Source organism: Camelus dromedarius, unplaced genomic scaffold (genome assembly GCF_036321535.1).
Source record: "Camelus dromedarius isolate mCamDro1 unplaced genomic scaffold, mCamDro1.pat HAP1_SCAFFOLD_155, whole genome shotgun sequence".
Classification (NCBI taxonomy): domain Eukaryota; kingdom Metazoa; phylum Chordata; class Mammalia; order Artiodactyla; family Camelidae; genus Camelus; species Camelus dromedarius.
The window spans coordinates 731366-875544 of NW_026989804.1; positions in this window are offsets into that span (position 1 = coordinate 731366).

The window sequence follows — 144179 nt, forward strand, 5'->3', positions numbered from 1 at the left end:
ACTCAGAATTCCGGAACACGGCTGACTGTGTGGGGGAGGAATGGGGTCGCCGTCCACGAGGCTGACTGGTGTCACAGGTGTTCCCTGGCAGGGGGAAGTCCGCTAATTACCTCCGAACTCCAGGGGGATGCACTAGATGCTACCTGCATTTCCAGCCCAACCCCCGCCTTTCCCCGGCAGCCCGCCCTGTGAGACACTCGGGGAAGACACGCGAATGGATCCTAGTGGATCCAAGGTCCTGCAGACAGAAGACGGAACCTCCCCACATTCAAAATTCCGGAACACGGCTGGCTGTGTGGGGGACGTTAGGGGCCGCCCTCCTCGCAGCTGAGTGGTGTCAAAGGTGTTCCCTGGCAGGGGGAAGTCCGCTAATTGCCTACCCTGTCCAGGGGGAGGCACTAGATGCTACCTGCATTTCCAGCCCAACCCCCGCATTTCCCTGGCAGTCCGCACAGGCAGACACTTGGGGAAGACACGCGAAGGGCTCCTAGGAGATCCCGGGTGCTGCAGACAGAACACGGAACCTCCCCACAATCAGAATTCCGGAAAACGTCTGACTGTTTGGGGGAGGTTTGGGGCCGCCTTCTACGCAGCTGACTGGTGTCACAGGTGTTACCTGGCAGGGGAAATCCGCTAATTAAATCCCCTGTCCAGGGAGAGGAACTAGATGCTACCTGCATTTCCCGCCCAACCCCCGCCTTTCCCCTGCAGCCCGCAATTGGAGACACTCGGGGAATACTCGCGAAAGGCTCCTAGGAAATCCAAGGTCCTGCAGACAGAAGACGGAACCTCCCCACACTCACAATTCCAGAACACGTCTGAATGTGTGGGGGAGGTTTGGGGCCGCCCTCCTCGCAGCTGAGTGGTATCAAAGGAGTTCCCTGGCAGGGGGAATTCCGCTAATTGCCTACCCTGTCCAGGGGGAGGAACTAGATGCTACCTGCATTTCCAACCCAAACCCCGCCTTTCCTCGGCAGTCCGCACAGGCAGACACTCGGGGAAGACACGCGAAGGGCTCCTAGGTGATCCCGGATGCTGCAGAGAGAAGACGGAAACTCCAAACTCTCAGAATTCCGGAACACGGCTAACTGTGTGTGGGAGGATTGGGGCCGCCGTCCACGAAGCTGACTGGTGTCACAGGTGATCCCTGGCATGGGGAAGTCCGCTAATTACCTCCCATGTCCAGGGGGAAGCACTAGATAATACCTGCATTTCCAGCCCAACCCCCGACTTTCCCCGGCAGCCCGTACTGTGAGACACTAGGGGAAGACACGAATGGCTACTAGGAGATCCAAGGTCCTGCAGACAGAAGACGGAACCTCCCACACTCACAATTCCGGAACACGGCTGACTGTGTTGGGGAGGTTTGGGGCCGCCCTCCAAGCAGCTGAGTGGTGTCAAAGGTGTTCCCTGGCACGGGGAAGTCCGCTAAATACCTCCCATGTCCAGGGGGATTCACTAGAGGCTACCTGCATTTCCAGACCAACCCCCGTCTTTCCCCGGCTGTCCGCAATGGGAGACACTCGGGGAAGACACGCGAAGGGCTCCTAGGTGATCCAAGGTCCTGCAGACAGAAGACGGAACCTCCCCACACTCACAATTCCGGAACACGGCTGACTGTGTGGGGGAGCTTTGGGTCCGCCCTCCACACAGCTGAGTGGTGTCAAAGTGTTCCCTGGCAGGGGGAAGTCCGCAAATTGCCTACCCTGTCCAGGGGGAGGCACTAGATGCTACCTGAATTTCCAGCCCAACCCCCACCTTTCCCCGGCAGCCCGCACAGACAGACATTCGGGGAATACACGCGAAGGGCTCCTAGGTGATCCCGGGTGCTGCAGACAGAAGACGGAACCTCCCCACACTCACAATTACGGAACACGGCTGACTGTGTGGGGTAGGTTTGGGGCCGCCATCCACGCAGCTGACTGGTATCACAGGTGTTACCTGGCAGGGGAAATCCGCTAAAAAAATCCCCTGTCCAGGCGGAGGCACTAGATGATACCTGCATTTCCAGACATACCCCTGCCTTTCCCCGGCAGCCCGCACTGGGAGACACTCAGGGAAGACACGCGAAGGGCTCCTAGGAGATCCCGGGTGCTGCAGACAGAAAACGGATCCTCCCCACAATCAGAATTCCGGAACACGGCTGACTGTGTGGGGGAGTTTTGGGGCCGCCTTCTACGCAGCTGAGTTGTGTCAAAGGTGTTCCCTGGCAGGGGGAATTCCGCTAAATACCTACCCTGTCCTGGGGGAGGCACCAGATGCTACCTTCATTTCCAGCCCAACCCCCGAATTTCCCCGGCAGGCCGCACTGGGAGAAACTCGGGGAAGACACGTGAATGGCTCCTAGGAGATCCAAGGTCCTGAAGACAGAAGACGGAACCTCCCCAAACTCACAATTCCGGAACACGCCTGACAGTGTGGGGGAGGTTTGGGGCCGCCCTCCACGCAGCTGAGTGGTGTCAAAGGTGATCCCTGACAGGGCAAGTACGCTAATTGCCTACCCTGTCCAGGGGGATGCACTAGATGCTACCTGCATTTCCAGACCAACCCCCGCCTTTCCCCGGCAGCCCGCACTGGCAGACACTCGGGGAAGACACCGCATGGCTCCTAGGAGATCCAAGTTCCTGCAGACAGAAGACGGAACCTCCCCACACTCAGAATTCCGGAACACGACTGACTGTATGGGGGAGGATTGGGGCCGCCGTCCACGCAGCTGACTGGTGTCACAGGTGTTCCCTGGCAGGGGGAATTCCGCTAATTAAATCTTCTGTCCAGGGGGAGGCACTAGATGCTACCTGCATTTGCAGCCCAACCCCCGCCTTTCCCCGGTGGCCCGCAATGGGAGACACTCGGGGAAGACACGCGAATGGCTCCTAGGAGATCCCGGGTGCTGCATACAGAGGACGGAACCTCCCCACACTCAGAATTCCGGAACATGGCTGACAGTGTGGGGGAAGTTTGGGGCCGCCGTCCACGCAGCTGACTGGTGTCACAGGTGTTACCTGGCAGTGGAAATCCGCTAAATAAATCCCCTGTCCAGGGAGAGGCACTAGATGCTACCTGCATTTCCAGCCCAACCCCCAACTTTCCCCTGCTGCCCGCACTGGGAGACACTCGGGGAAGACCCCCGAATGGCTCCTAGGAGATCCAAGGTCCTGCAGACAGAAGACTGAACCTCCCACACTCACAATTCCGGAACACGGCTGACTGTGTGTGGGAGGTTTGGGGCCACCCTCCAAGCAGCTGAGTGGTGTCAAAGTGTTCCAAGGCAGGGGGAAGTCCGCTAATTACCTCCCATGTCCAGGGGGATTCACTACATGCTACCTGCATTTACAGCCCAACCCCCGCCTTTCCCCGGCTGTCCGCAATGGGAGAAACTCGGGGATGACACGCGAAGGGCTCCTAGGAGATCCAAGGTCCTGCAGACAGAAGACGGAACCTCCCCACACTCACAATTCCGGGACTCGGCTGACAGTGTGGGGGAGTTGTGAAGACACCCTCGAAGCAGCTGAGTGGTGTTAAAAGTGTTCCCTGGCAGGGGGAAGTCCGCTAATTGCCTACCCTGTCCAGGGGGACGCACTAGATGCTATCTGCATTTCCAGCACAACCCCCGCATTTCCCCGGCAGCCCGCAAAGGGAGACACTCGGGGAAGACTCGCGAAAGTCTCCTAGGAGATCCCGGGTGTTGCAGACAGAAGACGGAACCTCCCAACACTCAGAATTCCGGAACACGGCTGACTGTGTGGGGGAGTTTTGGGGCAGTCGTCCACGCAGCTGACTGGTGTCACAGGTGTTCCCTGGCAGGGGGAATTCCGCTAATTGCCTACCCTGTCCAGGGGGAGGCAATAGAAGCTACCTGCATTTCCAGCCCAACCCCCGCCTTTCCCCGGCCGCCCGCAATGGGAGACACTCGGGGAAGACACGCGAATGGCTCCTAGGAGATCCCGGGTGCTGCATACAGAGGACGGAACCTCCCCACACTCAGAATTCCGGAACACGGCTGACTGTGTGGGGGAAGTTTGGGGCCGCCGTCCACGCAGCTGACTGGTGTCACAGGTGTTACCTGGCAGTGGAAATCCGCTAAATAAATCCCCTGTCCAGGGAGAGGCACTTGATGCTACCTGAATTTCCAGCCCAACCCACAACATTCCCCGGCTGCCCGCACTGGGAGACACTCGGGGAAGACCCCCGAATGGCTCCTAGGAGATCCAAGGTCCTGCAGACAGAAGACAGAACCTCCCACACTCACAAATCCGGAACACGGCTGACTGTGTGTGGGAGGTTTGGGGCCACCCTCCAAGCAGCTGAGTGGTGTCAAAGTGTTCCAAGGCAGGGGGAATTCCGCTAATTACCTCCCATGTCCAGGGGGATTCACTAAATGCTACCTGCATTTACAGCCCAACCCCCGCCTTTCCCCGGCTGTCCGCAATGGGAGACACTCGGGGATGACACGCGAAGGGCTCCTAGGAGATCCAAGGTCCTGCAGACAGAAGACGGAACCTCCCCACACTCACAATTCCGGAACAAGGCTGACTGTGTGGGGGACGTTTGGGTCCGTCCTCCACGCAGCTGAGTGGTGTCAAAGTGTTCCCTGGCAGGGGGAAGTCCGCTAATTGCCTACCCTGTCCAGGGGGAGGCACTAGATGCTATCTGCATTTCCAGCCCAACCCCCGCCTTTCCCCGGCTGTCCGCAATGGGAGACACTCGGGGAAGACACCCGAATGGCTCCTAGGAGATCCAATGTCCTGCAGATAGAAGACGGAACCTCCTCACACTCACAATTCCGGAACACGGCTGACTGTGTGGGGGAGGTTTGGGGCCGCCTTCCAAGCAGCTGAGTGGTGTCAAAGGTGTTCCCTGGCAGGGGGAAGTCCGCTAATTACCTCCCATGTCCAGGGGGAGGCACTAGATGCTTCCTGCATTTCCAGCACAACCCCCGCTTTTCCCGGCAACCCGCACTTTCAGTCAATCGGGGAAGACACGCGAATGGCTCCTAGGAGATCCAAGGTCCTGCAGACAAAAGACGGAAACTCCCCACACTCACAATTCCGGAACATTGCTGACTGTGTGGGGGAGATTTGGGGCCGCAGTCCACGCAGCTGACTGGTGTCACAGGTGTTCCCGGGCAGGGGGAATTTCGCTAATTACCTACCATGTCCAGGGGGAGGCACTAGATGCTACCTGCATTTCCAGCCCAACCCCCGCCTTTCCCCGGCTTTCCTCTATGGGAGACACACGGGGAAGACACGCGAAGGGCTCCTAAGTGATCCAAGGTCCTGCAGACAGAAGATGGAACCTCCTCACACTCACAAATCCGGAACACGGCTGACTGTGTGGGGGAGGTTTGGGGCCGCCCTCCAAGCAGCTGAGTGGTGTCAAAGGTGTTCCCTGGCAGGGGGAATTCCGCTAATTGCGTACCATGTCCAGGGGGAGGCACTAGATTCTACCTGCATTTCCATCCCTACCCCCGCCTTTTTCCGGCAGCCCGCAATGTGAGACACTCGGGGAAGTCACGCGTAGGGCACCTAGGAGATCCCGGGAGCTGCAGACAGAAGACGGAACCTCCCCACACTCAGAATTCCGGAACACGGCTGAATGTGTGGGGGAAGTTTGGGGCCGCCGTCCACGCAGCTGACTGGTGTCAGAGGTGTTACCTGGCAGGGGAAATCCGCTAATTAAATCCCCTGTCCAGGCGGAGGCACTAGATGCTACCTGCATTTCCACCCCAACCCCCGCCTTTCCACTGCAGCCCGCAATGGGAGACACTCGGGGAAGACACGCGAAGGGTTCTAGGAGATCCAAGGTCCTGCAGTCAGAAGACGGAACCTACACACACTCACAATTCCGGGACTCGGCTGACAGTGTGGGGGATTTGTGAAGACACACTCGAAGCAGCTGAGTGGTGTTAAAAGTGTTCCCTGGCAGGGGGAAGTCCGCTAATTGCCTACCCTGTCCAGGGGTCGCACTAGATGCTATCTGCATTTCCAGCACAACCCGCGCATTTCCCCGGCAGCCCGCAATGGGAGACACTCGGGGAAGACTCGCGAAGGTCTCCTAGGAGATCCCGGGTGTTGCAGACAGAAGACGGAACCTCCCAACACTCAGAATTCCGGAACACGGCTAACTGTGTGGGGGAGTTTTGGGGCCGTCGTCCAAGCAGCTGACTGGTGTCACAGGTGTTACCTGGCAGTGGAAATCCGCTAATTAAATCCCCTGTCCAGGGAGAGGCACTAGATGCTACCTGCATTTCCAGCCCAACCCCCAACTTTCCCCGACAGCCCGCAATGAGAGACACTCGGGGAAGACACGCGAAGGGCTCCTAGGAGATCCAAGTTTCTGCAGAGATAAGACTGAACCTCCCCACACTCACAATTCCGGAACACGGCTGACTGTGTGGGGGAGGTTTGGGGCCGCCCTCCCCGCAGCTGAATGGTGTCGAAGGTGTTCCCTGGCAGGGGGAAGTCCGCTAATTGCCTACCCTGTCCAGGGGGAGGCACTAGATGCTACCTGCATTTTCAGCCCAAACCCCGCCTTTCCCCGTAGCCCGCAAAGGGAGACACTAGGGGAAGACACGCGAATGTCTCCAAGGAAATCCAAGGTCCTGCAGACAGAAGACGGAACCTCCCCACACTCACAATTACGGAACACGGCTGACTGTGTGTGGGAGGTTTGGGGCCGCCGTCCACGCAGCTGACTGGTATCACAGGTGTTACCTGGCAGGGGAAATCCGCTAAATAATTCCCCTGTCCAGGGAGAGGCACTAGATGCTACCTGCATTTCCAGCGCAACTCCAGCATTTCCACGGCATCCCGCAATGGGAAACACTCGGGGAAGACACGCGAAGGGCTCCTAGTAGATCCCGGGTGCTGCAGACCGAACACGGAACCTCCCCACACTCAGAATTCCGGAACAAGGCTGACTGTGTGGGGGAGGATTGGGGCCGACGTCCACCCAGCTGACTGGTGTCACAGGTGTTCCCTGGCAGGGGGAAGTCCGCTAGTTACCTCACATGTCCAGGGGGAGGCGCTAGATGCTACCTGCATTTTCAGCCCAACCCCCGCCTTTCCCCGTAGCCCGCAAAGGGAGACACTAGGGGAAGACAAGCGAATGACTCCAAGGAAATCCAAGGTCCTGCAGATAGAAGACGGAACCTCCCCACACTCACAATTACGGAACACGGCTGACTGTGTGGGGGAGGTTTGGGGCCGCCGTCCACGCAGCTGACTGGTATCACAGGTGTTACCTGGCAGGGGAAATCCGCTAAAAAAATCCCCTGTCCAGGCGGAGGCACTAGATGATACCTGCATTTCCAGCCCTACCCCTGCCTTTCCCCGGCAGCCCGCACTGGGAGACACTCGGGGAAGACACGCGAAGGGCTCCTAGGAGATCCCGGGTGCTGCAGACCGAACACGGAACCTCCCCACACTCAGAATTCCGGAACAAGGCTGACTGTGTGGGGGAGGATTGGGGCCGACGTCCACCCAGCTGACTGGTGTCACAGGTGTTCCCTGGCAGGGGGAAGTCCGCTAATTACCTCACATGTCCAGGCGGAGGCACTAGATGATACCTGCATTTCCAGCCCTACCCCTGCCTTTCCCCGGCAGCCCGCACTGGGAGACACTCGGGGAAGACACGCGAATGGCTCCTAGGAGATCCAAGTTCCTGCAGACAGAAGACGGAACCTCCCCACACTCAATTCCGGAACACGGCTGACTGTGTGGGGGAGGTTTGGGGCCACACTCCAAGCTGCAGAGTGGTGTCAAAGGTGTTCCCTGTCAGGGGGAAGTCCGCTAATTGCCTACCCTGTCCAGGGGGAGGCACTAGATACTACCAGCATTTACAGCCCATCCCCCGACTTTTCCCGGCAGTCCGCACTGGCAGAAACTCGGGAAGACACGCGAAGTGCTCCTAGGAGATCCAAGGTCCTGCAGACAGAAGACGGAACCTCCCCACACTCACAATTCCGGAACACGGCTGACTGTGCAAGGGAGGTTTGGGGCCTCCCTCAACGCAGCTGAGTGGTGTCAAAGGTGTTCCCTGGCAGGGGGAAGTCCGCTAATTGCCTAGCCTTTCCAGGGGGAGGCACTAGATGCTACATGCATTTACAGCCCAACCCCCGCCTTTCCCCGGCAGCCCGCACAGGCAGACAATCGGGGAAAATATGCGAAGGGCTCCTAGGAGATCCCGGGTCCTGCAGACAGAAGTAGGAACCTCCCCACACTCAAAATTCCGGAACACGGCTGACTGTGTGGGGGAGGTTTGGGGCAGACCTCCACGCAGCTGAGAGGTATCAAAGGTGTTCCCTGGCAGGGGGAATTCCCCTAATTCCCTACCCTGTCCAGTGGGAGGCACCAGATGCTACCTGCATTTCCAGCACAACCCCCGGCCTTCCCCGGCAGCCCGCAATGTGAGACACTCGGGGAAGACACGCGAAAGGCTCCTATGAGATCCCGGGTGCTGCAGACAGAAAACGGATCCTCCCCACAATCAGAATTCCGGAACACGGTTGACTGTGTGGGGGAGGTTTGGGGCCGCCTTCTACGCAGCTGAGTTGTGTCAAAGGTGTTCCCTGGCAGGGGGAAGTCCGCTAATTACCTACCCTGTCCTGGGGGAGGCACTAGATGCTACCTGCATTTCCAGCCCAACCCCCGCCTTTCCCCGGAAGCCCGCAATGAGAGACAATCGGGGAAAACATGCGAAGGGCTCCTAGGAGATCCCGGGTCCTGCAGACAGAAGTCGAAACCTCCCCACACTCACAATTCCGGAACACGGCTGACTGTGTGGGGGAGGAATGGGGCCGCCATCCACGCAGCTGACTGGAGTCACAGGTGTTCCCTGGCAGGGAGAATTCCGCTAATTACCTCCCATGACCAGGGGGAGGCACTAGATGCTACCTGCATTTCCAGCCCTACCCCCGCATTTCCCTGTCAGCCCGCACTGGCAGACACTCGGGGAAGAGACTCGAAGGGCTCCAAGGAGATCCCGGGTGCTGCAGACATAAGACGGATGCTCCCAACACTCAGAATTCCGGAACACGGCTGAATGCGTGGGGGAGGTTTGGGGCCGCCCTCCAAGCAGCTGAGTGGTGTCACAGGTGTTACCTGGCAGGGGAAATCCGCTAATTAAATCCCCTGTCCAGGGAGAGGCACTAGATGCTACCTGCATTTCCAGCCCAACCCCCGGCTTTCCCCGGCTGCCCGCACTGGGAGGCACTCGGGGAAGACAACCGAATGGCTCCTAGGAGATCCAAGGTACTGCAGACAGAAGACGGAACCTCCCACACTCACAATTCCGGAACACGGCTGACTGTGTGGGGGAGGTTTGGGGCCGCCCTCCAAGCAGCTGAGTGGTGTCAAAGGTGTTCCCTGGCACGGGGAAGTCCGCTAAATACCTCCCATGTCCAGGGGGATTCACTAGATGCTACCTGCATTTCCAGACCAACCCCCGTCTTTCCCCGGCTGTCCGCAATGGGAGACACTCGGGGAAGACACGCGAAGGGCTCCTAGGAGATCCAAGGTCCTGCAGACAGAAGACGGAACCTCCCCACACTCACAATTCCGGAACACGGCTGACTGTGTGGGGGAGCTTTGGGTCCGCCCTCCACACAGCTGAGTGGTGTCAAAGTGTTCCCTGGCAGGGGGAAGTCCGCAAATTGCCTACCCTGTCCAGGGGGAGGCACTAGATGCTACCTTCATTTCCAGCCCAACCCCCACCTTTCCCCGGCAGCCCGCACAGACAGACACTCGGGGAATACACGCGAAGGGCTCCTAGGTGATCCCGGGTGCTGCAGACAGAAGACGGAACCTCCCCACACTCACAATTACGGAAAACGGCTGACTGTGTGGGGTAGGTTTGGGGCCGCCATCCACGCAGGTGACTGGTATCACAGGTGTTACCTGGCAGGGGAAATCCGCTAAAAAAATCCCCTGTCCAGGCGGAGGCACTAGATGATACCTGCATTTCCAGACATACCCCTGCCTTTCCCCGGCAGCCCGCACTGGGAGACACTCGGGGAAGACACGCGAAGGGCTCCTAGGAGATCCCGGGTGCTGCAGACAGAAAACGGATCCTCCCCACAATCAGAATTCTGGAACACGGCTGACTGTTTGGGGGACTTTTGGGGCCGCCTTCTACGCAGCTGAGTTGTGTCAAAGGGGTTCCCTGGCAGGGGGAATTCCGCTAAATACCTACCCTGTCCTGGGGGAGGCACCAGATGCTACCTTCATTTCCAGCCCAACCCCCGAATTTCCCCGGCAGGCCGCACTGGGAGAAACTCGGGGAAGACACGTGAATGGCTCCTAGGAGATCCAAGGTCCTGAAGACAGAAGACGGAACCTCCCCAAATTCACAATTCCGGAACACGCCTGACAGTGTGGGGGAGGTTTGGGGCCGCCCTCCACGCAGCTGAGTGGTGTCAAAGGTGATCCCTGACAGGGCAAGTACGCTAATTGCCTACACTGTCCAGGGGGATGCACTAGATGCTACCTGCATTTCCAGACCAACCCCCGCCTTTCCCCGGCAGCCCGCACTGGCAGACACTCGGGGAAGACACCGCATGGCTCCTAGGAGATCCAAGTTCCTGCAGACAGAAGACGGAACCTCCCCACACTCAGAATTCCGGAACACGACTGACTGTATGGGGGAGGATTGGGGCCGCCGTCCACGCAGCTGACTGGTGTCACAGGTGTTCCCTGGCAGGGGGAATTCCGCTAATTAAATCTTCTGTCCAGGGGGAGGCACTAGATGCTACCTGCATTTGCAGCCCAACCCCCGCCTTTCCCCGGCCGCCCGCAATGTGAGACACTCGGGGAAGACATGCGAATGGCTCCTAGGAGATCCCGGGTGCTGCATACAGAGGACGGAACCTCCCCACACTCAGAATTCCGGAACATGGCTGACAGTGTGGGGGAAGTTTGGGGCCGCCGTCCACGCAGCTGACTGGTGTCACAGGTGTTACCTGGCAGTGGAAATCCGCTAAATAAATCCCCTGTCCAGGGAGAGGCACTAGATGCTACCTGCATTTCCAGCCCAACCCCCAACTTTACCCGGCTGCCCGCACAGGGAGACACTCGGGGAAGACCCCCGAATGGCTCCTAGGAGATCCAAGGTCCTGCAGACAGAAGACGGAACCTCCCACACTCACAATTCCGGAACACGGCTGACTGTGTGTGGGAGGTTTGGGGCCACCCTCCAAGCAGCTGAGTGGTGTCAAAGTGTTCCAAGGCAGGGGGAAGTCCGCTAATTACCTCCCATGTCCAGGGGGATTCACTACATGCTACCTGCATTTACAGCCCAACCCCCGCCTTTCCCCGGCTGTCCGCAATGGGAGAAACTCGGGGATGACACGCGAAGGGCTCCTAGGAGATCCAAGGTCCTGCAGACAGAAGACGGAACCTCCCCACACTCACAATTCCGGGACTCGGCTGACAGTGTGGGGGAGTTGTGAAGACACCCTCGAAGCAGCTGAGTGGTGTTAAAAGTGTTCCCTGGCAGGGGGAATTCCGCTAATTGCCTACCCTGTCCAGGGGGACGCACTAGATGCTATCTGCATTTCCAGCACAACCCCCGCATTTCCCCGGCAGCCCGCAATGGGAGACACTCGGGGAAGACTCGCGAAAGTCTCCTAGGAGATCCCGGGTGTTGCAGACAGAAGACGGAACCTCCCAACACTCAGAATTCCGGAACACGGCTGACTGTGTGGGGGAGTTTTGGGGCCGTCGTCCACGCAGCTGACTGGTGTCACAGGTGTTCCCTGGCAGGGGGAATTCCGCTAATTGCCTACCCTGTCCAGGGGGAGGCAATAGAAGCTACCTGCATTTCCAGCCCAACCCCCGCCTTTCCCCGGCCGCCCGCAATGGGAGACACTCGGGGAAGACACGCGAATGCCTCCTAGGAGATCCCGGGTGCTGCATACAGAGGACGGAACCTCCCCACACTCAGAATTCCGGAACACGGCTGACTGTGTGGGGGAAGTTTGGGGCCGCCGTCCACGCAGCTGACTGGTGTCACAGGTGTTAACTGGCAGTGGAAATCCGCTAAATAAATCCCCTGTCCAGGGAGAGGCACTTGATGCTACCTGCATTTCCAGCCCAACCCACAACTTTCCCCGGCTGCCCGCACTGGGAGACACTCGGGGAAGACCCCCGAATGGCTCCTAGGAGATCCAAGGTCCGGCAGACAGAAGACGGAACCTCCCACACTCACAACTCCGGAACACGGCTGACTCTGTGTGGGAGGTTTGGGGCCACCCTCCAAGCAGCTGAGTGGTGTCAAAGTGTTCCAAGGCAGGGGGAATTCCGCTAATTACCTCCCATGTCCAGGGGGATTCACTAAATGCTACCTGCATTTACAGCCCAACCCCCGCCTTTCCCCGGCTGTCCGCAATGTGAGACACTCGGGGATGACACGCGAAGGGCTCCTAGGAGATCCAAGGTCCTGCAGACAGAAGACGGAACCTCCCCACACTCACAATTCCGGAACAAGGCTGACTGTGTGGGGGACGTTTGGGTCCGTCCTCCACGCAGCTGAGTGGTGTCAAAGTGTTCCCTGGCAGGGGGAAGTCCGCTAATTGCCTACCCTGTCCAGGGGGAGGCACTAGATGCTATCTGCATTTCCAGCCCAACCCCCGCTTTGCCCGGCAGCCCGCAATGGGAGACAATCGGGGAAAACATGCGAAGGGCTCCTAGGAGATCCCGGGTACTGCAGACAGAAGTCGAAACCTCCCCACACTCACAATTCCGGAACACGGCTGACAGTTTGGGGGAGGTTTGGGGACGACCTCGACGCAGCTGATTGGAGTCACAGGTGTTCCCTGGCAGGGGGAAGTCCGCTAATTACCTCCCAAGTCCAGGGGGAGGCACTAGATGCTACCTGCATTTCCAGCCCAACCCCCGCCTTTCCCCGGGAGCCCGCAATGGGAGACACTTGGGGAAGATACGCGTAGGGCTCCTAGGAGATCCCGGGTGCTGCAGACAGAAGACGGAACCTCCCAACACTCAGAATTCCGGAACACGGCTGACTGTGTGGGGGAGGTTTGGGGCCGCCGTCCACGCAGCTGACTGGTGTCACAGGTGTTCACGGGCAGGGGGAAGTCCGCTAATTGCCTCCCATGTCCAGGGGGAGGCACTAGATGCTACCTGCATTTCCAGCCCTACCCCCGCCTTTCCCTGGCAGCCCGCACAGGCAGACACTCGGGGAAGACACGCGAAGGGCTCCAAGGGGATCCTGGGTGCTGCAGACAGAAGACGGATCCTACCAACACTCAGAATTCCGGAACAAGGCTGACTGTGTGGGGGAGGTTTGGGGCCGCCTTCCAAGCAGCTGAGTGGTGTCAAAGGTGTTCCCTGGCAGGGGGAAGTCCGCTAATTACCTCCCATGTCCAGGGGGAGGCACTAGATGCTTCCTGCATTTCCAGCTAAACCCCCGCTTTTCCCGGCAGCCCGCACTTTCAGTCAATCGGGGAAGACACGCGAATGGCTCCTAGGAGATCCAAGGTCCTGCAGACAAAAGACGGAAACTCCCCACACTCACAATTCCGAAACATTGCTGACTGTGTGGGGGAGATTTGGGGCCGCAGTCCACGCAGCTGATTGGTGTCACAGGTGTTCCAGGGCAGGGGGAAGTTCGCTAATTACCTACCATGTCCAGGGGGAGGCACTAGATTCTACCTGCATTTCCAGCCCAACCCCCGCCTTTCCCCGGCTTTCCGCTATGGGAGACACACGGGGAAGACACGCGAAGTGCTCCTAGGTGATCCAAGGTCCTGCAGACAGAAGACGGAACCTCCTCACACTCACTAATCCGGAACACGGCTGACTGTGTGGGGGAGGTTTGGGGCCGCCCTCCAAGCAGCTGAGTGGTGTCAAAGGTGTTCCCTGGCAGGGGGAATTCCGCTAATTGCGTACCATGTCCAGGGGGAGGCACTAGATTTTACCTGCATTTCCATACCTACCCCCGCCTTTTACCGGCAGCCCGCAATGGGAGACACTCGGGGAAGTCACGCGTAGGGCACCTAGGAGATCCCGGGAGCTGCAGACAGAAGACGGAACCTCCCCACACTCAGAATTCCGGAACACGGCTGAATGTGTGGGGGAAGTTTGGGGCCGCCGTCCACGCAGCTGACTGGTGTCAGAGGTGTTACCTTGCAGGGGAAATCCGCTAATTAAATCCCCTGTCCAGGCGGAGGCACTAGATGCTACCTGCATTTCCACCCCAACCCCCGCCTTTCCACTGCAGCCCGCAATGGGAGACACTCGGGGAAGACACGCGAAGGGTTCTAGGAGATCCAAGGTCCTGCAGACAGAAGACGGAACCTACACACACTCACAATTCCGGGACTCGGCTGACAGTGTGGGGGATTTGTGAAGACACACTCGAAGCAGCTGAGTGGTGTTAAAAGTGTTCCCTGGCAGGGGGAAGTCCGCTAATTGCCTACCCTGTCCAGGGGTCGCAATAGATGCTATCTGCATTTCCAGCACAACCCGCGCATTTCCCCGGCAGCCCGCAATGGGAGACACTCGGGGAAGACTCGCGAAGGTCTCCTAGGAGATCCCGGGTGTTGCAGACAGAAGACGGAACCTCCCAACACTCAGAATTCCGGAACACGGCTGACTGTGTGGGGGAGTTTTGGGGCCGTCGTCCACGCAGCTGACTGGTGTCACAGGTGTTACCTGGCAGTGGAAATCCGGTAATTAAATCCCCTGTCCAGGGAGAGGCACTAGATGCTACCTGCATTTCCAGCCCAACCCCCAACTTTCCCCGGCTGACCGCACTGGGAGACACTCGGGGAAGACCCCCGAATGGCTCCTAGGAGATCCAAGGTCCTGCAGACAGAAGACGGAACCTCCCACACTCACAATTCCGGAACAAGGCTGACTGTGTGTGGGAGGTTTGGGGCCACCCTCCAAGCAGCTGAGTGGTGTCAAAGTGTTCCAAGGCAGGGGGAAGTCCGCTAATTACCTCCCATGTCCAGGGGGATTCACTAGATGCTACCTGCATTTCCAGCCCAACACCCACCTTTCCCCGGCAGCCCGCACAGACAGACACTCGGGGAATACACGCGAAGGGCTCCTAGGTGATCCCGGGTGCTGCAGACAGAAGACGGAACCTCCCCACACTCAGAATTCCGGAACAAGGCTGACTGTGTGGGGGAGGTTTGGGGCCGCCGCCCACGCAGCTGACTGGTGTCACAGGTGTTCACGGGCAGGGGGAAGTCCGCTAATTACCTCCCATGTCCAGGGGGAGGCACTAGATGCTACCTACATTTCCAGCCCTACCCCCGCCTTTCCCTGGCAGCCTGCACTGGCAGACACTCGGGGAAGACACGCGAAGGGCTCCAAGGGGATCCTGGGTGCTGCAGACAGAAGACGGATCCTACCAACACTCAGAATTCCGGAACAAGGCTGACTGTGTGGGGGAGGAATGGGGCCGCAGTTCACGCAGCTGACTGGAGTCACAGGTGTTCCCTGACAGGGGGAAGTCCGCTAATTACCTCCCATGACCATGGGGAGGCACTAGATGCTACCTGAATTTCCAGCCCTACCCCAGCATTTCCCTGGCAGCCCGCACTGGCAGACACTCGGGGAAGACACTCGAAGGGCTCCAAGGAGATCCCGTGTGCTGCAGACATAAGACGGATCCTCCCAACACTCAGAATTCCGGAACACGACTGACTGCGTGGGGGAGGTTTGGGGCCGTCCTCCAAGCAGCTGAGTGGTGTCAAAGGTGTTCCCTGGCAGGGGGAAGTCCGCTAATGCCTACCCTGTCCAGGGGGAGGCACTAGATTCTACCTGCATTTCCAGCCCAACCCCCGCTTTTCCCCGGCAGCCCACAATGGGAGACACTCGGGGAAGTCACGCGTAGGGCACCTAGGAGATCCCGGGTGCTGCAGACAGAAGACGGAACCTCCCCACACTCAGAATTCCGGAACACGGCTGAATGTGTGGGGGAAGTTTGGGGCCGCCGTCCACGCAGCTGACTGGTGTCACAGGTGTTACCTGGCAGGGGAAATCCGCTAATTAAATCCCCTGTCCAGGGAGAGGCACTAGATGCTACCTGCATATCCAGCCCAACCACCGGCTTTCCCCGGCTGCCCGCACTGGGAGGCACTCGGGGAAGACACCCGAATGGCTCCTGGGAGTTCCAACGTCCTGCAGACAGAAGACGGAAACTCCCACACTCACAATTCCGGAACACGGCTGACTGTGTGGGGGAGCTTTGGGTCCGCCCTCCACACAGTTGATTGGTGTCAAAGTGTTCCCTGGCAGGGGGAAGTCCGCAAATTGCCTACCATGTCCAGGGGGAGGCACTAGATGCTACCTGCATTTCCAGCCCAACACCCACCTTTCCCCGGCAGCCTGCACTGGCAGACACTCGGGGAAGACACGCGAAGGGCTCCAAGGGGATCCTGGGTGCTGCAGACAGAAGACGGATCCTACCAACACTCAGAATTCCGGAACAAGGCTGACTGTGTGGGGGAGGTTTGGGGCCGCCTTCCAAGCAGCTGAGTGGTGTCAAAGGTGTTCCCTGGCAGAGGGAAGTCCTCTAATTACCTCCCATGTCCAGGGGGAGGCACTAGATGCTTCCTGCATTTCCAGCCCAACCCCCGCTTTTCCCGGCAGCCCTCACTTTCAGTCAATCGGGGAAGACACGCGAATGGCTCCTAGGTGATCCAAGGTCCTGCAGACAGAAGACGGAACCTCCTCACACTCACAAATCCGGAACACGGCTGACTGTGTGGGGGAGGTTTGGGGCCGCCCTCCAAGCAGCTGAGTGGTGTCAAAGGTGTTCCCTGGCAGGGGGAATTCCTCTAATTGCGTAACATGTCCAGGGGGAGGCACTAGATTCTACCTGCATTTCCATCCCTACCCCCGCCTTTTTCCGGCAGCCCGCAATGGGAGACACTCGGGGAAGACACGCGAAGGGCTCCTAGGAGATCCCGGGTGCTGCAGACAGAAGACGGATCCTCCCAACACTCAGAATTCCGGAACACTGCTGACTGTGTGGGGGAGGTTTGGGGCCGCTCTCCACGCAGCTGAGTGGTGTCAAAGTGTTCACTGGCAGGGGGAATTCCGCTAATTGCCTACCCTATCCAGGGGGAGGCACTAGATTCTACCTGCATTTCCAGCCAAACCCCCGCTTTTCCCCGGCAGCCCGCAATGGGAGACACTCGGGGAAGTCACGCGTAGGGCACCTAGGAGATCCCGGGTGCTGCAGACAGAAGACGGATCCTCCCACACTCACAATTCCGGAACACGGCTGACTGTGTGGGGGAGGTTTGGGGCCGCCCTCCAAGCAGCTGAGTGGTGTCAAAGGTGTTCCCTGGCAGGGGGAATTCCGCTAAATACCTACCCTGTCCTGGGGAGGCACCAGATGCTACCTTCATTTCCAGCCCAACCCCCGAATTTCCCCGGCAGGCCGCACTGGGAGAAACTCGGGGAAGACACGTGAATGGCTCCTAGGAGATCCAAGGTCCTGAAGACAGAAGACGGAACCTCCCCAAACTCACAATTCCGGAACACGCCTGACAGTGTGGGGGAGGTTTGGGGCCGCCCTCCACGCAGCTGATTGGTGTCAAAGGTGATCCCTGACAGGGCAAGTACGCTAATTGCCTACCCTGTCCAGGGGGATGCACTAGATGCTACCTGCATTTCCAGACCAACCCCCGCCTTTCCCCGGCAGCCCGCACTGGCAGACACTCGGGGAAGACACCGCATGGCTCCTAGGAGATCCAAGTTCCTGCAGACAGAAGACGGAACCTCCCCACACTCAGAATTCCGGAACACGACTGACTGTATGGGGGAGGATTGGGGCCGCCGTCCACGCAGCTGACTGGTGTCACAGGTGTTCCCTGGCAGGGGGAATTCCGCTAATTAAATCTTCTGTCCAGGGGGAGGCACTAGATGCTACCTGCATTTGCAGCCCAACCCCCGCCTTTCCCCGGCCGCCCGCAATGTGAGACACTCGGGGAAGACACGCGAATGGCTCCTCGGAGATCCCGGGTGCTGCATACAGAGGACGGAACCTCCCCACACTCAGAATTCCGGAACATGGCTGACAGTGTGGGGGAAGTTTGGGGCCGCCGTCCACGCAGCTGACTGGTGTCACAGGTGTTACCTGGCAGTGGAAATCCGCTAAATAAATCCCCTGTCCAGGGAGAGGCACTAGATGCTACCTGCATTTCCAGCCCAACCCCCAACTTTCCCCGGCTGCCCGCACTGGGAGACACTCGGGGAAGACCCCCGAATGGCTCCTAGGAGATCCAAGGTCCTGCAGACAGAAGACGGAACCTCCCACACTCACAATTCCGGAACACGGCTGACTGTGTGTGGGAGGTTTGGGGCCACCCTCCAAGCAGCTGAGTGGTGTCAAAGTGTTCCAAGGCAGGGGGAAGTCCGCTAATTACCTCCCATGTCCAGGGGGATTCACTACATGCTACCTGCATTTACAGCCCAACCCCCGCCTTTCCCCGGCTGTCCGCACTGGGAGAAACTCGGGGATGACACGCGAAGGGCTCCTAGGAGATCCAAGGTCCTGCAGACAGAAGACGGAACCTCCCCACACTCACAATTCCGGGACTCGGCTGACAGTGTGGGGGAGTTGTGAAGACACCCTCGAAGCAGCTGAGTGGTGTTAAAAGTGTTCCCTGGCAGGGGGAAGTCCGCTAATTGCCTACCCTGTCCAGGGGGACGCACTAGATGCTATCTGCATTTCCAGCACAACCCCCGCATTTCCCCGGCAGCCCGCAATGGGAGACACTCGGGGAAGACTCGCGAAAGTCTCCTAGGAGATCCCGGGTGTTGCAGACAGAAGACGGAACCTCCCAACACTCAGAATTCCGGAACACGGCTGACTGTGTGGGGGAGTTTTGGGGCCGTCGTCCACGCAGCTGACTGGTGTCATAGGTGTTCCCTGGCAGGGGGAATTCCGCTAATTGCCTACCCTGTCCAGGGGGAGGCAATAGAAGCTACCTGCATTTCCAGCCCAACCCCCGCCTTTCCCCGGCCGCCCGCAATGGGAGACACTCGGGGAAGACACGCGAATGGCTCCTAGGAGATCCCGGGTGCTGCATACAGAGGACGGAACCTCCCCACACTCAGAATTCCGGAACACGGCTGACTGTGTGGGGGAAGTTTGGGGCCGCCGTCCACGCAGCTGACTGGTGTCACAGGTGTTACCTGGCAGTGGAAATCCGCTAAATAAATCCCCTGTCCAGGGAGAGGCACTTGATGCTACCTGCATTTCCAGCCCAACCCACAACTTTCCCCGGCTGCCCGCACTGGGAGACACTCGGGGAAGACCCCCGAATGGCTCCTAGGAGATCCAAGGTCCTGCAGACAGAAGACGGAACCTCCCACACTCACAACTCCGGAACACGGCTGACTGTGTGTGGGAGGTTTGGGGCCACCCTCCAAGCAGCTGAGTGGTGTCAAAGTGTTCCAAGGCAGGGGGAATTCCGCTAATTACCTCCCATGTCCAGGGGGATTCACTAAATGCTACCTGCATTTACAGCCCAACCCCCGCCTTTCCCCGGCTGTCCGCAATGGGAGACACTCGGGGATGACACGCGAACGGCTCCTAGGAGATCCAAGGTCCTGCAGACAGAAGACGGAACCTCCCCACACTCAAAATTCCGGAACAAGGCTGACTGTGTGGGGGACGTTTGGGTCCGTCCTCCACGCAGCTGAGTGGTGTCAAAGTGTTCCCTGGCAGGGGGAAGTCCGCTAAATGCCTACCCTGTCCAGGGGGAGGCACTAGATGCTATCTGCATTTCCAGCCCAACCCCCGCCTTTCCCCGGCTGTCCGCAATGGGAGACCCTCGGGGAAGACACCCGAATGGCTCCTAGGAGATCCAATGTCCTGCAGATAGAAGACGGAACCTCCTCACACTCACAAATCCGGAACACGGCTGACTGTGTGGAGGAGGTTTGGGGCCGCGCTCCAAGCAGCTGTGTGGTGTCAAAGGTGTTCCCTGGCAGTGGGAAGTCCGCTAATTGCCTACCCTGTCCAGGGGGAGGCACTAGATGCTACCTGCATTTCCAGCCCAACCCCCGCTTTGCCCGGCAGCCCGCAATGGGAGACAATCGGGGAAAACATGCGAAGGGCTCCTAGGAGATCCCGGGTCCTGCAGACAGAAGTCGAAAACTCCCCACACTCACAATTCCGGAACACGGCTGACAGTTTGGGGGAGGTTTGGGGACGACCTCGACGCAGCTGATTGGAGTCACAGGTGTTCCCTGGCAGGGGGAAGTCCGCTAATTACCTCCCAAGTCCAGGGGGAGGCACTAGATGCTACCTGCATTTCCAGCCCAACCCCCGCCTTTCCCCGGGAGCCCGCAATGGGAGACACTTGGGGAAGATACGCGTAGGGCTCCTAGGAGATCCCGGGTGCTGCAGACAGAAGACGGAACCTCCCAACACTCAGAATTCCGGAACACGGCTGACTGTGTGGGGGAGGAATGGGGCCGCAGTCCACGCAGCTGACTGGAGTCACAGGTGTTCACGGGCAGGGGGAAGTCCGCTAATTACCTCCCATGTCCAGGGGGAGGCACTAGATGCTACCTGCATTTCCAGCCCTACCCCCGCCTTTCCCTGGCAGCCTGCACTGGCAGACACTCGGGGAAGACACGCGAAGGGCTCCAAGGGGATCCTGGGTGCTGCAGACAGAAGACGGATCCTACCAACACTCAGAATTCCGGAACAAGGCTGACTGTGTGGGGGAGGTTTGGGGCCGCCTTCCAAGCAGCTGAGTGGTGTCAAAGGTGTTCCCTGGCAGGGGGAAGTCCGCTAATTACCTCCCATGTCCAGGGGGAGGCACTAGATGCTTCCTGCATTTCCAGCCCAACCCCCGCTTTTCCTGGCAGCCCGCACTTTCAGTCAATCGGGGAAGACACGCGAATGGCTCCTAGGAGATCCAAGGTCCTGCAGACAAAAGACGGAAACTCCCCACACTCACAATTCCGAAACATTGCTGACTGTGTGGGGGAGATTTGGGGCCGCAGTCCACGCAGCTGACTGGTGTCACAGGTGTTCCCGGGCAGGGGGAAGTTCGCTAATTATCTACCATGTCCAGGGGGAGGCACTAGATTCTACCTGCATTTCCAGCCCAACCCCCGCCTTTCCCCGGCTTTCCGCTATGGGAGACACACGGGGAAGACACGCGAAGGGCTCCTAGGTGATCCAAGGTCCTGCAGACAGAAGACGGAACCTCCTCACACTCACAAATCCGGAACACGGCTGACTGTGTGGGGGAGGTTTGGGGCCGCCCTCCAAGCAGCTGAGTGGTGTCAAAGGTGTTCCCTGGCAGGGGGAATTCCGCTAATTGCGTACCATGTCCAGGGGGAGGCACTAGATTCTACCTGCATTTCCATCCCTACCCCCGCCTTTTTCCGGCAGCCCGCAATGGGAGACACTCGGGGAAGTCACGCGTAGGGCACCTAGGAGATCCCGGGAGCTGCAGACAGAAGACGGAACCTCCCCACACTCAGAATTCCGGAACACGGCTGAATGTGTGGGGGAAGTTTGGGGCCGCCGTCCACGCAGCTGACTGGTGTCAGAGGTGTTACCTGGCAGGGGAAATCCGCTAATTAAATCCCCTGTCCAGGCGGAGGCACTACATGCTACCTGCATTTCCACCCCAACCCCCGCCTTTCCACTGCAGCCCGCAATGGGAGACACTCGGGGAAGACACGCGAAGGGTTCTAGGAGATCCAAGGTCCTGCAGACAGAAGACGGAACCTACACACACTCACAATTCCGGGACTCGGCTGACAGTGTGGGGGATTTGTGAAGACACACTCGAAGCAGCTGAGTGGTGTTAAAAGTGTTCCCTGGCAGGGGGAAGTCCGCTAATTGCCTACCCTGTCCAGGGGTCGCACTAGATGCTATCTGCATTTCCAGCACAACCCGCGCATTTCCCCGGCAGCCCGCAATGGGAGACACTCGGGGAAGACTCGCGAAGGTCTCCTAGGAGATCCCGGGTGTTGCAGACAGAAGACGGAACCTCCCAACACTCAGAATTCCGGAACACGGCTGACTGTGTGGGGGAGTTTTGGGGCCGTCGTCCACGAAGCTGACTGGTGTCACAGGTGTTACCTGGCAGTGGAAATCCGCTAATTAAATCCCCTGTCCAGGGAGAGGCACTAGATGCTACCTGCATTTCCAGCCCAACCCCCAACTTTCCCCGGCTGCCCGCACTGGGAGACACTCGGGGAAGACCCCCAAATGGCTCCTAGGAGATCCAAGGTCCTGCAGACAGAAGACGGAACCTCCCACACTCACAATTCCGGAACAAGGCTGACTGTGTGTGGGAGGTTTGGGGCCACCCTCCAAGCAGCTGAGTGGTGTCAAAGTGTTCCAAGGCAGGGGGAAGTCCGCTAATTACCTCCCATGTGCAGGGGGATTCACTAGATGCTACCTGCATTTACAGCCCAACCCCCGCCTTTCCCCGGCTGTCCGCAATGGGAGACACTCGGGGATGACACGCGAAGGGCTCCTAGGAGATCCAAGGTCCTGCAGACAGAAGACGGAACCTCCCCACACTCACAACTCCGGAACAAGGCTGACTGTGTGGGGGAGGTTTGGGTCCGTCCTCCACGCAGCTGAGTGGTGTCAAAGTGTTCCCTGGCACGGGGAAGTCCGCTAATTGCCTACCCTGTCCAGGGGGAGGCACTAGATGCTACCTGCATTTCCAGCCCAACCCCCGCCTTTCCCCGGCTGTCCGCAATGGGAGACACTCGGGGAAGACACGCGAAGGGCTCCTAGGAGATCCAATGTCCTGCAGACAGAAGACGGAACCTCCTCACACTCACAATTCCGGAACACGGCTGACAGTTTGGGGGAGGTTTGGGGCCGACCTCGACGCAGCTGATTGGAGTCACAGGTGTTCCCTGGCAGGGGGAAGTCCGCTAATTACCTCCCAAGTCCAGGGGGAGGCACTAGATGCTACCTGCATTTACAGCCCAACCCCCGCCTTTCCCCGGGAGCCCGCAATGGGAGACACTTGGGTAAGACACGCGTAGGGCTCCTAGGAGATCCCGGGTGCTGCAGACAGAAGACGGAACCTCCCAACACTCAGAATTCCGGAACACGGCTGACTGTGTGGGGGAGGAATGGGGCCGCAGTTCACGCAGCTGACTGGAGTCACAGGTGTTCCCTGACAGGGGGAAGTCCGCTAATTACATCCCATGACCATGGGGAGGCACTAGATGCTACCTGAATTTCCAGCCCTACCCCAGCCTTTCCCTGGCAGCCCGCACTGGCAGACACTCGGGGAAGACACTCGAAGGGCTCCAAGGAGATCCCGGGTGCTGCAGACATAAGACGGATCCTCCCAACACTCAGAATTCCGGAACACGACTGACTGCGTGGGGGAGGTTTGGGGCCGTCCTCCAAGCAGCTGAGTGGTGTCAAAGGTGTTCCCTGGCAGGGGGAAGTCCGCTAATGCCTACCCTGTCCAGGGGGAGGCACTAGATTCTACCTGCATTTCCAGCCCAACCCCCGCTTTTCCCCGGCAGCCCACAATGGGAGACACTCGGGGAAGTCACGCGTAGGGCACCTAGGAGATCCCGGGTGCTGCAGACAGAAGACGGAACCTCCCCACACTCAGAATTCCGGAACACGGCTGAATGTGTGGGGGAAGTTTGGGGCCGCCGTCCACGCAGCTGACTGGTGTCACAGGTGTTACCTGGCAGGGGAAATCCGCTAATTAAATCCCCTGTCCAGGGAGAGGCACTAGATGCTACCTGCATTTCCAGCCCAACCCCCGGCTTTCCCCGGCTGCCCGCACTGGGAGGCACTCGGGGAAGACACCCGAATGGCTCCTGGGAGTTCCAACGTCCTGCAGACAGAAGACGGAAACTCCCACACTCACAATTCCGGAACACGGCTGACTGTGTGGGGGAGCTTTGGGTCCGCCCTCCACACAGTTTATTGGTGTCAAAGTGTTCCCTGGCAGGGGGATGTCCGCTAATTGCCTACCATGTCCAGGGGGAGGCACTAGATGCTAACTGCATTTCCAGCCCAACACCCACCTTTCCCCGGCAGCCCGCACAGACAGACACTCGGGGAATACACGCGAAGGGCTCCTAGGTGATCCCGGGTGCTGCAGACAGAAGACGGAACCTCCCCACACTCAGAATTCCGGAACAAGGCTGACTGTGTGGGGGAGGTTTGGGGCCGCCGCCCACGCAGCTGACTGGTGTCACAGGTGTTCACGGGCAGGGGGAAGTCCGCTAATTACCTCCCATGTCCAGGGGGAGGCACGAGATGCTACCTACATTTCCAGCCCTACCCCCGCCTTTCCCTGGCAGCCTGCACTGGCAGACACTCGGGGAAGACACGCGAAGGGCTCCAAGGGGATCCTGGGTGCTGCAGACAGAAGACGGATCCTACCAACACTCAGAATTCCGGAACAAGGCTGACTGTGTGGGGGAGGTTTGGGGCCGCCTTCCAAGCAGCTGAGTGGTGTCAAAGGTGTTCCCTGGCAGGGGGAAGTCCTCTAATTACCTCCCATGTCCAGGGGGAGGCACTAGATGCTTCCTGCATTTCCAGCCCAACCCCCGCTTTTCCCGGCAGCCCGCACTTTCAGTCAATCGGGGAAGACACGCGAATGGCTCCTAGGTGATCCAAGGTCCTGCAGACAGAAGACGGAACCTCCTCACACTCACAAATCCGGAACACGGCTGACTGTGTGGGGGAGGTTTGGGGCCGCCCTCCAAGCAGCTGAGTGGTGTCAAAGGTGTTCCCTGGCAGGGGGAATTCCGCTAATTGCGTACCATGTCCAGGGGGAGGCACTAGATTCTACCTGCATTTCCATCCCTACCCCCGCCTTTTTCCGGCAGCCCGCAATGGGAGACACTCGGGGAAGACACGCGAAGGGCTCCTAGGAGATCCCGGGTGCTGCAGACAGAAGACGGATCCTCCCAACACTCAGAATTCCGGAACACTGCTGACTGTGTGGGGGAGGTTTGGGGCCGCTCTCCACGCAGCTGAGTGGTGTCAAAGTGTTCACTGGCAGGGGGAATTCCGCTAATTGCCTACCCTATCCAGGGGGAGGCACTAGATTCTACCTGCATTTCCAGCCCAACCCCCGCTTTTCCCTGGCAGCCCGCAATGGGAGACACTCGGGGAAGTCACGCGTAGGCACCTAGGAGGTCCCGGGTGCTGCAGACAGAAGACGGAACCTCCCACACTCACAATTCCGGAACACGGCTGACTGTGTGGGGGAGGTTTGGGGCCGCCGTCCACGCAGCTGACTGGTATCACAGGTGTTACCTGGTAGGGGGATGTCCGCTAATTGCCTACCCTTTCCAGGGTGAGGCACTAGATGCTACATGCAATTACAGCCCAACACACGCCTTTCCCCGGCAGCCCGCACTGGCAGAAACTCGGGGAAGACACCGCATGTCTCCTAGGAGATCCAAGTTCCTGCAGACAGAAGACGGAACCTCCCCACACTCAGAATTCCGGAAAACGGCTTACTGTATGGGGGAGGATTGGGGCCGCCGTCCACGCAGCTGACTTGTGTCACAGGTGTTCCCTGGCAGGGGGAATTCCGCTAATTATATCTTTTGTCCAGGGGGAGGCACTAGATGCTACCTGCATTTCCACCACAACCCCCGCCTTTCCCCTGCAGCCCGCAATGGGAGACACTCGGGGAAGACACGCGAAGGGTTCTAGGAGATCCAAGGTCCTGCAGACAGAAGACGGAACCTACACACACTCACAATTCCGGGACTCGGCTGACAGTTCGGGGGAGTTGTGGAGACACCCTCGAAGCAGCTGAGTGGTGTTAAAAGTGTTCCCTGGCAGGGGGAAGTCCGCTAATTGCCTACCCTGTCCAGGGGGACGCACTAGATGCTATCTGCATTTCCAGCACAACCCCCGCGTTTCCCCGGCAGCCCGCAATGGGAGACACTCTGGGAAGAATCGCGAAGGTCTCCTAAGAGATCCCGGGTTTTGCAGACAGAAGACGGAACCTCCCAAGATTCAGAATTCCGGAACACGGGTGACTGAGTGGGGGAGTTTTGGGGCCGCCGTCCACGCAGCTGACTGGTGTCACAGGTGTTCACGGGCAGGGGGAAGTCCGCTAATTACCTCCCATGTCCAGGGGGAGGCACTAGATGCTACCTGCATTTCCAGCCCTACCCCCGCCTTTCCCTGGCAGCCCGCACTGGCAGACACTCGGGGAAGACACTCGAAGGGCTCCAAGGAGATCCCGTGTGCTGCAGACATAAGACGGATCCTCCCAACACTCAGAATTCCGGAACACGACTGACTGCGTGGGGGAGGTTTGGGGCCGTCCTCCAAGCAGCTGAGTGGTGTCAAAGGTGTTCCCTGGCAGGGGGAAGTCCGCTAATGCCTACCCTGTCCAGGGGGAGGCACTAGATTCTACCTGCATTTCCAGCCCAACCCCCGCTTTTCCCCGGCAGCCCACAATGGGAGACACTCGGGGAAGTCACGCGTAGGGCACCTAGGAGATCCCGGGTGCTGCAGACAGAAGACGGAACCTCCCCACACTCAGAATTCCGGAACACGGCTGAATGTGTGGGGGAAGTTTGGGGCCGCCGTCCACGCAGCTGACTGGTGTCACAGGTGTTACCTGGCAGGGGAAATCCGCTAATTAAATCCCCTGTCCAGGGAGAGGCACTAGATGCTACCTGCATTTCCAGCCCAACCCCCGGCTTTCCCCGGCTGCCCGCACTGGGAGGCACTCGGGGAAGACACCCGAATGGCTCCTGGGAGTTCCAACGTCCTGCAGACAGAAGACGGAAACTCCCACACTCACAATTCCGGAACACGGCTGACTGTGTGGGGGAGCTTTGGGTCCGCCCTCCACACAGTTGATTGGTGTCAAAGTGTTCCCTGGCAGGGGGAAGTCCGCAAATTGCCTACCATGTCCAGGGGGAGGCAGTAGATGCTACCTGCATTTCCAGCCCAACACCCACCTTTCCCCGGCAGCCCGCACAGACAGACACTCGGGGAATACACGCGAAGGGCTCCTAGGTGATCCCGGGTGCTGCAGACAGAAGACGGAACCTCCCCACACTCAGAATTCCGGAACAGGCTGACTGTGTGGGGGAGGTTTGGGGCCGCCGCCCACGCAGCTGACTGGTGTCACAGGTGTTCACGGGCAGGGGGAAGTCCGCTAATTACCTCCCATGTCCAGGGGGAGGCACTAGATGCTACCTGCATTTCCAGCCCTACCCCCGCCTTTCCCTGGCAGCCCGCACTGGCAGACACTCGGGGAAGACACTCGAAGGGCTCCAAGGAGATCCCGTGTGCTGCAGACATAAGACGGATCCTCCCAACACTCAGAATTCCGGAACACGACTGACTGCGTGGGGGAGGTTTGGGGCCGTACTCCAAGCAGCTGAGTGGTGTCAAAGGTGTTCCCTGGCAGGGGGAAGTCCGCTAATGCCTACCCTGTCCAGGGGGAGGCACTAGATTCTACCTGCATTTCCAGCCCAACCCCCAATATTCCCCGGCAGCCCACAATGGGAGACACTCGGGGAAGTCACGCGTAGGGCACCTAGGAGATCCCGGGTGCTGCAGACAGAAGACGGAACCTCCCCACACTCAGAATTCCGGAACACGGCTGAATGTGTGGGGGAAGTTTGGGGCCGCCGTCCACGCAGCTGACTGGTGTCACAGGTGTTACCTGGCAGGGGAAATCCGCTAATTAAATCCCCTGTCCAGGGAGAGGCACTAGATGCTACCTGCATTTCCAGCCCAACCCCCGGCTTTCCCCGGCTGCCCGCACTGGGAGGCACTCGGGGAAGACACCCGAATTGCTCCTGGGAGTTCCAACGTCCTGCAGACAGAAGACGGAAACTCCCACACTCACAATTCCGGAACACGGCTGACTGTGTGGGGGAGCTTTGGGTCCGCCCTCCACACAGTTGATTGGTGTCAAAGTGTTCCCTGGCAGGGGGAAGTCCGCAAATTGCCTACCATGTCCACGGGGAGGCACTAGATGCTACCTGCATTTCCAGCCCAACACCCACCTTTCCCCGGCAGCCCGCACAGACAGACACTCGGGGAATACACGCGAAGGGCTCCTAGGTGATCCCGGGTGCTGCAGACAGAAGACGGAACCTCCCCACACTCAGAATTCCGGAACAAGGCTGACTGTGTGGGGGAGGTTTGGGGCCGCCTTCCAAGCAGCTGAGTGGTGTCAAAGGTGTTCCCTGGCAGGAGGAAGTCCTCTAATTACCTCCCATGTCCAGTGGGAGTCACTAGATGCTTCCTGCATTTCCAGCACAACCCCCGCTTTTCCCGGCAGCCCGCACTTTCAGTCAATCGGGGAAGACACGCGAATGGCTCCTAGGTGATCCAAGGTCCTGCAGACAGAAGACGGAACCTCCTCACACTCACAAATCCGGAACACGGCTGACTGTGTGGGGGAGGTTTGGGGCCGCCCTCCAAGCAGCTGAGTGGTGTCAAAGGTGTTCCCTGGCAGGGGGAATTCCGCTAATTGCGTACCATGTCCAGGGGGAGGCACTAGATTCTACCTGCATTTCCATCCCTACCCCCGCCTTTTTCCGGCAGCCCGCAATGGGAGACACTCGGGGAAGACACGCGAAGGGCTCCTAGGAGATCCCGGGTGCTGCAGACAGAAGACGGATCCTCCCAACACTCAGAATTCCGGAACCCTGCTGACTGTGTGGGGGAGGTTTGGGGCCGCTCTCCACGCAGCTGAGTGGTGTCAAAGTGTTCACTGGCAGGGGGAATTCCGCTAATTGCCTACCCTATCCAGGGGGAGGCACTAGATTCTACCTGCATTTCCAGCCCAACCCCCGCTTTTCCCCGGCAGCCCGCAATGGGAGACACTCGGGGAAGTCACGCGTAGGGCACCTAGGAGATCCCGGTTGCTGCAGACAGAAGACGGAACCTCCCACACTCACAATTCCGGAACACGGCTGACTGTGTGGGGGAGGTTTGGGGCCGCCGTCCACGCAGCTGACTGGTATCACAGGTGTTACCTGGTAGGGGGATGTCCGCTAATTGCCTACCCTTTCCAGGGGGAGGCACTAGATGCTACATGCATTTACAGCCCAACACCCGCCTTTCCCCGGCAGCCCGCACAGGCAGACAATCGGGGAAAATATGCGAAGGGCTGCTAGGAGATCCCGGGTCCTGCAGACAGAAGTCGGAACCTCCCCACACTCACAATTCCGGAACACGGCTGACTGTGTGGGGGAGGTTGGGGGCCGACCTCCACGCAGCTGAGTGGTGTCAAAATTGATCCCTGACAGGGCAAGTACGCTAATTGCCTACCCTGTCAAGGGGGATGCACTAGATGCTACCTGCATTTCCAGACCAACCCCCGCCTTTCCCCGGCAGCCCGCACTGGCAGACACTCGAGGAAGACACCGCATGGCTCCTAGGAGATCCAAGTTCCTGCAGACAGAAGACGTAACCTCCCCAAACTCAGAATTCCGGAAAACGGCTTACTGTATGGGGGAGGATTGGGGCCGCCGTCCACGCAGCTGACTTGTGTCACAGGTGTTCCCTGGCAGGGGGAATTCCGCTAATTATATCTTTTGTCCAGGGGGAGGCACTAGATGCTACCTGCATTTCCACCACAACCCCCGCGTTTCACTGGCAACCCGCAATGGGAGACACTCGGGGAAGAATCGCGAAGGTCTCCTAAGAGATCCCGGGTGTTGCAGACAGAAGACGGAACCTCCCAAGGCTCAGAATTCCGGAACACGGGTGACTGAGTGGGGGAGTTTTGGGGCCGCCGTCCACGCAGCTGACTGGTGTCACAGGTGTTCACGGGCAGGGGGAAGTCCGCTAATTACCTCCCATGTCCAGGGGGAGGCACTAGATGCTACCTGCATTTCCAGCCCTACCCCCGCCTTTCCCTGGCAGCCCGCACTGGCAGACACTCGGGGAAGACACTCGAAGGGCTCCAAGGAGATCCCGTGTGCTGCAGACATAAGACGGATCCTCCCAACACTCAGAATTCCGGAACACGACTGACTGCGTGGGGGAGGTTTGGGGCCGTCCTCCAAGCAGCTGAGTGGTGTCAAAGGTGTTCCCTGGCAGGGGGAAGTCCGCTAATGCCTACCCTGTCCAGGGGGAGGCACTAGATTCTACCTGCATTTCCAGCCCAACCCCCGCTTTTCCCCGGCAGCCCACAATGGGAGACACTCGGGGAAGTCACGCGTAGGTCACCTAGGAGATCCCGGGTGCTGCAGACAGAAGACGGAACCTCCCCACACTCAGAATTCCGGAACACGGCTGAATGTGTGGGGGAAGTTTGGGGCCGCCGTCCACGAAGCTGACTGGTGTCACAGGTGTTACCTGGCAGGGGAAATCCGCTAATTAAATCCCCTGTCCAGGGAGAGGCACTAGATGCTACCTGCATTTTCAGCCCAACCCCCGGCTTTCCCCGGCTGCCCGCACTGGGAAGCACTCGGGGAAGACACCCGAATGGCTCCTGGGAGTTCCAACGTCCTGCAGACAGAAGACGGAAACTCCCACACTCACAATTCCGGAACACGGCTGACTGTGTGGGGGAGCTTTGGGTCCGCCCTCCACACAGTTGATTGGTGTCAAAGTGTTCCCTGGCAGGGGGAAGTCCGCAAATTGCCTACCATGTCCAGGGGGAGGCACTAGATGCTACCTGCATTTCCAGCCCAACACCCACCTTTCCCCGGCAGCCCGCACAGACAGACACTCGGGGAATACACGCGAAGGGCTCCTAGGTGATCCCGGGTGCTGCAGACAGAAGACGGAACCTCCCCACACTCAGAATTCCGGAACAAGGCTGACTGTGTGGGGGAGGTTTGGGGCCGCCTTCCAAGCAGCTGAGTGGTCTCAAAGGTGTTCCCTGGCAGGGGGAAGTCCTCTAATTACCTCCCATGTCCAGGGGGAGGCACTAGATGCTTCCTGCATTTCCAGCCCAACCCCCGCTTTTCCCGGCAGCCCGCACTTTCAGTCAATCGGGGAAGACACGCGAATGGCTCCTAGGTGATCCAAGGTCCTGCAGACAGAAGACGGAACCTCCTCACACTCACAAATCCGGAACACGGCTGACTGTGTGGGGGAGGTTTGGGGCCGCCCTCCAAGCAGCTGAGTGGTGTCAAAGGTGTTCCCTGGCAGGGGGAATTCCGCTAATTGCGTACCATGTCCAGGGGGAAGCACTAGATTCTACCTGCATTTCCATCCCTACCCCCGCCTTTTTCCGGCAGCCCGCAATGGGAGACACTCGGGGAAGACACGCGAAGGGCTCCTAGGAGATCCCGGGTGCTGCAGACAGAAGACGGATCCTCCCAACACTCAGAATTCCGGAACACTGCTGACTGTGTGGGGGAGGTTTGGGGCCGCTCTCCACGCAGCTGAGTGGTGTCAAAGTGTTCACTGGCAGGGGGAATTCCGCTAATTGCCTACCCTATCCAGGGGGAGGCACTAGATTCTACCTGCATTTCCAGCCCAACCCCCGCTTTTCCCTGGCAGCCCGCAATGGGAGACACTCGGGGAAGTCACGCGTAGGGCACCTAGGAGATCCCGGGTGCTGCAGACAGAAGACGGAACCTCCCACACTCACAATTCCGGAACACGGCTGACTGTGTGGGGGAGGTTTGGGGCCGCCGTCCACGCAGCTGACTGGTATCACAGGTGTTACCTGGTAGGGGGATGTCCGCTAATTGCCTACCCTTTCCAGGGGGAGGCACTAGATACTACATGCATTTACAGCCCAACACCCGCCTTTCCCCGGCAGCCCGCACAGGCAGACAATCGGGGAAAATATGCGAAGGGCTCCTAGGAGATCCCGGGTCCTGCAGACAGAAGTCGGAACCTCCCCACACTCACAATTCCGGAACACGGCTGACTGTGTGGGGGAGGTTTGGGGCCGACATCCACGCAGCTGAGTGGTGTCAAAATTGATCCCTGACAGGGCAAGTACGCTAATTGCCTACCCTGTCAAGGGGGATGCACTAGATGCTACCTGCATTTCCAGACCAACCCCCGCCTTTCCCCGGCAGCCCGCACTGGCAGACACTCGGGGAAGACACCGCATGGCTCCTAGGAGATCCAAGTTCCTGCAGACAGAAGACGTAACCTCCCCAAACTCAGAATTCCGGAAAACGGCTTACTGTATGGGGGAGGATTGGGGCCGCCGTCCACGCAGCTGACTTGAGTCACAGGTGTTACCTGGCAGGGGAAATCCGCTAATTAAATCCCCTGTCCAGGGAGAGGCACTAGATGCTACCTGCATTTCCAGCCCAACCCCCGGCTTTCCCCGGCTGCCCGCACTGGGAGGCACTCGGGGAAGACACCCGAATGGCTCCTGGGAGTTCCAACGTCCTGCAGACAGAAGACGGAAACTCCCACACTCACAATTCCGGAACACGGCTGACTGTGTGGGGGAGCTTTGGGTCCGCCCTCCACACAGTTGATTGGTGTCAAAGTGTTCCCTGGCAGGGGGAAGTCCGCAAATTGCCTACCATGTCCAGGGGGAGGCACTAGATGCTACCTGCATTTCCAGCCCAACACCCACCTTTCCCCGGCAGCCCGCACAGACAGACACTCGGGGAATACACGCGAAGGGCTCCTAGGTGATCCCGGGTGCTGCAGACAGAAGACGGAACCTCCCCACACTCAGAATTCCGGAACAAGGCTGACTGTGTGGGGGAGGTTTGGGGCCGCCTTCCAAGCAGCTGAGTGGTCTCAAAGGTGTTCCCTGGCAGGGGGAAGTCCTCTAATTACCTCCCATGTCCAGGGGGAGGCACTAGATGCTTCCTGCATTTCCAGCCCAACCCCCGCTTTTCCCGGCAGCCCGCACTTTCAGTCAATCGGGGAAGACACGCGAATGGCTCCTAGGTGATCCAAGGTCCTGCAGACAGAAGACGGAACCTCCTCACACTCACAAATCCGGAACACGGCTGACTGTGTGGGGGAGGTTTGGGGCCGCCCTCCAAGCAGCTGAGTGGTGTCAAAGGTGTTCCCTGGCAGGGGGAATTCCGCTAATTGCGTACCATGTCCAGGGGGAAGCACTAGATTCTACCTGCATTTCCATCCCTACCCCCGCCTTTTTCCGGCAGCCCGCAATGGGAGACACTCGGGGAAGACACGCGAAGGGCTCCTAGGAGATCCCGGGTGCTGCAGACAGAAGACGGATCCTCCCAACACTCAGAATTCCGGAACACTGCTGACTGTGTGGGGGAGGTTTGGGGCCGCTCTCCACGCAGCTGAGTGGTGTCAAAGTGTTCACTGGCAGGGGGAATTCCGCTAATTGCCTACCCTATCCAGGGGGAGGCACTAGATTCTACCTGCATTTCCAGCCCAACCCCCGCTTTTCCCCGGCAGCCCGCAATGGGAGACACTCGGTGAAGTCACGCGTAGGGCACCTAGGAGATCCCGGGTGCTGCAGACAGAAGACGGAACCTCCCACACTCACAATTCCGGAACACGGCTGACTGTGTGGGGGAGGTTTGGGGCCGCCGTCCACGCAGCTGACTGGTATCACAGGTGTTACCTGTTAGGGGGATGTCCGCTAATTGCCTACCCTTTCCAGGGGGAGGCACTAGATGCTACATGCATTTACAGCCCAACACCCGCCTTTCCCCGGCAGCCCGCACAGGCAGACAATCGGGGAAAATATGCGAAGGGCTCCTAGGAGATCCCGGGTCCTGCAGACAGAAGTCGGAACATCCCCACACTCACAATTCCGGAACACGGCTGACTGTGTGGGGGAGGTTTGGGGCCGACATCCACGCAGCTGAGTGGTGTCAAAATTGATCCCTGACAGGGTAAGTACGCTAATTGCCTACTCTGTCAAGGGGGATGCACTAGATGCTACCTGCATTTCCAGACCAACCCCCGCCTTTCCCCGGCAGCCCGCACTGGCAGACACTCGGGGAAGACACCGCATGGCTCCTAGGAGATCCAAGTTCCTGCAGACAGAAGACGTAACCTCCCCAAACTCAGAATTCCGGAAAACGGCTTACTGTATGGGGGAGGATTGGGGCCGCCGTCCACGCAGCTGACTTGTGTCACAGGTGTTCCCTGGCAGGGGGAATTCCGCTAATTATATCTTTTGTCCAGGGGGAGGCACTAGATGCTACCTGCATTTCCACCACAACCCCCGCCTTTCCCCTGCAGCCCGCAAAGGGAGACACTCGGGGAAGACACGCGAAGGGTTCTAGGAGATCCAAGGTCCTGCAGACAGAAGACGGAACCTACACACACTCACAATTCCGGGACTCGGCTGACAGTGTGGGGGAGTTGTGGAGACACCCTCGAAGCAGCTGAGTGGTGTTAAAAGTGTTCCCTGGCAGGGGGAAGTCCGCTAATTGCCTACCCTGTCCAGGGGGACGCACTAGATGCTATCTGCATTTCCAGAACAACCCCCGCGTTTCCCCGGCAGCCCGCAATAGGAGACACTCGGGGAAGAATCGCGAAGGTCTCCTGAGAGATCCCGTGTGTTGCAGACAGAAGACGGAACCTCCCAAGATTCAGAATTCCGGAACACGGGTGACTGAGTGGGGGAGTTTTGGGGCCGCCGTCCACGCAGCTGACTGGTGTCACAGGTGTTAACGGGCAGGGGGAAGTCCGCTAATTACCTCCCATGTCCAGGGGGAGGCACTAGATGCTACCTGCATTTCCAGCCCTACCCCCGCCTTTCCCTGGCAGCCCGCAATGGCAGACACTCGGGGAAGACACGCGAATGGCTCCAAGGAGATCCCGGGTGCTGCAGACAGAAGACGGATCCTACCAACACTCAGAATTCCGGAACACGGCTCACTGTGTGGGGGAGGTTTCGGGCCGCCCTCCAAGCATCTGAGTGGTGTCAAAGGTGTTCCCTGGCAGGGGGAAGTCCGCTAATTACCTCCCATGTCCAGGGGGAGGCACTAGATGCTTCCTGAATTTCCAGCCCAACCCCCGCTTTTCCCGGCAGCCCGCACTTTCAGTCAATCGGGGAAGACACGCGAATGGCTCCTAGGAGATCCAAGGTCCTGCAGACAAAAGACGGAAACTCCCCACACTCACAATTCCGGAACATTGCTGACTGTGTGGGGGAGATTTGGGGCCGCAGTCCACGCAGCTGACTGGTCTCACAGGTGTTCCCGGGCAGGGGGAAGTCCGCTAATTACCTCCCATGTCCAGGGGGAGGCACTAGATGCTACCTGCATTTCAGCCCAACCCCCGCCTTTCCCCGGCTTTCCGCAATGGGAGACACACGGGGAAGACACGCGAAGGGCTCCTAGGAGATCCAAGGTCCTGCAGACAGAAGACGGAACCTCCTCACACTCACAAATCCGGAACACGGCTGACTGTGTGGGGGAGGTTTGGGGCCGCCCTCCAAGCAGCTGACTAGTGTCAAAGGTGTTCCCTGCCAGGGAGAATTCCGCTAATTGCCTACCATGTACAGGGGGAGGCACTAGATTCTACCTGCATTTCCATCCCTACCCCCGCCTTTCTCCGGCAGCCCGCAATGGGAAACACTCGGGGAAGACACGCGAATGGCTCCTAGGATATCCCGGGTGCTGCAGACAGAAGACGGATCCTCCCAACTCTCAGAATTCCGGAACACGGCTGACTGTGTGGGGGAGGTTTGGGGCCGCCGTCCACGAAGCTGACTGGTGTCACAGGTGTTCCCTGGCAGGGGGAAGTCCGCTAATTACCTCCCAAGTCCAGGGGGAGGCACTAGATGCTACCTGCATTTCCAGCCCAACCCCCGCTTTCCCGGCAGCCCGCACTTTCAGTCAATAGGGGAAGACACGCGAATGGCTCCTAGGAGATCCAAGGTCCTGCAGACAAAGACGGAACCTCCCCAGACTCACAATTCCCGAACATTGCTGACAGTGTGGGGGAGATTTGGGGCCGCCGTCCACGCAGCTGACTGGTGTCACAGGTGTTCCCGGGCAGGGGGAATTCCGCTAATTACCTCCCATGTCCAGGGGGAGGCACTAGAAGCTACCTGCATTTCCAGCCCAACCCCCGCCTTTCCCCGGCAGCCCGCAATGGGAGACACACGGTGAAGACACGCGAAGGGCTCCTAGGAGATCCAAGGTCCTGCAGACAGAAGACGGAACCTCCCCACACTCAGAATTCCGGAACACGGCTGACTGTGTGGGGGAGGTTTGGGGCCGCCGTCCACGCAGCTGACTGGTGTCACAGGTGTTCCCTGGCAGGGAGAAGTCTGCTAATTACTTCCCCTGTCCAGGGGGAGGCACTAGATGCTACTTGCATTTCCAGCCCGACCCCCACATTTCCCCAGAAGCCCGCACTGGGAGACACTCGGTGAAGACACGCGAACGGCTCCTAGGAGATCCCGGGTGCTGCAGACAGAAGACGGATCCTCCCAACTCTCAGAATTCCGGAACACAGCTGACTGTGTGGGGGAGGTTTGGGGCCGCCCTCCACGCAGCTGAGTGGTGTCAAAGTGTTCCCTGGCAGGGGGAAGTCCGCTAATTGCCTACCCTATCCAGGGGGAGGCACTAGATTCTAACTGCATTTCCAGCCCAACCCCCGCCTTTCCCCGGCAGCCCGCAATGGGAGACACTCGGGGAAGACACGCAAATGGCTCCTAGGAGATCCCGGGTGCTGCACACAGAAGACGGAACCTCCCCACACTGAGAATTCCGGAACACGGCTGACTGTGTTGGGGAGGTTTGGTGCCGCCTTCCACGCAGCTGACTGGTGTCACAGGTGTTCCCTGGCAGGGGGAAGTCCGCTAATTACCTACCATGTCCAGGGGGAGGCACTAGATGCTACCTGCATTTCCAGCCCAACCCCCGCCTTTCCCCGGCTTTCCGCAATGGGAGACACTCGGGGAAGACACGCGAAAGGATCCTAGGAGATCCAAGGTCCTGCAGAGGGAAGACGGAACCTCCCCACACTCACAATTCCGGAACACAGCTGACTGTGTGGGGGAGGTTTGGGTCCGCCCTCCACGCAGCTGAGTGGTGTCAAATTGTTCCTTGGCAGGGGGAAGTCCGCTAATTGCCTACCCTGTCCAGGGGGAGGCACTAGATGCTACCTGCATTTCCAGCCCAAACCCCACCTTTCCCCGGCAGCCCGCACAGGCAGACACTCGGGGAATACACGCGAAGTGCTCCTAGGAGATCCCGGGTGCTGCAGACAGAAGACGGAACCTCCCCACACTCAGAATTCCGGAACAAGGCTGACTGTGTGTGGGAGGATTGGGGCCGCCGTCCACGCAGCTGACTGGTGTCACAGGTGTTCCCGGGCAGGGGGAAGTCCGCTAAAAACCTCCTATGTCCAGGGGGAGGCACTAGATGCTACTTGCATTTCCAGCCCGACCCCCACATTTCCCCAGAAGCCCGCACTGGGAGACACTCGTGGAAGACACGCGAAGGGCTCCTAGGAGATCCAAGGTCCTGCAGACAGAAGACGGAACCTCCCCACACTCAGAATTCCGGAACACGGCTGACTGTGTGGGGGAGGTTTGGGGCCGCCGTCCACGCAGCTGACTGGTGTCACAGGTGTTCCCTGGCAGGGAGAAGTCTGCTAATTACTTCCCCTGTCCAGGGGGAGGCACTAGATGCTACTTGCATTTCCAGCCCGACCCCCACATTTCCCCAGAAGCCCGCACTGGGAGACACTCGGTGAAGACACGCGAACGGCTCCTAGGAGATCCCGGGTGCTGCAGACAGAAGACGGATCCTCCCAACTCTCAGAATTCCGGAACACAGCTGACTGTGTGGGGGAGGTTTGGGGCCGCCCTCCACGCAGCTGAGTGGTGTCAAAGTGTTCCCTGGCAGGGGGAAGTCCGCTAATTGCCTACCCTATCCAGGGGGAGGCACTAGATTCTAACTGCATTTCCAGCCCAACCCCCGCCTTTCCCCGGCAGCCCGCAATGGGAGACACTCGGGGAAGACACGCAAATGGCTCCTAGGAGATCCCGGGTGCTGCACACAGAAGACGGAACCTCCCCACACTGAGAATTCCGGAACACGGCTGACTGTGTTGGGGAGGTTTGGTGCCGCCTTCCACGCAGCTGACTGGTGTCACAGGTGTTCCCTGGCAGGGGGAAGTCCGCTAATTACCTACCATGTCCAGGGGGAGGCACTAGATGCTACCTGCATTTCCAGCCCAACCCCCGCCTTTCCCCGGCTTTCCGCAATGGGAGACACTCGGGGAAGACACGCGAAAGGATCCTAGGAGATCCAAGGTCCTGCAGAGGGAAGACGGAACCTCCCCACACTCACAATTCCGGAACACAGCTGACTGTGTGGGGGAGGTTTGGGTCCGCCCTCCACGCAGCTGAGTGGTGTCAAATTGTTCCTTGGCAGGGGGAAGTCCGCTAATTGCCTACCCTGTCCAGGGGGAGGCACTAGATGCTACCTGCATTTCCAGCCCAAACCCCACCTTTCCCCGGCAGCCCGCACAGGCAGACACTCGGGGAATACACGCGAAGTGCTCCTAGGAGATCCCGGGTGCTGCAGACAGAAGACGGAACCTCCCCACACTCAGAATTCCGGAACAAGGCTGACTGTGTGTGGGAGGATTGGGGCCGCCGTCCACGCAGCTGACTGGTGTCACAGGTGTTCCCGGGCAGGGGGAAGTCCGCTAAAAACCTCCTATGTCCAGGGGGAGGCACTAGATGCTACTTGCATTTCCAGCCCGACCCCCACATTTCCCCAGAAGCCCGCACTGGGAGACACTCGTGGAAGACACGCGAAGGGCTCCTAGGAGATCCAAGTTCCTGCAGACAGATGACGGAACCTCCTCATACTCACAAATCCGGAACACTGCTGACTGTGTGGGGGAGGTTTGGGGCCGCCCTCTAAGCAGCTGAGTGGTGTCAAACGTGATCCCTGGCTGGGGGAATTCCGCTAATTGCCTACCATGTCCAGGGGGAGGCACTAGATGCTACTTGCATTTCCAGCCCGACCCGCACATTTCCCCAGAAGCCCGCACTGGGAGACACTCGGGGAAGACACGCGAAGGGCTCCTAGGAGATCCCGGGTGCTGCAGACAGAAGACGGAACCACCCCACAGTCAGAATTCCGGAACACGGCTGACTGTGTGGGGGAGGTTTGGGGCCGCCGTCCACGTAGCTGACTGGTATCACAGGTGTTACCTGGTAGGGGGATGTCCGCTAATTGCCTACCCTTTCCAGGGGGAGGCACTAGATGCTACCTGCATTTCCAGCCCTACCCCCGCCTTTCCCTGGCAGCCCTCACTGGCAGAAACTCGGGGAAGACACGCGAATGGCTCCAAGGAGATCCTGGGTGCTGCAGACAGAAGACGGATCCTACCAACACTCAGAATTCCGGAACACGGCTGACTGTGTGGGGGAGGTTTGGGGCCGCCCTCCAAGCAGCTGAGTGGTGTCAAAGGTGTTCCCTGGCAGGGGGAAGTCCGCTAATTACCTCCCATGTCCAGGGGGAGGCACTAGATGCTTCCTGCATTTCCAGCCCAACCCCCGCTTTTCCCGGCAGCACGCACTTTCAGTCAATCGGGGAAGACACGCGAATGGCTCCAAGGAGATCCAAGGTCCTGCAGACAAAAGACGGAAACTCCCCACACTCACAATTCCGGAACATTGCTGACTGTGTGGGGGAGATTTGGGGCCGCAGTCCACGCAGCTGACTGGTCTCACAGGTGTTCCCGGGCAGGGGGAAATCCGCTAATTACCTCCCATGTCCAGGGGGAGGCACTAGATGCTACCTGCATTTCCAGCCCAACCCCCGCCTTTCCCCGGCTTTCCGCAATGGGAGACACACGGGGAAGACACGCGAAGGGCTCCTAGGAGATCCAAAGTCCTGCAGACAGAAGACGGAACCTCCTCACACTCACAAATCCGGAACACGGCTGACTGTGTGGGGGAGGTTTGGGGCCGCCCTCCAAGCAGCTGACTGGTGTCAAAGGTGTTCCCTGCCAGGGAGAATTCCGCTAATTACCTCCCAAGTCCAGGGGGAGGCACTAGATGCTACCTGCATTTCCAGCCCAACCCCCGCTTTTCCCGGCAGCCCGCACTTTCAGTCAATAAGGGAAGACACGCGAATGGATCCTAGAAGATCCAAGTTCCTGCAGACAAAGACGGAACCTCCCCAAACTCACAATTCCGGAACATTGCTGACTGTGTGGGGGAGATTTGGGGCCGCCGTCCACGCAGCTGACTGGTGTCACAGGTGTTCCCGGGCAGGGGGAATTCCGCTAAATACCTCCCATGTCCAGGGGGAGGCACTAGAAGCTACCTGCATTTCCAGCCCAACCCCCGCCTTTCCCCGGCAGCCCGCAATGGGAGACACACGGGGAAGACACGCGAAGGGCTCCTAGGAGATCCAAGGTCCTGCAGACAGAAGACGGAACCTCCCCACACTCAGAATTTCGGAACACGGCTGACTGTGTGGGGGAGGTTTGGGGCCGCCATCCACGCAGCTGACTGGTGTCACAGGTGTTCCCTGGCAGGGAGAAGTCTGCTAATTACTTCCCCTGTCCAGGGGGAGGCACTAGATGCTACTTGCATTTCCAGCCCGACCCCCACATTTCCCCAGAAGCCCGCACTGGGAGACACTCGGTGAAGACACGCGAACGGCTCCTAGGAGATCCCGGGTGCTGCAGACAGAAGACGGATCCTCCCAACTCTCAGAATTCCGGAACACAGCTGACTGTGTGGGGGAGGTTTGGGGCCGCCCTCCACGCAGCTGACTGGTGTCACAGGTGTTCCCTGGCAGGGAGAATTCTGCTAATTACTTCCCCTGTCCAGGGGGAGGCACTAGATGCTACTTGCATTTCAGCCCGACCCCCACATTTCCCCAGAAGCCCGCACTGGGAGACACTCGGTGAAGACACGCGAACGGCTCCTAGTAGATCCCGGGTGCTGCAGATGGAAGACGGATCCTCCCAACTCTCAGAATTCCGGAACACAGCTGACTGTGTGGGGGAGGTTTGGGGCCACCCTCCACGCAGCTGAGTGGTGTCAAAGTGTTCCCTGGCAGGGCGAAGTCCGCTAATTGCCTACCCTATCCAGGGGGAGGCACTAGATTCTACCTGCATTTCCAGCCCAACCCCCGCCTTTCCCCGGCAGCCCGCAATGGGAGACACTCGGGGAAGACACGCAAATGGCTCCTAGGAGATCCCGGGTGCTGCACACAGAAGACGGAACCTCCCCACACTGAGAATTCCGGAACACGGCTGACTGTGTTGGGGAGGTTTGGTGCCGCCTTCCACGCAGCTGACTGGTGTCACAGGTGTTCCCTGGCAGGGGGAAGTCCGCTAATTACCTCCCATGTCCAGGGAGAGGCACTAGATGCTACCTGCATTTCCAGCCCAACCCCCGCCTTTCCCCGGCAGCCCGCAATGGGAGACACTCGGGGAAGACACGCAAATGGCTCCTAGGAGATCCCGGGTGCTGCACACAGAAGACGGAGCCTCCCCACACTGAGAATTCCGGAACACGGCTGACTGTGTTGGGGAGGTTTGGTGCCGCCTTCCACGCAGCTGACTGGTGTCACAGGTGTTCCCTGGCAGGGGGAAGTCCGCTAATTACCTCCCATGTCCAGGGAGAGGCACTAGATGCTACCTGCATTTCCAGCCCAACCCCCGCCTTTCCCCGGCTTTCCGCAATGGGAGACACTCGGGGAAGACACGCGAAAGGATCCTAGGAGATCCAAGGTCCTGCAGAGAGAAGACGGAACCTCCCCACACTCACAATTCCGGAACACGGCTGACTGTGTGGGGGAGGTTTGGGTCCGCCCTGCACGCAGCTGAGTGGTGTCAAATTGTTCCTTGGCAGGGGGAAGTCCGCTAATTGCCTACCCTGTCCAGGGGGAGGCACTAGATGCTACCTGCATTTCCAGCCCAAACCCCACCTTTCCCCGGCAGCCCGCACAGGCAGACACTCGGGGAATACACGCGAAGTGCTCCTAGGAGATCCCGGGTGCTGCAGACAGAAGACGGAACCTCCCCACACTCAGAATTCCGGAACAAGGCTGACTGTGTGTGGGAGGTTTGTGGCCGCCGTCCACGCAGCTGACTGGTGTCACAGGTGTTCCCGGGCAGGGGGAATTACGCTAAAAACCACCTATGTCCAGGGGGAGGCACTAGATGCTACTTGCATTTCCAGCCCGACCCCCACATTTCCCCAGAAGCCCGCACTGGGAGACACTCGTGGAAGACACGCGAAGGGCTCCTAGGAGATCCAAGGTCCTGCAGACAGATGACGGAACCTCCTCATACTCACAAATCCGGAACACTGCTGACTGTGTGGGGGAGGTTTGGGGCCGCCCTCTAAGCAGCTGAGTGGTGTCAAACGTGTTCCCTGGCAGGGGGAATTCCGCTAATTGCCTACCATGTCCAGGGGGAGTCACTAGATTCTACCTGCATTTCCAGCCCTACCCCAGCATTTCCCCGGCAGCCCGCACAGGCAGACACTCGGGGAAGTCACGCGAAGGGCTCATAGTAGTTCCCGGGTGCTGCAGACAGAAGACGGAACCTCCCCACACTCAGAATTCCGGAACAAGGGTGACTCTGTGGGGGAGATTTGGGGCCGCCGTCCACGCAGCTGACTGGTGTCACAGGTGTTCCCTGGCAGGGAGAAGTCCGCTAATTACCTCCCCTGTCCAGGGGGAGGCACTAGATGCTACCAGCATTTCCAGCCCAACCCCCTGCATTTTCCCGGCAGACCGCAATTTCAGTCAATCGGGGAAGACACGCGAATGGCTCCTAGGAGATCCAAGGTCCTGCAGACAAAAGACGGAACCTCCCCACACTCACAATTCCGGAACATTGCTGACTGTGTTGGGGAGGTTTGGGGCCGCAGTCCACGCAGCTGACTGGTGTCACAGGAGTTCCCGGGCGGGGGGAATTCCGCTAATTACCTCCCATGTCCAGGGGGAGGCACTAGATGCTACCTGCATTTCCAGCCCCACCCCCGCCTTTCCCCGGCTGTCCGCAATGGGAGACACTCGGGGAAGACACGTGAAGGGCTCCTAGAAGATCCAATGTCCTGCATACATAAGATGGAACCTCCCCACACTCACAATTCCGGAACAAGCCTGACTGTGTGGGGGAGGTTTGGGTCCGCCCTGCACGCAGCTGAGTGGTGTCAAAGGTGTTCCCTGGCATGGGGAATTCCGCTTAATGCCTACCCTGTCCAGGGGGATGCAGTAGATGCTACCTGCATTTCCATCCCAACCCCAGCAATTCCCCGGCAGCCCGCACAGGCAGACACTCGGGGAAGTCACGCGAAGGGCTCATAGGTGATCCCGGGTGCTGCAGACAGAAGACGGAACCTCCCCACACTCAGAATTCCGGAACACGGGTGACTGTGTGTGGGAGATTTGGGGCCGCCGTCCACGCAGCTGACTGGTGTCACAGGTGTTCCCTGGCAGGGGAAGTCCGCTAATTACCTCCCATGTCCAGGGGGAGGCACTAGATGCTACTTGCATTTCCAGCCCGACACCCACATTTCCCCAGCAGCCCGCACTGGGAGACACTCGGGGAAGACACCCGAAGGGCTCCTTGGAGATCCCGTGTGCTGCAGAGCGAAGACGGAGCCTCCCAACACTGAGAATTCGGGAACACGGCTGACTGTGTGGGGGAGGTTTGGGGCCGCCCTCTAAGCAGCTGAGTGGTGTCAAACGTGTTCCCTGGCAGGGGGAATTCCGCTAATTGCCTACCATGTCCAGGGGGAGGCACTAGATTCTACCTGCATTTCCAGCACAACCCCAGCATTTCCCCGGCAGCCCGCACAGGCAGACACTCGGGGAAGTCATGTGAAGGTCTCCTAGGAGATCCAGGGTGCTGCACACAGAAGACGGAAACTCCCCACACTCAGAATTCCGGAACAAGGCTGACGGTGTTGGGGAGGTTTGGTGCCGCCGTCCACGCAGCTGACTGGTGTCACAGGTGTTCCCTTGCAGGGGGAAGTCCGCTTATTGCATACCCTTTCCAGGGGGAGGCACTAGATTCTACCTGCATTTCCAGCCCAACCCCCGCCATTCCCCGGCAGCCCACAATTGGAGACACTCGGGGAAGACACGCGAAGTGCTCCTAGGAGATCCCGGGTGCTGCAGACAGAAGACGGAACCTCCCCACACTCAGAATCCCGGAACAAGGGTGACTGTGTGGGGGAGATTTGGGGCCGCCTTCCACGCAGCTGACTGGTGTCACAGGTGTTCCCTGGCAGGGAGAAGTCCGCTAATTACCTCCCCTGTCCAGGGGGAGGCACTAGATGCTACTTGCATTTCCAGCCCGACACCCACATTTCCCCAGCAGCCCGCACTGGGAGACACTCGGGGAAAACACGCGAAGGGCTCCTAGGAGATCCCGGGTCCTGCAGACAGAAGACGGAACCTCCCAACACTGAGAATTCGGGAACACGGCTGACTGTGTGGGGGAGGTTTGGGGCCGCCCTCCAAGCAGCTGAGTGGTGTCAAAGGTGTTCCCTGGCAGGGGGAAGTCCGCTAATTGCCTACCCTGTCCAGGGGGAGGCACTAGATGCTACCTGCATTTCTAGGCCAACCCCCGCCTTTCCCCGGCACCCCGCACTGTGAGACACTCGGGGAATTCACACGAATGGCTCCTAGGTGATCCAACGTCCTGCAGACAGAAGACGGAACCTCCCCAAACTAACAAATCCGGAACACGGCTGACTGTGTGAGGGAGGATTGGGGCCGCCCTCCACGCAGCTGAGTGGTATCAAAGGTGTTCCCTGGCAGGGTGAATTCCGCTAATTGCCTACCCTGTCCAGGGGGAGGCACTAGATGCTACCTGCATTTCCAGCCCAACCCGCGCCTTTCCCCGGCAGCCCGCACTGGGAGACAATCTGGGAAGACACGCGAATGGCTCCTAGGAGATTCAAGTTCCTGCAGACAGAAGACGGAACCTCCCCAACTCACAATTCCGGAACACGGCTGACTGTGTGGGGGAGATTTGGGGCCGCCGTCCACGCAGCTGACTGGTGTCACAGGTGTTCCCGGGCAGGGGGAATTCCGCTAATTACCTCCCATGTCCAGGGGGAGTCACTAGATGCTACCTGCATTTCCAGCACAACCCCCGGCTTTCCCGGCTGTCCGCAATGGGAGACACTCGGGGAAGACACGCGAAGGGCTCCTAGGAGATCCAATGTCCTGCAGACAGAAGACGGAACCTCCCACACTCACAATTCCGGAACACGGCTGACTGTGTGGGGGAGGTTTGGGTCCGCCTCCAAGCAGCTGAGTGGTGTCAAAGGTGTTCCCTGGCAGGGGGAAGTCCGCTATTTACCTCTTATGTCCAGGGGGAGGCACTAGATGCTACCTGCATTTCCAGCCCAACCCCCGCCTTTCCCCTGCTGTCCGCAATGGGAGACACTCGGGGAAGACACGCGAAGGACTCCTAGGAGATCCCGGGTGCTGCAGACAGAAGATGGAACGTCCCAACACTGAGAATTCGGGAACACGGCTGACTGTGTGGGGGAGGTTTTGGGCCGCCCTCCACGCAGCTGAGTTTTGACAAAGGTGTTCCCTGTCAGGGGGAATTCCGTTAAAGACCTCCCCTGTCCAGGGGGAGGCACTAGATGCTACCTGCATTTCCAGCCCAACCCCCGCCTTTCCCGGGCAGGCCGCACTGGGAGACACCCGGGGAAGACACGCGAATGGCTCCTAGGAGATCCAAGGTCCTGCAGACAGAAGACGGAACCTCCCCAAACTCAAAATTCCGGAACACGGCTGACTGTTTGGGGGAGGTTTGGGGCCGCCCTCCACGCAGCTGACTGGTGTCACAGGTGTTCCCTGGCAGGGGGAATTCCGCTAAATACCTCTCATGTCCAGGTGGACTCACTAGATGCTACCTGCATTTCCAGCCCAACCCCCGCATTTCCCCTTCAGCCCGCAATGGGAGACACTCTTGGAAGACACGCGAACGGCTCCTAGGAGATCCCGGGTGCTGCAGACAGAAGACGGTACTTCCCCATACTCAGAATTCCGGAACACGGCTGACTGTGTTTGGGAGGTTTGGTGCCGCAGTCCACGCAGCTGACTGGTGTCACAGGTGTTCCCTGGCAGGGGGAAGTCCGCTAATTGCCTACCCTGTCCAGGGGGAGGCACTAGATGCTACCTGCATTTCCAGACCATCCCCCACTTTTCCCCGGCAGCCCGCACTGGGAGACAATCTGGAAAGACTCGCGAATGGCTCCTAGGAGATGCAAGGTCCTGCAGAGAGAAGACGGAACCTCCCCACACTCACAATTCCGGAACACGGCTGACTGTGTGGGGGAGGATTGGGGACGCCGTCCACGAAGCTGACTGGTGTCACACGTGTTCCCGGGCAGGGGGAAATCCGCTAATTACCTCCTATGTCCAGGGGGAGGCACTAGATGCTACCTGCATTTCCAGCCCAACCCCCGCCTTTCCCCGGCAGCCCGCACTGGGAGAAAATCTGGAAAGACACGCAAATGGCTCCTATGAGATCCAATGTCCTGCAGACAGAAGACGGAACCTCACACACTGACAATTCCTGAACACGGCTGACTGTGTGGGGGAGGTTTGAGGCCGCCCTCCAAGCAGCTGAGTGGTGTGAAAGGTGTTCCCTGGCAGGGGGAAGTCCGCTAATTGCCTACCCTGTCTAGGGGGAAGCACTAGATGCTACCTGCATTTACAGCCCAACCCCTGCCTTTCCCCGGCAGCCCGCAATTGGAGAAACTCGGGGAAGACACGCGAAGTGCTCCTAGGTGATCCCGGGTGCTGCAGACCGAAGACGGAACCTCCCCACACTCAGAATTCCGGAAAACGGCTGACTGTGTGGGCGAGGTTTGGGGCCGCCCTCCACGAAGCTGAGTGGTGTCAAAGTTGTTCCCTGGCATGGGGAAGTCCGTTTAATGCCTACCCTGTCCAGGGGGAGGCACTAGATGCTACCTGCATTTCCAGCCGAACCCCCGCCTTTCCCTGGCAGCCCGCACTGGGAGACACTCGTGGAAGTCACGCGAAGGACTCCTAGGACATCCAAGTTCCTGCAGACAGAAGAAGGAACCTCACCACACTCACAATCCCGGAACACGGCTGACTGTGTGGGGGAGGATTGGAGCGGCCCTCCAAGCAGCTGAGTGGTGTCAAAGTTGATCCCAGCAAGGGGAAGTCCGCTAATTGCCTACCCAGTCCAGGGGGAGGCACTAGATGCTACCTGCATTTCCAGCCCAACCCCCGCATTTCCCCGACAGCCCGCAATGGGAGACACTCGGGGAAGACACGCGAAGGGCTCCTAGGAGATCCAATGTCCTGCAGACAGAAGACGGAACCTCCCACACTCACAATTCCGGAACACGGCTGACTGTGTGGGGGAGGTTTTGGTCCGCCTCCAAGCAGCTGAGTGGTGTCAAAGGTGTTCCCTGGCAGGGGGAAGTCCGCTATTTACCTCTTATGACCAGGGGGAGGCACTAGATGCTACCTGCATTTCCAGGCCAACCCCCGCCTTTCCCCTGCTGTCCGCAATGGGAGACACTCGGGGAAGACACGCGAAAGGCTCCTAGGTGATCCAATGTCCTGCATACAGAAGACGGAACCTCCCACACTCACAATTCCGGAACAAGGCTGACTGTGGGGGAGGTTTGGTGCCGCCGTCCACGCAGCTGACTGGTGTCACAGTTTTTCCCTGGCAGGGGGAAGTCCGCTAATTACCTTCCCTGTCCAGGGGGAGGCACTAGATTCTACTTGCATTTCCAGCCCGACACCCACATTTCCCCAGCAGCCCGCACTGGGAGACACTCGGGGACGACACGCGAAGGACTCCTAGGAGATCCCGGGTGCTGCAGACAGAAGATGGAACGTCCCAACACTGAGAATTCGGGAACACGGCTGACTGTGTGGGGGAGGTTTTGGGCCGCCCTCCACGCAGCTGAGTTTTGACAAAGGTGTTCCCTGTCAGGGGGAATTCCGTTAAAGACCTCCCCTGTCCAGGGGGAGGCACTAGATGCTACCTGCATTTCCAGCCCAACCCCCGCCTTTCCCGGGCAGGCCGCACTGGGAGACACCCGGGGAAGACACGCGAATGGCTCCTAGGAGATCCAAGGTCCTGCAGACAGAAGACGGAACCTCCCAAGATTCAGAATTCCGGAACACGGGTGACTGAGTGGGGGAGTTTTGGGGCCGCCGTCCACGCAGCTGACTGGTGTCACAGGTGTTCACGGGCAGGGGGAAGTCCGCTAATTACCTCCCATGTCCAGGGGGAGGCACTAGATGCTACCTGCATTTCCAGCCCTACCCCCGCCTTTCCCTGGCAGCCCGCACTGGCAGACACTCGGGGAAGACACTCGAAGGGCTCCAAGGAGATCCCGTGTGCTGCAGACATAAGACGGATCCTCCCAACACTCAGAATTCCGGAACACGACTGACTGCGTGGGGGAGGTTTGGGGCCGTCCTCCAAGCAGCTGAGTGGTGTCAAAGGTGTTCCCTGGCAGGGGGAAGTCCGCTAATGCCTACCCTGTCCAGGGGGAGGCACTAGATTCTACCTGCATTTCCAGCCCAACCCCCGCTTTTCCCCGGCAGCCCACAATGGGAGACACTCGGGGAAGTCACGCGTAGGGCACCTAGGAGATCCCGGGTGCTGCAGACAGAAGACGGAACCTCCCCACACTCAGAATTCCGGAACACGGCTGAATGTGTGGGGGAAGTTTGGGGCCGCCGTCCACGCAGCTGACTGGTGTCACAGGTGTTACCTGGCAGGGGAAATCCGCTAATTAAATCCCCTGTCCAGGGAGAGGCACTAGATGCTACCTGCATTTCCAGCCCAACCCCCGGCTTTCCCCGGCTGCCCGCACTGGGAGGCACTCGGGGAAGACACCCGAATGGCTCCTGGGAGTTCCAACGTCCTGCAGACAGAAGACGGAAACTCCCACACTCACAATTCCGGAACACGGCTGACTGTGTGGGGGAGCTTTGGGTCCGCCCTCCACACAGTTTATTGGTGTCAAAGTGTTCCCTGGCAGGGGGATGTCCGCTAATTGCCTACCATGTCCAGGGGGAGGCACTAGATGCTAACTGCATTTCCAGCCCAACACCCACCTTTCCCCGGCAGCCCGCACAGACAGACACTCGGGGAATACACGCGAAGGGCTCCTAGGTGATCCCGGGTGCTGCAGACAGAAGACGGAACCTCCCCACACTCAGAATTCCGGAATAAGGCTGACTGTGTGGGGGAGGTTTGGGGCCGCCGCCCACGCAGCTGACTGGTGTCACAGGTGTTCACGGGCAGGGGGAAGTCCGCTAATTACCTCCCATGTCCAGGGGGAGGCACGAGATGCTACCTACATTTCCAGCCCTACCCCCGCCTTTCCCTGGCAGCCTGCACTGGCAGACACTCGGGGAAGACACGCGAAGGGCTCCAAGGGGATCCTGGGTGCTGCAGACAGAAGACGGATCCTACCAACACTCAGAATTCCGGAACAAGGCTGACTGTGTGGGGGAGGTTTGGGGCCGCCTTCCAAGCAGCTGAGTGTTGTCAAAGGTGTTCCCTGGCAGGGGGAAGTCCTCTAATTACCTCCCATGTCCAGGGGGAGGCACTAGATGCTTCCTGCATTTCCAGCCCAACCCCCGCTTTTCCCGGCAGCCCGCACTTTCAGTCAATCGGGGAAGACACGCGAATGGCTCCTAGGTGATCCAAGGTCCTGCAGACAGAAGACGGAACCTCCTCACACTCACAAATCCGGAACACGGCTGACTGTGTGGGGGAGGTTTGGGGCCGCCCTCCAAGCAGCTGAGTGGTGTCAAAGGTGTTCCCTGGCAGGGGGAATTCCGCTAATTGCGTACCATGTCCAGGGGGAGGCACTAGATTCTACCTGCATTTCCATCCCTACCCCCGCCTTTTTCCGGCAGCCCGCAATGGGAGACACTCGGGGAAGACACGCGAAGGGCTCCTAGGAGATCCCGGGTGCTGCAGACAGAAGACGGATCCTCCCAACACTCAGAATTCCGGAACACTGCTGACTGTGTGGGGGAGGTTTGGGGCCGCTCTCCACGCAGCTGAGTGGTGTCAAAGTGTTCACTGGCAGGGGGAATTCCGCTAATTGCCTACCCTATCCAGGGGGAGGCACTAGATTCTACCTGCATTTCCAGCCCAACCCCCGCTTTTCCCTGGCAGCCCGCAATGGGAGACACTCGGGGAAGTCACGCGTAGGGCACCTAGGAGGTCCCGGGTGCTGCAGACAGAAGACGGAACCTCCCACACTCACAATTCCGGAACACGGCTGACTGTGTGGGGGAGGTTTGGGGCCGCCGTCCACGCAGCTGACTGGTATCACAGGTGTTACCTGGTAGGGGGATGTCCGCTAATTGCCTACCCTTTCCAGGGTGAGGCACTAGATGCTACATGCATTTACAGCCCAACACACGCCTTTCCCCGGCAGCCCGCACTGGCAGAAACTCGGGGAAGACACCGCATGTCTCCTAGGAGATCCAAGTTCCTGCAGACAGAAGACGGAACCTCCCCACACTCAGAATTCCGGAAAACGGCTTACTGTATGGGGGAGGATTGGGGCCGCCGTCCACGCAGCTGACTTGTGTCACAGGTGTTCCCTGGCAGGGGGAATTCCGCTAATTATATCTTTTGTCCAGGGGGAGGCACTAGATGCTACCTGCATTTCCACCACAACCCCCGCCTTTCCCCTGCAGCCCGCAATGGGAGACACTCGGGGAAGACACGCGAAGGGTTCTAGGAGATCCAAGGTCCTGCAGACAGAAGACGGAACCTACACACACTCACAATTCCGGGACTCGGCTGACAGTGCGGGGGAGTTGTGGAGACACCCTCGAAGCAGCTGAGTGGTGTTAAAAGTGTTCCCTGGCAGGGGGAAGTCCGCTAATTGCCTACCCTGTCCAGGGGGACGCACTAGATGCTATCTGCATTTCCAGCACAACCCCCGCGTTTCCCCGGCAGCCCGCAATGGGAGACACTCGGGGAAGAATCGCGAAGGTCTCCTAAGAGATCCCGGGTGTTGCAGACAGAAGACGGAACCTCCCAAGATTCAGAATTCCGGAACACGGGTGACTGAGTGGGGGAGGTTTGGGGCCGCCGCCCACGCAGCTGACTGGTGTCACAGGTGTTCACGGGCAGGGGGAAGTCCGCTAATTACCTCCCATGTCCAGGGGGAGGCACTAGATGCTACCTGCATTTCCAGCCCTACCCCCGCCTTTCCCTGGCAGCCCGCACTGGCAGACACTCGGGGAAGACACTCGAAGGGCTCCAAGGAGATCCCGTGTGCTGCAGACATAAGACGGATCCTCCCAACACTCAGAATTCCGGAACACGACTGACTGCGTGGGGGAGGTTTGGGGCCGTACTCCAAGCAGCTGAGTGGTGTCAAAGGTGTTCCCTGGCAGGGGGAAGTCCGCTAATGCCTACCCTGTCCAGGGGGAGGCACTAGATTCTACCTGCATTTCCAGCCCAACCCCCAATATTCCCCGGCAGCCCACAATGGGAGACACTCGGGGAAGTCACGCGTAGGGCACCTAGGAGATCCCGGGTGCTGCAGACAGAAGACGGAACCTCCCCACACTCAGAATTCCGGAACACGGCTGAATGTGTGGGGGAAGTTTGGGGCCGCCGTCCACGCAGCTGACTGGTGTCACAGGTGTTACCTGGCAGGGGAAATCCGCTAATTAAATCCCCTGTCCAGGGAGAGGCACTAGATGCTACCTGCATTTCCAGCCCAACCCCCGGCTTTCCCCGGCTGCCCGCACTGGGAGGCACTCGGGGAAGACACCCGAATGGCTCCTGGGAGTTCCAACGTCCTGCAGACAGAAGACGGAAACTCCCACACTCACAATTCCGGAACACGGCTGACTGTGTGGGGGAGCTTTGGGTCCGCCCTCCACACAGTTGATTGGTGTCAAAGTGTTCCCTGGCAGGGGGAAGTCCGCAAATTGCCTACCATGTCCACGGGGAGGCACTAGATGCTACCTGCATTTCCAGCCCAACACCCACCTTTCCCCGGCAGCCCGCACAGACAGACACTCGGGGAATACACGCGAAGGGCTCCTAGGTGATCCCGGGTGCTGCAGACAGAAGACGGAACCTCCCCACACTCAGAATTCCGGAACAAGGCTGACTGTGTGGGGGAGGTTTGGGGCCGCCTTCCAAGCAGCTGAGTGGTGTCAAAGGTGTTCCCTGGCAGGGGGAAGTCCTCTAATTACCTCCCATGTCCAGTGGGAGTCACTAGATGCTTCCTGCATTTCCAGCACAACCCCCGCTTTTCCCGGCAGCCCGCACTTTCAGTCAATCGGGGAAGACACGCGAATGGCTCCTAGGTGATCCAAGGTCCTGCAGACAGAAGACGGAACCTCCTCACACTCACAAATCCGGAACACGGCTGACTGTGTGGGGGAGGTTTGGGGCCGCCCTCCAAGCAGCTGAGTGGTGTCAAAGGTGTTCCCTGGCAGGGGGAATTCCGCTAATTGCGTACCATGTCCAGGGGGTGGCACTAGATTCTACCTGCATTTCCATCCCTACCCCCGCCTTTTTCCGGCAGCCCGCAATGGGAGACACTCGGGGAAGACACGCGAAGGGCTCCTAGGAGATCCCTGGTGCTGCAGACAGAAGACGGATCCTCCCAACACTCAGAATTCCGGAACCCTGCTGACTGTGTGGGGGAGGTTTGGGGCCGCTCTCCACGCAGCTGAGTGGTGTCAAAGTGTTCACTGGCAGGGGGAATTCCGCTAATTGCCTACCCTATCCAGGGGGAGGCACTAGATTCTACCTGCATTTCCAGCCCAACCCCCGCTTTTCCCCGGCAGCCCGCAATGGGAGACACTCGGGGAAGTCACGCGTAGGGCACCTAGGAGATCCCGGTTGCTGCAGACAGAAGACGGAACCTCCCACACTCACAATTCCGGAACACGGCTGACTGTGTGTGGGAGGTTTGGGGCCGCCGTCCACGCAGCTGACTGGTATCACAGGTGTTACCTGGTAGGGGGATGTCCGCTAATTGCCTACCCTTTCCAGGGGGAGGCACTAGATGCTACATGCATTTACAGCCCAACACCCGCCTTTCCCCGGCAGCCCGCACAGGCAGACAATCGGGGAAAATATGCGAAGGGCTCCTAGGAGATCCCGGGTCCTGCAGACAGAAGTCGGAACCTCCCCACACTCACAATTCCGGAACACGGCTGACTGTGTGGGGGAGGTTGGGGGCCGAACTCCACGCAGCTGAGTGGTGTCAAAATTGATCCCTGACAGGGCAAGTACGCTAATTGCCTACCCTGTCAAGGGGGATGCACTAGATGCTACCTGCATTTCCAGACCAACCCCCGCCTTTCCCCGGCAGCCCGCACTGGCAGACACTCGAGGAAGACACCGCATGGCTCCTAGGAGATCCAAGTTCCTGCAGACAGAAGACGTAACCTCCCCAAACTCAGAATTCCGGAAAACGGCTTACTGTATGGGGGAGGATTGGGGCCGCCGTCCACGCAGCTGACTTGTGTCACAGGTGTTCCCTGGCAGGGGGAATTCCGCTAATTATATCTTTTGTCCAGGGGGAGGCACTAGATGCTACCTGCATTTCCACCACAACCCCCGCCTTTCCCCTGCAGCCCGCAATGGGAGACACTCGGGGAAGACACGCGAAGGGTTCTAGGAGATCCAAGGTCCTGCAGACAGAAGACGGAACCTACACACACTCACAATTCCGGGACTCGGCTGACAGTGCGGGGGGTTGTGGAGACACCCTCGAAGCAGCTGAGTGGTGTTAAAAGTGTTCCCTGGCAGGGGGAAGTCCGCTAATTGCCTACCCTGTCCAGGGGGACGCACTAGATGCTATCTGCATTTCCAGCACAACCCCCGCGTTTCCCCGGCAGCCCGCAATGGGAGACACTCGGGGAAGAATCGCGAAGGTCTCCTAAGAGATCCCGGGTGTTGCAGACAGAAGACGGAACCTCCCAAGGCTCAGAATTCCGGAACACGGGTGACTGAGTGGGGGAGTTTTGGGGCCGCCGTCCACGCAGCTGACTGGTGTCACAGGTGTTCACGGGCAGGGGGAAGTCCGCTAATTACCTCCCATGTCCAGGGGGAGGCACTAGATGCTACCTGCATTTCCAGCCCTACCCCCGCCTTTCCCTGGCAGCCCGCACTGGCAGACACTCGGGGAAGACACTCGAAGGGCTCCAAGGAGATCCCGTGTGCTGCAGACATAAGACGGATCCTCCCAACACTCAGAATTCCGGAACACGACTGACTGCGTGGGGGAGGTTTGGGGCCGTCCTCCAAGCAGCTGAGTGGTGTCAAAGGTGTTCCCTGGCAGGGGGAAGTCCGCTAATGCCTACCCTGTCCAGGGGGAGGCACTAGATTCTACCTGCATTTCCAGCCCAACCCCCGCTTTTCCCCGGCAGCCCACAATGGGAGACACTCGGGGAAGTCACGCGTAGGTCACCTAGGAGATCCCGGGTGCTGCAGACAGAAGACGGAACCTCCCCACACTCAGAATTCCGGAACACGGCTGAATGTGTGGGGGAAGTTTGGGGCCGCCGTCCACGAAGCTGACTGGTGTCACAGGTGTTACCTGGCAGGGGAAATCCGCTAATTAAATCCCCTGTCCAGGGAGAGGCACTAGATGCTACCTGCATTTCCAGCCCAACCCCCGGCTTTCCCCGGCTGCCCGCACTGGGAAGCACTCGGGGAAGACACCCGAATGGCTCCTGGGAGTTCCAAAGTCCTGCAGACAGAAGACAGAAACTCCCACACTCACAATTCCGGAACACGGCTGACTGTGTGGGGGAGCTTTGGGTCCGCCCTCCACACAGTTGATTGGTGTCAAAGTGTTCCCTGGCAGGGGGAAGTCCGCAAATTGCCTACCATGTCCAGGGGGAGGCACTAGATGCTACCTGCATTTCCAGCCCAACACCCACCTTTCCCCGGCAGCCCGCACAGACAGACACTCGGGGAATACACGCGAAGGGCTCCTAGGTGATCCCGGGTGCTGCAGACAGAAGACGGAACCTCCCCACACTCAGAATTCCGGAACAAGGCTGACTGTGTGGGGGAGGTTTGGGGCCGCCTTCCAAGCAGCTGAGTGGTCTCAAAGGTGTTCCCTGGCAGGGGGAAGTCCTCTAATTACCTCCCATGTCCAGGGGGAGGCACTAGATGCTTCCTGCATTTCCAGCCCAACCCCCGCTTTTCCCGGCAGCCCGCACTTTCAGTCAATCGGGGAAGACACGCGAATGGCTCCTAGGTGATCCAAGGTCCTGCAGACAGAAGACGGAACCTCCTCACACTCACAAATCCGGAACACGGCTGACTGTGTGGGGGAGGTTTGGGGCCGCCCTCCAAGCAGCTGAGTGGTGTCAAAGGTGTTCCCTGGCAGGGGGAATTCCGCTAATTGCGTACCATGTCCAGGGGGAAGCACTAGATTCTACCTGCATTTCCATCCCTACCCCCGCCTTTTTCCGGCAGCCCGCAATGGGAGACACTCGGGGAAGACACGCGAAGGGCTCCTAGGAGATCCCGGGTGCTGCAGACAGAAGACGGATCCTCCCAACACTCAGAATTCCGGAACACTGCTGACTGTGTGGGGGAGGTTTGGGGCCGCTCTCCACGCAGCTGAGTGGTGTCAAAGTGTTCACTGGCAGGGGGAATTCCGCTAATTGCCTACCCTATCCAGGGGGAGGCACTAGATTCTACCTGCATTTCCAGCCCAACCCCCGCTTTTCCCTGGCAGCCCGCAATGGGAGACACTCGGGGAAGTCACGCGTAGGGCACCTAGGAGATCCCGGGTGCTGCAGACAGAAGACGGAACCTCCCACACTCACAATTCCGGAACACGGCTGACTGTGTGGGGGAGGTTTGGGGCCGCCGTCCACGCAGCTGACTGGTATCACAGGTGTTACCTGGTAGGGGGATGTCCGCTAATTGCCTACCCTTTCCAGGGGGAGGCACTAGATGCTACATGCATTTACAGCCCAACACCCGCCTTTCCCCGGCAGCCCGCACAGGCAGACAATCGGGGAAAATATGCGAAGGGCTCCTAGGAGATCCCGGGTCCTGCAGACAGAAGTCGGAACCTCCCCACACTCACAATTCCGGAACACGGCTGACTGTGTGGGGGAGGTTTGGGGCCGACATCCACGCAGCTGAGTGGTGTCAAAATTGATCCCTGACAGGGCAAGTACGCTAATTGCCTACCCTGTCAAGGGGGATGCACTAGATGCTACCTGCATTTCCAGACCAACCCCCGCCTTTCCCCGGCAGCCCGCACTGGCAGACACTCGGGGAAGACACCGCATGGCTCCTAGGAGATCCAAGTTCCTGCAGACAGAAGACGTAACCTCCCCAAACTCAGAATTCCGGAAAACGGCTTACTGTATGGGGGAGGATTGGGGCCGCCGTCCACGCAGCTGAATTGAGTCACAGGTGTTACCTGGCAGGGGAAATCCGCTAATTAAATCCCCTGTCCAGGGAGAGGCACTAGATGCTACCTGCATTTCCAGCCCAACCCCCGGCTTTCCCCGGCTGCCCGCACTGGGAGGCACTCGGGGAAGACACCCGAATGGCTCCTGGGAGTTCCAACGTCCTGCAGACAGAAGACGGAAACTCCCACACTCACAATTCCGGAACACGGCTGACTGTGTGGGGGAGCTTTGGGTCCGCCCTCCACACAGTTGATTGGTGTCAAAGTGTTCCCTGGCAGGGGGAAGTCCGCAAATTGCCTACCATGTCCAGGGGGAGGCACTAGATGCTACCTGCATTTCCAGCCCAACACCCACCTTTCCCCGGCAGCCCGCACAGACAGACACTCGGGGAATACACGCGAAGGGCTCCTAGGTGATCCCGGGTGCTGCAGACAGAAGACGGAACCTCCCCACACTCAGAATTCCGGAACAAGGCTGACTGTGTGGGGGAGGTTTGGGGCCGCCTTCCAAGCAGCTGAGTGGTCTCAAAGGTGTTCCCTGGCAGGGGGAAGTCCTCTAATTACCTCCCATGTCCAGGGGGAGGCACTAGATGCTTCCTGCATTTCCAGCCCAACCCCCGCTTTTCCCGGCAGCCCGCACTTTCAGTCAATCGGGGAAGACACGCGAATGGCTCCTAGGTGATCCAAGGTCCTGCAGACAGAAGACGGAACCTCCTCACACTCACAAATCCGGAACACGGCTGACTGTGTGGGGGAGGTTTGGGGCCGCCCTCCAAGCAGCTGAGTGGTTTCAAAGGTGTTCCCTGGCAGGGGGAATTCCGCTAATTGCGTACCATGTCCAGGGGGAAGCACTAGATTCTACCTGCATTTCCATCCATACCCCCGCCTTTTTCCGGCAGCCCGCAATGGGAGACACTCGGGGAAGACACGCGAAGGGCTCCTAGGAGATCCCGGGTGCTGCAGACAGAAGACGGATCCTCCCAACACTCAGAATTCCGGAACACTGCTGACTGTGTGGGGGAGGTTTGGGGCCGCTCTCCACGCAGCTGAGTGGTGTCAAAGTGTTCACTGGCAGGGGGAATTCCGCTAATTGCCTACCCTATCCAGGGGGAGGCACTAGATTCTACCTGCATTTCCAGCCCAACCCCCGCTTTTCCCCGGCAGCCCGCAATGGGAGACACTCGGGGAAGTCACGCGTAGGGCACCTAGGAGATCCCGGGTGCTGCAGACAGAAGACGGAACCTCCCACACTCACAATTCCGGAACACGGCTGACTGTGTGGGGGAGGTTTGGGGCCGCCGTCCACGCAGCTGACTGGTATCACAGGTGTTACCTGGTAGGGGGATGTCCGCTAATTGCCTACCCTTTCCAGGGGGAGGCACTAGATGCTACATGCATTTACAGCCCAACACCCGCCTTTCCCCGGCAGCCCGCACAGGCAGACAATCGGGGAAAATATGCGAAGGGCTCCTAGGAGATCCCGGGTCCTGCAGACAGAAGTCGGAACCTCCCCACACTCACAATTCCGGAACACGGCTGACTGTGTGGGGGAGGTTTGGGGCCGACATCCACGCAGCTGAGTGGTGTCAAAATTGATCCCTGACAGGGTAAGTACGCTAATTGCCTACTCTGTCAAGGGGGATGCACTAGATGCTACCTGCATTTCCAGACCAACCCCCGCCTTTCCCCGGCAGCCCGCACTGGCAGACACTCGGGGAAGACACCGCATGGCTCCTAGGAGATCCAAGTTCCTGCAGACAGAAGACGTAACCTCCCCAAACTCAGAATTCCGGAAAACGGCTTACTGTATGGGGGAGGATTGGGGCCGCCGTCCACGCAGCTGACTTGTGTCACAGGTGTTCCCTGGCAGGGGGAATTCCGCTAATTATATCTTTTGTCCAGGGGGAGGCACTAGATGCTACCTGCATTTCCACCACAACCCCCGCCTTTCCCCTGCAGCCCGAAAAGGGAGACACTCGGGGAAGACACGCGAAGGGTTCTAGGAGATCCAAGGTCCTGCAGACAGAAGACGGAACCTACACACACTCACAATTCCGGGACTCGGCTGACAGTGTGGGGGAGTTGTGGAGACACCCTCGAAGCAGCTGAGTGGTGTTAAAAGTGTTCCCTGGCAGGGGGAAGTCCGCTAATTGCCTACCCTGTCCAGGGGGACGCACTAGATGCTATCTGCATTTCCAGAACAACCCCCGCGTTTCCCCGGCAGCCCGCAATAGGAGACACTCGGGGAAGAATCGCGAAGGTCTCCTGAGAGATCCCGTGTGTTGCAGACAGAAGACGGAACCTCCCAAGATTCAGAATTCCGGAACACGGGTGACTGAGTGGGGGAGTTTTGGGGCCGCCGTCCACGCAGCTGACTGGTGTCACAGGTGTTAACGGGCAGGGGGAAGTCCGCTAATTACCTCCCATGTCCAGGGGGAGGCACTAGATGCTACCTGCATTTCCAGCCCTACCCCCGCCTTTCCCTGGCAGCCCGCAATGGCAGACACTCGGGGAAGACACGCGAATGGCTCCAAGGAGATCCCGGGTGCTGCAGACAGAAGACGGATCCTACCAACACTCAGAATTCCGGAACACGGCTCACTGTGTGGGGGAGGTTTCGGGCCGCCCTCCAAGCATCTGAGTGGTGTCAAAGGTGTTCCCTGGCAGGGGGAAGTCCGCTAATTACCTCCCATGTCCAGGGGGAGGCACTAGATGCTTCCTGAATTTCCAGCCCAACCCCCGCTTTTCCCGGCAGCCCGCACTTTCAGTCAATCGGGGAAGACACGCGAATGGCTCCTAGGAGATCCAAGGTCCTGCAGACAAAAGACGGAAACTCCCCACACTCACAATTCCGGAACATTGCTGACTGTGTGGGGGAGATTTGGGGCCGCAGTCCACGCAGCTGACTGGTCTCACAGGTGTTCCCGGGCAGGGGGAAGTCCGCTAATTACCTCCCATGTCCAGGGGGAGGCACTAGATGCTACCTGCATTTCAGCCCAACCCCCGCCTTTCCCCGGCTTTCCGCAATGGGAGACACACGGGGAAGACACGCGAAGGGCTCCTAGGAGATCCAAGTTCCTGCAGACAGAAGACGGAACCTCCTCACACTCACAAATCCGGAACACGGCTGACTGTGTGGGGGAGGTTTGGGGCCGCCCTCCAAGCAGCTGACTAGTGTCAAAGGTGTTCCCTGCCAGGGAGAATTCCGCTAATTGCCTACCATGTACAGGGGGAGGCACTAGATTCTACCTGCATTTCCATCCCTACCCCCGCATTTCTCCGGCAGCCCGCAATGGGAAACACTCGGGGAAGACACGCGAATGGCTCCTAGGATATCCCGGGTGCTGCAGACAGAAGACGGATCCTCCCAACTCTCAGAATTCCGGAACACGGCTGACTGTGTGGGGGAGGTTTGGGGCCGCCGTCCACGAAGCTGACTGGTGTCACAGGTGTTCCCTGGCAGGGGGAAGTCCGCTAATTACCTCCCAAGTCCAGGGGGAGGCACTAGATGCTACCTGCATTTCCAGCCCAACCCCCGCTTTCCCGGCAGCCCGCACTTTCAGTCAATAGGGGAAGACACGCGAATGGCTCCTAGGAGATCCAAGGTCCTGCAGACAAAGACGTAACCTCCCCAGACTCACAATTCCCGAACATTGCTGACTGTGTGGGGGAGATTTGGGGCCGCCGTCCACGCAGCTGACTGGTCTCACAGGTGTTCCCGGGCAGGGGGAAATCCGCTAATTACCTCCCATGTCCAGGGGGAGGCACTAGATGCTACCTGCATTTCCAGCCCAACCCCCGCCTTTCCCCGGCTTTCCGCAATGGGAGACACACGGGGAAGACACGCGAAGGGCTCCTAGGAGATCCAAAGTCCTGCAGACAGAAGACGGAACCTCCTCACACTCACAAATCCGGAACACGGCTGACTGTGTGGGGGAGGTTTGGGGCCGCCCTCCAAGCAGCTGACTGGTGTCAAAGGTGTTCCCTGCCAGGGAGAATTCCGCTAATTACCTCCCAAGTCCAGGGGGAGGCACTAGATGCTACCTGCATTTCCAGCCCAACCCCCGCTTTTCCCGGCAGCCCGCACTTTCAGTCAATAAGGGAAGACACGCGAATGGATCCTAGAAGATCCAAGTTCCTGCAGACAAAGACGGAACCTCCCCATACTCACAATTCCGGAACATTGCTGACTGTGTGGGGGAGATTTGGGGCCGCCGTCCACGCAGCTGACTGGTGTCACAGGTGTTCCCGGGCAGGGGGAATTCCGCTAAATACCTCCCATGTCCAGGGGGAGGCACTAGAAGCTACCTGCATTTCCAGCCCAACCCCCGCCTTTCCCCGGCAGCCCGCAATGGGAGACACACGGGGAAGACACGCGAAGGGCTCCTAGGAGATCCAAGGTCCTGCAGACAGAAGACGGAACCTCCCCACACTCAGAATTTCGGAACACGGCTGACTGTGTGGGGGAGGTTTGGGGCCGCCATCCACGCAGCTGACTGGTGTCACAGGTGTTCCCTGGCAGGGAGAAGTCTGCTAATTACTTCCCCTGTCCAGGGGGAGGCACTAGATGCTACTTGCATTTCCAGCCCGACCCCCACATTTCCCCAGAAGCCCGCACTGGGAGACACTCGGTGAAGACACGCGAACGGCTCCTAGGAGATCCCGGGTGCTGCAGACAGAAGACGGATCCTCCCAACTCTCAGAATTCCGGAACACAGCTGACTGTGTGGGGGAGGTTTGGGGCCGCCCTCCACGCAGCTGACTGGTGTCACAGGTGTTCCCTGGCAGGGAGAATTCTGCTAATTACTTCCCCTGTCCAGGGGGAGGCACTAGATGCTACTTGCATTTCAGCCCGACCCCCACATTTCCCCAGAAGCCCGCACTGGGAGACACTCGGTGAAGACACGCGAACGGCTCCTAGTAGATCCCGGGTGCTGCAGACGGAAGACGGATCCTCCCAACTCTCAGAATTCCGGAACACAGCTGACTGTGTGGGGGAGGTTTGGGGCCACCCTCCACGCAGCTGAGTGGTGTCAAAGTGTTCCCTGGCAGGGCGAAGTCCGCTAATTGCCTACCCTATCCAGGGGGAGGCACTAGATTCTACCTGCATTTCCAGCCCAACCCCCGCCTTTCCCCTGCAGCCCGCAATGGGAGACACTCGGGGAAGACACGCAAATGGCTCCTAGGAGATCCCGGGTGCTGCACACAGAAGACGGAACCTCCCCACACTGAGAATTCCGGAACACGGCTGAATGTGTTGGGGAGGTTTGGTGCCGCCTTCCACGCAGCTGACTGGTGTCACAGGTGTTCCCTGGCAGGGGGAAGTCCGCTAATTACCTCCCATGTCCAGGGAGAGGCACTAGATGCTACCTGCATTTCCAGCCCAACCCCCGCCTTTCCCCGGCAGCCCGCAATGGGAGACACTCGGGGAAGACACGCAAATGGCTCCTAGGAGATCCCGGGTGCTGCACACAGAAGACGGAGCCTCCCCACACTGAGAATTCCGGAACACGGCTGACTGTGTTGGGGAGGTTTGGTGCCGCCTTCCACGCAGCTGACTGGTGTCACAGGTGTTCCCTGGCAGGGGGAAGTCCGCTAATTACCTCCCATGTCCAGGGAGAGGCACTAGATGCTACCTGCATTTCCAGCCCAACCCCCGCCTTTCCCCGGCTTTCCGCAATGGGAGACACTCGGGGAAGACACGCGAAAGGATCCTAGGAGATCCAAGGTCCTGCAGAGAGAAGACGGAACCTCCCCACACTCACAATTCCGGAACACGGCTGACTGTGTGGGGGAGGTTTGGGTCCGCCCTGCACGCAGCTGAGTGGTGTCAAATTGTTCCTTGGCAGGGGAAGTCCGCTAATTGCATACCCTGTCCAGGGGGAGGCACTAGATGCTACCTGCATTTCCAGCCCAAACCCCACCTTTCCCCGGCAGCCCGCACAGGCAGACACTCGGGGAATACACGCGAAGTGCTCCTAGGAGATCCCGGGTGCTGCAGACAGAAGACGGAACCTCCCCACACTCAGAATTCCGGAACAAGGCTGACTGTGTGTGGGAGGTTTGTGGCCGCCGTCCACGCAGCTGACTGGTGTCACAGGTGTTCCCGGGCAGGGGGAATTACGCTAAAAACCACCTATGTCCAGGGGGAGGCACTAGATGCTACTTGCATTTCCAGCCCGACCCCCACATTTCCCCAGAAGCCCGCACTGGGAGACACTCGTGGAAGACACGCGAAGGGCTCCTAGGAGATCCAAGGTCCTGCAGACAGATGACGGAACCTCCTCATACTCACAAATCCGGAACACTGCTGACTGTGTTGGGGAGGTTTGGGGCCACCCTCTAAGCAGCTGAGTGGTGTCAAACGTGTTCCCTGGCAGGGGGAATTCCGCTAATTGCCTACCATGTCCAGGGGGAGTCACTAGATTCTACCTGCATTTCCAGCCCTACCCCAGCATTTCCCCGGCAGCCCGCACAGGCAGACACTCGGGGAAGTCACGCGAAGGGCTCATAGTAGTTCCCGGGTGCTGCAGACAGAAGACGGAACCTCCCCACACTCAGAATTCCGGAACAAGGGTGACTCTGTGGGGGAGATTTGGGGCCGCCGTCCACGCAGCTGACTGGTGTCACAGGTGTTCCCTGGCAGGGAGAAGTCCGCTAATTACCTCCCCTGTCCAGGGGGAGGCACTAGATGCTACCAGCATTTCCAGCCCAACCCCCTGCATTTTCCCGGCAGACCGCAATTTCAGTCAATCGGGGAAGACACGCGAATGGCTCCTAGGAGATCCAAGGTCCTGCAGACAAAAGACGGAACCTCCCCACACTCACAATTCCGGAACATTGCTGACTGTGTTGGGGAGGTTTGGGGCCGCAGTCCACGCAGCTGACTGGTGTCACAGGAGTTCCCGGGCGGGGGGAATTCCGCTAATTACCTCCCATGTCCAGGGGGAGGCACTAGATGCTACCTGCATTTCCAGCCCCACCCCCGCCTTTCCCCGGCTGTCCGCAATGGGAGACACTCGGGGAAGACACGTGAAGGGCTCCTAGAAGATCCAATGTCCTGCATACATAAGATGGAACCTCCCCACACTCACAATTCCGGAACAAGCCTGACTGTGTGGGGGAGGTTTGGGTCCGCCCTGCACGCAGCTGAGTGGTGTCAAAGGTGTTCCCTGGCATGGGGAATTCCGCTTAATGCCTACCCTGTCCAGGGGGATGCAGTAGATGCTACCTGCATTTCCATCCCAACCCCAGCAATTCCCCGGCAGCCCGCACAGGCAGACACTCGGGGAAGTCACGCGAAGGGCTCATAGGTGATCCCGGGTGCTGCAGACAGAAGACGGAACCTCCCCACACTCAGAATTCCGGAACACGGGTGACTGTGTGTGGGAGATTTGGGGCCGCCGTCCACGCAGCTGACTGGTGTCACAGGTGTTCCCTGGCAGGGGAAGTCCGCTAATTACCTCCCATGTCCAGGGGGAGGCACTAGATGCTACTTGCATTTCCAGCCCGACACCCACATTTCCCCAGCAGCCCGCACTGGGAGACACTCGGGGAAGACACCCGAAGGGCTCCTTGGAGATCCCGTGTGCTGCAGAGCGAAGACGGAGCCTCCCAACACTGAGAATTCGGGAACACGGCTGACTGTGTGGGGGAGGTTTGGGGCCGCCCTCTAAGCAGCTGAGTGGTGTCAAACGTGTTCCCTGGCAGGGGGAATTCCGCTAATTGCCTACCATGTCCAGGGGGAGGCACTAGATTCTACCTGCATTTCCAGCACAACCCCAGCATTTCCCCGGCAGCCCGCACAGGCAGACACTCGGGGAAGTCATGTGAAGGTCTCCTAGGAGATCCAGGGTGCTGCACACAGAAGACGGAAACTCCCCACACTCAGAATTCCGGAACAAGGCTGACGGTGTTGGGGAGGTTTGGTGCCGCCGTCCACGCAGCTGACTGGTGTCACAGGTGTTCCCTTGCAGGGGGAAGTCCGCTTATTGCATACCCTTTCCAGGGGGAGGCACTAGATTCTACCTGCATTTCCAGCCCAACCCCCGCCATTCCCCGGCAGCCCACAATTGGAGACACTCGGGGAAGACACGCGAAGTGCTCCTAGGAGATCCCGGGTGCTGCAGACAGAAGACGGAACCTCCCCACACTCAGAATCCCGGAACAAGGGTGACTGTGTGGGGGAGATTTGGGGCCGCCTTCCACGCAGCTGACTGGTGTCACAGGTGTTCCCTGGCAGGGAGAAGTCCGCTAATTACCTCCCCTGTCCAGGGGGAGGCACTAGATGCTACTTGCATTTCCAGCCCGACACCCACATTTCCCCAGCAGCCCGCACTGGGAGACACTCGGGGAAAACACGCGAAGGGCTCCTAGGAGATCCCGGGTGCTGCAGACAGAAGACGGAACCTCCCCACACTCAGAATTCCGGAACAAGGCTGACTGTGTGGGGGAGGTTTGGGGCCGCCGACCACGCAGCTGACTGGTGTCACAGGTTTTCCCTGGCAGGGGGAAGTCCGCTAATTTCCTACCCTGTCCAGGGGGAGGCACTAGATGCTACCTGCATTTCCAGCACAACCACCGCCTTTCCCAGGCAACACGCAATGGGAGACACTCGGGGAAGACACGCGAAGGGCTCCTAAGAGATCCAATGTCCTGCAGACAGAAGACGGAACCTCCTCACACTCACAAATCCGGAACACGGCTGACTGTGTGGGGGAGGTTTGGGGCCGCCCACTAAGCAGCTGAGTGGTGTCAAAGGTGTTCCCTGGCAGGGGGAAGTCCGCTATTTACCTCTTATGTCCAGGGGGAGGCACTAGATGCTACCTGCATTTCCAGCCCAACCCCCGCCTTTCCCCTGCTGTCCGCAATGGGAGACACTCGGGGAAGACACGCGAAGGACTCCTAGGAGATCCCGGGTGCTGCAGACAGAAGATGGAACGTCCCAACACTGAGAATTCGGGAACACGGCTGACTGTGTGGGGGAGGTTTTGGGCCGCCCTCCACGCAGCTGAGTTTTGACAAAGGTGTTCCCTGTCAGGGGGAATTCCGTTAAAGACCTCCCCTGTCCAGGGGGAGGCACTAGATGCTACCTGCATTTCCAGCCCAACCCCCGCCTTTCCCGGGCAGGCCGCACTGGGAGACACCCGGGGAAGACACGCGAATGGCTCCTAGGAGATCCAAGGTCCTGCAGACAGAAGACGGAACCTCCCCAAACTCAAAATTCCGGAACACGGCTGACTGTTTGGGGGAGGTTTGGGGCCGCCCTCCACGCAGCTGACTGGTGTCACAGGTGTTCCCTGGCAGGGGGAATTCCGCTAAATACCTCCCATGTCCTGGTGGACTCACTAGATGCTACCTGCATTTCCAGCCCAACCCCCGCATTTCCCCTTCAGCCCGCAATGGGAGACACTCTTGGAAGACACGCGAACGGCTCCTAGGAGATCCCGGGTGCTGCAGACAGAAGACGGTACTTCCCCATACTCAGAATTCCGGAACACGGCTGACTGTGTTTGGGAGGTTTGGTGCCGCAGTCCACGCAGCTGACTGGTGTCACAGGTGTTCCCTGGCAGGGGGAAGTCCGCTAATTGCCTACCCTGTCCAGGGGGAGGCACTAGATGCTACCTGCATTTCCAGACCATCCCCCACTTTTCCCCGGCAGCCCGCACTGGGAGACAATCTGGAAAGACTCGCGAATGGCTCCTAGGAGATGCAAGGTCCTGCAGAGAGAAGACGGAACCTCCCCACACTCACAATTCCGGAACACGGCTGACTGTGTGGGGGAGGATTGGGGACGCCGTCCACGAAGCTGACTGGTGTCACACGTGTTCCCGGGCAGGGGGAAATCCGCTAATTACCTCCTATGTCCAGGGGGAGGCACTAGATGCTACCTGCATTTCCAGCCCAACCCCCGCCTTTCCCCGGCAGCCCGCACTGGGAGAAAATCTGGAAAGACACGCAAATGGCTCCTATGAGATCCAATGTCCTGCAGACAGAAGACGGAACCTCACACACTGACAATTCCTGAACACGGCTGACTGTGTGGGGGAGGTTTGAGGCCGCCCTCCAAGCAGCTGAGTGGTGTGAAAGGTGTTCCCTGGCAGGGGGAAGTCCGCTAATTGCCTACCCTGTCTAGGGGGAGGCACTAGATGCTACCTGCATTTACAGCCCAACCCCTGCCTTTCCCCGGCAGCCCGCAATTGGAGAAACTCGGGGAAGACACGCGAAGGGCTCCTAGGTGATCCCGGGTGCTGCAGACCGAAGACGGAACCTCCCCACACTCAGAATTCCGGAAAACGGCTGACTGTGTGGGCGAGGTTTGGGGCCGCCCTCCACGAAGCTGAGTGGTGTCAAAGTTGTTCCCTGGCATGGGGAAGTCCGTTTAATGCCTACCCTGTCCAGGGGGAGGCACTAGATGCTACCTGCATTTCCAGCCCAACCCCAGCATTTCCCCGGCAGCCCGCAAAGCAGACACTCAGGGAAGTCACGCGAAGGACTCCTAGGAGATCCCGGGTGCTGCAGACAGAAGACGGAACCTCCCCACACTCAGAATTCCGGAAAACGTCTGACTGTGTGGGGGAGTTTTGGGGCCGCCGTTCACGAACTTGACTGGTGTCACAGTTCTTACCTGGCAGGGGAAATCCGCTAATTAAATCCCCTGTCCAGGGAGAGGCACTAGATGCTACCTGCATTTCCAGCCCAACCCCCGCCTTTCCCCGGCAGCCCGCAATGGGAGACACTCGGGGAAGACACGCGAAAGGCTCCAAGGAGTTCCAAGTTCCTGCAGACAGAGGACGGAACCTCCCCACACTCACAATTCCGGAACACGGCTGACTGTGTGGGGGAGGTTTGGGGCCTCCCTCCACGCAGCTGAGTGGTGTCAAAGGAGTTCCCTGGCAGGGGGAATTCCGCTAATTGCCTACCCTGTCCAGGGGGAGGCTCTAGATGCTACATGCATTTCCAGCCCAACCCCGCTTTTCCCCGGCAGCCCGTACTCGGAGACACTCGGGGAAGACAGGCGAATTGCTCCTAGGAGATCCAAGGTCCTGCAGACAGAAGACGGAACCTCCACACACTCACAATTCCTGAACAAGGCTGACTGTGTGGGGGAGGTTTGGGGCCGCCCTCCAAGCAGGTGATTGGTGTCAAAGTTGTTCTCTTGCAGGGGGAATTCCGCTAATTGCCTACCCAGTCAGGGGGAGGCACTAGATGCTACCTGCATTTCCAGCCGAACCCCCGCCTTTCCCTGGCAGCCCGCACTGGGAGACACTCGTGGAAGTCACGCGAAGGACTCCTAGGACATCCAAGTTCCTGCAGACAGAAGAAGGAACCTCACCACACTCACAATCCCGGAACACGGCTGACTGTGTGGGGGAGGATTGGAGCGGCCCTCCAAGCAGCTGAGTGGTGTCAAAGTTGATCCCAGCAAGGGGAAGTCCGCTAATTGCCTACCCAGTCCAGGGGGAGGCACTAGATGCTACCTGCATTTCCAGCCCAACCCCCGCATTTCCCCGACAGCCCGCAATGGGAGACACTCGGGGAAGACACGCGAAGGGCTCCTAGGAGATCCAATGTCCTGCAGACAGAAGACGGAACCTCCCACACTCACAAATCCGGAACACGGCTGACTGTGTTGGGGAGGTTTGGGTCCGCCTCCAAGCAGCTGAGTGGTGTCAAAGGTGTTCCCTGGCAGGGGGAAGTCCGCTATTTACCTCTTATGTCCAGGGGGAGGCACTAGATGCTACCTGCATTTCCAGGCCAACCCCCGCCTTTCCCCTGCTGTCCGCAATGGGAGACACTCGGGGAAGACACGCGAAAGGCTCCTAGGTGATCCAATGTCCTGCATACAGAAGACGGAACCTCCCACACTCACAATTCCGGAACACGGCTGACTGTGGGGGAGGTTTGGTGCCGCCGTCCACGCAGCTGACTGGTGTCACAGTTTTTCCCTGGCAGGGGGAAGTCCGCTAATTACCTTCCCTGTCCAGGGGGAGGCACTAGATTCTACTTGCATTTCCAGCCCGACACCCACATTTCCCCAGCAGCCCGCACTGGGAGACACTCGGGGACGACACGCGAAGGACTCCTAGGAGATCCCGGGTGCTGCAGACAGAAGATGGAACGTCCCAACACTGAGAATTCGGGAACACGGCTGACTGTGTGGGGGAGGTTTTGGGCCGCCCTCCACGCAGCTGAGTTTTGACAAAGGTGTTCCCTGTCAGGGGGAATTCCGTTAAAGACCTCCCCTGTCCAGGGGGAGGCACTAGATGCTACCTGCATTTCCAGCCCAACCCCCGCCTTTCCCGGGCAGGCCGCACTGGGAGACACCCGGGGAAGACACGCGAATGGCTCCTAGGAGATCCAAGGTCCTGCAGACAGAAGACGGAACCTCCCCAAACTCAAAATTCCGGAACACGGCTGACTGTTTGGGGGAGATTTGGGGCCGCCCTCCACGCAGCTGACTGGTGTCACAGGTGTTCCCTGGCAGGGGGAATTCCGCTAAATACCTCCCATGTCCAGGTGGACTCACTAGATGCTACCTGCATTTCCAGCCCAACCCCCGCATTTCCCCGTCATCCCGCAATGGGAGACACTCTTGGAAGACACGCGAACGGCTCCTAGGAGATCCCGGGTGCTGCAGACAGAAGACGGTACCTCCCCATACTCAGAATTCCGGAACACGGCTGACTGTGTTTGGGAGGTTTGGTGCCGCAGTCCACGCAGCTGACTGGTGTCACAGGTGTTCCCTGGCAGGGGGAATTCCGCTAATTGCCTACCCTGTCCAGGGGGAGGCACTAGATGCTATTTGCATTTCCAGCCCGACACCCACATTTCCCCAGCAGCCCGCACTGGGAGACACTCGGGGAAGACACCCGAAGGGCTCCTTGGAGATCCCGTGTGCTACAGAGCGAAGACGGAGCCTCCCAACACTGAGAATTCGGGAACACGGCTGACTGTGTGGGGGAGGTTTGGGGCCGCCCTCCACGCAGCTGAGTTGTGTCAAAGGTGTTCCCTGTCAGGGGGAATTCCGTTAATTACCTCCCCTGTCCAGGGGGAGGCACTACATGAAACCTGCATTTCCAGCCCAACCACTGCCTTTCCCCGGCAGCCCGCAGTGGGAGACACTCGGGGAAGAATCGCGAATGGCTCCTAGGAGATCCAAGATCCTGCAGACAGAAGACGAAACCTCCCCACACTGATAATTCCGGAACACGTCTGACTGTGTTGGGGAGGTTTGGTGCCGCCTTCCACGCAGCTGACTGGTGTCACAGGTGTTCCCTGGCAGGGGGAAGTCCGCTAATTGCCTACCATGTCCAGGGGGAGGCACTAGATTCTACCTGCATTTCCAGCCCAACCCCCGCCATTCCCCGGCAGGCCACAATTGGAGACACTCGGGGAAGACACGCGAAGTGCTCCTAGGAGATCCCGGGTGCTGCAGACAGAAGAGGGAACCTCCTCACACTCACAAATCCGGGACACGGCTGACTGTGTCGGGGAGGTTTGGGGCCGCCCTCTAAGCAGCTGAGTGGTGTCAAACGTGTTCCCTGGCAGGGGGAATTCCGCTAATTGCCTACCATGTCCAGGGGGAGGCACTAGATTCTACCTGCATTTCCAGCACAACCCCAGCATTTCCCCGGCAGCCCGCACAGGCAGACACTCGGGGAAGTCATGTGAAGGTCTCCTAGGAGATCCAGGGTGCTGCACACAGAAGACGGAAACTCCCCACACTCAGAATTCCGGAACAAGGCTGACGGTGTTGGGGAGGTTTGGTGCCGCCGTCCACGCAGCTGACTGGTGTCACAGGTGTTCCCTTGCAGGGGGAAGTCCGCTTATTGCATACCCTTTCCAGGGGGAGGCACTAGATTCTACCTGCATTTCCAGCCCAACCCCCGCCATTCCCCGGCAGCCCACAATTGGAGACACTCGGGGAAGACACGCGAAGTGCTCCTAGGAAATCCCGGGTGCTGCAGACAGAAGACGGAACTTCCCCACACTCAGAATCCCGGAACAAGGGTGGCTGTGTGGGGGAGATTTGGGGCCGCCTTCCACGCAGCTGACTGGTGTCACAGGTGTTCCCTGGCAGGGAGAAGTCCGCTAATTACCTCCCCTGTCCAGGGGGAGGCACTAGATGCTACTTGCATTTCCAGCCCGACACCCACATTTCCCCAGCAGCCCGCACTGGGAGACACTCGGGGAAAACACGCGAAGGGCTCCTAGGAGATCCCGGGTGCTGCAGACAGAAGACGGAACCTCCCCACACTCAGAATTCCGGAACAAGGCTGACTGTGTGGGGGAGGTTTGGGGCCGCCGACCACGCAGCTGACTGGTGTCACAGGTTTTCCCTGGCAGGGGGAAGTCCGCTAATTACCTCCCCGGTCCAGGGGGAGGCACTAGATGCTACTTGCATTTCCAGCCCGACACCCACATTTCCCCAGCAGCCAACACTGGGAGACACTCGGGGAAGACACGCGAAAGACTCCTAGGAGATCCCGGGTCCTGCAGACAGAAGACGGAACCTCCCAACACTGAGAATTCGGGAACACGGCTGACTGTGTGGGGGAGGTTTGGGGCCGCCCTCCAAGCAGCTGAGTGGTGTCAAAGGTGTTCCCTGGCAGGGGGAAGTCCGCTAATTGCCTACCCTGTCCAGGGGGAGGCACTAGATGCTACCTGCATTTCCAGCACAACCACCGCCTTTCCCAGGCAACACGCAATGGGAGACACTCGGGGAAGACCCGCGAAGGGCTCCTAGGAGATCCAATGTCCTGCAGACAGAAGACGGATCTTCCTCACACTCACAAATCCGGAACACGGCTGACTGTGTGGGGGAGGTTTGGGGCCGCCCACTAAGCAGCTGAGTGGTGTCAAACGTGTTCCCTGGCAGGGGGAATTCGGCTAAATGCCTACCATGTCCAGGGGGAGGCACTAGATTCTACCTGCATTTCCAGCACAACCCCCGAATTTCCCCGGCAGCCCGCAAAGGCAGACACTCGGGGAAGACATGCGAAGGGCTCCTAGGAGATCCCGGGTGCTGCAGACAGAAGACGGAACCTCCCCACACTCAGAATTCCGGAACAAGGCTGACTGTGTGGGGGAGGTTTGGAGCCACCGACCACGCAGCTGACTGGTGTCACAGGTTTTCCCTGGCAGGGGGAAGTCCGCTAATTACCTCCCCTGTCCAGGGGGAGGCACTAGATGCTACCTGCATTTCCAGCCCTACCGCCGAATTTCCCCGGCAGCCCGCACTGGCAGACACTCGGGGAAGACACGCGAAGGGCTCCTAGGAGATCCCGGGTACTGCAGACAGAAGACGGATCCTCCCAACACTCAGAATTCCGGAACACGGCTGACTGTGTGGGGGAGGTTTGGGGCCGCCGTCCACGCAGCTGAGTGGTGTCAAAGGTGTTCCCTGGCAGGGGGAAGTCCGCTAATTGCCTACCCTGTCCAGGGGGAGGCACTAGATGCTACCTGCATTTCCAGCCCAACCCCCGCCTTTCCCAGGCAGACCGCACTGGGAGACACTCGGGGAAGACAGGTGAATTGCTCCTAGGAGATCCAAGGTCCTGCAGACAGAAGACGGAACCTCCCCACACTCACAATTCCCGAACATAGCTGACTCTGTGGGGGAGATTTGGGGCCGCCCTCCAAGCAGCTGATTGGTGTCAAAGTTGTTCCCTCGCAGGGAGAACTCCGCTAATTGCCTACCCTGTCCAGGGGGAGGCACTAGATGCTACCTGCATTTCCAGCCTAACCCCCGCCATTCACCGGGAGCCCGCAATGTGAGACACTCGGGGAACACACGCGAATGACTCCTAGGAGATCCCGGGTGCTGCAGACAGAAGACGGAACCTCCCCACACTCAGAATTCTGGAACACGGCTGACTGTGTGTGGGAGATGGGGCCGCCGTCCACGCAGCTGACTGGTGTCACAGGTCTTACATGGCAGGGGAAATCCGCTAATTAAATCCCCTGTCCAGGGAGAGGCACTAGATGCTACCTGCATTTCCAGCCCAACCCCAGCCTTTCCCCAGCAGCCCGCAATGGGAGACACTCGGGGAAGACACGTGAAGCGCTCCTAGGGGATCCAAGGTCCTGCAGACAGAAGACGGAACCTCCCCACACTCACAATTCCGGAATACGGCTGACTGTGTGGGGGAGGTTTGGGGCCGCCCTCCAAGCAGCTGAGTGGTGTCAAAGTTGCTCCCTAGCAGGGCTAATTCCTCTAATTGCCTACCCTGTCCAGGGGGAGGCACTGGATGCTACCTGCATTTCCAGCCCAACCCCTGCCTTTCCCCGGCAGCCCGCAATGGGAGACACTCGGGGAAGACACGCGAAGGGCTCCTAGGAGATCCAAGTTCCTGCAGACAGAAGAAGGAACCTCCCCACACTCACAATTAAGGAACACGGCTGAATGTGTTGGGGAGGTTTGGTGCCGACGTCCATGCAGCTGACTGGTGTCACAGGTGTTCCCTGGCAGGGGGAATTCCGCTTAATACCTCCCATGTCCAGGGGGACTCACTAGATGCTACCTGCATTTCCATCCCAACCCCCGACATTCCCCGGCAGTCCGCAATGGGAGACACTCTGGGAAGACACGCGAACGGCTCCTAGGAGATCCCGGGTGCTGCAGACAGAAGACGGAACCTCCCCACACTCAGAATTCCGGGAAACGGCTGACTGTGTTGGGGAGGTTTGGTGCCGCCGTCCACGCAGCTGACTGGTGTCACAGGTGTTCCCTGGCAGGGGGAATTCCGCTAATTACCTCCCATGTCCTGGGGGAGGCACTAGATGCTACCTGCATTTCCAGCCCAACCGCCGCCTTTCCCCGGCAGACCGCAATGTGAGACACTCGTGGAAGACACGCGAATGGCTCATAGGAGATCCAAGGTCCGGCAGACAGAAGACGGAACCTGCCCACAATCACAATTACGGAACACGGCTGACTGTGTGGGGGATGTTTGGGGCCGCCGTCCACGCAGCTGACTGGTGTCACAGGTGTTACCAGGCAGGGGAAATCCGCTAATTAAATCCCCTGTCCAGGGAGAGGCACTAGATGCTACCTGCATTTCCAGCCCAACCCCCGCCTTTCCCCGGCAGCCCGCAATGGGAGACACTCGGGGAAGACACGCGAAGGGCTCCTAGAAGATCCCGGGTGCTGCAGACAGAAGACGGAACCTCCCCACACTCAGAATTTCGGAACACGGCTGACTGTGTGGGGGAGGTTTGGGGCAGCCGTCCACGCAGCTGACTGGTGTCACAGGTGTTCCCTGCCAGGGATAATTCCGCTAAATACCTCCCATGTCCAGGGGGAGGCACTAGATGCTACCTGCATTTCCAGCCCATCCCCCGACATTCCCCGGCAGCCCGCACTGGCAGACACTTGGGGAAGACACGCGAACGGCTCCTAGGAGATCCCGGGTCCTGCAGACAGAAGACGGAACCTCCCCACACTCAGAATTCCGGAACACGGCTGACTGTGTCGGGGAGGTTTGGGGCCGCCGTCCACGCAGCTGAGTGGTGTCAAAGGTGTTCCCTGGCAGGGGGAAGTCCGCTAATTGCCTACCCTGTCCAGGGGGAGGCACTAGATGCTACCTGCATTTCCAGCCCAACCCCCGCCTTTCCCAGGCAGACCGCACTGGGAGACACTCAGGGAAGACAGGTGAATTGCTCCTAGGAGATCCAAGGTCCTGCAGACAGAAGACGGAACCTCCCCACACTCACAATTCCCGAACATGGCTGACTCTGTGGGGGAGATTTGGGGCCGCCCTCCAAGCAGCTGATTGGTGTCAAAGTTGTTCCCTCGCAGGGGGAACTCCGCTAATTGCCTACCCTGTCCAGGGGGAGGCACTAGATGCTACCTGCATTTCCAGCCCAACCCCCGCCATTCACCGGGAGCCCGCAATGTGAGACACTCGGGGAACACACGCGAATGACTCCAAGGAGATCCCGGGTGCTGCAGACAGAAGACGGAACCTCCCCACACTCAGAATTCTGGAACACGGCTGACTGTGTGTGGGAAATGGGGCCGCCGTCCACGCAGCTGACTGGTGTCACAGGTCTTACATGGCAGGGGAAATCCGCTAATTAAATCCCCTGTCCAGGGGGAGGCACTTGATGCTACCTGCATTTCCAGCCCAACCCCAGCCTTTCCCCGGCAGCCCGCAATGGGAGACACACGGGGAAGACACGCGAAGCGCTCCTAGGGGATCCAAGTTCCTGCAGACAGAAGACGGAACCTCCCCACACTCACAATTCCGGAATACGGCTGACTGTGTGGGGGAGGTTTGGGGCCGCCCTCCAAGCAGCTGAGTGGTGTCAAAGTTGCTCCCTAGCAGGGCTAATTCCTCTAATTGCCTACCCTGTCCAGGGGGAGGCACTGGATGCTACCTGCATTTCCAGCCCAACCCCTGCCTTTCCCCGGCAGCCCGCAATGGGAGACACTCGGGGAAGACACGCGAAGGGCTCCTAGGAGATCCAAGTTCCTGCAGACAGAAGAAGGAACCTCCCCACACTCACAATTAAGGAACACGGCTGACTGGGTTGGGGAGGTTTTGTGCCGACGTCCACGCAGCTGACTGGTGTCACAGGTGTTCCCTGGCAGGGGGAATTCCGCTTAATACCTCCCATGTCCAGGGGGACTCACTAGATGCTACCTGCATTTCCATCCCAACCCCCGACTTTCCCCGGCAGTCCGCAATGGGAGACACTCTGGGAAGACACGCGAACGGCTCCTAGGAGATCCCGGGTGCTGCAGACAGAAGACGGAACCTCCCCACACTCAGAATTCCGGGAAACGGCTGACTGTGTTGGGGAGGTTTGGTGCCGCCGTCCACGCAGCTGACTGGTGTCACAGGTGTTCCCTGGCAGGGGGAATTCCGCTAATTACCTCCCATGTCCTGGGGGAGGCACTAGATGCTACCTGCATTTCCAGCCCAACCGCCGCCTTTCCCCGGCAGACCGCAATGTGAGACACTCGTGGAAGACACGCGAATGGCTCATAGGAGATCCAAGGTCCTGCAGACAGAAGACGGAACCTGCCCACAATCACAATTACGGAACACGGCTGACTGTGTGGGGGAGGTTTGGTGCCGCAATCCACGCAGCTGAGTGGTGTCAAAGTTGTTCACTCGCAGGGGGAATTCCGCTAATTGCCTACCCTGTCCAGGGGAAGGCACTAGATGCTACCTGCATTTCCAGCCCAACCCCCGCATTTCCCCGGCAGCCCGCAATGGGAGACACTCGGGGAAGACACGCGAAGGGCTCCTAGGAGATCCCGGGTGCTGCAGACAGAAGACGGAACCTCCCCAAACTCAGAATTCCGGAACACGGCTGACTGTGTGGGGGAGGTTTCGGGCCGCCGTCCACGCAGCTGACTGGTGTCACAGGTGTTCCCTGCCAGGGGGAATTCCGCTAAATACCTCCCATGTCCAGGGGGAGGCACTAGATGCTACCTGAATTGCCAGCCCAACCCCCGACTTTCCCCGGCAGCCCGCACTGGCAGACACTCGGGGAAGACACGCGAACGGCTTCTAGGAGATCCCGGGTCCTGCAGACAGAAGACGGATCCTCCCCACACTCAGAATTCCGGAACACGGCTGACTGTGTGGGGGAGGTTTGGGGCCGCCGTCCACACAGCTGACTGGTGTCACAGGTGTTCCATGGCAGGGGGAATTCCGCTAATTACCTCCCATGTCCAGGGGGAGGCACTAGATGCTACCTGCATTTCCAGCCAAACCCCCGCCTTTCCCCGTTAGCCCGCAATGGGAGACACTCGGGGAAGACACGCGAAGCGCTCCTAGGAGATCTAAGGTGCTACAGACAGAAGACGGAACCTCCCCACTCTCACAATGCTGGAACAAGGCTGACTGTGTTGGGGAGTTTTGGTGCCGCCGTCCACGCAGCTGACTGGTGTCACAGTTGTTCCCTGGCAGCGGGAATTCCGCTAAATACCTCCCATGTCCAGGGGGAGGCACTAGATGCTACCTGCATTTCCAGCCCAGCCCCCGCCTTTCCCAGGCAGACCGCACTGGGAGACACTCGGGGAAGACAGGTGAATTGCTCCTAGGAGATAAAAGGTCCTGCAGACAGAAGACGGAACCTCCCCACACTCACAATTCCCGAACATGTCTGACTGTGTGGGGGAGATTTGGGGCCGCCCTCCAAGCAGCTGATTGGTGTCAAAGTTGTTCCCTCGCAGGGGGAACTCCGCTAATTGCCTATCCTGTCCAGGGGGAGGCACTAGATGCTACCTGCATTTCCAGCCCAACCCCCGCCATTCACCGGGAGCCCGCAATGTGAGACACTCGGGGAACACACGCGAATGGCTCCTTGGAGTTCCCGGGTGCTGCAGACAGAAGACGGAACCTCCCCACACTCAGAATTCCGGAACACGGCTGACTGTGTGTGGGAGATTTGGGGCCGCCGTCCACGCAGCTGACTGGTGTCACAGGTCTTACATGGCAGGGGAAATCCGCTAATTAAATCCCCTGTCCAGGGGGAGGCACTAGATGCTACCTGCATTTCCAGCCCAACCCCAGCCTTTCCCCGGCAGCCCGCAATGGGAGACACTCGGGGAAGACACGCGAAGGGCTCCTAGGAGATCCAAGTTCCTGCAGATAGAATACGGTACCTCATCACTCTCACAATTCCGGAACACGGCTGACTGTGTTGGGGAGTTTTGGTGCCGCCGTCCACGCAGCTGACTGGTGTCACAATTGTTCCCTGGCATGGGGAATTCCGCTAAATACCTCCCATGTCCAGGGGGAGGCACTAGATGCTACCTGCATTTCCAGCCCAACACCCGCCTTTCCCTGGCAGCCCGCACTGGGAGACACTCGGGGAAGACACGCGAAGCGCTCCTAGGAGATCCAAGGTCCTGCAGACAGAAGACGGAACCTCCCCACACTCACAATTCCGGAAAACGGCTGACTGTGTTGGGAAGGTTTGGTGCCGCCGTCCACGCATCTGACTGGTGTCACAGGTGTTCCCTGGCAGGGGGATTTCCGCTAATTACCTCCCATGTCCTGGGGGAGGCACTAGATGCTACCTGCATTTCCAGCCCTACCGCCGCCTTTCCCCGGCAGACCGCACTGTGAGACACTCGTGGAAGACACGCGAATGGCTCATAGGAGATCCATGTCCTGCAGATAGAAGACGGAACCTCCCCACACTCACAATTCCGGAACACGACTGACTGTGTGGGGGAGGTTTGGGGCCGCCCTCCAAGCAGCTGAGTGGTGTCAAAGCTGTTCCCCGGCAGGGGGAAATCCGCTAAATGCCTAATCTGTCCAGGGAGAGGCACTATATGCTACCTGCATTTCCAGCCAACCCCCGACTTTCCCCGGCAGCCCGCAATGTGAGACACTCGGGGAAGACACGCGAATGGCTCCTAGGAAATCCAAGGTCCTGCAGACAGAAGACGGAACCTCCCCACACTCACAATTCCGGAACAAGCCTGACTGTGTTGGGGAGGTTTGGGGCCGCCCTCCACGCAGCTGAGTGGTGTCAAAGGAGTTCCCTGGCAGGGGGAATTCCGCTAATTGCCTACCCTGTCCAGGGGGAGGCACTAGATGCTACCTGCATTTCCAGCCCAACCCCCGCCTTTCCCTGGCAGTCCGCACAGGCAGACACTAGGGGAAGACACGCGAAGGGCTCCTAGGAGATCCCGGGTGCTGCAGACAGAAGACGGAACCTCCCCACACTCAGAATACCGGAACACGGCTGACTGTGTGGGGGAGGCTTGTGGCCGCCGTCCACCTAGCTGACTGGTGTCACAGGTGTTACCTGGCAGGGGAAATCCGCTAATTAAATCCCCTGTCCAGGGAGAGGCACTAGATGCTACCTGCATTTACAGCCCAACCCCAGCCTTTCCCCGGCAGCCCGCAATGGGAGACACTCGGGGAAGACACGCGAAGCGCTCCTAGGGGATCCAAGTTCCTGCAGACAGAAGACGGAACCTCCCCACACTCACAATTCCGGAATACGGCTGACTGTGTGGGGGAGGTTTGGGGCCGCCCTCCAAGCAGCTGAGTGGTGTCAAAGTTGCTCCCTAGCAGGGCTAATTCCTCTAATTGCCTACCCTGTCCAGGGGGAGGCACTGGATGCTACCTGCATTTCCAGCCCAACCCCTGCCTTTCCCCGGCAGCCCGCAATGGGAGACACTCGGGGAAGACACGCGAAGGGCTCCTAGGAGATCCAAGTTCCTGCAGACAGAAGAAGGAACCTCCCCACACTCACAATTAAGGAACACGGCTGACTGGGTTGGGGAGGTTTTGTGCCGACGTCCACGCAGCTGACTGGTGTCACAGGTGTTCCCTGGCAGGGGGAATTCCGCTTAATACCTCCCATGTCCAGGGGGACTCACTAGATGCTACCTGCATTTCCATCCCAACCCCCGACTTTCCCCGGCAGTCCGCAATGGGAGACACTCTGGGAAGACACGCGAACGGCTCCTAGGAGATCCCGGGTGCTGCAGACAGAAGACGGAACCTCCCCACACTCAGAATTCCGGGAAACGGCTGACTGTGTTGGGGAGGTTTGGTGCCGCCGTCCACGCAGCTGACTGGTGTCACAGGTGTTCCCTGGCAGGGGGAATTCCGCTAATTACCTCCCATGTCCTGGGGGAGGCACTAGATGCTACCTGCATTTCCAGCCCAACCGCCGCCTTTCCCCGGCAGACCGCAATGTGAGACACTCGTGGAAGACACGCGAATGGCTCATAGGAGATCCAAGGTCCTGCAGACAGAAGACGGAACCTGCCCACAATCACAATTACGGAACACGGCTGACTGTGTGGGGGAGGTTTGGTGCCGCAATCCACGCAGCTGAGTGGTGTCAAAGTTGTTCACTCGCAGGGGGAATTCCGCTAATTGCCTACCCTGTCCAGGGGAAGGCACTAGATGCTACCTGCATTTCCAGCCCAACCCCCGCATTTCCCCGGCAGCCCGCAATGGGAGACACTCGGGGAAGACACGCGAAGGGCTCCTAGGAGATCCCGGGTGCTGCAGACAGAAGACGGAACCTCCCCAAACTCAGAATTCCGGAACACGGCTGACTGTGTGGGGGAGGTTTCGGGCCGCCGTCCACGCAGCTGACTGGTGTCACAGGTGTTCCCTGCCAGGGGGAATTCCGCTAAATACCTCCCATGTCCAGGGGGAGGCACTAGATGCTACCTGAATTGCCAGCCCAACCCCCGACTTTCCCCGGCAGCCCGCACTGGCAGACACTCGGGGAAGACACGCGAACGGCTTCTAGGAGATCCCGGGTCCTGCAGACAGAAGACGGATCCTCCCCACACTCAGAATTCCGGAACACGGCTGACTGTGTGGGGGAGGTTTGGGGCCGCCGTCCACACAGCTGACTGGTGTCACAGGTGTTCCATGGCAGGGGGAATTCCGCTAATTACCTCCCATGTCCAGGGGGAGGCACTAGATGCTACCTGCATTTCCAGCCAAACCCCCGCCTTTCCCCGTTAGCCCGCAATGGGAGACACTCGGGGAAGACACGCGAAGCGCTCCTAGGAGATCTAAGGTGCTACAGACAGAAGACGGAACCTCCCCACTCTCACAATTCTGGAACAAGGCTGACTGTGTTGGGGAGTTTTGGTGCCGCCGTCCACGCAGCTGACTGGTGTCACAGTTGTTCCCTGGCAGCGGGAATTCCGCTAAATACCTCCCATGTCCAGGGGGAGGCACTAGATGCTACCTGCATTTCCAGCCCAGCCCCCGCCTTTCCCAGGCAGACCGCACTGGGAGACACTCGGGGAAGACAGGTGAATTGCTCCTAGGAGATAAAAGGTCCTGCAGACAGAAGACGGAACCTCCCCACACTCACAATTCCCGAACATGTCTGACTGTGTGGGGGAGATTTGGGGCCGCCCTCCAAGCAGCTGATTGGTGTCAAAGTTGTTCCCTCGCAGGGGGAACTCCGCTAATTGCCTATCCTGTCCAGGGGGAGGCACTAGATGCTACCTGCATTTCCAGCCCAACCCCCGCCATTCACCGGGAGCCCGCAATGTGAGACACTCGGGGAACACACGCGAATGGCTCCTTGGAGTTCCCGGGTGCTGCAGACAGAAGACGGAACCTCCCCACACTCAGAATTCCGGAACACGGCTGACTGTGTGTGGGAGATTTGGGGCCGCCGTCCACGCAGCTGACTGGTGTCACAGGTCTTACATGGCAGGGGAAATCCGCTAATTAAATCCCCTGTCCAGGGGGAGGCACTAGATGCTACCTGCATTTCCAGCCCAACCCCAGCCTTTCCCCGGCAGCCCGCAATGGGAGACACTCGGGGAAGACACGCGAAGGGCTCCTAGGAGATCCAAGTTCCTGCAGATAGAATACGGTACCTCATCACTCTCACAATTCCGGAACACGGCTGACTGTGTTGGGGAGTTTTGGTGCCGCCGTCCACGCAGCTGACTGGTGTCACAATTGTTCCCTGGCATGGGGAATTCCGCTAAATACCTCCCATGTCCAGGGGGAGGCACTAGATGCTACCTGCATTTCCAGCCCAACACCCGCCTTTCCCTGGCAGCCCGCACTGGGAGACACTCGGGGAAGACACGCGAAGCGCTCCTAGGAGATCCAAGGTCCTGCAGACAGAAGACGGAACCTCCCCACACTCACAATTCCGGAAAACGGCTGACTGTGTTGGGAAGGTTTGGTGCCGCCGTCCACGCATCTGACTGGTGTCACAGGTGTTCCCTGGCAGGGGGAATTCCGCTAATTACCTCCCATGTCCTGGGGGAGGCACTAGATGCTACCTGCATTTCCAGCCCTACCGCCGCCTTTCCCCGGCAGACCGCACTGTGAGACACTCGTGGAAGACACGCGAATGGCTCATAGGAGATCCATGTCCTGCAGATAGAAGACGGAACCTCCCCACACTCACAATTCCGGAACACGACTGACTGTGTGGGGGAGGTTTGGGGCCGCCCTCCAAGCAGCTGAGTGGTGTCAAAGGTGTTCCCCGGCAGGGGGAAATCCGCTAAATGCCTAATCTGTCCAGGGAGAGGCTCTATATGCTACCTGCATTTCCAGCCAACCCCCGACTTTCCCCGGCAGCCCGCAATGTGAGACACTCGGGGAAGACACGCGAATGGCTCCTAGGAAATCCAAGGTCCTGCAGACAGAAGACGGAACCTCCCCACACTCACAATTCCGGAACAAGCCTGACTGTGTTGGGGAGGTTTGGGGCCGCCCTCCACGCAGCTGAGTGGTGTCAAAGGAGTTCCCTGGCAGGGGGAATTCCGCTAATTGCCTACCCTGTCCAGGGGGAGGCACTAGATGCTACCTGCATTTCCAGCCCAACCCCCGCATTTCCCTGGCAGTCCGCACAGGCAGACACTAGGGGAAGACACGCGAAGGGCTCCTAGGAGATCCCGGGTGCTGCAGACAGAAGACGGAACCTCCCCACACTCAGAATACCGGAACACGGCTGACTGTGTGGGGGAGGCTTGTGGCCGCCGTCCACCTAGCTGACTGGTGTCACAGGTGTTACCTGGCAGGGGAAATCCGCTAATTAAATCCCCTGTCCAGGGAGAGGCACTAGATGCTACCTGCATTTCCAGCCCAACCCTTCGCCTTTCCCCGGCAGCCCGCAATGTGAGACACTCGGGGAAGACACGCGAAGGGCTCCTAGGAGATCCAAGGTCCTGCAGACAGAAGACGGAACCTCCCCACACTCACAATTCCGGAACACGACTGACTGTGTGGGGGAGGTTTGGGGCCGCCCTCCAAGCAGCTGAGTGGTGTCAAAGGTGTTCCCCGGCAGGGGGAAGTCCGCTAATTGCCTAATCTGTCCAGGGAGAGGCACTATATGCTACCTGCATTTCCAGCCAACCCCCGACTTTCCCCGGCAGCCCGCAATGTGAGACACTCGGGGAAGACACGCGAATGGCTCCTAGGAAATCCAAGGTCCTGCAGACAGAAGACGGAACCTCCCCACACTCACAATTCCGGAACAAGCCTGACTGTTTTGGGGAGGTTTGTGGCCGCCCTCCACGCAGCTGAGTGGTGTCAAAGGAGTTCCCTGGCAGGGGGAATTCCGCTAATTGCCTACCCTGTCCAGGGGGAGGCACTAGATGCTACCTGCATTTCCAGCCCAACCCCCGCCTTTCCCTGGCAGTCCGCACATGCAGACACTAGGGGAAGACACGCGAATGGCTCCTAGGAGATCCCGGGTGCTGCAGACAGAAGACGGAACCTCCCCACACTCAGAATACCGGAACACGGCTGACTGTGTGGGGGAGGCTTGTGGCCGCCGTCCACCTAGCTGACTGGTGTCACAGGTGTTACCTGGCAGGGGAAATCCGCTAATTAAATCCCCTGTCCAGGGAGAGGCACTAGATGCTACCTGCATTTCCAGCCCAACCCTTCGCCTTTCCCCAGCAGCCCGCAATGTGAGACACTCGGGGAAGACACGCGAAGGGCTCCTAGGAGATCCCGGGTGCTGCAGACAGAACACGGAAGCTCCCCACACTCAGAATTCCGGAACACGGCTGACTGTGTGGGGGAGGTTTGGGGCCGTCGTCCACGCAGCTGACTGGTGTCACAGGTGTTCCCTGGCAGGGGTAAATCCGCTAATTACCTCCCATGTCCAGGGGGAGGCACTAGATGCTACCTGCATTTCCAGCCCAACCCCCGCCTTTCCCCGGAAGCCCGCAATGTGAGACACTCGGGGAAGACACGCGAATGGTTCCTAAGCGATCCAAGGTCCTGCAGACAGATGACGGAACCTCTCCACACTCACAATTCCGGAACACGGCTAACTGTGTGGGGGAGTTTTGGGGCCGCCATCCAAGCAGCTGAGTGGTGTCAAAGGTGTTCCCTGGCAGGGGGAATTCCGCTAATTGCCTACCCTGTCCAGGGAGAGGCACTAGATGCTACCTGCTTTTCCAGCCCAACACCCGCCTTTCCCCGGCAGCACGCAATGGGAGACACTCGGGGAAGACACGCGAATGACTCCTAGGAAATCCAAAGTCCTGCAGACAGAAAACGGAAGCTCCCCACACTCACAATTTCGGAACAAGCCTGACTGTCTGGGGGAGGTTTGGGGCCGCCCTCCTCGCAGCTGAGTGGTGTCAAAGGAGTTCCCTGGCAGGAGGAAGTCCGCTAATTGCCTACCCTGTCCAGGGGGAGGCACTAGATGCTACCTGCATTTCCAGCCCAACCCCCGCCTTTCCCGGGCAGCCCGCAATGGGCGACACTCGGGGAAGACAGGTCAAGGGCTCCTAGGAGATCCCGGGTGCTGCAGACAGAGGACGGAACCTCCCCACACTCAGAATTCCAGAACACGGCTGACTGTGTGGGGGAGGTTTGGGGCCGCCCTCCACACAGCTGAGTGGTGTCAAAGGAGTTCCCTGGCAGGGGGAAGTCCGCTAATTGCCTACCCTGTCCAGGGGGAGGCACTAGATGCTACCCGCATTTCCAGCACAACCCCCGCCTTTCCCCGGCAGCCCGCACTGGGAGACACTCGGGGAAGTCACGTGAATGTCTCCTACGAGATCCAAGGTCCTGCAGACAGAAGACGGAACCTCGCCAATCTCACAATTCCGGAACACGTCTGACTGTGTGGGGGAGGTTTAGGGCCGCCCTTCACGCAGCTGAGTGGTGTCAAAGGTGTTCCCTTGCTGGAGGAAGTCCGCTAATTATCTCCCCTGTCCAGGGGGATGCACTAGATGCTACTTGCATTTCCAGCCCGACCCCCACATTTCCCCAGCAGCCCGCTATGGGAGACACTCGGGGAAGACACGCGAAGGTCTCCTAGGAGATCTCGGGTGCTGCAGACAGAAGACGGAACCTCCCAACACTGAGAATTCCGGAACACGGCTGACTGTGTGGGGAGGTTTGGGGCCGTCGTCCACGCAGATGACTGGGGTCACAGGTGTTCCCTGGCAGGGGGAAGTCCGCTAATTACCTCCCATGTCCAGGGGGAGGCACTAGATGCTACCTGCATTTCCAGCCCAACCACCGCCTTTGCCCGGCAGCCCGCAATGGGAGATACAAGGGGAAGACACGTGAAGGGCTCCTAGGAGATCCCGGGTGCTGCAGACAGAGGACGGAACCTCCCCACACTCAGAATTCCAGAACACGGCTGACTGTGTGGGGGAGGTTATGGGCCGCCGTCCACGCAGCTGACTGGTGTCACAGGTGTTACCTGGCAGGGGAAATCCGCTAATTAAATCCCCTCTCCAGGGAGAGACACTATATTCTACCTGCATTTCCAGCCCAACCCCCGCATTTACCCCGCGGCCCTTAATGGGAGACACTCGGGGAAGACAAGCGAATGGCTCCTAGGAAATCCAAGGTCCTGCAGAGAGAAGACGGAACCTCCCCACACTCACAATTCCGGAACAAGCCTGACTGTGTGGGGGAGGTTTGGGGCCGCCCTCCACGCAGCTGAGTGGTGTCAAAAGAGTTCCCTGGCAGGGGGAAGTCCGCTAATTGCCTACCCTGTCCAGGGGGAGGCACTTGATGCTACCTGCATTTCCAGCTCAACCCCCACCTTTCCCTGTCAGTCCGCACAGTCAGACACTAGGGGAAGGCACGCGAAGGGCTACTAGGAGATCCCGGAATCTGCAGACAGAAGACGGAACTTCCCCACACTCAGAATACCGGAACACGGCTGACTGTGTGGGGGAGGCTTGTGGCCGACGTCCACGCAGCTGACTGGTGTCACAGGTGTTACCTGGCAGGGGAAATCCGCTAATTAAATCCCCTGTCCAGGGAGAGGCACTAGATGCTACCTGCATTTCCAGCCCAACACTTCGCCTTTCCCCGGCAGCCCGCAATGTGAGACACTCGGGGAAGACACGCGAATGGCTCCTAAGCGATCCAAGGTCCTGCAGACAGATGACGGAACCTCCCCACACTCACAATTCCGGAACACGGCTGACTGTGTGGGGGAGTTTTGGGGCCGCCATCCAAGCAGCTGAGTGGTGTCAAAGGTGTTCCCTGGCAGGGGGAATTCCGCTAATTGCCTACCCTGTCCAGGGAGAGGCACTAGATGCTAACTGCTTTTCCAGCCCAACCCCCGCCTTTCCCCGTCAGCCCGCAATGGGAGACTCTCGGGGAAGACACGCGAATGGCTCCTAGGAAATCCAAAGTACTGCAGACAGAAAACGGAAGCTCCCCACACTCACAACTCCGGAACAAGCCTGACTGTGTGGGGGAGGTTTGGGGCCGCCCTCCTCGCAGCTGAGTGGTGTCAAAGGAGTTCCCTGGCAGGAGGAAGTCCGCTAATTGCCTACCCTGTCCAGGGGGAGGCACTAGATGCTACCTGCATTTCCAGCACAACCCCGGCCTTTCCCCGGGAGTCCGCACAGGCAGACAATCGGGGAAGACACGCGAAGGGCTCCTAGGAGATCCCGGGTGCTGCAGACAGAAGACGGAACCTCCCCACACTCAGAATTCCAGAACACGGCTGACTGTGTGGGGGAGGTTTGGGTCCGCATTCCACGCAGCTGACTGGTGTCACAGGTGTTACCTGGCAGGGGAAATCAGCTAATTACCTCCCAAGTCCAGGGGGAGGCACTAGATGCTACCTGCATTTCCAGCCCAACCCCCGCCTTTCCCCGGCAGCCCGCAATGGTAGACACTCGGGGAAGACACGTGAAGGGCTCCTAGGAGATCCCGGGTGCTGCAGACAGAGGACGGAACCTCCCCACACTTAGAATGCCAGAACACGGCTGACTGTGTGGGGGAGGTTTGGGGCCGTCGTCCACGCAGCTGACTGGTGTCAAAGGAGTTCCCTTGCTGGAGGAAGTCCGCTAATTATCTCCCCTTCCAGGGGGATGCACTAGATGCTACTTGCATTTCCAGCCCGACCCCCACATTTCCCCAGCAGCCCGCTATGTGAGACACTCGGGGAAGACACGCGAAGGGCTCCTAGTAGATCCCGGGTGCTGCAGAAAGAAGACGGAACCTCCCAACACTGAGAATTCCGGAACACGGCTGACTGTGTGGGGAGGTTTGGGGCCGCCCTCCACGCAGCTGAGTGGTGTCACAGGTGTTACCTGTCACGGGGAATTCCGCTAATTACCTCTCATGTCCAGGGGGAGGCACTTGATGCTACCTGCATTTCCAGCCCAACCCCAGCGTTTCCCCGGCAGCCCGCAATGTGAGACACTCGGGGAAGACACGCGAAGGGCTCCTAGGAGATCCCGGGTGCTGCAGACAGAACACGGAAGCTCCCCACACTCAGAATTCCGGAACACGGCTGACTGTGTGGGGGAGGTTTGGGGCCGTCGTCCACGCAGCTGAGTGGTGTCACAGGTGTTCCCTGGCAGGGGGAATTCCGCTAATTACCTCCCATGTCCAGGGGGAGGCACTAGATGCTACCTGCATTTCCAGCCCAACCCCCGCCTTTCCCCGGCAGCCCGCAATGTGAGACACTCGGGGAAGACACGCGAATGGCTCCTAAGAGATCCAAGGTCCTGCAGACAGAAGACGGAACCTCCCCACACTCACAATTCCGGAACACGGCTGACTGTGTGGGGGAGTTTTGGGGCCGCCATCAAAGCAGCTGAGTGGTGTCAAAGGTGTTCCCTGGCAGGGGGAAATCCGCTAATTGCCTACCCTGTCCAAGGAGAGGCACTAGATGCTACCTGCTTTTCCAGCCCAACCCCCGCCTTTCCCCGGCAGCCCGCAATGGGAGACACTCGGGGAAGACACGCGAATGGCTCCTAGGAAATCCAAGGTCCTGCAGACAGAAAACGGAAGCTCCCCACACTCACAATTCCGGAACAAGCCTGACTGTGTGGGGGAGGTTTGGGGCCGCCCTCCTCGCAGCTGAGTGGTGTCAAAGGAGTTCCCTGACAGGAGGAAGTCCGCTAATTGCCTACCCTGTCCAGGGGGAGGCACTAGATGCTACCTGCATTTCCAGCACAACCCCCGCCTTTCCCCGGCAGTCCGCACAGGCAGACAATCGGGGAAGACACGCGAAGGGCTCCTAGGAGATCCCGGGTGCTGCAGACAGAAGACGGAACCTCCACACACTCAGAATTCCAGAACACGGCTGACTGTCTGGGGGAGGTTTGGGGCCGCAGTCCACGCAGCTGACTGGTGTCACAGGTGTTACCTGGCATGGGAAATCAGCTAATTACCTCCCATGTCCAGGGGGAGGCACTAGATGCTACCTGCATTTCCAGCCCAACCCCCGCCTTTCCCGGGCAGCCCGCAATGGGAGACACTCGGGGGAGACACGTGAAGGGCTCCTAGGAGATCCCGGGTGCTGCAGACAGAGGACGGAACCTCCCCACACTCAGAATTCCAGAACACGGCTGACTGTGTGGGGGAGGTTTGGGGCCACCCTCCACACAGCTGAGTGGTGTCAAAGGAGTTCCCTGGCAGGGGGAAGTCCGCTAATTGCCTACCCTGTCCAGGGGGAGGCACTAGATTCTACCTGCATTTCCAGCACAACCCACGCCTTTCCCCGGCAGCCCGCACTGGGAGACACTCGGGGAAGTCACGCGAATGGCTGCTACGAGATCCAAGGTCCTGCAGACAGAAGACGGAACCTCGCCACTCTCACAATACCGGAACACGTCTGACTGTGTGGGGGAGGTTTAGGGCCGCCCTTCACGCAGCTGAGTGGTGTCAAAGGAGTTCCCTTGCTGGAGGAAGTCCGCTAATTATCTCCTCTGTCCAGAGGGATGCACTTGATGCTACTTGCATTTCCAGCCCGACCCCCACATTTCCCCAGCAGCCCGCTATGGGAGATACTCGGGGAAGACACGCGAAGGGCTCCTAGGAGATCCCGGGTGATGCAGACAGAACACGGAAGCTCCCCACACTCAAAATTCCGGAACACGGCTGACTGTGTGGGGGAGTTTTGGGGCCGTCGTCCACGCAGCTGACTGGTGTCACAGGTGTTCCCTGGCAGGGGGAAGTCCGCTAATTACCTCCCATGTCCCGGGGGAGGCACTAGATGCTACCTGCATTTCCAGCCAAACCCCCGCCTTTCCCCGGCAGTCCGCACTGGCAGACACTCGGGGAAGACACGCGAAGGGCTCCTTGGAGATCCCGGTTGCTGCAGACAGAAGACGGAACCTCCCCACACTCAGAATTCAGGAACACGGCTAACTGTGTGTGGGAGGATTGGGGTCGCAGTCCACGAAGCTGACTAGTGTCACAGGTGATCCCTGGCATGGGGAAGTCCGCTAATTACCTCCCATGTCCAGGGGGAAGCACTAGATAATACCTGCATTTCCAGCCCAACCACCGCCTTTCCCCGGCAGCCCGTACTGTGAGACACTCGGGGAAGACACGAATGGCTACTAGGAGATCCAAGGTCCTGCAGACAGAAGACGGAATCTCTCCACACTCACAATTCCGGAACACGTCTGAGTGTGTGGGGGAGGTTTGGGGCCGCCTTCCAAGCAGCTGAGTGGTGTCAAAGGTGTTCCCTGTCAGGGGGATGTCCGCTAATTGCCTACCCAGTCCAGGGGGAGGCACTAGATACTACCTGCATTTCCAGACAAACCCCCGACTTTCCCCGGCAGCCCACAAAGGGAGACACTCAGGGAAGACACGCGAAGGGCTCCTAGGAGATCCCGGGTGCTGCAGACAGAAGACGGAACCTCCCCACACTCAGAATCCCGGAACACGGCTGACTGTGTGGGGGAGGTTAGGGGCCGCCGTCCACGCAGCTGACTGGTGTCACAGTTGTTCCCTGGCAGGGGGAAGTCCGCTAATTTCCTCCCAAATCCAGGGGGATGCACTAGATACTACCTGCATTTCCAGCCCAACCTCTGCATTTCCCCGGCAGCCCGCCCTGGGAGACACTCGGGAAAGACACGCGAAGTGCTCCTAGGAGATCCAAGGTCCTGCAGACAGAAGACGGAACCTCCCCACACTCACAATTCCGTCACACGGCTGACTGTGTGGGGGAGATTTGGGTCCGCCCTCCACGCAGCTGAGTGGTGTCAAAGGTGTTCCCTGGCAGGGGGAAGTCCGCTAATTACCTCCCATGTCCAGGGGGAGGCACTAGATGCTACCTGCATTTCCAGCCCAACCCCCGCCTTTCCATGGCAGCACTCACAGGCAGACACTCGACTAACACACGCGAAGGGCTCCTAGGAGATCCAAGGTCCTGCAGACAGAAGACGGAACCTCCCCAAAATCAGAATTCCGGAACACGGCTGACGGTGTGGGGGAGGTTTTGGGCCGCCTTCCACGCAGCTGAGTGGTGTCAAAAGGGTTCCCTGGCAGGGGGAAGTCGGCTAATTACCTCCCCTGTCCAGGGGGAGGCACTAGGTGCTACCTGCATTTCCAGCCCTACCCCCGACTTTCCCCGGCTGCCCGCTATGGCAGACACTTGTGGAAGACACACGAAGGGCTCCTAGGAGATCCCGGGTGCTGCAGACAGAAGACGGAACCTCCCCACACTCAGAATTCCGGAACACGGCTGACTGTGTGGGGAGGTTTGGGGCCGTCGTCCACGCAGCTGACTGGTGTCACAGGTGTTCCCTGGCAGGGGGAAGTCCGCTAATTACCTCCCATGTCCAGGGGGAGGCACTAGATGCTACCTGCATTTCCAGCCCAACCACCGCCTTTGCCCGGCAGCCCGCAATGGGAGACACTCGGGGAAGACACGTGAAGGGCTCCTAGGAGATCCCGGGTGCTGCAGACAGAGGACGGAACCTCCCCACACTCAGAATTCCAGAACACGGCTGACTGTGTGGGGGAGGTTATGGGCCGCCGTCCACGCAGCTGACTGGTGTCACAGGTGTTACCTGGCAGGGGAAATCCGCTAATTAAATCCCCTGTCCAGGGAGAGACACTATATTCTACCTGCATTTCCAGCCCAACCCCCGCATTTACCCCGCGGCCCTTAATGCGAGACACTCGGGGAAGACAAGCGAATGGCTCCTAGGAAATCCAAGGTCCTGCAGAGAGAAGACGGAACCTCCCCACACTCACAATTCCGGAACAAGCCTGACTGTGTGGGGGAGGTTTGGGGCCGCCCTCCACGCAGCTGAGTGGTGTCAAAGGAGTTCCCTGGCAGGGGGAAGTCCGCTAATTGCCTACCCTGTCCAGGGGGAGGCACTTGATGCTACCTGCATTTCCAGCTCAACCCCCACCTTTCCCTGTCAGTCCGCACAGTCAGACACTAGGGGAAGGCACGCGAAGGGCTACTAGGAGATCCCGGATTCTGCAGACAGAAGACGGAACCTCCCCACACTCAGAATACCGGAACACGGCTGACTGTGTGGGGGAGGCTTGTGGCCGCCGTCCACGCAGCTGACTGGTGTCACAGGTGTTACCTGGCAGGGGAAATCCGCTAATTAAATCCCCTGTCCAGGGAGAGGCACTAGATGCTACCTGCATTTCCAGCCCAACCCTTCGCCTTTCCCCGGCAGCCCGCAATGGGAGACACTCGGGGAAGACACGCGAAGGGCTCCTAGGAGATCCAAGGTCCTGCAGACAGAAGACGGAACCTCCCCACACTCACAATTCCGGAACACGACTGACTGTGTGGGGGAGGTTTGGGGCCGCCCTCCAAGCAGCTGAGTGGTGTCAAAGGTGTTCCCCGGCAGGGGGAAGTCCGCTAATTGCCTAATCTGTCCAGGGAGAGGCACTAGATGCTACCTGCATTTCCAGCCAACCCCCGACTTTCCCCGGCAGCCCGCAATGTGAGACACTCGGGGAAGACACGCGAATGGCTCCTAGGAAATCCAAGGTCCTGCAGACAGAAGACGGAACCTCCCCACACTCACAATTCCGGAACAAGCCTGACTGTGTTGGGGATGTTTGGGGCCGCCCTCCACGCAGCTGAGTGGTGTCAAAGGAGTTCCCTGGCAGGGGGAATTCCGCTAATTGCCTACCCTGTCCAGGGGGAGGCACTAGATGCTACCTGCATTTCCAGCCCAACCCTCGCCTTTCCCTGGCAGTCCGCAAAGGCAGACACTAGGGGAAGACACGCGAAGGGCTCCTAGGAGATCCCGGGTGCTGCAGACAGAAGACGGAACCTCCCCACACTCAGAATACCGGAACACGGCTGACTGTGTGGGGGAGGCTTGTGGCCGCCGTCCACCTAGCTGACTGGTGTCACAGGTGTTACCTGGCAGGGGAAATCCGCTAATTAAATCCCCTGTCCAGGGAGAGGCAGTAGATGCTACCTGCATTTCCAGCCCAACCCTTCGCCTTTCCCCGGCAGCCCGCAATGTGAGACACTCGGGGAAGACACGCGAAGGGCTCCTAGGAGATCCCGGGTGCTGCAGACAGAACACGGAAGCTCCCCACACTCAGAATTCCGGAACACGGCTGACTGTGTAGGGGAGTTTTGGGGCCGCCATCCACGCAGCTGAGTGGTGTCAAAGGTGTTCCCTGGCAGGGGGAATTCCGCTAATTGCCTACCCTGTCCAGGGAGAGGCACTAGATGCTACCTGCTTTTCCAGCCCAACCCCCGCCTTTCCCCGTCAGCCCGCAATGGGAGACACTCGGGGAAGACACGCGAATGGCTCCTAGGAAATCCAAAGTCCTGCAGACAGAAAACGGAAGCTCCCCACACTCACAACTCCGGAACAAGCCTGACTGTGTGGGGGAGGTTTGGGGCCGCCCTCCTCGCAGCTGAGTGGTGTCAAAGGAGTTCCCTGGCAGGAGGAAGTCCGCTAATTGCCTACCCTGTCCAGGGGGAGGCACTAGATGCTACCTGCATTTCCAGCACAACCCCGGCCTTTCCCCGGGAGTCCGCACAGGCAGACAATCGGGGAAGACACGCGAAGGGCTCCTAGGAGATCCCGGGTGCTGCAGACAGAAGACGGAACCTCCCCACACTCAGAATTCCAGAACACGGCTGACTGTGTGGGGGAGGTTTGGGTCCGCATTCCACGCAGCTGACTGGTGTCACAGGTGTTACCTGGCAGGGGAAATCAGCTAATTACCTCCCATGTCCAGGGGGAGGCACTAGATGCTACCTGCATTTCCAGCCCAACCCCCGCCTTTCCCCGGCAGCCCGCAATGTGAGACACTCGGGGAAGACACGCGAATGGCTCCTAAGAGATCCAAGGTCCTGCAGACAGAAGACGGAACCTCCCCACACTCACAATTCCGGAACACGGCTGACTGTGTGGGGGAGTTTTGGGGCCGCCATCAAAGCAGCTGAGTGGTGTCAAAGGTGTTCCCTGGCAGGGGGAATTCCGCTAATTGCCTACCCTGTCCAAGGAGAGGCACTAGATGCTACCTGCTTTTCCAGCCCAACCCCCGCCTTTCCCCGGCAGCCCGCAATGGGAGACACTCGGGGAAGACACGCGAATGGCTCCTAGGAAATCCAAGGTCCTGCAGACAGAAAACGGAAGCTCCCCACACTCACAATTCCGGAACAAGCCTGACTGTGTGGGGGAGGTTTGGGACCGCCCTCCTCGCAGCTGAGTGGTGTCAAAGGAGTTCCCTGACAGGAGGAAGTCCGCTAATTGCCTACCCTGTCCAGGGGGAGGCACTAGATGCTACCTGCATTTCCAGCACAACCCCCGCCTTTCCCCGGCAGTCCGCACAGGCAGACAATCGGGGAAGACACGCGAAGGGCTCCTAGGAGATCCCGGGTGCTGCAGACAGAAGACGGAACCTCCCCACACTCAGAATTCCAGAACACGCCTGACTGTCTGGGGGAGGATTGGGGCCGCAGTCCACGCAGCTGACTGGTGTCACAGGTGTTACCTGGCATGGGAAATCAGCTAATTACCTCCCATGTCCAGGGGGAGGCACTAGATGCTACCTGCATTTCCAGCCCAACCCCCGCCTTTCCCGGGCAGCCCGCAATGGGAGACACTCGGGGGAGACACGTGAAGGGCTCCTAGGAGATCCCGGGTGCTGCAGACAGAGGACGGAACCTCCCCACACTCAGAATTCCAGAACACGGCTGACTGTGTGGGGGAGGTTTGGGGCCACCCTCCACACAGCTGAGTGGTGTCAAAGGAGTTCCCTGGCAGGGGGAAGTCCGCTAATTGCCTACCCTGTCCAGGGGGAGGCACTAGATTCTACCTGCATTTCCAGCACAACCCACGCCTTTCCACGGCAGCCCGCACTGGGAGACACTCGGGGAAGTCACGCGAATGGCTGCTACGAGATCCAAGGTCCTGCAGACAGAAGACGGAACCTCGACATTCTCACAATACCGGAACACGTCTGACTGTGTTGGGGAGGTTTAGGGCCGCCCTTCACGCAGCTGAGTGGTGTCAAAGGAGTTCCCTTGCTGGAGGAAGTCCGCTAATTATCTCCTCTGTCCAGGGGGATGCACTAGATGCTACTTGCATTTCCAGCCCGACCCCCACATTTCCCCAGCAGCCCGCTATGGGAGATACTCGGGGAAGACACGCGAAGGGCTCCTAGGAGATCCCGGGTGGTGCAGACAGAAGACGGAACCTCCCAACACTGAGAATTCCGGAACACGGCTGACTGTGTGGGGAGGTTTGGGGCCGTCGTCAACGCAGCTGACTGGTGTCACACGTGTTCCCTGGCAGGGGAAATCCGCTAATTAATTCCCCTGTCCAGGGAGAGGCACTAGATGCTACCTGCATTTCCAGCCCAACCCTTCGCCTTTCCCCGGCAGCCCGCAATCGGAGACACTCGGGGAAGACACGCGAAGGGCTCCTAAGAGATCCCGGGTGATGCAGACAGAACACGGAAGCTCCCCACACTCAAAATTCCGGAACACGGCTGACTGTGTGGGGGAGTTTTGGGGCCGTCGTCCACGCAGCTGACTGGTGTCACAGGTGTTCCCTGGCAGGGGGAAGTCCGCTAATTACCTCCCATGTCCCGGGGGAGGCACTAGATGCTACCTGCATTTCCAGCCCAACCCCCGCCTTTCCCCGGCAGTCCGCACTGGCAGACACTCGGGGAAGACACGCGAAGGGCTCCTTGGAGATCCCGGGTGCTGCAGACAGAAGACGGAACCTCCCCACACTCAGAATACAGGAACACGGCTAACTGTGTGTGGGAGGATTGGGGTCGCAGTCCACGAAGCTGACTGGTGTCACAGGTGATCCCTGGCATGGGGAAGTCCGCTAATTACCTCCCATGTCCAGGGGGAAGCACTAGATAATACCTGCATTTCCAGCCCAACCACCGCCTTTCCCCGGCAGCCCGTACTGTGAGACACTCGGGGAAGACACGAATGGCTACTAGGAGATCCAAGGTCCTGCAGAGAGAAGACGGAACCTCTCCACACTCACAATTCCGGAACACGTCTGAGTGTGTGGGGGAGGTTTGGGGCCGCCTTCCAAGCAGCTGAGTGGTGTCAAAAGTGTTCCCTGTCAGGGGGATGTCCGCTAATTGCCTACCCAGTCCAGGGGGAGGCACTAGATACTACCTGCATTTCCAGACAAACCCCCGCCTTTCCCCGGCAGCCCGCAAAGGGAGACACTCGGGGAAGACACGCGAAGGGCTCCTAGGAGATCCCGGGTGCTGCAGACAGAAGACGGAACCTCCCCACACTCAGAATCCCGGAACACGGCTGACTGTGTGGGGGAGATTTGGGTCCGCCCTCCACGCAGCTGAGTGGTGTCAAAGGTGTTCCCTGGCAGGGGGAATTCGGCTAATTACCTCCCCTGTCCAGGGGGAGGCACTAGGTGCTACCTGCATTTCCAGCCCAACCCCCGCCTTTCCATGGCAGCACTCACAGGCAGACACTCGACTAACACACGCGAAGGGCTCCTAGGAGATCCAAGGTCCTGCAGACAGAAGACGGAACCTCCCCACACTCATAATTCCGGAACACGGCTGACTGTGTGGGGGAGGTTTGGGGCCGTCGTCCACGCAGCTGACTGGTGTCACAGGTGTTCCCTGGCAGGGGGAAGTCCGCTAATTACCTCCCATGTCCCGGGGGAGGCACTAGATGCTACCTGCATTTCCAGCCCAACCCCCGCATTTCCCCGGCAGTCCGCACTGGCAGACACTCGGGGAATACTCGCGATAGGCTCCTAGGAAATCCAAGGTCCTGCAGACAGAAGACGGAACCTCCCCACACTCACAATTCCAGAACACGTCTGACTGTGTGGGGGAGGTTTGGGGCCGCCCACCTCGCAGCTGAGTGGTATCAAAGGAGTTCCCTGGCAGGGGGAATTCCGCTAATTGCCTACCCTGTCCAGGGGGAGGAACTAGATGCTACCTGCATTTCCAACCCAACCCCCGCCTTTCCTCGGCAGTCCGCACAGGCAGACACTCGGGGAATACACGCGAAGGGCTCCTAGGTGATCCCGGATGCTACAGAGAGAAGACGGAAACTCCAAACACTCAGAATTCTGGAACACGGCTAACTGTGTGTGGGAGGATTGGGGTCGCCGTCCACGAAGCTGACTGTTGTCACAGGTGATCCCTGGCATGGGGAAGTCCGCTAATTACCTCCCATGTCCAGGGGGAAGCACTAGATAATACCTGCATTTCCAGCCCAACCCCCGCCTTTCCCCGGCAGCCCGTACTGTGAGACACCCGGGGAAGACACGAATGGCTACTAGGAGATCCAAGGTCCTGCAGACAGAAGACGGAACCTCTCCACACTCACAATTCCGGAACACGTCTGAGTGTGTGGGGGAGGTTTGGGGCCGCCTTCCAAGCAGCTGAGTGGTGTCAAAGGTGTTCCATGGCAGGGGGATGTCCGCTAATTGCCTACCCAGTCCAGGGGGAGGCACTAGATACTACCTGCATTTCCAGACAAACCCCCGACTTTCCCCGGCAGCCCGCAAAGGGAGACACTCGGGGAAGACACGCGAAGGGCTCCTAGGAGATCCCGGGTGCTGCAGACAGAAGACGGAACCTCTCCACACTCAGAATCCCGGAACACGGCTGACTGTGTGGGGGAGGTTAGGGGCCGCCGTCCACGCAGCTGACTGGTGTCACAGTTGTTCCCTGGCAGGGGGAAGTCCGCTATTTACCTCCCAAATCCAGGGGGATGCACTAGATACTACCTGCATTTCCAGCCCAACCTCCGCATTTTCCCGGCAGCCCGCCCTGGGAGACACTCGGGAAAGACACGCGAAGTGCTCCTAGGAGATCCAAGGTCCTGCAGACAGAAGACGGAACCTCCCCAAAATCAGAATTCCGGAACACGGCTGACGGTGTGGGGGAGTTTTGGGGCCGCCTTCCACGCAGCTTAGTGGTGTCAAAGGGGTTCCCTGGCAGGGGAAATCGGCTAATTACCTTCCCTGTCCAGGGGGAGGCACTAGGTGCTACCTGCATTTCCAGCCCTACCCCCGACTTTCCCCGGCAGCCCGCAATTGCAGACACTTGTGGAAGACACCCGAAGGGCTCCTAGGAGATCCCGGGTGCTGCAGACAGAAGACGGAACCTCCCCACACTCAGAATTCCGGAACACGGCTGACTGTGTGGGGGAGGAATGGGGTCGCCGTCCACGAGGCTGACTGGTGTCACAGGTGTTCCCTGGCAGGGGGAAGTCCGCTAATTACCTCCCAACTCCAGGGGGATGCACTAGATGCTACCTGCATTTACAGCCCAACCCCCGCCTTTCCCCGGCAGCCCGCCCTGTGAGACACTCGACTAACACACGCGAAGGGCTCCTAGGAGATCCAAGGTCTTGGAGACAGAAGACGGAACCTCCCCACATTCAAAATTCCGGAACACGGCTGGCTGTGTGTGGGCGGTTTGGGGCCGCCCTCCTCGCAGCTGAGTGGTGTCAAAGGTGTTCCCTGGCAGGGGGAAGTCAGCTAATTGCCTACCCGGTCCAGGGGGAGGCACTAGATGCTACCTGCATTTCCAGCCCAACCCCCGCCTTTCCCTGGCATTCCGCACAGGCAGACACTAGGGGAAGACACGCGAAGGGCTCCTAGGAGATCCCGGGTGCTGCAGACAGAAGACGGAACCTCCCCACAATCAGAATTCCGGAAAACGTCTGACTGTTTGGGGGAGGTTTGGGGCCGCCGTCTACGCAGCTGACTGGTGTCACAGGTGTTCCCTGGCAGGGGGAACTCCGCTAATTGCCTACCCTGTCCAGGGGGAGGCACTAGATGCTACCTGCATTTCCAGCCCAACCCCCGCCTTTCCCCCGCAGTCCGCACAGGCAGACACTCGGGGAAGACACGCGAAGGGCTCCTAGGTGATCCCAGATGCTGTAGAGAGAAGACGGAACCTCCAAACACTCCGAATTCCGGAACACGGCTAACTGTGTGGGGGAGGATTGGGGCCGCCGTCCACGCAGCTGACTGGTGTCACAGGTGATCCCTGGCATGGGGAAGTCCGCTAATTACCTCCCATGTCCAGGGGGAAGCACTAGATAATACCTGCATTTCCAGCCCAACCCCCGACTTTCCCCGGCAGCCCGTACTGTGAGACAATCGGGGAAGACACGAATGGCTACTAGGAGATCCAAGGTCCTGCAGACAGAAGACGGAACCTCCCCACACTCACAATTCCGGAACACGTCTGACTGTGTGGGGGAGAGTTGGGGCCGCCCTCCAAGCAGCTGAGTGGTGTCAAAGGTGTTCCCTGGCAGGGGGATGTCCGCTAATTGCCTACCCTGTCCATGGGGAGGCACTAGATACTACCTGCATTTCCAGACAAACCCCCGACTTTCCCCGGCAGCCCGCAATGGGAGACACTCGGGGAAGACACGCGAAGGGCTCCTAGGAGATCCCGGGTGCTGCAGACAGAAGACGGAACCTCCCCACACTCAGAAACCCGGAACAAGACTGACTGTGTGGGGGAGGTTTGGGGCCGCCGTCCACGGAGCTGACTGGTGTCACAGGTGTTCCCTGGCAGGGGGAAGTCCGCTAATTACCTCCCAACTCCAGGGGGATGCACTAGATGCTACCTGCATTTCCAGCCCAACCCCCGCATTTCCCCGGCAGCCCGCCCTGGGAGACACTCGGGAAAGACACGCGAAGTGCTCCTAGGAGATCCAAGTTCCTGCAAACAGAAGACGGAACCTCCCCACACTCAGAATCCCGGAACACGGCTGACTGTGTGGGGGAGGTTAGGGGCCGCCGTCCACGCAGCTGACTGGTGTCACAGTTGTTCCCTGGCAGGGGGAAGTCCGCTATTTACCTCCCAAATCCAGGGGGATGCACTAGATACTACCTGCATTTCCAGCCCAACCCCCGCATTTCCCCGGCAGCCCGCCCTGGGAGACACTCGGGAAAGACACGCGAAGTGCTCCTAGGAGATCCAAGGTCCTGCAGACAGAAGACGGAACCTCCCCAAAATCAGAATTCCGGAACACGGCTGACGGTGTGGGGGAGTTTTGGGGCCGCCTTCCACGCAGCTTAGTGGTGTCAAAGGGGTTCCCTGGCAGGGGAAATCGGCTAATTACCTTCCCTGTCCAGGGGGAGGCACTAGGTGCTACCTGCATTTCCAGCCCTACCCCCGACTTTCCCCGGCAGCCCGCAATTGCAGACACTTGTGGAAGACACCCGAAGGGCTCCTAGGAGATCCCGGGTGCTGCAGACAGAAGACGGAACCTCCCCACACTCAGAATTCCGGAACACGGCTGACTGTGTGGGGGAGGAATGGGGTCGCCGTCCACGAGGCTGACTGGTGTCACAGGTGTTCCCTGGCAGGGGGAAGTCCGCTAATTACCTCCCAACTCCAGGGGGATGCACTAGATGCTACCTGCATTTACAGCCCAACCCCCGCCTTTCCCCGGCAGCCCGCCCTCTGAGACACTCGACTAACACACGCAAAGGGCTCCTAGGAGATCCAAGGTCTTGCAGACAGAAGACGGAACCTCCCCACATTCAAAATTCCGGAACACGGCTGGCTGTGTGTGGGCGGTTTGGGGCCGCCCTCCTCGCAGCTGAGTGGTGTCAAAGGTGTTCCCTGGCAGGGGGAAGTCAGCTAATTGCCTACCCTGTCCAGGGGGAGGCACTAGATGCTACCTGCATTTCCAGCCCAACCCCCGCCTTTCCCTGGCAGTCCGCACAGGCAGACACTAGGGGAAGACACGCGAAGGGCTCCTAGGAGATCCCGGGTGCTGCAGACAGAAGACGGAACCTCCCCACACTCAGAATTCCGGAACACGGCTGACTGTGTGGGGGAGGATTGGGGCCGCCGTCCACGCAGCTGACTGGTGTCACAGGTGATCCCTGGCATGGGGAAGTCCGCTAATTACCTCCCATGTCCAGGGGGAAGCACTAGATAATACCTGCATTTCCAGCCCAACCCCCGACTTTCCCCGGCAGCCCGTACTGTGAGACAATCGGGGAAGACACGAATGGCTACTAGGAGATCCAAAGTCCTGCAGACAGAAGACGGAACCTCCCCACACTCACAATTCCGGAACACGTCTGACTGTGTGGGGGAGAGTTGGGGCCGCCCTCCAAGCAGCTGAGTGGTGTCAAAGGTGTTCCCTGGCAGGGGGATGTCCGCTAATTGCCTACCCTGTCCATGGGGAGGCACTAGATACTACCTGCATTTCCAGACAAACCCCCGACTTTCCCCGGCAGCCCGCAATGGGAGACACTCGGGGAAGACACGCGAAGGGCTCCTAGGAGATCCCGGGTGCTGCAGACAGAAGACGGAACCTCCCCACACTCAGAATCCCGGAACAAGCCTGACTGTGTGGGGGAGGTTTGGGGCCGCCGTCCACGGAGCTGACTGGTGTCACAGGTGTTCCCTGGCAGGGGGAAGTCCGCTAATTACCTCCCAACTCCAGGGGGATGCACTAGATGCTACCTGCATTTCCAGCCCAACCCCCGCATTTCCCCGGCAGCCCGCCCTGGGAGACACTCGGGAAAGACACGCGAAGTGCTCCTAGGAGATCCAAGTTCCTGCAAACAGAAGACGGAACCTCCCCACACTCACAATTCCGTCACACGGCTGACTGTGTGGGGGAGGTTTGGGTCCGCCCTCCACGCAGCTGACTGGTGTCACAGGTGTTCCCTGGCAGGGGGAAGTCCGCTAAATACCTCCTATGACCAGGGGGAGGCACTAGATGCTATCTGCATTTCCAGCCCAACCCCCGCCTTTCTCCGGAAGCCCTCACTGGGAGACAATCGGGGAAGCCACGCGAAGGCTCCTAGGGGATCCAAGGTCCTGCAGACAGAAGACGGAACCTCCCCACACTCAAAATTCCGGAACACGGCTGACTGTGTGGGGGAGTTTTGGGGCCGCCCTCCACGAAGCTGAGTGGTGTCAAAGGAGTTCCCTGGCAGGGGGAATTCCGCTAATTGCCTACCCTGTCCAGGGGGAGGCACTAGATGCTACCTGCATTTCCAGCGCAAACCCGCCTTTCCCTGGCAGTCCGCACAGGCAGACACTAGGGGAAGACACGCAAAGGGCTCCTAGGAGATCCCGGATTATGCAGACAGTAGACGGAACCGCGCCACACTCACAATACCGGAACACGGCTGACTGTGTGGGGGAGGCTTGTGGCCGCCGTCCACGCAGCTGACTGGTGTCACCGGTGTTACCTGGCAGGGGAAATCCTCTAATTAATTCCCCTGTCCAGGGAGAGGCACTAGATGCTACCTGCATTTCCAGCCCAACCATTCGCCTTTCCCCAGCAGCCCGCAATTGGAGACACGCGGGGGAAGACACGCGAAGGGCTCCTAGGAAATCCAAGGTCCTGCAGACATAAGACGGATCCTCCCCACACTCAAAATTCCGGAACACGGCTGACGATGTGGGGGAGGTTTGGGGCCGCCCTCCACGCAGCTGAGTGGTGTCAAAGGGGTTCCCTGGCAGGGGGAAGACGGCTAATTACCTCCCCTGTCCAGCGGGAGGCACTAGATGCTACCTGCATTTCCAGCCTTACCCCCGCCTTTCCCCGGCAGCCCGCAATGGCAGACACTCGGGGAAGACACCCGAAGGGCTACTAGGAGATCCCAGGTGCTGCAGACAGAAGACGGAACCTCCCCACACTCAGAATTCCGGAAAACGCCTGACTGTGTGGGGGAGGTTTGGGGCCGTCGTCCACGAAGCTGACTGCTGTCAAAGTGTTCCCTGGCAGGGGGAAGTCCGCTAATTGCCTACCCTGTCCAGGGGTAAGCACTAGATGCTACCTGCATTTCCAGCACAACCCCCGTCTTTCTCAGGCATGCCGCACAGGCAGACACAAGGGGAAGACACGAGAAGGGCTCCAAGGAGATCCCGGGTGCTGCAGACAGAAGATGGAACCTCCCCACACTCAGAATTCCGGAACACGGCTGACTGTGTGGGGGAGGTTTGGGGCCGTCGTCCACGCAGCTGACTGGTGTCACAGGTGTTCCCAGGCAGGGGGAAGTCCGCTAATTACCTCCCATGTCCAGGGGGAGGCACTAGATGCTACCTGCATTTCCAGCCCAACCCCCGACTTTGCCCGGCAGCCCGCAATGGGAGACACTCGGGGAAGACACGTGAAGGGCTCCTAGGAGATCCCGGGTGCTGCAGACAGAGGACGGTACCTCCCAACACTCAGAATTCCAGAACACGGCTGACTGTGTGGGGGAGGTTAGGGGCCGCCGTCCACGCAGCTGACTGGTGTCACAGTTGTTCCCTGGCAGGGGGAAGTCCGCTATTTACCTCCCAAATCCAGGGGGATGCACTAGATACTACCTGCATTTCCAGCCCAACCTCCGCATTTTCCCGGCAGCCCGCCCTGGGAGACACTCGGGAAAGACACGCGAAGTGCTCCTAGGAGATCCAAGGTCCTGCAGACAGAAGACGGAACCTCCCCAAAATCAGAATTCCGGAACACGGCTGACGGTGTGGGGGAGTTTTGGGGCCGTCTTCCACGCAGCTTAGTGGTGTCAAAGGGGTTCCCTGGCAGGGGAAATCGGCTAATTACCTTCCCTGTCCAGGGGGAGGCACTAGGTGCTACCTGCATTTCCAGCCCTACCCCCGACTTTCCCCGGCAGCCCGCAATTGCAGACACTTGTGGAAGACACCCGAAGGGCTCCTAGGATATCCCGGGTGCTGCAGACAGAAGACGGAACCTCCCCACACTCAGAATTCCGGAACACGGCTGACTGTGTGGGGGAGGAATGGGGTCGCCGTCCACGAGGCTGACTGGTGTCACAGGTGTTCCCTGGCAGGGGGAAGTCCGCTAATTACCTCCCAACTCCAGGGGGATGCACTAGATGCTACCTGCATTTGCAGCCCAACCCCCGCCTTTCCCCGGCAGCCCGCCCTGTGAGACACTCGACTAACACACGCGAAGGGCTCCTAGGAGATCCAAGGTCTTGGAGACAGAAGACGGAACCTCCCCACATTCAAAATTCCGGAACACGGCTGGCTGTGTGTGGGCGGTTTGGGGCCGCCCTCCTCGCAGCTGAGTGGTGTCAAAGGTGTTCCCTGGCAGGGGGAAGTCAGCTAATTGCCTACCCTGTCCAGGGGGAGGCACTAGATGCTACCTGCATTTCCAGCCCAACCCCCGCCTTTCCCTGGCAGTCCGCACAGGCAGACACTAGGGGAAGACACGCGAAGGGCTCCTAGGAGATCCCGGGTGCTGCAGACAGAAGACGGAACCTCCCCACAATCAGAATTCCGGAAAACGTCTGACTGTTTGGGGGAGGTTTGGGGCCGCCGTCTACGCAGCTGACTGGTGTCACAGGTGTTCCCTGGCAGGGGGAATTCCGCTAATTGCCTACCCTGTCCAGGGGGAGGCACTAGATGCTACCTGCATTTCCAGCCCAACCCCCGCCTTTCCCCCGCAGTCCGCACAGGCAGACACTCGGGGAAGACACGCGAAGGGCTCCTAGGTGATCCCAGATGCTGTAGAGAGAAGACGGAACCTCCAAACACTCCGAATTCCGGAACACGGCTAACTGTGTGGGGGAGGATTGGGGCCGCCGTCCACGCAGCTGACTGGTGTCACAGGTGATCCCTGGCATGGGGAAGTCCGCTAATTACCTCCCATGTCCAGGGGGAAGCACTAGATAATACCTGCATTTCCAGCCCAACCCCCGACTTTCCCCGGCAGCCCGTACTGTGAGACAATCGGGGAAGACACGAATGGCTACTAGGAGATCCAAGGTCCTGCAGACAGAAGACGGAACCTCCCCACACTCACAATTCCGGAACACGTCTGACTGTGTGGGGGAGAGTTGGGGCCGCCCTCCAAGCAGCTGAGTGGTGTCAAAGGTGTTCCCTGGCAGGGGGATGTCCGCTAATTGCCTACCCTGTCCATGGGGAGGCACTAGATACTACCTGCATTTCCAGACAAACCCCCGACTTTCCCCGGCAGCCCGCAATGGGAGACACTCGGGGAAGACACGCGAAGGGCTCCTAGGAGATCCCGGGTGCTGCAGACAGAAGACGGAACCTCCCCACACTCAGAAACCCGGAACAAGACTGACTGTGTGGGGGAGGTTTGGGGCCGCCGTCCACGGAGCTGACTGGTGTCACAGGTGTTCCCTGGCAGGGGGAAGTCCGCTAATTACCTCCCAACTCCAGGGGGATGCACTAGATGCTACCTGCATTTCCAGCCCAACCCCCGCATTTCCCCGGCAGCCCGCCCTGGGAGACACTCGGGAAAGACACGCGAAGTGCTCCTAGGAGATCCAAGTTCCTGCAAACAGAAGACGGAACCTCCCCACACTCAGAATCCCGGAACACGGCTGACTGTGTGGGGGAGGTTAGGGGCCGCCGTCCACGCAGCTGACTGGTGTCACAGTTGTTCCCTGGCAGGGGGAAGTCCGCTATTTACCTCCCAAATCCAGGGGGATGCACTAGATACTACCTGCATTTCCAGCCCAACCTCCGCATTTTCCCGGCAGCCCGCCCTGGGAGACACTCGGGAAAGACACGCGAAGTGCTCCTAGGAGATCCAAGGTCCTGCAGACAGAAGACGGAACCTCCCCAAAATCAGAATTCCGGAACACGGCTGACGGTGTGGGGGAGTTTTGGGGCCGCCTTCCACGCAGCTTAGTGGTGTCAAAGGGGTTCCCTGGCAGGGGAAATCGGCTAATTACCTTCCCTGTCCAGGGGGAGGCACTAGGTGCTACCTGCATTTCCAGCCCTACCCCCGACTTTCCCCGGCAGCCCGCAATTGCAGACACTTGTGGAAGACACCCGAAGGGCTCCTAGGAGATCCCGGGTGCTGCAGACAGAAGACGGAACCTCCCCAAACTCAGAATTCCGGAACACGGCTGACTGTGTGGGGGAGGAATGGGGTCGCCGTCCACGAGGCTGACTGGTGTCACAGGTGTTCCCTGGCAGGGGGAAGTCCGCTAATTACCTCCCAACTCCAGGGGGATGCACTAGATGCTACCTGCATTTACAGCCCAACCCCCGCCTTTCCCCGGCAGCCCGCCCTCTGAGACACTCGACTAACACACGCAAAGGGCTCCTAGGAGATCCAAGGTCTTGGAGACAGAAGACGGAACCTCCCCACATTCAAAATTCCGGAACACGGCTGGCTGTGTGTGGGCGGTTTGGGGCCGCCCTCCTCGCAGCTGAGTGGTGTCAAAGGTGTTCCCTGGCAGGGGGAAGTCAGCTAATTGCCTACCCTGTCCAGGGGGAGGCACTAGATGCTACCTGCATTTCCAGCCCAACCCCCGCCTTTCCCCCGCAGTCCGCACAGGCAGACACTCGGGGAAGACACGCGAAGGGCTCCTAGGTGATCCCAGATGCTGTAGAGAGAAGACGGAACCTCCAAACACTCCGAATTCCGGAACACGGCTAACTGTGTGGGGGAGGATTGGGGCCGCCGTCCACGCAGCTGACTGGTGTCACAGGTGATCCCTGGCATGGGGAAGTCCGCTAATTACCTCCCATGTCCAGGGGGAAGCACTAGATAATACCTGCATTTCCAGCCCAACCCCCGACTTTCCCCGGCAGCCCGTACTGTGAGACAATCGGGGAAGACACGAATGGCTACTAGGAGATCCAAAGTCCTGCAGACAGAAGACGGAACCTCCCCACACTCACAATTCCGGAACACGTCTGACTGTGTGGGGGAGAGTTGGGGCCGCCCTCCAAGCAGCTGAGTGGTGTCAAAGGTGTTCCCTGGCAGGGGGATGTCCGCTAATTGCCTACCCTGTCCATGGGGAGGCACTAGATACTACCTGCATTTCCAGACAAACCCCCGACTTTCCCCGGCAGCCCGCAATGGGAGACACTCGGGGAAGACACGCGAAGGGCTCCTAGGAGATCCCGGGTGCTGCAGACAGAAGACGGAACCTCCCCACACTCAGAATCCCGGAACAAGCCTGACTGTGTGGGGGAGGTTTGGGGCCGCCGTCCACGGAGCTGACTGGTGTCACAGGTGTTCCCTGGCAGGGGGAAGTCCGCTAATTACCTCCCAACTCCAGGGGGATGCACTAGATGCTACCTGCATTTCCAGCCCAACCCCCGCATTTCCCCGGCAGCCCGCCCTGGGAGACACTCGGGAAAGACACGCGAAGTGCTCCTAGGAGATCCAAGTTCCTGCAAACAGAAGACGGAACCTCCCCACACTCACAATTCCGTCACACGGCTGACTGTGTGGGGGAGGTTTGGGTCCGCCCTCCACGCAGCTGACTGGTGTCACAGGTGTTCCCTGGCAGGGGGAAGTCCGCTAAATACCTCCTATGACCAGGGGGAGGCACTAGATGCTATCTGCATTTCCAGCCCAACCCCCGCCTTTCTCCGGAAGCCCTCACTGGGAGACAATCGGGGAAGCCACGCGAAGGCTCCTAGGGGATCCAAGGTCCTGCAGACAGAAGACGGAACCTCCCCACACTCAAAATTCCGGAACACGGCTGACTGTGTGGGGGAGTTTTGGGGCCGCCCTCCACGAAGCTGAGTGGTGTCAAAGGAGTTCCCTGGCAGGGGGAATTCCGCTAATTGCCTACCCTGTCCAGGGGGAGGCACTAGATGCTACCTGCATTTCCAGCGCAAACCCGCCTTTCCCTGGCAGTCCGCACAGGCAGACACTAGGGGAAGACACGCAAAGGGCTCCTAGGAGATCCCGGATTATGCAGACAGTAGACGGAACCGCGCCACACTCACAATACCGGAACACGGCTGACTGTGTGGGGGAGGCTTGTGGCCGCCGTCCACGCAGCTGACTGGTGTCACCGGTGTTACCTGGCAGGGGAAATCCTCTAATTAATTCCCCTGTCCAGGGAGAGGCACTAGATGCTACCTGCATTTCCAGCCCAACCATTCGCCTTTCCCCAGCAGCCCGCAATTGGAGACACGCGGGGGAAGACACGCGAAGGGCTCCTAGGAAATCCAAGGTCCTGCAGACATAAGACGGATCCTCCCCACACTCAAAATTCCGGAACACGGCTGACGATGTGGGGGAGGTTTGGGGCCGCCCTCCACGCAGCTGAGTGGTGTCAAAGGGGTTCCCTGGCAGGGGGAAGACGGCTAATTACCTCCCCTGTCCAGCGGGAGGCACTAGATGCTACCTGCATTTCCAGCCTTACCCCCGCCTTTCCCCGGCAGCCCGCAATGGCAGACACTCGGGGAAGACACCCGAAGGGCTACTAGGAGATCCCAGGTGCTGCAGACAGAAGACGGAACCTCCCCACACTCAGAATTCCGGAAAACGCCTGACTGTGTGGGGGAGGTTTGGGGCCGTCGTCCACGAAGCTGACTGCTGTCAAAGTGTTCCCTGGCAGGGGGAAGTCCGCTAATTGCCTACCCTGTCCAGGGGTAAGCACTAGATGCTACCTGCATTTCCAGCACAACCCCCGTCTTTCTCAGGCATGCCGCACAGGCAGACACAAGGGGAAGACACGAGAAGGGCTCCAAGGAGATCCCGGGTGCTGCAGACAGAAGATGGAACCTCCCCACACTCAGAATTCCGGAACACGGCTGACTGTGTGGGGGAGGTTTGGGGCCGTCGTCCACGCAGCTGACTGGTGTCACAGGTGTTCCCAGGCAGGGGGAAGTCCGCTAATTACCTCCCATGTCCAGGGGGAGGCACTAGATGCTACCTGCATTTCCAGCCCAACCCCCGCCTTTGCCCGGCAGCCCGCAATGGGAGACACTCGGGGAAGACACGTGAAGGGCTCCTAGGAGATCCCGGGTGCTGCAGACAGAGGACGGTACCTCCCAACACTCAGAATTCCAGAACACGGCTGACTGTGTGGGGGAGAGTTGGGGCCGCCTTCCACGCAGCTTAGTGGTGTCAAAGGGGTTCCCTGGCAGGGGAAATCGGCTAATTACCTTCCCTGTCCAGGGGGAGGCACTAGGTGCTACCTGCATTTCCAGCCCTACCCCCGACTTTCCCCGGCAGCCCGCAATTGCAGACACTTGTGGAAGACACCCGAAGGGCTCCTAGGAGATCCCGGGTGCTGCAGACAGAAGACGGAACCTCCCCACACTCAGAATTCCGGAACACGGCTGACTGTGTGGGGGAGGAATGGGGTCGCCGTCCACGAGGCTGACTGGTGTCACAGGTGTTCCCTGGCAGGGGGAAGTCCGCTAATTACCTCCCAACTCCAGGGGGATGCACTAGATGCTACCTGCATTTACAACCCAACCCCCGCCTTTCCCCGGCAGCCCGCCCTCTGAGACACTCGACTAACACACGCAAAGGGCTCCTAGGAGATCCAAGGTCTTGCAGACAGAAGACGGAACCTCCCCACATTCAAAATTCCGGAACACGGCTGGCTGTGTGTGGGCGGTTTGGGGCCGCCCTCCTCGCAGCTGAGTGGTGTCAAAGGTGTTCCCTGGCAGGGGGAAGTCAGCTAATTGCCTACCCTGTCCAGGGGGAGGCACTAGATGTTACCTGCATTTCCAGCCCAACCCCCGCCTTTCCCTGGCAGTCCGCACAGGCAGACACTAGGGGAAGACACGCGAAGGGCTCCTAGGAGATCCCGGGTGCTGCAGACAGAAGACGTAACCTCCCCACAATCAGAATTCCGGAAAACGTCTGACTGTTTGGGGGAGGTTTGGGGCCGCCGTCTACGCAGCTGACTGGTGTCACAGGTGTTCCCTGGCAGGGGGAAGTCCGCTAATTGCCTACCCTGTCCAGGGGGAGGCACTAGATGCTACCTGCATTTCCAGCCCAACCCCCGCCTTTCCCCCGCAGTCCGCACAGGCAGACACTCGGGGAAGACACGCGAAGGGCTCCTAGGTGATCCCAGATGCTGTAGAGAGAAGACGGAACCTCCAAACACTCCGAATTCCGGAACACGGCTAACTGTGTGGGGGAGGATTGGGGCCGCCGTCCACGCAGCTGACTGGTGTCACAGGTGATCCCTGGCATGGGGAAGTCCGCTAATTACCTCCCATGTCCAGGGGGAAGCACTAGATAATACCTGCATTTCCAGCCCAACCCCCGACTTTCCCCGGCAGCCCGTACTGTGAGACAATCGGGGAAGACACGAATGGCTACTAGGAGATCCAAAGTCCTGCAGACAGAAGACGGAACCTCCCCACACTCACAATTCCGGAACACGTCTGACTGTGTGGGGGAGAGTTGGGGCCGCCCTCCAAGCAGCTGAGTGGTGTCAAAGGTGTTCCCTGGCAGGGGGATGTCCGCTAATTGCCTACCCTGTCCATGGGGAGGCACTAGATACTACCTGCATTTCCAGACAAACCCCCGACTTTCCCCGGCAGCCCGCAATGGGAGACACTCGGGGAAGACACGCGAAGGGCTCCTAGGAGATCCCGGGTGCTGCAGACAGAAGACGGAACCTCCCCACACTCAGAATCCCGGAACAAGCCTGACTGTGTGGGGGAGGTTTGGGGCCGCCGTCCACGGAGCTGACTGGTGTCACAGGTGTTCCCTGGCAGGGGGAAGTCCGCTAATTACCTCCCAACTCCAGGGGGATGCACTAGATGCTACCTGCATTTCCAGCCCAACCCCCGCATTTCCCCGGCAGCCCGCCCTGGGAGACACTCGGGAAAGACACGCGAAGTGCTCCTAGGAGATCCAAGTTCCTGCAAACAGAAGACGGAACCTCCCCACACTCACAATTCCGTCACACGGCTGACTGTGTGGGGGAGGTTTGGGTCCGCCCTCCACGCAGCTGACTGGTGTCACAGGTGTTCCCTGGCAGGGGGAAGTCCGCTAAATACCTCCTATGACCAGGGGGAGGCACTAGATGCTATCTGCATTTCCAGCCCAACCCCCGCCTTTCTCCGGAAGCCCTCACTGGGAGACAATCGGGGAAGCCACGCGAAGGCTCCTAGGGGATCCAAGGTCCTGCAGACAGAAGACGGAACCTCCCCACACTCAAAATTCCGGAACACGGCTGACTGTGTGGGGGAGTTTTGGGGCCGCCCTCCACGAAGCTGAGTGGTGTCAAAGGAGTTCCCTGGCAGGGGGAATTCCGCTAATTGCCTACCCTGTCCAGGGGGAGGCACTAGATGCTACCTGCATTTCCAGCGCAAACCCGCCTTTCCCTGGCAGTCCGCACAGGCAGACACTAGGGGAAGACACGCAAAGGGCTCCTAGGAGATCCCGGATTATGCAGACAGTAGACGGAACCGCGCCACACTCACAATACCGGAACACGGCTGACTGTGTGGGGGAGGCTTGTGGCCGCCGTCCACGCAGCTGACTGGTGTCACCGGTGTTACCTGGCAGGGGAAATCCTCTAATTAATTCCCCTGTCCAGGGAGAGGCACTAGATGCTACCTGCATTTCCAGCCCAACCATTCGCCTTTCCCCAGCAGCCCGCAATTGGAGACACGCGGGGGAAGACACGCGAAGGGCTCCTAGGAAATCCAAGGTCCTGCAGACATAAGACGGATCCTCCCCACACTCAAAATTCCGGAACACGGCTGACGATGTGGGGGAGGTTTGGGGCCGCCCTCCACGCAGCTGAGTGGTGTCAAAGGGGTTCCCTGGCAGGGGGAAGACGGCTAATTACCTCCCCTGTCCAGCGGGAGGCACTAGATGCTACCTGCATTTCCAGCCTTACCCCCGCCTTTCCCCGGCAGCCCGCAATGGCAGACACTCGGGGAAGACACCCGAAGGGCTACTAGGAGATCCCAGGTGCTGCAGACAGAAGACGGAACCTCCCCACACTCAGAATTCCGGAAAACGCCTGACTGTGTGGGGGAGGTTTGGGGCCGTCGTCCACGAAGCTGACTGCTGTCAAAGTGTTCCCTGGCAGGGGGAAGTCCGCTAATTGCCTACCCTGTCCAGGGGTAAGCACTAGATGCTACCTGCATTTCCAGCACAACCCCCGTCTTTCTCAGGCATGCCGCACAGGCAGACACAAGGGGAAGACACGAGAAGGGCTCCAAGGAGATCCCGGGTGCTGCAGACAGAAGATGGAACCTCCCCACACTCAGAATTCCGGAACACGGCTGACTGTGTGGGGGAGGTTTGGGGCCGTCTTCCACGCAGCTGACTGGTGTCACAGGTGTTCCCAGGCAGGGGGAAGTCCGCTAATTACCTCCCATGTCCAGGGGGAGGCACTAGATGCTACCTGCATTTCCAGCCCAACCCCCGCCTTTGCCCGGCAGCCCGCAATGGGAGACACTCGGGGAAGACACGTGAAGGGCTCCTAGGAGATCCCGGGTGCTGCAGACAGAGGACGGTACCTCCCAACACTCAGAATTCCAGAACACGGCTGACTGTGTGGGGGAGGTTAGGGGCCGCCGTCCACGCAGCTGACTGGTGTCACAGTTGTTCCCTGGCAGGGGGAAGTCCGCTATTTACCTCCCAAATCCAGGGGGATGCACTAGATACTACCTGCATTTCCAGCCCAACCTCCGCATTTTCCCGGCAGCCCGCCCTGGGAGACACTCGGGAAAGACACGCGAAGTGCTCCTAGGAGATCCAAGGTCCTGCAGACAGAAGACGGAACCTCCCCAAAATCAGAATTCCGGAACACGGCTGACGGTGTGGGGGAGTTTTGGGGCCGCCTTCCACGCAGCTTAGTGGTGTCAAAGGGGTTCCCTGGCAGGGGAAATCGGCTAATTACCTTCCCTGTCCAGGGGGAGGCACTAGGTGCTACCTGCATTTCCAGCCCTACCCCCGACTTTCCCCGGCAGCCCGCAATTGCAGACACTTGTGGAAGACACCCGAAGGGCTCCTAGGAGATCCCGGGTGCTGCAGACAGAAGACGGAACCTCCCCACACTCAGAATTCCGGAACACGGCTGACTGTGTGGGGGAGGAATGGGGTCGCCGTCCACGAGGCTGACTGGTGTCACAGGTGTTCCCTGGCAGGGGGAAGTCCGCTAATTACCTCCCAACTCCAGGGGGATGCACTAGATGCTACCTGCATTTACAGCCCAACCCCCGCCTTTCCCCGGCAGCCCGCCCTGTGAGACACTCGACTAACACACGCGAAGGGCTCCTAGGAGATCCAAGGTCTTGGAGACAGAAGACGGAACCTCCCCACATTCAAAATTCCGGAACACGGCTGGCTGTGTGTGGGCGGTTTGGGGCCGCCCTCCTCGCAGCTGAGTGGTGTCAAAGGTGTTCCCTGGCAGGGGGAAGTCAGCTAATTGCCTACCCTGTCCAGGGGGAGGCACTAGATGCTACCTGCATTTCCAGCCCAACCCCCGCCTTTCCCTGGCATTCCGCACAGGCAGACACTAGGGGAAGACACGCGAAGGGCTCCTAGGAGATCCCGGGTGCTGCAGACAGAAGATGGAACCTCCCCACAATCAGAATTCCGGAAAACGTCTGACTGTTTGGGGGAGGTTTGGGGCCGCCGTCTACGCAGCTGACTGGTGTCACAGGTGTTCCCTGGCAGGGGGAAGTCCGCTAATTGCCTACCCTGTCCAGGGGGAGGCACTAGATGCTACCTGCATTTCCAGCCCAACCCCCGCCTTTCCCCCGCAGTCCGCACAGGCAGACACTCGGGGAAGACACGCGAAGGGCTCCTAGGTGATCCCAGATGCTGTAGAGAGAAGACGGAACCTCCAAACACTCCGAATTCCGGAACACGGCTAACTGTGTGGGGGAGGATTGGGGCAGCCGTCCACGCAGCTGACTGGTGTCACAGGTGATCCCTGGCATGGGGAAGTCCGCTAATTACCTCCCATGTCCAGGGGGAAGCACTAGATAATACCTGCATTTCCAGCCCAACCCCCGACTTTCCCCGGCAGCCCGTACTGTGAGACAATCGGGGAAGACACGAATGGCTACTAGGAGATCCAAGGTCCTGCAGACAGAAGACGGAACCTCCCCACACTCACAATTCCGGAACACGTCTGACTGTGTGGGGGAGATTTGGGGCCGCCCTCCAAGCAGCTGAGTGGTGTCAAAGGTGTTCCCTGGCAGGGGGATGTCCGCTAATTGCCTACCCTGTCCATGGGGAGGCACTAGATACTACCTGCATTTCCAGACAAACCCCCGACTTTCCCCGGCAGCCCGCAATGGGAGACACTCGGGGAAGACACGCGAAGGGCTCCTAGGAGATCCCGGGTGCTGCAGACAGAAGACGGAACCTCCCCACACTCAGAATCCCGGAACAAGACTGACTGTGTGGGGGAGGTTTGGGGCCGCCGTCCACGGAGCTGACTGGTGTCACAGGTGTTCCCTGGCAGGGGGAAGTCCGCTAATTACCTCCCAACTCCAGGGGGATGCACTAGATGCTACCTGCATTTCCAGCCCAACCCCCGCATTTCCCCGGCAGCCCGCCCTGGGAGACACTCGGGAAAGACACGCGAAGTGCTCCTAGGAGATCCAAGTTCCTGCAAACAGAAGACGGAACCTCCCCACACTCAGAATCCCGGAACACGGCTGACTGTGTGGGGGAGGTTAGGGGCCGCCGTCCACGCAGCTGACTGGTGTCACAGTTGTTCCCTGGCAGGGGGAAGTCCGCTATTTACCTCCCAAATCCAGGGGGATGCACTAGATACTACCTGCATTTCCAGCCCAACCTCCGCATTTTCCCGGCAGCCCGCCCTGGGAGACACTCGGGAAAGACACGCGAAGTGCTCCTAGGTGATCCAAGGTCCTGCAGACAGAAGACGGAACCTCCCCAAAATCAGAATTCCGGAACACGGCTGACGGTGTGGGGGAGTTTTGGGGCCGCCTTCCACGCAGCTTAGTGGTGTCAAAGGGGTTCCCTGGCAGGGGAAATCGGCTAATTACCTTCCCTGTCCAGGGGGAGGCACTAGGTGCTACCTGCATTTCCAGCCCTACCCCCGACTTTCCCCGGCAGCCCGCAATTGCAGACACTTGTGGAAGACACCCGAAGGGCTCCTAGGAGATCCCGGGTGCTGCAGACAGAAGACGGAACCTCCCCACACTCAGAATTCCGGAACAAGGCTGACTGTGTGGGGGAGGAATGGGGTCGCCGTCCACGAGGCTGACTGGTGTCACAGGTGTTCCCTGGCAGGGGGAAGTCCGCTAATTACCTCCCAACTCCAGGGGGATGCACTAGATGCTACCTGCATTTACAGCCCAACCCCCGCCTTTCCCCGGCAGCCCGCCCTCTGAGACACTCGACTAACACACGCAAAGGGCTCCTAGGAGATCCAAGGTCTTGCAGACAGAAGACGGAACCTCCCCACATTCAAAATTCCGGAACACGGCTGGCTGTGTGTGGGCGGTTTGGGGCCGCCCTCCTCGCAGCTGAGTGGTGTCAAAGGTGTTCCCTGGCAGGGGGAAGTCAGCTAATTGCCTACCCTGTCCAGGGGGAGGCACTAGATGCTACCTGCATTTCCAGCCCAACCCCCGCCTTTCCCTGGCAGTCCGCACAGGCAGACACTAGGGGAAGACACGCGAAGGGCTCCTAGGAGATCCCGGGTGCTGCAGACAGAAGACGTAACCTCCCCACAATCAGAATTCCGGAAAACGTCTGACTGTTTGGGGGAGGTTTGGGGCCGCCGTCTACGCAGCTGACTGGTGTCACAGGTGTTCCCTGGCAGGGGGAAGTCCGCTAATTGCCTACCCTGTCCAGGGGGAGGCACTAGATGCTACCTGCATTTCCAGCCCAACCCCCGCCTTTCCCCCGCAGTCCGCACAGGCAGACACTCGGGGAAGACACGCGAAGGGCTCCTAGGTGATCCCAGATGCTGTAGAGAGAAGACGGAACCTCCAAACACTCCGAATTCCGGAACACGGCTAACTGTGTGGGGGAGGATTGGGGCCGCCGTCCACGCAGCTGACTGGTGTCACAGGTGATCCCTGGCATGGGGAAGTCCGCTAATTACCTCCCATGTCCAGGGGGAAGCACTAGATAATACCTGCATTTCCAGCCCAACCCCCGACTTTCCCCGGCAGCCCGTACTGTGAGACAATCGGGGAAGACACGAATGGCTACTAGGAGATCCAAAGTCCTGCAGACAGAAGACGGAACCTCCCCACACTCACAATTCCGGAACACGTCTGACTGTGTGGGGGAGAGTTGGGGCCGCCCTCCAAGCAGCTGAGTGGTGTCAAAGGTGTTCCCTGGCAGGGGGATGTCCGCTAATTGCCTACCCTGTCCATGGGGAGGCACTAGATACTACCTGCATTTCCAGACAAACCCCCGACTTTCCCCGGCAGCCCGCAATGGGAGACACTCGGGGAAGACACGCGAAGGGCTCCTAGGAGATCCCGGGTGCTGCAGACAGAAGACGGAACCTCCCCACACTCAGAATCCCGGAACAAGCCTGACTGTGTGGGGGAGGTTTGGGGCCGCCGTCCACGGAGCTGACTGGTGTCACAGGTGTTCCCTGGCAGGGGGAAGTCCGCTAATTACCTCCCAACTCCAGGGGGATGCACTTGATGCTACCTGCATTTCCAGCCCAACCCCCGCATTTCCCCGGCAGCCCGCCCTGGGAGACACTCGGGAAAGACACGCGAAGTGCTCCTAGGAGATCCAAGTTCCTGCAGACAGAAGACGGAACCTCCCCACACTCACAATTCCGTCACACGGCTGACTGTGTGGGGGAGGTTTGGGTCCGCCCTCCACGCAGCTGACTGGTGTCACAGGTGTTCCCTGGCAGGGGGAAGTCCTCTAAATACCTCCTATGACCAGGGGGAGGCACAAGATGCTATCTGCATTTCCAGCCCAACCCCCGCCTTTCTCCGGAAGCCCTCACTGGGAGACAATCGGGGAAGCCACGCGAAGGCTCCTAGGGGATCCAAGGTCCTGCAGACAGAAGACGGAACCTCCCCACACTCAAAATTCCGGAACACGGCTGACTGTGTGGGGGAGTTTTGGGGCCGCCCTCCACGAAGCTGAGTGGTGTCAAAGGAGTTCCCTGGCAGGGGGAATTCCGCTAATTGCCTACCCTGTCCAGGGGGAGGCACTAGATGCTACCTGCATTTCCAGCGCAAACCCGCCTTTCCCTGGCAGTCCGCACAGGCAGACACTAGGGGAAGACACGCAAAGGGCTCCTAGGAGATCCCGGATTATGCAGACAGTAGACGGAACCGCGCCACACTCACAATACCGGAACACGGCTGACTGTGTGGGGGAGGCTTGTGGCCGCCGTCCACGCAGCTGACTGGTGTCACCGGTGTTACCTGGCAGGGGAAATCCTCTAATTAATTCCCCTGTCCAGGGAGAGGCACTAGATGCTACCTGCATTTCCAGCCCAACCATTCGCCTTTCCCCAGCAGCCCGCAATTGGAGACACGCGGGGGAAGACACGCGAAGGGCTCCTAGGAAATCCAAGGTCCTGCAGACAGAAGACGGATCCTCCCCACACTCAAAATTCCGGAACACGGCTGACGATGTGGGGGAGGTTTGGGGCCGCCCTCCACGCAGCTGAGTGGTGTCAAAGGGGTTCCCTGGCAGGGGGAAGACGGCTAATTACCTCCCCTGTCCAGCGGGAGGCACTAGATGCTACCTGCATTTCCAGCCTTACCCCCGCCTTTCCCCGGCAGCCCGCAATGGCAGACACTCGGGGAAGACACCCGAAGGGCTACTAGGAGATCCCAGGTGCTGCAGACAGAAGACGGAACCTCCCCACACTCAGAATTCCGGAAAACGCCTGACTGTGTGGGGGAGGTTTGGGGCCGTCGTCCACGAAGCTGACTGCTGTCAAAGTGTTCCCTGGCAGGGGGAAGTCCGCTAATTGCCTACCCTGTCCAGGGGTAAGCACTAGATGCTACCTGCATTTCCAGCACAACCCCCGTCTTTCTCAGGCATGCCGCACAGGCAGACACAAGGGGAAGACACGAGAAGGGCTCCAAGGAGATCCCGGGTGCTGCAGACAGAAGATGGAACCTCCCCACACTCAGAATTCCAGAACACGGCTGACTGTGTGGGGGAGGTTTGGGGCCGTCGTCCACGCAGCTGACTGGTGTCACAGGTGTTCCCAGGCAGGGGGAAGTCCGCTAATTACCTCCCATGTCCAGGGGGAGGCACTAGATGCTACCTGCATTTCCAGCCCAACCCCCGCCTTTGCCCGGCAGCCCGCAATGGGAGACACTCGGGGAAGACACGTGAAGGGCTCCTAGGAGATCCCGGGTGCTGCAGACAGAGGACGGTACCTCCCAACACTCAGAATTCCAGAACACGGCTGACTGTGTGGGGGAGAGTTGGGGCCGCCCTCCAAGCAGCTGAGTGGTGTCAAAGGTGTTCCCTGGCAGGGGGATGTCCGCTAATTGCCTACCCTGTCCATGGGGAGGCACTAGATACTACCTGCATTTCCAGACAAACCCCCGACTTTCCCCGGCAGCCCGCAATGGGAGACACTCGGGGAAGACACGCGAAGGGCTCCTAGGAGATCCAAGTTCCTGCAGACAGAAGACGGAACCTCCCCACACTCACAATTCCGTCACACGGCTGACTGTGTGGGGGAGGTTTGGGTCCGCCCTCCACGCAGCTGACTGGTGTCACAGGTGTTCCCTGGCAGGGGGAAGTCCGCTAAATACCTCCTATGACCAGGGGGAGGCACTAGATGCTATCTGCATTTCCAGCCCAACCCCCGCCTTTCTCCGGAAGCCCTCACTGGGAGACAATCGGGGAAGCCACGCGAAGGCTCCTAGGGGATCCAAGGTCCTGCAGACAGAAGACGGAACCTCCCCACACTCAATATTCCGGAACACGGCTGACTGTGTGGGGGAGTTTTGGGGCCGCCCTCCACGAAGCTGAGTGGTGTCAAAGGAGTTCCCTGGCAGGGGGAATTCCGCTAATTGCCTACCCTGTCCAGGGGGAGGCACTAGATGCTACCTGCATTTCCAGCGCAAACCCGCCTTTCCCTGGCAGTCCGCACAGGCAGACACTAGGGGAAGACACGCAAAGGGCTCCTAGGAGATCCCGGATTATGCAGACAGTAGACGGAACCGCGCCACACTCACAATACCGGAACACGGCTGACTGTGTGGGGGAGGCTTGTGGCCGCCGTCCACGCAGCTGACTGGTGTCACCGGTGTTACCTGGCAGGGGAAATCCTCTAATTAATTCCCCTGTCCAGGGAGAGGCACTAGATGCTACCTGCATTTCCAACCCAACCATTCGCCTTTCCCCAGCAGCCCGCAATTGGAGACACGCGGGGGAAGACACGCGAAGGGCTCCTAGGAAATCCAAGGTCCTGCAGACATAAGACGGATCCTCCCCACACTCAAAATTCCGGAACACGGCTGACGATGTGGGGGAGGTTTGGGGCCGCCCTCCACGCAGCTGAGTGGTGTCAAAGGGGTTCCCTGGCAGGGGGAAGACGGCTAATTACCTCCCCTGTCCAGCGGGAGGCACTAGATGCTACCTGCATTTCCAGCCTTACCCCCGCCTTTCCCCGGCAGCCCGCAATGGCAGACACTCGGGGAAGACACCCGAAGGGCTACTAGGAGATCCCAGGTGCTGCAGACAGAAGACGGAACCTCCCCACACTCAGAATTCCGGAACACGCCTGACTGTGTGGGGGAGGTTTGGGGCCGTCGTCCACGAAGCTGACTGCTGTCAAAGTGTTCCCTGGCAGGGGGAAGTCCGCTAATTGCCTACCCTGTCCAGGGGTAAGCACTAGATGCTACCTGCATTTCCAGCACAACCCCCGTCTTTCTCAGGCATGCCGCACAGGCAGACACAAGGGGAAGACACGAGAAGGGCTCCAAGGAGATCCCGGGTGCTGCAGACAGAAGATGGAACCTCCCCACACTCAGAATTCCGGAACACGGCTGACTGTGTGGGGGAGGTTTGGGGCCGTCGTCCACGCAGCTGACTGGTGTCACAGGTGTTCCCAGGCAGGGGGAAGTCCGCTAATTACCTCCCATGTCCAGGGGGAGGCACTAGATGCTACCTGCATTTCCAGCCCAACCCCCGCCTTTGCCCGGCAGCCCGCAATGGGAGACACTCGGGGAAGACACGTGAAGGGCTCCTAGGAGATCCCGGGTGCTGCAGACAGAGGACGGTACCTCCCAACACTCAGAATTCCAAAACACGGCTGACTGTGTGGGGGAGGTTTGGGGCCGCCCTCCACGCAGCTGAGTGGTGTCAAAGGAGTTCCCTGGCAGGGGGAAGTCCGCTAATTGCCTACCCTGTCCAGGGGGAGGCACTAGATGCTACCTTCATTTCAAGCCCAACCCCCACCTTTCCCTGGCAGTCCGCACATGAAGACACTAGGGGAAGACACGCGAAGGGCTCCTAGGAGATCCCGGGTGCTGCAGACATAAGACGGATCCTCCCCACACTCAGAATACTTGAACACGGCTGACTGTGTGGGGGAGGCTTGTGGCCGCCGTCCACGCAGCTGACTGGTGTCACAGGTGTTACCTGGTATCGGAAATCCGCTAATTAAATCCCCTGTCCAGGGAGAGGCACTAGATGCTACCTGCATTTCCAGCCCAACCCTTCGCCTTTCCCCGGCAGCCCGCAATGGGAGACACTCGGGGAAGACACGCGAAGGGCTCCTAGGAGATCCCGGGTGCTGCAGACAGAACACGGAAGCTCCCCCCACTCATAATTCCGGAAAACGGCTGACTGTGTGGGGGAGGTTTGGGGCCGCCGTCTACGCAGCTGAGTGGTGTCACAGGTGTTCCCTAGCAGGGGGAAGTCCGCTAATTGTCTACCCTGTCCAGGGGGAGGCACTAGATGCTACCTGCATTTCCAGCCCAACCCCCGCCTTTCCCCGTCAGTCCGCACAGGCAGACACTCGGGGAAGACACGCGAAGGGCTCCTAGGAGATCCCGGGTGCTGCAGACAGAAGACGGAACCTCCCCACAATCAGAATTCCGGAAAACGTCTGACTGGGGGAGGTTTGGGGCCGCCGTCTACGCAGCTGACTGGTGTCACAGGTGTTCCCTGGCAGGGGGAAGTCCGCTAATTGCCTACCCTGTCCAGGGGGAGGCACTAGATGCTACCTGCATTTCCAGGCCAACCTCCGCCTTTCCCCCGCAGTCCGCACAGGCAGACACTCCGGGAAGACACGCGAAGGGCTCCTTGGTATCCCGGATGCTGCAGAGAGAAGACGGAACCTCCAAACACTCAGAATTCCGGAACACGGCTAACTGTGTGGGGTAGGATTGGGGCCGCCGTCCACGAAGCTGACTGGTGTCACAGGTGTTCCCTGGCAGGGGGAAGTCCGCTAATTACCTCCCAACTCCAGGGGGATGCACTAGATGCTACCTGCATTTCCAGCCCAACCCCCGCATTTCCCCGGCAGCCCGCCCTGGGAGACACTCGGGAAAGACACGCGAATTGCTCCTAGGAGATCCAAGTTCCTGCAAACAGAAGACGGAACCTCCCCACACTCACAATTCCGTCACACGGCTGACTGTGTGGGGGAGGTTTGGGTCCGCCCTCCACGCAGCTGACTGGTGTCACAGGTGTTCCCTGGCAGGGGGAATTCCGCTAAATACCTCCTATGACCAGGGGGAGGCACTAGATGCTATCTGCATTTCCAGCCCAACCCCCGCCTTTCTCCGGAAGCCCTCACAGGGAGACAATCGGGGAAGCCACGCGAAGGCTCCTAGGGGATCCAAGGTCCTGCAGACAGAAGACGGAACCTCCCCACACTCAAAATTCCGGAACACGGCTGACTGTGTGGGGGAGGTTTGGGGCCGCCCTCCACGCAGCTGAGTGGTGTCAAAGGTATTCCCTGTCATGGGGAAGTCCGCTAAATGCCTACCGTGTCCAGGGTGAGGCACTAGATGCTACATGCATTTCCAGCCCAAACCCAGCCTTTCCCCGGCAGCCCGCACAGTCTGACACTCGGGGAAGACACCCGAATGGCTCCTAGGAGATCCCGGGTGCTGCAGACCGAAGACGGAACCTCCCCACACTCAGAATTCCGGAACACGGCTGACTGTGTGGGGGAGTTTTGGGGCCGCCCTCCACGAAGCTGAGTGGTGTCAAAGGAGTTCCCTGGCAGGGGGAATTCCGCTAATTGCCTACCCTGTCCAGGGGGAGGCACTAGATGCTACCTGCATTTCCAGCGCATACCCGCCTTTCCCTGGCCGTCCGCACAGGCAGACACTAGGGGAAGACACGCAAAGGGCTCCTAGGAGATCCCGGATTATGCAGACAGTAGACGGAACCGCGCCACACTCACAATACCGGAACACGGCTGACTGTGTGGGGGAGGCTTGTGGCCGCCGTCCACGCAGCTGACTGGTGTCACCGGTGTTACCTGGCAGGGGAAATCCTCTAATTAATTCCCCTGTCCAGGGAGAGGCACTAGATGCTACCTGCATTTCCAGCCCAACCATTCGCCTTTCCCCAGCAGCCCGCAATTGGAGACACGCGGGGGAAGACACGCGAAGGGCTCCTAGGAAATCCAAGGTCCTGCAGACAGAAGACGGATCCTCCCCACACTCAAAATTCCGGAACACGGCTGACGATGTGGGGGAGGTTTGGGGCCGCCCTCCACGCAGCTGAGTGGTGTCAAAGGGGTTCCCTGGCAGGGGGAAGACGGCTAATTACCTCCCATGTCCAGCGGGAGGCACTAGATGCTACCTGCATTTCCAGCCTTACCCCCGCCTTTCCCCGGCAGCCCGCAATGGCAGACACTCGGGGAAGACACCCGAAGGGCTACTAGGAGATCCCAGGTGCTGCAGACAGAAGACGGAACCTCCCCACACTCAGAATTCCGGAACACGCCTGACTGTGTGGGGGAGGTTTGGGGCCGTCGTCCACGCAGCTGACTGCTGTCAAAGTGTTCCCTGGCAGGGGGAAGTCCGCTAATTGCCTACCCTGTCCAGGGGTAAGCACTAGATGCTACCTGCATTTCCAGCACAACCCCCGTCTTTCTCAGGCATGCCGCACAGGCAGACACAAGGGGAAGACACGCGAAGGGCTCCAAGGAGATCCCGGGTGCTGCAGACAGAAGATGGAACCTCCATACACTCAGAATTCCGGAACACGGCTGACTGTGTGGGGGAGGTTTGGGGCCGTCGTCCACGCAGCTGACTGGTGTCACAGGTGTTCCCTGGCAGGGGGAAGTCCGCTAATTACCTCCCATGTCCAGGGGGAGGCACTAGATGCTACCTGCTTTTCCAGCCCAACTCCTGCCTTTGCCCGGCAGCCCGCAATGGGAGACACTCGGGGAAGACACGTGAAGGGCTCCTAGGAGATCCCGGGTGCTGCAGACAGAGGACGGAACCTCCCAACACTCAGAATTCCAGAACACGGCTGACTGTGTGGGGGAGGTTTGGGGCCGCCCTCCACGCAGCTGAGTGGTGTCAAAGGAGTTCCCTGGCAGGGGGAAGTCCGCTAATTGCCTACCCTGTCCAGGGGGAGGCACTAGATGCTACCTTCATTTCAAGCCCAACCCCCACCTTTCCCTGGCAGTCCGCACATGAAGACACTAGGGGAAGACACGCGAAGGGCTCCTAGGAGATCCCGGGTGCTGCAGACATAAGACGGATCCTCCCCACACTCAGAATACTTGAACACGGCTGACTGTGTGGGGGAGGCTTGTGGACGCCGTCCACGCAGCTGACTGGTGTCACAGGTGTTACCTGGTATCGGAAATCCGCTAATTAAATCCCCTGTCCAGGGAGAGGCACTAGATGCTACCTGCATTTCCAGCCCAACCCTTCGCCTTTCCCCGGGAGCCCGCAATGGGAGACACTCGGGGAAGACACGCGAAGGGCTCCTAGGAGATCCCGGGTGCTGCAGACAGAACACGGAAGCTCCCCCCACTCATAATTCCGGAACACGGCTGACTGTGTGGGGGAGGTTTGGGGCCGCCGTCTACGCAGCTGACTGGTGTCACAGGTGTTCCCTGGCAGGGGGAAGTCCGCTAATTGTCTACCCTGTCCAGGGGGAGGCACTAGATGCTACCTGCATTTCCAGCCCAACCCCCGCCTTTCCCCGTCAGACCGCACAGGCAGACACTCGGGGAAGACACGCGAAGGGCTCCTAGGAGATCCCGGGAGCTGCAGACAGAAGACGGAACATCCCCACAATCAGAATTCCGGAAAACGTCTGACTGTTTGGGGGAGGTTTGGGGCCGCCGTCTACGCAGCTGACTGGTGTCACAGGTGTTCCCTGGCAGGGGGAAGTCCGCTAATTGCCTACCCTGTCCAGGGGGAGGCACTAGATGCTACCTGCATTTCCAGGCCAACCCCCGACTTTCCCCCGCAGTCCGCACAGGCAGACACTCCCGGAAGACACGCGAAGGGCTCCTAGGTATCCCGGATGCTGCAGAAAGAAGACGGAACCTCCCCACACTCAGAATTCAGGAACACGGCTGACTGTGTGGGGGAGGATTGAGGCCGCCGTTCACGAAGCTGACTGGTGTCACAGGTGTTACCTGGCAGGGGAAATCCGCTAATTAAATCCCCTGTCCAGGGAGAGGAACTAGATGCTACCTGCATTTCCCGCCCAACCCCCGCCTTTCCCCTGCAGCCCGCAATTGGAGACACTCGGGGAATACTCGCGAAAGGCTCCTAGGAAATCCAAGGTCCTGCAGACAGAAGACGGAACCTCCCCACACTCACAATTCCAGAACACGGCTAACTGTGTGGGGGAGGTTTGGGGCCGTCGTCCACGAAGCTGACTGCTGTCAAAGTGTTCCCTGGCAGGGGGAAGTCCGCTAATTGCCTACCCTGTCCAGGGGTAAGCACTAGATGCTACCTGCATTTCCAGCACAACCCCCGTCTTTCTCAGGCATGCCGCACAGGCAGACACAAGGGGAAGACACGAGAAGGGCTCCAAGGAGATCCCGGGTGCTGCAGACAGAAGATGGAACCTCCCCACACTCAGAATTCCGGAACACGGCTGACTGTGTGGGGGAGGTTTGGGGCCGTCGTCCACGCAGCTGACTGTTGTCACAGGTGTTCCCAGGCAGGGGGAAGTCCGCTAATTACCTCCCATGTCCAGGGGGAGGCACTAGATGCTACCTGCATTTCCAGCCCAACCCCCGCCTTTGCCCGGCAGCCCGCAATGGGAGACACTCGGGGAAGACACGTGAAGGGCTCCTAGGAGATCCCGGGTGCTGCAGACAGAGGACGGTACCTCCCAACTCTCAGAATTCCAGAACACGGCTGACTGTGTGGGGGAGGGTTTGGGCCGCCCTCCACGCAGCTGAGTGGTGTCAAAGGAGTTCCCTGGCAGGGGGAAGTCCGCTAATTGCCTACCCTGTCCAGGGGGAGGCACTAGATGCTACCTGCATTTCCAGCCCAACCCTTCGCCTTTCCCCGGCAGCCCGCAATGGGAGACACTCGGGGAAGACACGCGAAGGGCTCCTAGGAGATCCCGGGTGCTGCAGACAGAACACGGAAGCTCCCCCCACTCATAATTCCGGAAAACGGCTGACTGTGTGGGGGAGGTTTGGGGCCGCCGTCTACGCAGCTGAGTGGTGTCACAGGTGTTCCCTAGCAGGGGGAAGTCCGCTAATTGTCTACCCTGTCCAGGGGGAGGCACTAGATGCTACCTGCATTTCCAGCCCAACCCCCGCCTTTCCCCGTCAGTCCGCACAGGCAGACACTCGGGGAAGACACGCGAAGGGCTCCTAGGAGATCCCGGGTGCTGCAGACAGAAGACGGAACCTCCCCACAATCAGAATTCCGGAAAACGTCTGACTGTTTGGGGGAGGTTTGGGGCCGCCGTCTACGCAGCTGACTGGTGTCACAGGTGTTCCCTGGCAGGGGGAAGTCCGCTAATTGCCTACCCTGTCCAGGGGTAAGCACTAGATGCTACCTGCATTTCCAGCACAACCCCCGTCTTTCTCAGGCATGCCGCACAGGCAGACACAAGGGGAAGACACGCGAAGGGCTCCAAGGAGATCCCGGGTGCTGCAGACAGAAGATGGAACCTCCCCACACTCAGAATTCCGGAACACGGCTGACTGTGTGGGGGAGGTTTGGGGCCGTCGTCCACGCAGCTGACTGGTGTCACAGGTGTTCCCTGGCAGGGGGAAGTCCGCTAATTACCTCCCATGTCCAGGGGGAGGCACTAGATGCTACCTGCATTTCCAGCTCAACCCCCGCCTTTGCCCGGCAGCCCGCAATGGGAGACACTCGGGGAAGACACGTGAAGGGCTCCTAGGAGATCCCGGGTGCTGCAGACAGAGGACGGAACCTCCCAACACTCAGAATTCCAGAACACGGCTGACTGTGTGGGGGAGGTTTGGGGCCGCCCTCCACGCAGCTGAGTGGTGTCAAAGGAGTTCCCTGGCAGGGGGAAGTCCGCTAATTGCCTACCCTGTCCAGGGGGAGGCACTAGATGCTACCTTCATTTCAAGCCCAACCCCCACCTTTCCCTGGCAGTCCGCACCTGAAGACACTAGGGGAAGACACGCGAAGGGCTCCTAGGAGATCCCGGGTGCTGCAGACATAAGACGGATCCTCCCCACACTCAGAATACTTGAACACGGCTGACTGTGTGGGGGAGGCTTGTGGCCGCCGTCCACGCAGCTGACTGGTGTCACAGGTGTTACCTGGTATCGGAAATCCGCTAATTAAATCCCCTGTCCAGGGAGAGGCACTAGATGCTACCTGCATTTCCAGCCCAACCCTTCGCCTTTCCCCGGCAGCCCGCAATGGGAGACACTCGGGGAAGACACGCGAAGGGCTCCTAGGAGATCCCGGGTGCTGCAGACAGAACACGGAAGCTCCCCCCACTCATAATTCCGGAACACGGCTGACTGTGTGGGGGAGGTTTGGGGCCGCCGTCTACGCAGCTGACTGGTGTCACAGGTGTTCCCTGGAAGGGGGAAGTCCGCTAATTGTCTACCCTGTCCAGGGGGAGGCACTAGATGCTACCTGCATTTCCAGCCCAACCCCCGCCTTTCCCCGTCAGTCCGCACAGGCAGACACTCGGGGAAGACACGCGAAGGGCTCCTAGGAGATCCCGGGTGCTGCAGACAGAAGACGGAACCTCCCCACAATCAGAATTCCGGAAAACGTCTGACTGGGGGAGGTTTGGGGCCGCCGTCTACGCAGCTGACTGGTGTCACAGGTGTTCCCTGGCAGGGGGAAGTCCGCTAATTGCCTACCCTGTCCAGGGGGAGGCACTAGATGCTACCTGCATTTCCAGGCCAACCTCCGCCTTTCCCCCGCAGTCCGCACAGGCAGACACTCCGGGAAGACACGCGAAGGGCTCCTTGGTATCCCGGATGCTGCAGAGAGAAGACGGAACCTCCAAACACTCAGAATTCCGGAACACGGCTAACTGTTTGGGGTAGGATTGGGGCCGCCTTCCACGAAGCTGACTGGTGTCACAGGTGTTCCCTGGCAGGGGGAAGTCCGCTAATTACCTCCCAACTCCAGGGGGATGCACTAGATGCTACCTGCATTTCCAGCCCAACCCCCGCATTTCCCCGGCAGCCCGCCCTGGGAGACACTCGGGAAAGACACGCGAATTGCTCCTAGGAGATCCAAGTTCCTGCAAACAGAAGACGGAACCTCCCCACACTCACAATTCCGTCACACGGCTGACTGTGTGGGGGAGGTTTGGGTCCGCCCTCCACGCAGCTGACTGGTGTCACAGGTGTTCCCTGGCAGGGGGAATTCCGCTAAATACCTCCTATGACCAGGGGGAGGCACTACATGCTATCTGCATTTCCAGCCCAACCCCCGCCTTTCTCCGGAAGCCCTCACTGGGAGACAATCGGGGAAGCCACGCGAAGGCTCCTAGGGGATCCAAGGTCCTGCAGACAGAAGACGGAACCTCCCCACACTCAAAATTCCGGAACACGGCTGACTGTGTGGGGGAGGTTTGGGGCCGCCCTCCACGCAGCTGAGTGGTATCAAAGGTATTCCCTGTCATGGGGAAGTCCGCTAAATGCCTACCGTGTCCAGGGTGAGGCACTAGATGCTACATGCATTTCCAGCCCAAACCCAGCCTTTCCCCGGCAGCCCGCACAGTCTGACACTCGGGGAAGACACCCGAATGGCTCCTAGGAGATCCCGGGTGCTGCAGACCGAAGACGGAACCTCCCCACACTCAGAATTCCGGAACACGGCTGACTGTGTGGGGGAGTTTTGGGGCCGCCCTCCACGAAGCTGAGTGGTGTCAAAGGAGTTCCCTGGCAGGGGGAATTCCGCTAATTGCCTACCCTGTCCAGGGGGAGGCACTAGATGCTACCTGCATTTCCAGCGCATACCCGCCTTTCCCTGGCCGTCCGCACAGGCAGACACTAGGGGAAGACACGCAAAGGGCTCCTAGGAGATCCCGGATTATGCAGACAGTAGACGGAACCGCGCCACACTCACAATACCGGAACACGGCTGACTGTGTGGGGGAGGCTTGTGGCCGCCGTCCACGCAGCTGACTGGTGTCACCGGTGTTACCTGGCAGGGGAAATCCTCTAATTAATTCCCCTGTCCAGGGAGAGGCACTAGATGCTACCTGCATTTCCAGCCCAACCATTCGCCTTTCCCCAGCAGCCCGCAATTGGAGACACGCGGGGGAAGACACGCGAAGGGCTCCTAGGAAATCCAAGGTCCTGCAGACAGAAGACGGATCCTCCCCACACTCAAAATTCCGGAACACGGCTGACGATGTGGGGGAGGTTTGGGGCCGCCCTCCACGCAGCTGAGTGGTGTCAAAGGGGTTCCCTGGCAGGGGGAAGACGGCTAATTACCTCCCATGTCCAGCGGGAGGCACTAGATGCTACCTGCATTTCCAGCCTTACCCCCGCCTTTCCCCGGCAGCCCGCAAAGGCAGACACTCGGGGAAGACACCCGAAGGGCTCCTAGGAGATCCCAGGTGCTGCAGACAGAAGACGGAACCTCCCCACACTCAGAATTCCGGAACACGCCTGACTGTGTGGGGGAGGTTTGGGGCCGTCGTCCACGCAGCTGACTGCTGTCAAAGTGTTCCCTGGCAGGGGGAAGTCCGCTAATTGCCTACCCTGTCCAGGGGTAAGCACTAGATGCTACCTGCATTTCCAGCACAACCCCCGTCTTTCTCAGGCATGCCGCACAGGCAGACACAAGGGGAAGACACGCGAAGGGCTCCAAGGAGATCCCGGGTGCTGCAGACAGAAGATGGAACCTCCATACACTCAGAATTCCGGAACACGGCTGACTGTGTGGGGGAGGTTTGGGGCCGTCGTCCACGCAGCTGACTGGTGTCACAGGTGTTCCCTGGCAGGGGGAAGTCCGCTAATTACCTCCCATGTCCAGGGGGAGGCACTAGATGCTACCTGCTTTTCCAGCCCAACTCCTGCCTTTGCCCGGCAGCCCGCAATGGGAGACACTCGGGGAAGACACGTGAAGGGCTCCTAGGAGATCCCGGGTGCTGCAGACAGAGGACGGAACCTCCCAACACTCAGAATTCCAGAACACGGCTGACTGTGTGGGGGAGGTTTGGGGCCGCCCTCCACGCAGCTGAGTGGTGTCAAAGGAGTTCCCTGGCAGGGGGAAGTCCGCTAATTGCCTACCCTGTCCAGGGGGAGGCACTAGATGCTACCTTCATTTCAAGCCCAACCCCCACCTTTCCCTGGCAGTCCGCACATGAAGACACTAGGGGAAGACACGCGAAGGGCTCCTAGGAGATCCCGGGTGCTGCAGACATAAGACGGATCCTCCCCACACTCAGAATACTTGAACACGGCTGACTGTGTGGGGGAGGCTTGTGGACGCCGTCCACGCAGCTGACTGGTGTCACAGGTGTTACCTGGTATCGGAAATCCGCTAATTAAATCCCCTGTCCAGGGAGAGGCACTAGATGCTACCTGCATTTCCAGCCCAACCCTTCGCCTTTCCCCGGGAGCCCGCAATGGGAGACACTCGGGGAAGACACGCGAAGGGCTCCTAGGAGATCCCGGGTGCTGCAGACAGAACACGGAAGCTCCCCCCACTCATAATTCCGGAACACGGCTGACTGTGTGGGGGAGGTTTGGGGCCGCCGTCTACGCAGCTGACTGGTGTCACAGGTGTTCCCTGGCAGGGGGAAGTCCGCTAATTGTCTACCCTGTCCAGGGGGAGGCACTAGATGCTACCTGCATTTCCAGCCCAACCCCCGCCTTTCCCCGTCAGACCGCACAGGCAGACACTCGGGGAAGACACGCGAAGGGCTCCTAGGAGATCCCGGGAGCTGCAGACAGAAGACGGAACATCCCCACAATCAGAATTCCGGAAAACGTCTGACTGTTTGGGGGAGGTTTGGGGCCGCCGTCTACGCAGCTGACTGGTGTCACAGGTGTTCCCTGGCAGGGGGAAGTCCGCTAATTGCCTACCCTGTCCAGGGGGAGGCACTAGATGCTACCTGCATTTCCAGGCCAACCCCCGACTTTCCCCCGCAGTCCGCACAGGCAGACACTCCCGGAAGACACGCGAAGGGCTCCTAGGTATCCCGGATGCTGCAGAAAGAAGACGGAACCTCCCCACACTCAGAATTCAGGAACACGGCTGACTGTGTGGGGGAGGATTGAGGCCGCCGTTCACGAAGCTGACTGGTGTCACAGGTGTTACCTGGCAGGGGAAATCCGCTAATTAAATCCCCTGTCCAGGGAGAGGAACTAGATGCTACCTGCATTTCCCGCCCAACCCCCGCCTTTCCCCTGCAGCCCGCAATTGGAGACACTCGGGGAATACTCGCGAAAGGCTCCTAGGAAATCCAAGGTCCTGCAGACAGAAGACGGAACCTCCCCACACTCACAATTCCAGAACACGGCTAACTGTGTGTGGGAGGATTGGGGCCGACGTCCACGAAGCTGACTGGTGTCACAGGTGATCCCTGGCATGGGGAAGTCCGCTAATTACCTCCCATGTCCAGGGGGAAGCACTAGATAATACCTGCATTTCCAGCCCAACCCCCGCCTTTCCCCGGCAGCCCGTACTGTGAGACACTCGGGGAAGATATGAATGGCTACTAGGAGATCCAAGATCCTGCAGACAGAAGACGGAACCTCCCCACACTCACAATTCCGGAACACGTCTGAGTGTGTGGGGGAGGTTTGGGGCCGCCTTCCAAGCAGCTGAGTGGTGTCAAAGGTGTTCCCTGGCAGGGGGATGTCCGCTAATTGCCTACCCAGTCCAGGGGGAGGCACTAGATTCTACCTGCATTTCCAGACAAACCCCCGCCTTTCCCGGCAGCCCGCAAAGGGAGACACTCGGGGAAGACACGCGAAGGGCTCCTAGGAGATCCCGGGTGCTGCAGACAGAAGACGGAACCTCCCCACACTCAGAATCCCGGAACACGGCTGACTGTGTGGGGGAGGTTTGGGGCCGCCGTCCACGCAGCTGACTGGTGTCACAGGTTTTCCCTGGCAGGGGGAAGTCCGCTAATTACCTCCCAAATCCAGGGGGATGCACTAGAGCTACCTGCATTTCCAGCCCAACCCCTGCATTTACCCGGCAGCCCGCCCTGGGAGACACTCGGGAAAGACACGCGAAGTGCTCCTAGGAGATCCAAGGTCCTGCAGACAGAAGACGGAACCTCCCCACACTCACAATTCCGTCACACGGCTGACTGTGTGGGGGAGATTTGGGTCCGCCCTCCAAGCAGCTGAGTGGTGTCAAAGGTGTTCCCTGGCAGGGGGAAGTCCGCTAATTACCTCCCATGTCCAGGGGGAGGCACTAGATGCTACCTGCATTTCCAGCCCAACCCCCGCCTTTCCATGGCAGCACTCACAGGCAGACACTCGACTAACACACGCGAAGGGCTCCTAGGAGATCCAAGGTCCTGCAGACAGAAGACGGAACCTCCCCAAAATCAGAATTCCGGAACACGGCTGACGGTGTGGGGGAAGTTTGGGGCCGCCTTCCACGCAGCTGAGTGGTGTCAAAGGGGTTCCCTGGCAGGGGGAAGTCGGCTAATTACCTCCCCTTTCCAGGGGGAGGCACTAGGTGCTACCTGCATTTCCAGCCCTACCCCCGACATTCCCCGGCAGCCCGCAATATCAGACACTTGTGGAAGACACCCGAAGGGCTCCTAGGAGATCCCGGGTGCTGCAGACAGAAGACGGAACCTCCCCACACTCAGAATTCCGGAACACGTCTGACTGTGTGGGGGAGGAATGGGGTCGCCGTACACGAGGCTGACTGGTGTCACAGGTGTTCCCTGGCAGGGGGAAGTCCGCTAATTACCTCCCAACTCCAGGGGGATGCACTAGATGCTACCTGCATTTCCAGCCCAACCCCCGCCTTTCCCCGGCAGCCCGCCCTGTGAGACACTCGGGGAAGACACGCGAATGGATCCTAGTGGATCCAAGGTCCTGCAGACAGAAGACGGAACCTCCCCACATTCAAAATTCCGGAACACGGCTGGCTGTGTGGGGGACGTTTGGGGCTGCCCTCCTCGCAGCTGAGTGGTGTCAAAGGTGTTCCCTTGCAGGGGGAAGTCCGCTAATTGCCTACCCTGTCCAGGGGGAGGCACTAGATGCTACCTGCATTTCCAGCCCAACCCCCGCATTTCCCTGGCAGTCCGCACAGGCAGACACTTGGGGAAGACACGCGAAGGGCTCCTAGGAGATCCCGGGTGCTGCAGACAGAAGACGGAACCTCCCCACAATCAGAATTCCGGAAAACGTCTGACTGTTTGGGGGAGGTTTGGGGCCGCCGTCTACGCAGCTGACTGGTGTCACAGGTGTTCCCTGGCAGGGGGAAGTCCGCTAATTACCTCCCAAATCCAGGGGGATGCACTAGATGCTACCTGCATTTCCAGCCCAACCATTCGCCTTTCCCCAGCAGCCCGCAATTGGAGACACGCGGGGGAAGACACGCGAAGGGCTCCTAGGAAATCCAAGGACCTGCAGACAGAAGACGGATCCTCCCCACACTCAAAATTCCGGAACACGTCTGACGGTGTGGGGGAGGTGTGGGGCCGCCCTCCACGCAGCCGAGTGGTGTCAAAGGGGTTCCCTGGCAGGGGGAAGACGGCTAATTACCTCCCCTGTCCAGCGGGAGGCACTAGATGCTACCTGCATTTCCAGCCTTACCCCCACCTTTCACCGGCAGCCCGCAATGGCAGACACTCGGGGAAGACACCCGAAGGGCTCCTAGGAGATCCCAGGTGCTGCAGACAGAAGACGGAACCTCCCCACACTCAGAATTCCGGGACATGCCTGACTGTGTGGGGGAGGTTTGGGGCCGCCCTCCACGCAGCTGACTGGTGTCAAAGTGTTCCCTGGCAGGGGGAATTCCGCTAATTGCCTACCCTGTACAGGGGTAGGCACTAGATGCTACCTGCATTTCCAGCACAACCCCCGCCTTTCTCAGGCATGCCGCACAGGCAGACACAAGGGGAAGACACGCGAAGGGCTCCAAGGCGATCCCGGGTGCTGCTGACCGAAGATGGAACCTCCCCACACTCAGAATTCCGGAACACGGCTGACTGTGTGGGGGAGGTTTGGGGCCGTCGTCCACGCAGCTGACTGGGGTCACAGGTGTTCCCTGGCAGGGGGAAGTCCGCTAATTACCTCCCATGTCCAGGGGGAGGCACTAGATGCTACCTGCATTTCCAGCCCAACACCCGCCTTTGCCCGGCAGTCCGCACAGGCAGACACTCGGGGAACACTCGCGAAAGGCTCCTAGGAAATCCAAGGTCCTGCAGACAGAAGACGGAACCTCCCCACACTCACAATTCCGGAACTCGTCTGAGTGTGTGGGGGAGGTTTGGGGCCGCCTTCCAAGCAGCTGAGTGGTGTCAAAGGTGTTCCCTGGCAGGGGGATGTCCGCTAATTGCCTACCCAGTCCAGGGGGAGGCACTAGATACTACCTGCATTTCCAGACAAACCCCCGCCTTTCCCCGGCAGCCCGCAAAGGGAGACACTCGGGGAAGACACGCGAAGGGCTCCTAGGAGATCCCGGGTGCTGCAGACAGAAGACGGAACCTCCCCACACTCAGAATCCCGGAACACGGCTGATTGTGTGGGGGAGGTTTGGGGCCGCCGTCCACGCAGCTGACTGGTGTCACAGGTGTTCCATGGCAGGGGGAAATCCGCTAATTACCTCCCAAATCCAAGGGGACGCACTAGATGCTACCTGCATTTCCAGCCCAACCCCCGCCTTTCCATGGCAGCACTCACAGGCAGACACTCGACTAACACACGCGAAGTGCTCCTAGGAGATCCAAGGTCCTGCAGACAGAAGACGGAACCTCCCCACACTCACAATTCCGTCACACGGCTGACTGTGTGGGGGAGGTTTGGGTCCGCCCTCCACGCAGCTGAGTGGTGTCAAAGGTGTTCCCTGGCAGGGGGAAGTCCGCTAATTACCTCCCATGTCCAGGGGGAGGCACTATATGCTACCTGCATTTCCAGCCCAACCCCCGCCTTTACCCGGCAGCCCGCACAGGCAGACACTCGAGGAACACACGCGAAGGGCTCCTAGGAGATCCAAGATCCTGCAGACAGAAGACGGAACCTCCCCAAAATCAGAATTCCGGAACACGGCTGACGGTGTGGGGGAGGTTTGGGGCCGCCTTCCACGCAGCTGAGTGGTGTCAAAGGGGTTCCCTGGCAGGGGGAAGTCGGCTAATTACCTCCCATGTCAAGGGGGAGGCACTAGATGCTACCTGCATTTCCAGCCCTACCCCCGACTTTCCCCGGCAGCCCGCAATGGCAGACACTCGGGGAAGACACCCGAAGGGCTCCTAGGAGATCCCGGGTGCTGCAGACAGAAGACGAAACCTCCCCACACTCAGAATTCCGGAACACGGCTGACTGTGTGGGGGAGGAATGGGGTCGCCGTCCACGAGGCTGACTGGTGTCACAGGTGTTCCCTGGCAGGGGGAAGTCCGCTAATTACCTCCTATGACCAGGGGGAGGCACTAGATGCTATCTGCATTTCAAGACCAACCCCCGCCTTTCTCCGGAAGCCCTCACTGGGAGACAATCGGGGAAGACACGCGAAGGCTCCTAGGGGATCTAAGGTCCTGCAGACAGAAGACGGAACCTCCCCACACTCAAAATTCCGGAACACGGCTGACTGGGTGGGGGAGTTTTGGGGCCGCCCTCCACGCAGCTTAGTTGTGTCAAAGGTATTCCCTGTCATGGGGAATTCCGCTAAATGCCTACCCTGTCCAGGGTGAGGCACTAGATGCTACATGCATTTCCAGCCCAAACCTAGCCTTTCCCCGGCAGCCCGCACAGTCTGACACTCGAGGAAGACACCCGAATGGCTCCTAGGAGATCCCGGGTGCTGCAGACAGAAGACGGAACCTCCCCACACTCAGAATTCCGGAACACGGCTGACTGTGTGGGGGAGGTTTGTGGCCGCCCTCCACGAAGCTGAGTGGTGTCAAAGGAGTTCCCTGGCAGGGGGAATTCCGCTAATTGCCTACCCTGTCCAGGGGGAGGCACTAGATGCTACCTGCATTTCCAGCGCAAACCCGCCTTTCCCTGGCAGTCCGCACAGGCAGACACTAGGGGAAGACACGCAAAGGGCTCCTAGGAGATCCCGGATTATGCAGACAGTAGACGGAACCGCCCCACACTCACAATACCGGAACACGGCTGACTGTGTGGGGGAGGCTTGTGGCCACCGTCCACGCAGCTGACTGGTGTCACCGGTGTTACCTGGCAGGGGAAATCCTCTAATTAATTCCCCTGTCCAGGGAGAGGCACTAGATGCTACCTGCATTTCCAGCCCAACCATTCGCCTTTCCCCAGCAGCCCGCAATTGGAGACACGCGGGGGAAGACACGCGAAGGGCTCCTAGGAAATCCAAGGTCCTGCAGACAGAAGACGGATCCTCCCCACACTCAAAATACCGGAACACGGCTGACGGTGTGGGGGAGGTGTGGGGCCGCCCTCCACGCAGCCTAGTGGTGTCAAAGGGGTTCCCTGGCAGGGGGAAGACGGCTAATTACCTCCCCTGTCCAGCGAGAGGCACTAGATGCTACCTGCATTTCCAGCCTTACCCCCGCCTTTCCCCGGCAGCCCGCAAAGGCAGACACTCGGGGAAGACACCCGAACGGCTCCTAGGAGATCCCAGGTGCTGCAGACAGAAGACGGAACCTCCCCACACTCAGAATTCCGGAACACGCCTGACTGTGTGGGGGAGGTTTGGGGCCGCCGTCCACGGAGCTGACTGGTGTCACAGGTGTTCCCTGGCAGGGGGAAGTCCGCTAATTACCTCCCAACTCCAGGGGGATGCACTAGATGCTACCTGCATTTCCAGCCCAACCCCCGCATTTCCCCGGCAGCCCGCCCTGGGAGACACTCGGGAAAGACACGCGAAGTGCTCCTAGGAGATCCAAGTTCCTGCAGACAGAAGACGGAACCTCCCCACATTCACAATTCCGTCACACGGCTGACTGTGTGGGGGAGGTTTGGGTCCGCCCTCCACGCAGCTGAGTGGTGTCAAAGGTGTTCCCTGGCAGGGGGAAGTCCGCTAATTACCTCCCATGTCCAGGGGGAGGCACTATATGCTACCTGCATTTCCAGCCCAACCCCCGCCTTTCCCCGGCAGCCCGCACAGGCAGACACTCGAGGAACACACGCGAAGGGCTCCTAGGAGATCCAAGATCCTGCAGACAGAAGACGGAACCTCCCCACACTCAAAATTCATGAACACGGCTGACTGTGTGGGGGAGGAATGGGGTCGCCGTCCACGAGGCTGACTGGTGTCACAGGTGTTCCCTGGCAGGGGGAAGTCCGCTAATTACCTCCTATGACCAGGGGGAGGCACTAGATTCTATCTGCATTTCAAGACCAACCCCCGCCTTTCTCCGGAAGCCCTCACTGGGAGACAATCGGGGAAGACACGCGAAGGCTCCTAGGGGATCCAAGGTCCTGCAGACAGAAGACGGAACCTCCCCACACTCAAAATTCATGAACACGGCTGACTGGGTGGGGGAGTTTTGGGGCCGCCCTCCACGCAGCTTAGTGGTGTCAAAGGTATTCCCTGTCATGGGGAATTCCGCTAAATGCCTACCCTGTCCAGGGTGAGGCACTAGATGCTACATGCATTTCCAGCCCAAACCTAGCCTTTCCCCGGCAGCCCGCACAGTCTGACACTCGAGGAAGACACCCGAATGGCTCCTAGGAGATCCCGGGTGCTGCAGACAGAAGACGGAACCTCCCCACACTCAGAATTCCGGAACACGGCTGACTGTGTGGGGGAGGTTTGTGGCCGCCCTCCACGAAGCTGAGTGGTGTCAAAGGAGTTCCCTGGCAGGGGGAATTCCGCTAATTGCCTACCCTGTCCAGGGGGAGGCACTAGATGCTACCTGCATTTCCAGCGCAAACCCGCCTTTCCCTGGCAGTCCGCACAGGCAGACACTAGGGGAAGACACGCAAAGGGCTCCTAGGAGATCCCGGATTATGCAGACAGTAGACGGAACCGCCCCACACTCACAATACCGGAACACGGCTGACTGTGTGGGGGAGTCTTGTGGCCGCCGTCCACGCAGCTGACTGGTGTCACCGGTGTTACCTGGCAGGGGAAATCCTCTAATTAATTCCCCTGTCCAGGGAGAGGCACTAGATGCTACCTGCATTTCCAGCCCAACCATTCGCCTTTCCCCAGCAGCCCGCAATTGGAGACACGCGGGGGAAGACACGCGAAGGGCTCCTAGGAAATCCAAGGTCCTGCAGACAGAAGACGGATCCTCCCCACACTCAAAATTCCGGAACACGGCTGACGGTGTGGGGGAGGTGTGGGGCCGCCCTCCACGCAGCCGAGTGGTGTCAAAGGGGTTCCCTGGCAGGGGGAAGACGGCTAATTACCTCCCCTGTCCAGCGAGAGGCACTAGATGCTACCTGCATTTCCAGCCTTACCCCCGCCTTTCCCCGGCAGCCCGCAATGGCAGACACTCGGGGAAGACACCCGAACGTCTCCTAGGAGATCCCAGGTGCTGCAGACAGAAGACGGAACCTCCCCACACTCAGAATTCCGGAACACGCCTGACTGTGTGGGGGAGGTTTGGGGCCGCCCTCCACGCAGCTGACTGGTGTCAAAGTGTTCCCTGGCAGGGGGAAGTCCGCTAATTGCCTACCCTGTCCAGGGGGAGGCACTAGATGCTACCTGAATTTCCAGCCCATCCCCCGCCTTTCCCCCGCAGTCCGCACAGGCAGACACTCGGGGAAGACACGCGAATGGCTCCTAGGTGATCCCGGATGCTGCAGAGAGAAGACGGAACCTCCAAACACTCAGAATTCCGGAACACGGCTAACTGTGTGGGGGAGGATTGGGGCCGCCGTCCACGCAGCTGACTGGTGTCACAGGTGATCCCTGGCATGGGGAAGTCCGCTAATTACCTCCCATGTCCAGGGGGAAGCACTAGATAATACCTGCATTTCCAGCCCAACCCCCGACTTTCCCCGGCAGCCCGTACTGAGAGAGAATCGGGGAAGACACGAATGGCTACTAGGAGATCCAAGGTCCTGCAGACAGAAGACGGAACCTCCCCACACTCACAATTCCGGAACACGTCTGACTGTGTGGGGGAGGTTTGGGGCCGCCGTCCACGGAACTGACTGGTGTCACAGGTGTTCCCTGGCAGGGGGAAGTCCGCTAATTACCTCCCAACTCCAGGGGGATGCACTAGATGCTACCTGCATTTCCAGCCCAACCCCCGCATTTCCCCGGCAGCCCGCCCTGGGAGACACTCGGGAAAGACACGCGAAGTGCTCCTAGGAGATCCAAGTTCCTGCAGACAGAAGACGGAACCTCCCCACACTCACAATTCCGTCACACGGCTGACTGTGTGGGGGAGGTTTGGGTCCGCCCTCCACGCAGCTGAGTGGTGTCAAAGGTGTTCCCTGGCAGGGGGAAGTCCGCTAATTACCTCCCATGTCCAGGGGGAGGCACTAGATGCTACCTGCATTTCCAGCCCAACCCCCGCCTTTCCCCGGCAGCCCGCACAGGCAGACACTCGAGGAACACACGCGAAGGGCTCCTAGGAGATCCAAGATCCTGCAGAAAGAAGACGGAACCTCCCCAAAATCTGAATTCCGGAACACGGCTGACGGTGTGGGGGAGGTTTGGGGCCGCCTTCCACGCAGCTGAGTGGTGTCAAAGGGGTTCCCTGGCAGGGGGAAGTCGGCTAATTACCTCCCATGTCAAGGGGGAGGCACTAGATGCTACCTGCATTTCCAGCCCTACCCCCGACTTTCCCCGGCAGCCCGCAATGGCAGACACTCTGGGAAGACACCCGAAGGGCTCCTAGGAGATCCCGGGTGCTGCAGACAGAAGACGGAACCTCCCCACACTCAGAATTCCGGAACACGGCTGACTGTGTGGGGGAGGAATGGGGTCGCCGTCCACGAGGCTGACTGGTGTCACAGGTGTTCCCTGGCAGGGGGAATTCCGCTAATTGCCTACCCTGTCCAGGGGGAGGCACTAGATGCTACCTGCATTTCCAGCGCAAACCCGCCTTTCCCTGGCAGTCCGCACAGGCAGACACTAGGGGAAGACACGCAAAGGGCTCCTAGGAGATCCCAGGTGCTGCAGACAGAAGACGGAACCTCCCCACACTCAGAATTCCGGAAAACGCCTGACTGTGTGGGGGAGGTGTGGGGCCGCCCTCCACGCAGCCGAGTGGTGTCAAAGGGGTTCCCTGGCAGGGGGAAGACGGCTAATTACCTCCCCTGTCCAGCGAGAGGCACTAGATGCTACCTGCATTTCCAGGCTTACCCCCGCCTTTCCCCGGCAGCCCGCAATGGCAGACACTCGGGGAAGACACCCGAAGGGCTCCTAGGAGATCCCAGGTGCTGCAGACAGAAGACGGAACCTCCCCACACTCAGAATTCCGGAACACGCCTGACTGTGTGAGGGATGTTTGGGGCCGCCCTCCACGCAGCTGACTGGTGTCAAAGTGTTCCCTGGCAGGGGGAAGTCCGCTAATTGCCTACCCTGTCCAGGGGTAGGCACTAGATGCTACCTGCATTTCCAGCACAACCCCAGATTTTCTCAGGCATGCCGCACAGGCAGACACAAGGGGAAGACACGCGAAGGGCTCCAAGGAGATCCCGGGTGCTGCAGACAGAAGATGGAACCTCCCCACACTCACAATTCCGTCACACGGCTGACTGTGTGGGGCAGATTTGGGTCCGCCCTCCACGCAGCTGAGTGGTGTCAAAGGTGTTCCCTGGCAGGGGGAAGTCCGCTAATTATCTCCCATTTCCAGGGGGAGGCACTAGATGCTACCTGCATTTCCAGCCAAACCCCCGCCTTTCCATGCAGCACTCACAGGCAGACACTCGACTAACACACGCGAAGGGCTCCTAGGAGATCCAAGGTCCTGCAGACAGAAGACGGAACCTCCCCAAAATCAGAATTCCGGAACACGGCTGAAGGTGTGGGGGAAGTTTGGGGCCGCCTTCCACGCAGCTGTGTGGTGTCAAAGGGGTTCCCTGGCAGGGGGAAGTCGGCTAATTACCTCCCCTGTCCAGCGAGAGGCACTAGATGCTACCTGCATTTCCAGCCTTACCCCCGCCTTTCCCCGGCAGCCCGCAATGGCAGACACTCGGGGAAGACACCCGAAGGGCTCCTAGGAGATCCCAGGTGCTGCAGAGAGAAGACGGAACCTCCCCACACTCAGAATTCCGGAACACGCCTGACTGTGTGGGGGAGGTTTGGGGCCGCCCTCCACGCAGCTGACTGGTGTCAAAGTGTTCCCTGGCAGGGGGAAGTCCGCTAATTGCCTACCCTGTCCAGGGGTAGGCACTAGATGCTACCTGCAATTCCAGCACAAACCCCGTATTTCTCAGGCATGCCGCACAGGCAGACACAAGGGGAAGACACGCGAAGGGCTCCTAGGAGATCCCGGGTGCTGCAGACAGAAGATGGAACCTCCCCACACTCACAATTCCGTCACACGGCTGACTGTGTGGGGGAGATTTGGGTCCGCCCTCCACGCAGCTGAGTGGTGTCAAAGGTGTTCCCTGGCAGGGGGAAGTCCGCTAATTATCTCACATGTCCAGGGGGAGGCACAAGATGCTACCTGCATTTCCAGCCAAACCCCCGCCTTTCCATGGCAGCACTCACAGGCAGACACTCGACTAACACACGCGAAGGGCTCCTAGGAGATCCAAGGTCCTGCAGACAGAAGACGGAACCTCCCCAAAATCAGAATTCCGGAACACGGCTGACGGTGTGGGGGAAGTTTGGGGCCGCCTTCCACGCAGCTGTGTGGTGTCAAAGGGTTCCCTGGCAGGGGGAAGTCGGCTAATTACCTCCCCTGTCCAGGGGGAGGCACTAGGTGCTACCTGCATTTCCAGCCCTACCCCCGACTTTCCCCGGCAGCCCGCAATGGCAGACACTTGTGGAAGACACCCGAAGGGCTCCTAGGAGATCCCGGTTGCTGCAGACAGAAGACGGAACCTCCCCACACTCAGAATTTCGGAACACGTCTGACTGTGTGGGGGAGGAATGGGGTCGCCGTCCACGAGGCTGACTGGTGTCACAGGTGTTCCCTGGCAGGGGGAAGTCCGCTAATTACCTCCCAACTCCAGGGGGATGCACTAGATGCTACCTGCATTTCCAGCCCAACCCCCGCATTTCCCCGGCAGCCCGCCCTGTGAGACACTCGGGGAAGACACGCGAATGGATCCTAGTGGATCCAAGGTCCTGCAGACAGAAGACGGAACCTCCCCACATTCAAAATTCCGGAACACGGCTGGCTGTGTGGGGGACGTTTGGGGCCGCCCTCCTCGCAGCTGAGTGGTGTCAAAGGTGTTCCCTGGCAGGGGGAAGTCCGCTAATTGCCTACCCTGTCCAGGGGGAGGCACTAGATGCTACCTGCATTTCCAGCCCAACCCCCGCATTTCCCTGGCAGTCCGCATAGGCAGACACTTGGGGAAGACACGCGAAGGGCTCCTAGGAGATCCCGGGTGCTGCAGACAGAAGACGGAACCTCCCCACAATCAGAATTCCGGAAAACGTCTGACTGTTTGGGGGAGGTTTGGGGCCGCCGTCTACGCAGCTGACTGGTGTCACAGGTGTTCCCTGGCAGGGGGAAGTCCGCTAATTGCCTACCCTGTCCAGGGGGAGGCACTAGATGCTACCAGCATTTCCAGCCCATCCCCCGCCTTTCCCCCGCAGTCCGCACAGGCAGACACTCGGGGAAGACACGCGAATGGCTCCTAGGTGATCCCGGATGCTGCAGAGAGAAGACGGAACCTCCAAACACTCAGAATTCCTGAACACGGCTAACTGTGTGGGGGAGGATTGGGGCCGCTGTCCATGCAGCTGACTGGTGTCACAGGTGATCCCTGGCATGGGGAAGTCCGCTAATTACCTCCCATGTCCAGGGGGAAGCACTAGATAATACCTGCATTTCCAGCCCAACCCCCGACTTTCCCCGGCAGCCCGTACTGTGAGACAATCGGGGAAGACACGAATGGCTACTAGGAGATCCAAGGTCCTGCAGACAGAAGACGGAACCTCCCCACACTCACAATTCCGGAACACGTCTGACTGTGTGGGGGAGGTTTGGGGCCGCCGTCCATGGAGCTGACTGGTGTCACAGGTGTTCCCTGGCAGGGGGAAGTCCGCTAATTACCTCCCAACTCCAGGGGGATGCACTAGATGCTACCTGCATTTCCAGCCCAACCCCCGCATTTCCCCGGCAGCCCGCCCTGGGAGACACTCGGGAAAGACACGCGAAGTGCTCCTAGGAGATCCAAGTTCCTGCAGACAGAAGACGGAAACTCCCCACACTCACAATTCCGTCACACGGCTGACTGTGTGGGGGAGATTTGGGTCCGCCCTCCACGCAGCTGAGTGGTGTCAAAGGTGTTCCCTGGCAGGGGGAAGTCCGCTAATTATCTCCCATGTCCAGGGGGAGGCACTAGATGCTACCTGCATTTCCAGCCAAACCCCCGCCTTTCCATGGCAGCACTCACAGGCAGACACTCGACTAACACACGCGAAGGGCTCCTAGGAGATCCAAGGTCCTGCAGACAGAAGACGGAACCTCCCCAAAATCAGAATTCCGGAACACGGCTGACGGTGTGGGGGAAGTTTGGGGCCGCCTTCCACGCAGCTGTGTGGTGTCAAAGGGGTTCCCTGGCAGGGGGAAGTCGGCTAATTACCTCCCCTGTCCAGGGGGAGGCACTAGGTGCTACCTGCATTTCCAGCCCTACCCCCGACTTTCCCCGGCAGCCCGCAATGGCAGACACTTGTGGAAGACACCCGAAGGGCTCCTAGGAGATCCCGGGTGCTGCAGACAGAAGACGGAACCTCCCCACACTCAGAATTTCGGAACACGTCTGGCTGTGTGGGGGAGGAATGGGGTCGCCGTCCACGAGGCTGACTGGTGTCACAGGTGTTCCCTGGCAGGGGGAAGTCCGCTAATTACCTCCCAACTCCAGGGGGATGCACTAGATGCTACCTGCATTTCCAACCCAACCCCCGCCTTTCCCCGGCAGCCCGCCCTGTGAGACACTCGGGGAAGACACGCGAATGGATCCTAGTGGATCCAAGGTCCTGCAGACAGAAGACGGAACCTCCCCACATTCAAAATTCCGGAACACGGCTGGCTGTGTGGGGGACGTTTGGGGCCGCCCTCCTCGCAGCTGAGTGGTGTCAAAGGTGTTCCCTGGCAGGGGGAAGTCCGCTAATTGCCTACCCTGTCCAGGGGGAGGCACTAGATGCTACCTGCATTTCCAGCCCAACCCCCGCATTTCCCTGGCAGTCCGCATAGGCAGACACTTGGGGAAGACACGCGAATGTCTCCTAGGAGATCCCGGGTGCTGCAGACAGAAGACGGAACCTCCCAACAATCAGAATTCCGGAAAACGTCTGACTGTTTGGGGGAGGTTTGGGGCCGCCGTCTACGCAGCTGACTGGTGTCACAGGTGTTCCCTGGCAGGGGGAAGTCCGCTAATTGCCTACCCTGTCCAGGGGGAGGCACTAGATGCTACCTGCATTTCCAGCCCATCCCCCGCCTTTCCCCCGCAGTCCGCACAGGCAGACACTCGGGGAAGACACGCGAATGGCTCCTAGGTGATCCCGGATGCTGCAGAGAGAAGACGGAACCTCCAAACACTCAGAATTCCGGAACACGGCTAACTGTGTGGGGGAGGATTGGGGCCGCCGTCCACGCGGATGACTGGTGTCACAGGTGATCCCTGGCATGGGGAAGTCCGCTAATTTCCTCCCAAATCCAGGGGGATGCACTAGATGCTACCTGCATTTCCAGCCCAACCCCTGCATTTACCCGGCAGCCCGCCCTGGGAGACACTCGGGAAAGACACGCGAAGTGCTCCTAGGAGATCCAAGGTCCTGCAGACAGAAGACGGAACCTCCCCACACTCACAATTCCGTCACACGGCTGACTGTGTTGGGAAGATTTGGGTCCGCCCTCCACGCAGCTGAGTGGTGTCAAAGGTGTTCCCTGGCAGGGGGAAGTCCGCTAATTACCTCCCATGTCCAGGGGGAGGCACTAGATGCTACCTGCATTTCCAGCCCAACCCCCGCCTTTCCATGGCAGCACTCACAGGCAGACACTCGACTAACACACGCGAAGGGCTCCTAGGAGATCCAAGGTCCTGCAGACAGAAGACGGAACCTCCCCAAAATCAGAATTCCGGAACACGGCTGACGGTGTGGGGGAAGTTTGGGGCCGCCTTCCACGCAGCTGAGTGGTGTCAAAGGGGTTCCCTGGCAGGGGGAAGTCGGCTAATTACCTCCCCTGTCCAGGGGGAGGCACTAGGTGCTACCTGCATTTCCAGCCCTACCCCCGACTTTCCCCGGCAGCCCGCAATGGCAGACACTTGTGGAAGACACCCGAAGGGCTCCTAGGAGATCCCGGGTGCTGCAGACAGAAGACGGAACCTCCCCACACTCAGAATTCCGGAACACGGCTGACTGTGTGGGGGAGGAATGGGGTCGCCGTCCACGAGGCTGACTGGTGTCACAGGTGTTCCCTGGCAGGGGGAAGTCCGCTAATTTCCTCCCAACTCCAGGGGGATGCACTAGATGCTACCTGCATTTCCAGCCCAACCCCCGCCTTTCCCCGGCAGCCCGCCCTGTGAGACACTCGGGGAAGACACGCGAATGGATCCTAGTGGATCCAAGGTCCTGCAGACAGAAGACGGAACCTCCCCACATTCAAAATTCCGGAACACGGCTGGCTGTGTGGGGGACGTTAGGGGCCGCCCTCCTCGCAGCTGAGTGGTGTCAAAGGTGTTCCCTGGCAGGGGGAAGTCCGCTAATTGCCTACCCTGTCCAGGGGGAGGCACTAGATGCTACCTGCATTTCCAGCCCAACCCCCGCATTTCCCTGGCAGTCCGCACAGGCAGACACTTGGGGAAGACACGCGAAGGGCTCCTAGGAGATCCCGGGTGCTGCAGACAGAAGACGGAACCTCCCCACAATCAGAATTCCGGAAAACGTCTGACTGTTTGGGGGAGGTTTGGGGCCGCCGTCTACGCAGCTGACTGGTGTCACAGGTGTTACCTGGCAGGGGAAATCCGCTAATTAAATCCCCTGTCCAGGGAGAGGAACTAGATGCTACCTGCATTTCCCGCCCAACCCCCGCCTTTCCCCTGCAGCCCGCAATTGGAGACACTCGGGGAATACTCGCGAAAGGCTCCTAGGAAATCCAAGGTCCTGCAGACAGAAGACGGAACCTCTCCACACTCACAATTCCAGAACACGTCTGAATGTGTGGGGGAGGTTTGGGGCCGCCCTCCTCGCAGCTGAGTGGTATCAAAGGAGTTCCCTGGCAGGGGGAATTCCGCTAATTGCCTACCCTGTCGAGGGGGAGGAACTAGATGCTACCTGCATTTCCAACCCAACCCCCGCCTTTCCTCGGCAGTCCGCACAGGCAGACACTCGGGGAAGACACGCGAAAGGCTCCTAGGTGATCCCGGATGCTGCAGAGAGAAGACGGAAACTCCAAACACTCAGAATTCCGGAACACGGCTAACTGTGTGTGGGAGGAT